This window comes from Lethenteron reissneri, chromosome 12 (genome assembly GCF_015708825.2).
Source record: "Lethenteron reissneri isolate LAM-NWPU_2019-01 chromosome 12, ASM1570882v1, whole genome shotgun sequence".
NCBI classification, from domain to species: Eukaryota; Metazoa; Chordata; class Hyperoartia; order Petromyzontiformes; family Petromyzontidae; genus Lethenteron; species Lethenteron reissneri.
In genome coordinates this window covers 1,405,304-1,540,767 of record NC_083790.1, presented here as the reverse complement: position 1 = coordinate 1,540,767, position 135,464 = coordinate 1,405,304, and the positions used below count along the sequence as shown (strand labels likewise).

The window sequence follows — 135,464 nt, the reverse complement described above, 5'->3', positions numbered from 1 at the left end:
ACGTCCGTCCGTAACAACACCGCGGGTCTGGCCCTCCAACACACACATATATATAACATGCGACGTTTCGGGCAATCGCCCTTCGTGGCACGTACAGAAAAATCAAGCACCGTATTGATCACGCGTCCACATGTACCGGCCGTTCGTCACTCCACTGCTGGATGAGGTGGAGGAGGGAGGGAGAGATCCGTGGTGCTGTTGTTGTCTCGAGACGGCGTTGCTGGGCAAATACATCGCCTCCAACTAAACACAACCCACGGCCAGCGCCTTACATTTTAAGTAGAAAAAAAAACATTCCTGCGGCGATAATTTGCTAATGCGTTTTGAATTAATACGGAGATATTAGCGTGACCTTTACAACGAGTGTTTTATAATATGTGTACTTAGCCGTAATATAGTGACGTGTGTGTGTGTATATATATACACCGGCGCTACCGGCATGCTGTCCATGTCGTGGTGACGTGCTGGACTGCACTTGTCAGCGAGCTCCTATTTAGGCGAGAAGGCGGTGTGGGCCAGGAGCCCACGCCTGGCCGCCTTAGTATCCTCAGTGCTGACATCAAGTACATGCACATTCGTCACACTGATCTGCGTTAAACGCTGTATAAGTATACGGATGTATTTGTGCACACTCAAACTCCCCCTCCTCTGCGTGAATAACGTTCGTAAACGTTGTACGTGCATTGAGAGTCGCGCTCAAGACATCTGTAATTAGAAAATGCGCACGTGTGTACACGCACGCGCGTATTTGTCTGATAGGGCGAGACGGGGGGGGGGGGGTACCCGAGTTCGATTCCCGCTCGCGGCCAACACCGGTGACAATTATCCCAACCGGTCCTGGGCCTCCCCGAGGTCGACTCAGCCTCAATATAATACCCGGTGCGGTGTGTAAGCATCGCCGCAGGGGAGACAAAGGCGGTTCGGCGTGGTGTTGGCCACTCACCCATTCGTGCTCATCTTAAATAGGTGCTCGCTAATTGCACTTGCCCCAACAGCCTGTTAGAGGCTATACAGGGCATCTTTATCTCTGTGTCGATAACGTTAACGTGGATACTGGCATATTGAAACTTAGCGTGTAACTATCACTGATTAAATCTATGTTGTTATTTTAATTAAACTTCACATGAATGTAAAATACATAATAATAAGGCTCGCAACCCGAAACGTTAGCAGTGTAAAGTCGCCGCCACACCAACAATTCACAATGCAGTGCCATGCTCAATCCACTGCTGGTTATAGAATGGTGGGCATCGCAATGGTTTGACCATACTTCACCACGTCGCAAGCGTCAAACGCACGGGTTCGTCGGCGCAGTGCGCTAACCACTGCGCCACCGCTCCACCGCGAACCCAACTAAATCACAGCTACGCGCCGTGGCAGTCGTGCTGACCTACACGACCTGCAAATTTGTTTTCAGCGAGCACCTATTGAGGAGGTGGTGCGGACAGCAACCTCAACGCCCGACCGCTTTTGTATCCCCAGTGCTGACACATACATGCAAAGACAAAGATCCCCCGAATAGCCTGTAAGAAACTGTTGTGGCAAGTGCTGTTAGCCGGGAACAGTACCTATGAAGGCCGACACGGCACACGAGGGGGTGGGTGGCCAGCACCACGCTCGGCCGCCTTTGTCTTCCCAGTGGGGATGTTTACAAACCGCACCAGGTACTCATTTGAGGCTGAGTCGATCTAGAGGAAGCCCAGGACCGGTTCAGATAATCGTCACCGGTGTTGGCCGTGAGCGGGAATGGAACCCAAGTCGCAAGGTTCATAGCGCAGCGTAGCGCTAACCGCTACACTACCGTTCCCCGACACGTACATACACACACATATACAGACAAACATACACACACACACATACACACACACAGACAAACATACAAAGACAAATATCCCCCATATAGCCTTAACATACTGTAGGGGCAAGTGCTGTTAGCGAGTACCTATGAAGGCCGGAACGGTACACGAGGGGGTGGGTGGCCAGCACCACGCCCGACCGCCTTTGTCTCCCTAGTGGCAATGTTTACACACCGCATCAGGTACTCATTTGAGGCTGAGTCGACCTAGGGGAGGCCCGGGACCGGTTCAGATAATCGTCACTGGTGTTGGCCGTGAGCGGGAATCGAACTCGTGTCGCCGGTTTCATAGCGCAGCGTAGCGCTAGCCGCTACACCACCGCTCCCCGACACGTACATACACACACGCACACAGACAAACATACATACACACATACACACACATACACACACATACACACACACATACACACACATACACACATACACACACACATACGCACACACCGTACACATACACACATACACACACACATACACACACACTGTACACATACACACACATACACACATACACACACACACATACACACACATACACACACACACATACACACACACCGAACACACACACATACACACACACCGTACACATACACACATACATACACACATACATACACACACATAAACACACATACACACACACATATACACACATACACACATACACACACACACATAGACACACATACACACACATACACACACACCGTACACATACACACACTCCCACACACTCGCACACACCTGCTTAGGAACAGGATACCGCCAATACATAATTTAGGTCTTGCGTGTAGTACAATAGGACACACAGGTGTATATATATATTTATAAAACTGTATTCACTACACACACACTGTAAACACGTAAACATTGCACAAAAGTCAAACTATCAACTTAAATCAATCGGCCATGATCAATCCACTGCTGTGAAAGGCTATTCGGGGCACCTTTGTCAGCCTGTGTATATTACACAATCGATCTCGAAGCGTGCAGTGCATACCGAGATGACATAACCACCGTGCCAACGCAATCACGTGGTGCGACGATGTCCACCCATTGTGTACACATTCACAGCATACACAACATACACACAAACTCACGAACGTATATAGACAATAGCTAAAGGTGCGCATCTATATTATTTTGCTGAATATAAATCTCGTCGTTATTTTCGTTGCTTGTATAGTTCACTGTGGTGCATTGTCTAGAAATATAATGCACACATCCCATACAGAAGCCTCGTCCCATACAGAACCCCCGTCTCATCCCATACAGAACCCCCGTCTCATCCCATACAGAACCCTCTTATCATCCCATATAGAACCCTCGTCTAATCCCATACAGAAGCCTCGTGTCATCCCATACAGAACCCTCATCCCATACAGAACCCTCATCCCATACAGAACCCCCGTCTCATCCCATACAGAACCCTCGTCTCATCTCATACAGAACCCTCATCCCATACAGAACCCTCATCCCATACAGAAACCTCCTCTCATGCCATACAGAACCCTCCTCTCATCCCATACAGAGCCCTCCTCTGATCCCATACAAAACCCTCATCCCATACAGGACCTCCTCTCATGCCATACAGAGCCCTCGTCTCATCCCATACAGAACCCTCATCCCATACAGAACCCTCGTCTCATCCCATACAGAACCCTCATCCCATACAGAACCCTCATCCCATACAGAACCCTCATCCCATACAGAACCCTCGTCTCATCCCATACAGAACCCTCTCATCATCCCATACAGAACCCTCCACCCACTAGAATACTTGAGTTGGATTCAATGGGTAACAGCCAATTAGATGTAACACCCACAATAATCTATAATTACGTAATTATACTGCACAAACATTCCCAGAAGCGTGCCATCGCACTACACCCAGACGCACAGATCTCCTGTTTTATACAAAGACATCGAGTCCGGAGGCCGGAGTTACATTCCCGCTCACGGCCAACATCAGTGGCGAATATCTGAACCGGCCCTAGGCCAGGGCCCTACCTTCCTGGTGCGTGTTGTAAACATCGCCACTGGGGAGACAAAAGCGGTCGTGGGTCGTGTTGGCCTTCATAGGTGCCCGCTGACACCACTTGCCCCAGCAGCCCCCAACGTGGAAACCAACAAGGCAAAGAGTCCCCGTGTAGCCTACAGAGACTGATGAGGCAAGTGCTGTTGGCGAGCACCTATGAAATACGGTAGGTACACAGATCATAGATATATAAATAAAGATACCTCTTCAGACTCTAGAGACAAGACGCTGTCATCTATGAAAGCTGATACGTATTTACACACGCAAAGACAAAGGCCCCCCTAATAGCCTCAACATGTTTTTGGGGCAAGTGCTGTTCGCGAGCACCTATGAATGCCGGCACGGTACACGAGGAGGTGCGTGACCAGCAACACGCTCGACCGCCTTTGTCTCCCAAGTGGCGATGTTTACACAACTGCACCAGGTACTCATTTGAGGCTGAGTCGACCTAGGGGAGGCCCTCCCCAATGTTAACTGTGAGCGGGAATCGAACTTGGATCGCCGGTTTTGTAGAGTAGCGCGCTCACCACGACGCTACCACCCTCCTTATACACACAAAGATAAAGATATCCCCTGTAGCCTTAACAGACTCATGGGGCAAGTGCTCTGAGCGAGCACCTTTGAAAGCCTGCCCGGCGCACGTGGGGTGTGTAGGCAGAACCACGCCCGGACTTAAAGACAAAGATCCCCCGTGTAGCCTTTAACAGACTGTCGGGGCAAGTGCTGTTAGCGAGCACCTCCGAAGGCCGTCACGGCACACGAGGGGGTGGGTGGCCAGCACCACGCGCTACCGCATTTGTCTCCCCAGTGGCGATGTTTACACACGGGCACCAGGTACTCGTTTAAGGCTGAGTCGACCTAGGGGAGGCCCAGGACCGGTGCATCCAGCTACGACAAAACGTTGCGTAGAACAAAAGGTGGTGCTGTCGATCACGAATCGCGGGTGCCGATTCCTCGATTCGCTGTGCACCTGCGTCCCACGCCGTGTGTGTGGTCATGAGGCTGGCGAATGCCTCCCACCAATAATCATGAATTCCTACGGTCTTATGAGCTTGCCTTCGGGGCCGAAGCCAGCGGTAATTGAGTTCGTTTTGGGGTGCAGGTGAATGCTGAGAAGAAGCGGGGGGAAAGGGGGGAAAAAAACACGCGCCGACTCTCAAAGAGGTTCACATATCCACCCGAGCCTTATCCAGCCTTTCAGCAAATAAAGCCACAAATATGTGGCTACAGGGTTCTACTTTTTTATGTTTCCGATTGAATTGTCCACGTCGCTCACAATCGGCGAGGTTGCGAGTTCCAATGCCAGTTAGGCTGGGGGCAGGGGGGGGGTGACTCAGCACCATCATCCTTCCTTGGGTCGGTAAATAGACTACTAATTTGTCGGGAAAGCAGTGCTTGTCCTTTGAGCGAGACTCGCGGCGGTTGCTTGACCATACTTCACCACGCCGGTCAGTCGACGGTCGGTAATGGGGTCAGCTGTGGCAGAGGATCCTACTTGGGCACGCTTCGGTTCGCCGGGGTTTATAGGGCAATGCGCTTCCCAGTTGTACACACGCACACGGTACACACACACACACGGTACACACACACGGTACACACACACACACATGGTACACACACACGGTACACACACACACGGTACACACACACGGTACACACACACGGTACACACACACACACAGTACACACACACATGGTACACATACACACACACGATACACACACACACACGGTACACACACACACACGGTACACACACACGGTACACACACACAAGGTACACACACACACGGTACACACACACGGTACACACACACGGTACACACACACAGGTACACACACACGATACACACACACGGTACACACACACACAGTACACACACACGGTTCACACACACACACGATACACACACACATGGTACACATACACACACACGATACACACACACACACGGTACACACACACACACGGTACACACACACACGGTACACACACACGATACACACACACGGCACACACGGTCACACACACACAGATGCGTCGTGTAATGTTTCGCACTGCGTCGAGTGTGGATACTCCGGCCTCTGCCCAGACGCCTGGCCCATCATGGAAGGGCAGTCCAAGAACCTTGGAGATTGGGGTCGGGGGGGTGGTCGTGCTGAGCTCCCTCGAGTGGAGGAGGACCCGTCCGCCAGCAGTGGCGTGCGCGAGCGGCATTGTGACACGGAGGCGATGAGATGTTGACTCCCTCGCCTGGTGTACAGGAAGTCCTCGGTTCGATCCCGACCCTGACGCCTTGTGTATTAGGAGTTTGCATCAGTTTAACGCGTAGGCTTTCGCGACCAATATTATTCATAAGAAAGGCTTTTGTGTTAGATCGCGTAAGTATAAATGTTTCGTAACCTTACACCACCCGACACAGCCAATTATTAAGGGGTTTGTCGCGTAAACAAAACGCCAATTAGTGACTACTTCAGCCCACCGGTGTGTTGGAGAGTAAATCCACGACATTCACAATTTGAGTAGTACGACGTTTCGCTGTAATTACATCCAGCATCATCGGGCGATTTGCCAGAATAGTGAAGCCGTCCTCCTGCTTCGGGTCTTAAACATTGCATGTTCTCCCCGTGGTCGCGTCGATTTATCGGATTTTCCCTCCACATTTAGAATCAACATCACGCGCGTTTACGGAGTATTTGGCTGCTAGAAATTTCCACGCGATAAGCCACTTCATTGAGCTATACATTTTGAAAGCCGGGTCGGTTCTGAAAAAATATCTGTATAGTTCAGTGGGCCTTGCCTCGTAAAATAAAATAGCTAAAATTTCAGGGTAGTGCCGCTGGTCAAAAAATATTACAACGCGGGAGATGATGGTGGCTTGGATGAGGCTTTATCCAGCAGTGTATTGATTGTGGCGAATGATGATGATGATGAGAAAGTCAATATTTAAATATAAACTTTTCGGACTCGCCTCCTTATTGAGGCTCATCAGTACGGCGTAGCCTTGAGATATTCGGACAAAATCATGGTCACGTAGAAGGGAAATTTTCTTGCTGTGGATTTCATACCTGATGATGATTGCTTGTGTTGCAGTCGAAACGTCGTGAGAATTGTATTGTTTGATATTTTTTTTATTTTATTATTTCCCTTCTACGTGACTTTACCGAAATAACCAAGAATATGAATCCCTGCTGTCACGAAAGCTTCAAATAATTTTTTTTAAATCATGGTCGTCAATCCGACATCGGCTCGTTGTGCCGCTGCCAGTGATGATCACCACGAAGCGCGAAACCACCCCGTAAAGGGTTGTGATTATATCCCTTAGCTGTGTCTGTTTGACGTGGTTGTTCTGTCTCTGACGGCCAGTCAAGGAAATCAACTCAAGAGACTGGATTCGCGTGTTGTTATTGAACGTTCCTTTTCGACTGATTTTTGGTGAAAACTCGCCAATGATTTCCATCATCATCACCACCACTAAAGACAAAGATCCCCAGCAGAGTCTTAACAGACTGTTGTGGCAAGTGCTGTCAGCGAGCACCTATGAAGGCCGCCACGGTACACACCACGACTACCTCCAAAGGCAATGGTGCGAATCGTCAAGGCGATGTGGTTTGGCCGTTTCGTAAATATTTGTGAATTTAGTTCAAGAGGGATCAACAATGTGGAACTGTACTTGTTAAATACATACGGTCAACTTATAATTATATAACCACATCATCATCAGCCATGGCCAATCCACTGCTGGATGAAGGCTTCCCTAAGTCACCACCACCACCTCTCACGATCCTGCAATGTAAATCATTTAACCTGCGCCTTCAGATGAACTGATGTAAATCTATCAATCTCTGTCAATCAATTAATTAATATTAATCGTAACCATCGTCATATCAAGTATCATCAGAGTTTTCATCAACTCTAAATCATCATCATAGGCTGTTAATGAAGTCACCACCACTCTGCAGGCACTAAAACGTTATTACCCAATAACAATTAAGTGCCTTTATCATCATCATCACAAATATAATGACATAATCAACTAAATCAATATCATCAGCATCATCATCATCACGTTAATCGTCATGGTCAGCAAATTAAATGCATCGTCATGATCGCGATCACAATCACCATCATCATCTATATGAATGTCATCATCATCAATATCTAGTCAATTAACGTTAAGATCATCATCTTCATCTGGGAGTAATCTGCTGTGCTTGCTTAGATGCCTGGCAAATACTTCATAGAAGACGCAGGATGAAAGTTACGTTTCGGGGTGAGTGTGCATGTATTAATTTGCGCGTGTGCGTACGTGTGTGCGTGTGTGCGTGTGTGCGTGAGTGTGTGCGTGTGTGTGCGTGTGTGTGCGTGTGTGCGTGTGTACGTGTGTGTGCGTGTGTGTGCGTGTGTGCGCGCGTGTGTGTGTTGATATTTTACTGTACACGTCACAACAGTCTGCTCGCATAAGTAACGTGACGTCATCCGCGTTCATTCATCGACGCGGGAACGAATTGGATCTCGCACCGTGCATACTCAGTAAGCCACGTCGCTGTCCATCCACCAATCCTTGCACAACTCGTTTGCTTTATTAAACACAACAGCGGCGATTCGCAATGTTCCGATGGGGAGGAAGGGGGATGGGGGGAGGGGGAAAGGGGATGGGGAGGGAGGAAAGGGGATGGGGGTGGAACGCCACGTGTTGTAACAAACTGAATCCTGAATATGTATACTTTCCACTCCACACATTGACATCGCGCACACTGCCACACGCACACTGCCACACGCACACCGCCACACGCACACCAACCACACGCACACTGCCACACGCACACCGCCACACGCAAACCAACCACACGCGTACCGTACTGTTTGGCAGTGTCCGTCGTACTTACCAGAAACAGGAGGTGGATTGCTCCACAACTCTGGCTGTCAGTTTAAGGCGTGGGAAGCTTTCGCGACCAATATCATCCATAATACAGCGGGGGGGGGGGGGGGGGGTTGGGTTACATCGCTGTAATGTATAAATGTTATGTCGGTAACGAATCGGCACGTTCTGTTGACGTGCCAAACCCTCACTAATTGGCTGTGTCGGGTGGTGGCGGGTTTAACGACACATTTATATATTCACGCGATCTAACCCCCAACAAACTCTCTATAATGGACAGTATTGGTCGTGAGAGCCTGCTACTACACGTTAAACCGTGCTTACCAGCTCTGCTGTGACACGGCGTTCAGAGACAATACGGAAGGGAATCTAAAAAGTGCGCAAAGAAGCGTGGGGAGACAGAGAGAGACAGAGAGACAGGGACAGGGAGACTTTTGACTTTTAAACAACTTTTATTGCCGCCAGCAGCAACAGCACTGGAGGCGATTTCAATATGAAATACACAAAGTCACCAGCAAACAAATGAGAATTAACGCTACAAATCCACGCGCTGTGGCGCTACAAGCACCGCGCACACCACGAAAGGAAAGTCACGTGGTGGTGGTGGTCATCGCGCACGCCACGGTGACGAGCGAGCGCTTCAGAAGGTGACCATGGGAGAAGGACACATGCTTAGTAGGAGCACACCAAGAGACATGAAGAGGAGCACGTGGATTAGAGGACACGCGCGGGTTAATGACATCAGCCTCAGCTGCTGGGACGAGTGAGCGATGGGGGGAGGAGGTGGGTGGGGGGGCCTTAGGCACGATGCGTCACGGCCTGAGAAGGCCGGCGACGAGTGGCCTCGACAGTGGAGAACAACACCGCGGAGTCGCGAGCAGCCACGGAGTCGCGACGCGCATGGGAGAGACGCGCCTGGGAGAGACGCACGCCGAGAGAGGAGATGGAGCCATGGAGCGAGCGAGGGCCGTGAGCGGAGGTGGCAGCGGGCGGATTGGAGGCGCCTTCATCCAGCAGTGGATAAATGTGACCATGGCTGGCTGGTGATCACGATGGTGATGATTTTATTCCTAATAAATCTGCTATATCAAGAAGGACCATTGCCTGAAACGTCGCCTATCGCAGTATATATATATTCCTGTTAAGGCCACACACAGACAATGCGTTGAGGTTGTATTACAAAAGAGCCGTTTGCAAGGTATACTAAACAAAAGACAAAGATCCCCCGTATAGCCTTAACATACTGTTGGGGCAAGTGCTGCTAGCGAGCACCTATAAAGGCTGGTACGGCACACGAGGGGGTGGGTGGCCAACACCACGCCCGACCGACTTTGTCTCCCCAGTGGCGATGTTTTTTACACACCACACCAGGTACTCATTTCAGGCTGAGTTAACCTAGGGGAGGCCCAGGACCGGTTCAGATAATCGTTACTGGTGTTGGCCGTGAGCGGGAATCGAACCCGGGTCGCCAGGTTCGTAGCGCAGCGCGCTAACCGCTACACTACCGCTCACACACACACACAAACACGCACACTGACACACACACACAAACACACACACATACACTCACACACACAAACACACACTGACACACACTGACACACACAAACACACAGACTCACACACCTACATATGCCGACAGGTACCACGAAAGCGGAGACGGAGCGATGACGAAACCGTCTGTTGCGTGCGCGCGCGCGTGATTGGCATGCGGATTAGCATCGGCCAGTGGGCTGCGGGAAACTGTGTTCAGCGAGCAGTGGAGAGAGAATGCTTGGGCAGGGTGGATTCTGTAAGAATACGAATCGGGGTGGCGTGGTGTGTGTGTGTGACACAGGGGAGCGGGAGGGTAGTGGTTAGTGCGCTGCGCTACGAACCCGGCGACCCGAGTTCGATTCCTGCTTACAGCCACCAACAAAGATGACGATTATCTGAACCGGTCCTGGGCCTCTCCCTACGTCGACTCAGCCTCAAATGAGTACCTGGTACGGTATTTGAACATCGCCACTGGGGATACAAAGGCGGCCGGGCGTGGTGCTGGCCACCTACCGCTCGTGTGCCAGTTGTAGACCTTGCCCCAAAAAGATGCCAAGGCTACCTGAGAGCGACCTTTTGTCTCGTGTGCGCACTGGAACAACGCGTCCGTCACGAACGCATTCGAGCTGCGATTGTCCACCGCACAGGGCTTTGATGTCGCGACACGAACGCATCAAACGTCGCGCCACGTGAACGCGAAACATCGTCGCGTCGCATGCCGCGTTTGTGTATTTGCGCTTGTTTCCTGGATGGATTAAAAACAAACAAACAAACAACAACGACGACGACACATTCTTCTATCGCGTACTCGTGTGTGCGTCCAGTCGCGTCGCGAACAGATGTCGCGAAACCTCGCGGCGGCGCGCGAGAGGAGTCGCGTACGTGGTACAGTAACATGCCAGTGCACGCGCGCGTGTGTGTCTGTGTGTGTCCGTGTGTGTGCAAGTGGGGAGCGGTGGTATACCGGTTAGCGCCACGTCGCTACGACCCCGGCGAGCCGAGTTCGATTTACGCTCACGGTGAACACCGGGGTCGATTATCTGAACCGGTCCTGGGTATCCCTTAGGTCGACTCAGCCTCAAATGAGTACCTGGTGCGATATGAAAACATCGCCACTGGGGAGACAAATGAGATCGGGCGTGGTGCTGGCCATCTACCCCCGCGGGTGCCGTGCCGGCCTTCATAGGTAGCTGCTCGCTCGCAGACAGCACTTGCCCCAAAGGTACGTTAAGGCCATACGGGGGAGCTTTGTGTTTGTCTTGTGTGAGGTATAGAATATCCGTGCGTGGGCGAGTGTGTTGTGTTCAGTGTCTGCGTGTCTGTGCGTCTGTCTACGTGAATGTGTGCGCGGTACAAGTGGGTAGCGGTGGCGCGGTCCCGGGGAGACAAAGGCGGCCGGGCATTGTTGTTTGCACCCACCAACCCTCTTGCGCAAGGTGCCGGCCTTCATAGGCGTCACTCGATAACCTCACTTGGCCCAACAGTCTGCTGAGGCTATACGGGGGATCTTTATCTTTGGTACACGATAGCTAGGTGTGTGTGTGTCTTTGTGTGTGCGTGTTTGGATATGTCTGTGCGTTCTACGTACTGCACCACGGATCTCAGCGTGGGCGCGTGTGTGCTCAGCGGTTAGGGCGCTGCGCTACGAACCCGGCGACCCGAGTTCGATTCCCGCTCACGGTTCCACGGGCACCTCAAATGGGCACCTGCTTCGGCGTTCAAACGTCGCACACTGGCGAGACAAAGGCGGCCGGGCGACTTTGCCCGCTCCACCACCTGCTCACGTACCACGCAGGCCGTGATAGGTGCTCGCTGACACACCTGCAAAGAGGTCTCGCTCCAACAAAGACGCACATGGTGTGAGCGCGTGGGCGGCCTCGCCGGGAACTCCGCGCGGCGACACCCACACAGCGATGCGTCACTCACCGCGCAAGGCTCGGATTTGCCCTCCCAATGATCTCCGTCAAGGTGTACCCTTAAGTGGTGGAGGTAGAAGGTGTCGGATTCCTGGCCACGGCTGACATCAGTGGCGAGGAATATCGGAACCGGTCGGTCACAAAGAATCTTAAACCCCCCCGCCCCCACCTATTCCCCCCGCTCCCCCCTTACCCCGCCCCCTCAGGGCGCTGACCCTGGTGCTGAAGTTGGGTCGAACGACCTTACCGCGTGGGGAGGCCTTCATCCAGCAGTGGATCTACAAAGCGCTGCAAATTACTATTATTTTTAAACAAATATTACTATCAGTTGTGACGTATCATCGTTAGCCATGATCCATACGCTGCTGGATGAAGGCCTCCCCCAAGCCGTGGCCGCCACCTCTTACGACCCTGTTATGGAATACACTCAACAACAATAATAATATTATTAATCCTCGTAGCGCATTGCACGTGAACTGATTTTCATCGCTCCATCTCCGCTGTCTGCGTTACCCTCGAAGGCGTTCCAATCCTCGACTTTATTAGTCTCATTATAATCACTGAAAGCAGCTCTCGACCAGAAATCCTATAGCCCCGGAAACGCAATATGGTTAAACAAATGGACAATTATCTGATGGGCTGGGAATTGCCCGATGCATTTATTGTTTCCTATTCCTGAGCATGCCCCTCCCCCCCGCCCCCGCCTCCACCTCCTCCCGTCCCAGGTTTTTACCGATAGCACTTTACCGGACTCGCAGAGTCACTGACCAATCATCAATTGCTCTGCACTTCGTGAAATAAACAAACAATTGCCTTATTTCCCCCGAGACGTCGTTATAGAGTGCCACCCTCCCCCTCCCCAGCCCGGTTAAACTTACAGAAGCCCTACAAACAAAGACAAAGATCCCCCGTATAGCCTCAACAGGCTGTTGGGGCACGTGCTGTTAGCGAGCACCCATGAAGGCCGGGACGCCCTTGTATCCCGAGTGGCGACGTTTACACATCGCACGAGGCCGATATTTTGAGGCTGAGTGCACCCAGATGAGGCCCAGGACCGTTTCAGGTAATCGTCACCGGTGTTGCCCGTGATCGAGGAATCGAACTCGTGTCGCCGGGTTCGTAGAACAGCGCGCTAACCGCGACACTACCGCTCCCTCCCCACACACACGCACACACACAGACATCGTCTGCCCATAGCATCAGTACGGTATATCAGCAGCACGTATGAACACGATCTCCCGCCGTAGGAACGTGGAGTATCCACCAATGGCTCCTGCCCAGCACCGCCAATGGAATTGATCGCCGCTCCCATTAATTAATTAAGGAAGAATGTTCGACGTCGTTTGACTTCTCACTAAAGAGGCCACGTCTTGCTGATGCCACTCAATAAAGGCAAAACCCTTGGTGGGAGAGCGCGTGTTAACGGATTGCTTTGTGGGACATTGATCTCCGCAGCCGATATATCGAGTCCCTCTGTGTGTTTGTGTTATTAAGCACACTATGCGTAGCTACTCGTTCGACTTTCTTCTTTTTTTATGGAGGAGATAACTCGGTTGACGGCTTTATTTAGAATAAGTATCTTAATGTCTGATCCATACATACACAGTATGCTCCTACAAATGTTTGACAGGTGGTATGTAATGATGCTAACGCGTCTTGCGTTATAACTGCTCGCTATTGCCAGATTTGCGTCTTACACGGTCTCATCGAAGGCGGTGTCTGTGCGTTTGCGCTACGAATCCGACCACCAGAGTTCGATTCCCGCTCACGACCAATAACAGTGGCGATGATCTGAACCGGTCCTGGGCCACACCTATGCACCTGTTGTGGTGTGCAAACATCTGGGGAGACAAAGGCGGTCGGGCGTGGATTCTGGCGACACCACCGTCTCGTGTGCTTTTGCCGGGCATTTCATAGATAGCAGCACTTCTCCCCATAGTCAGTAAAGGCTGTACGGGGGATCTTTGTATGTTTGTGTGTCAACGTGTGTATGATGCAAGCGATGTCTGAACCTGTGTGCGAGCCTCCCCTAGGTCGACTCAGCCTCAAGTGGCCATCCGCTGCGGTGCGTAAAGCGTCAAGCGCTGGGGAAACGTCGCCCCTACAAAGTGGTCGCGTCGTTTGTTTTGCGACGATTTTCCATTCGCTTCGCTTTCATCGTTTGTCGTGACCCCCCCCCCCCCCCCTCCAGGTCGCTCTTGCAAACGTGGCTCATCACCATCGATTTGAAATCACAGTAACACGCACTAAGGCCGCTCGGGCAAACTTGTGTTGTTTATTCCACTTGTGTAAGTGTTTGCAATATCGAAGACATTTTGCCGGACCAACCAACACACACAGGCGGACGGTGCTGTTTGTCTAGGCATCAAATCGAGCGCGACGGTAAAACAATAGACTCAGTGCGATTCGGATGCGCGCTTCGGCGTCGTTGAAAGATTGCATTCCCACGCTGAAGGTAAACACGGAGTAAGCGTCTCCCACGCGCTCGGAGCCGGTTAACTAAAGACCAATGCCCTGTCGCCTGCGGTGGGAGCACGTGATGCATCTGAAAAGGCGCTCGCGCGCGGATAAATCCATCAATCGCCTATCAATGAAACCGTCCGTCAATCAGCGAGCGAATGAGTTGATCGATTCATCCCCATCACGCGCGCTCTCCTAACTAAATACTTCGTCTGAACTTCAAGTGCTGATCCCCCCCCCCCCCCCCACAATCCCATACTTCCTCTTCCCTCTGTCATTCCTCCCTGACCCCCCCTCACCCTCCTCTCCAAACCCCCCTACCCCCTATCCTCACCCTCCTCTCCGAAACCCCCCTACCCCCTACCCCATACCTTCACCCTCCTCTCCAAACCCCCCTACCCCCTACCCTCACCCTCCTCTCCAACCCCCCCTACCCCCTACCCTCACACTCCTCTCCAAACCCCCCTACCCCCTACCCTCACCCTCCTCTCCAAACCCCCCTACCCCCTACCCTCACCCTCCTCTCCAAACCCCCCTACCCCCTACCCTCACACTCCTCTCAAAACCCCCCTACCCCCTACCCTCACACTCCTCTCCAAACCCCCCTACCCCCTACCCTCACCCTCCTCTCCAAACCCCCCTACCCCCTACCCTCACACTCCTCTCCAAACCCCCCTACCCCCTACCCTCACACTCCTCTCCAAACCCCCCTACCCCCTACCCTCACACTCCTCTCCGAAACTCCCCTACCCCCTACCCTCACACTCCTCCTCCTCTGCGTGTCCCCTGCTCCCTCTCCCGAACCCACATCGTCTCTACAAAGTATACCCCCTCCCCTCCACACCTCTCCTCCTACCGCCGCGTCTTCAGCACTAAACGCTATCGACTCTAAACGCTCTCGGTTGGAGGGAGGGAGAGAGGGGAGGGAGGGGTGAGGCGGGGGGAGGGGAGGTGGAGGGAACAGAGGCTTCACAGTAAGCGGCGTCTGGGGAAATTATGTCGAGTGCAGTGGCCGCATTAGCATGCTGATACATTTAAAATCAATGCCTCGTTTGGAGCCTCTTTTCCGGCACATTTTGGTGAAAGGTGTGCCATGCCTCACCATCATCTCGGTGGCGCGGAGCCTTAATATGAAATCCATATCGGAGAGGACGGAGGAGGAGGGGTGAGTGTGGGGGTGGGAGGGAGGGAGGGTGGGTGGCGGTGGAGGAAGACACGGGGAGGTAGGAATGAGATGGAGTGTTTTTGGTTGCCCCTCACCACCTGGACTCCTTATACAAAGACAAAGATCCCCCGTATAGCCTGAACAGACTGTAGGGGCAAGTGCTCCTTATACACACACACATACATACACACACACATATATCGAGATATCACAACCTTCACACCCCACCCACCCCACACACACACACAGCCAATCAACACCCCCCCCCCTCCCCACTTGTTGTATTCAAGGCAAACAAAGACAAAGCTCTCCCGTCTAGCCTTCAACAGACTGTTGGGACAAGTGCTGTTAGCGAGCACCTATTAAGGTCGGAAGAACGGTCGCACGAGCGGGTGGTGCGGCCTAAAGAAAGCACGCCCCGGCGACCTGCCGTGTTTGTCTCCCCACTGCCGAGCGGTTCACCGCATCGAGGCCGGGTGCTCATTTAAGGCCGAGTTGACCTAGTGGGGGAGACCCGGTTCCCGTTGTAGGATAGTGCACGTGTCTCACCACTCGCCACCGATATCAACCGTGGCCGTGGATCGAAGTCAAGAGATCGAGGTGGGGGGGGGGGGGGGTTGTAGCCGCGCATCGGGAAGCGGCAACGCCTCCAGTAATTCAACACACAGCCCCCCCACCTCCCCACCCACCTAGCCCCCCCCCCCTACCCACCGAGAGCCCACCCCCACCCACCTAGAGCCCCCCCAGCCTCCCCACCACTCCACACAGCCACTACCAACCACCTAAGCCTGATGGCAGATGAATTGATATGAGAAGAAACGTGGGTTTGAAAAAAAAAGTTCAAGCTACTTATCTCGGAGGCTGTAAGCCGATTGTGCAGACACCGGCTTTTATGAGCGGACTCTCCCTCCCTCTCTCTCTCTCCTGCAAAGACTCTTTGTTCAACGGGATTTGTGCAACTATTGTTCTATTTTTGGCACTTTGCAATGCTGCCACTGTCCACGATAGAGACACACAGAGAGGCAGAAACTGAGAGACAGAGAGGGGAGACTGAGAGACGGAGAGACTTTGACTTTCAAACAACTTTTATTGCCGCCAGCAGCAACAGCACTGGAGGCGATTCCGATATGAAATACAGTCACCAGCAAAACAAATACACACTATACATTATATATATATAGATAGAGATGATAGAGAGACGATAGATGATAGAGAGACGATAGAGAGAGAGGGAGACTGAGAGACAGAGACAGAAAGAGAGAGAGACTGAGAGACACACACAGCGAGATGGAAACTGAGAGAGACACAGAGAGAGATGGAGACTGGAGAAGACTCCCCGTTTCGCTCCACATTCCCCGCTCGGATCGGGATTGCTGAATGGACGCAACGTTGAACTTCTTCGGCACCTTACATCGACAGCTGATCGGAGGTGCACGATGCTGCCCTGGTCGGTAAAGGTTTAGCCGACGCTAGATTTGCTTTGCAATCCATTTGCTCGCCTTTTCGATTTCCCGGCGCGGCAAGCTGAAACTTAAGGCAATTTTCTTAAATGCTCCCCCACCCTGACCCAGCACTGTGTGCGAATTCATATTCTGTAGTGAGTCAATCGGACAGGTCGCGCGTGATGATTGCGGTAAATTGTGGGCACTCCCACCTCTTCCTACATGTCTGGCCGGCGTGGAGTAGTAGGCCAAGCGACCCTCTAGAGGGGCTTCTTTGAAGCACGCTCAGTTAGCGGAGGCCCCTTCCGCCAGCAGCTGAATGAGCGAGAAATTTCAGGGGCTGCGCCTTCACCTTCATTCTCGTCGACGCTCACGCCGGAGTAGCCTCTGCCCCTCCTCCGTCCGCCACCCACGCGTCCCACCCATCACCACCTCCTCCTCCTGCTCAGTGAATCGACGCTTTTTCTATCTCACATTCTACTCCGAACGTCCAAGTTGCTCAACCCTATCTCCCTCCACGCTGCACGCACGTGTCCTGCTGATTCGCAACCTCCCCAGCGAGGAGAGAGGAGGGGGTGGGGGGTGTTCTAAATCCTCCCAAAGACAAAGATCCCCCGTATAGCCTTAACAGACTGTAGTAGCAACCAGTCATCTCGGTCATCTCGGTCAGTCGGCCCGTGGCACCTGCTGGGTCTGCCCCGTGACCTCCTGCCAGCGGGCGTTCGACACTTCACATGGCCTCAAGGTGCACATGGCCTAGCACAAGCGTCGTGGTGACTCAGGAATCAATCATCATCATCGTGGGCTCTTCACTGAGCTGTTCATTTAATTATCAACCTCACCACCACCACCACCATCATCATCATAGCTCTCCTAAAATCGGTCACGCTATTTATTTATACCACGACTCTCTAAGCCTTGAAGGGACCAAAAAATGACCCACAATCTCCCACGTACACTCAAGCACCGGCTGGCTTTCAAACCAACGGAGCAATGATATTAATTCAAATCATCGTCAACATCATCATCCTCATCGTCGTCATAATCATGGGAAATCATCGCCGACAGGGCCCACGGAAACGGGAGGCACCGCTGCGAGTCGGCGCTGCTCTCTGCTTCCACGCGCGGCGAGGCCACGGGGCTTGGGTGACTTTCTAAGAGCTGGCCACGCAGATCCACCACAAACCCCCCCCCCCGTGACATTTGGGAGTCACCCCCACCCACCCTCCCCCCACGTGCTCCATCGCCCACTCTGCTGCTGCGTCTATCGGCTTTGCGAGAGGTCCCCTTCATCGTAATCGCCGTCATCTCTTTACGAGTAAAATTTTGTCGAAAGCTTCTTTTCGCACAGAGCCTCCAAGCTCATCACAAACTTATAGCGGCGCGGCCAGCACGCGAAAATCCACCATCCAATTGGACCCCGCGATGACGCCTCCTGCTCCTGCCTGGAGAGTGCAACGTCGGTTGAGCGATGGGTGGCGCAGTGGTTGGGCGCTCGCAGGCATACAGCGAGAGGAGCTCTCTGCCAAGGATCTCTGTGGAGAGGAACTCTCTGGCGATAATCTCTCTAGACCTCCTTCAAGTGGAGAATCCCCTCTTTCCAGCAGCAGCAGCAGCTTTACAAGCAAGATATTGCAGGGCCGCACCTTTACCTTTGTCTTAACTCATCGATACACTGAACGCGGCTTGGCAAATCAGCTCTACTCACGCACTCATTCGCCCTCTCTCTGTCACTGTCCCCTCTCCCGTCCCTAAGACACACCGGGCGCACGCCGCGCTCGCTCCAGAATTCCATTGTGGGGACTTCGACAAAGCCACCACGCCACACATCTGCTGCTGACGAGTGCCGCCCGATACAATGGCGAGGCCAGTAATAATAATATATTCATGAGCTCCCCACAGCAAAACATCGCAGCAGCAGCAGCATCCCCTCCGCCCACCACACTCAGTCCCCATGACTCCCCCTGTGGCTCCCCCCCCCAAGCCTCCCCTCCCGCCCCCAACAACCGGTGGCTTCCACCAACCTGAGCCAGCCAGCTTACAACCTCCACCCCCCCAATGACAAAGATACCCCGCGTAGCCTGTAACAGGCTGCTGGGGCAAGTGCCGTTAGCGAGGACCTATGAAAGCTGGCACGGCACACGAGGGGGGGGGGGGGTGGTCAGCACCGCGCACGGCCGCCTTTGTCTCCCCAGTGGCGACGTTTACGCACCGGCACCAGGTACTCATTTGAGGCTGAGTCGACCTAGGGGAGGCCCAGGACCGGTTCAGATAATCGATCACTGGTGTTGGCCGTGAGCGGGAATCGAACTTGAGTGGCCCGGTTCGTAGCGCACCACCACTACACTACCGCTCCCCACCAAGACAAACCACGTGGGACCCGGTGAACACTACCGCTTTGGCAACAGCCTACAACAACAACAATAACAACAACAATAACAACAACAACAACAAACAACATTGATCCGTCGAGTTTGTCCGACGCGTGCGGCGTCATGTCCGTCCGATGTTTCGCTCCACGTGCCGGTGTGAGCTAATTCAGGAACTGGAGCTGAAGAAGGTCCCACCCGGCACGTGGAGCGAAACGTCGGGCAACTGTGCCGAATGACCCCAACGACACGCCGGCGAGTTGGACGTCGTCACCATCAGCAGTAGCAGCATTTAGCAATATCATCATCACCACCATCATCATCATCGTCGTCAATACAACAGTCGTGAACTCCGCGATTCGAATTGTCATCGTCGTCATCATTACATCATTAAAATAATCATCAGCACCACAAGATCATCACCACCATCATTGGCATCATCATCATGCCACAGCACAGCCAGAGGTTATCATCATCATCATCACTATCGGTACAATTCCCCATACCTCGAACCCTTTCGCACCTCCAATTAGCGCGGTTGGCTACGTACGGTGCGAAAAAAGTCCAGCATACACGCGGCAATCATGAGCAGCAGCGTGAGCAACTTCATTACCAGCAGCAGCATCAGCGATATTTATCATCAGTGAAAGCATGAACTTCATCATCATCAGCAGCAGCAACAACAACATCATCATCATCAGCAGCAGCAGCATGGCGAGCGGGCAGCTGTAAGCGCCGCGCGGCCGTGACACCCAACCCCGTGACCTGCGCAGGGCCGCGTCCCCTAGGAGACGGAGCGCGGGAGAGGTAATCCCCCCCCACGCGGATTCTTGTATCCGACTCGAGTTACCGCGACGCGGACATCGATAAATGTTAGCTCGGATGACACGTGTGCGTGCGTGTCTGCCTGCGTGTGTGTGTGTGTGTCATAGGTGCTCGCTAACAGCACTTACCCCAACAGTCTGTTGAGGCTATACGGGGGATATTTGTCTCGTGTGTCTGCCTGTGCGTGTGCGGGGAGCGGTGGCGTAGTGGTTAGCGCTGCGCTGCACTACGAACCTTACGCCGCGAGTTCGATTCCCGTTCACGGCCACCAAAACCGGTGAAGATTATCTGAACCGGTTCTGGGCCTCCCTTAGGTTGACTCAGCCTAAAATGAGTACCTGGTGCGGTGTGTAAACATCGACACTGGGGAGACAAAGGCGGCCGGGCGTGGTGTTGGTCACCCACTCCTTCGTGTGCCGTGCCGGCCTTCATAGGTGCCCGCTGACAGCGCTATACGGGGAATCTTTGTCTTTGTGTGTGCGTGTCTGCCTGTGTGTGTTCCTGTCTGCCTGTGTGTGTCCCTGTCTCTCTGTGTGTGTTCCTGTCTGTCTGTGTGTGTTCCTGTCTGTCTGTGTGTGTTCCTGTCTGTGTGTGTGTTCCTGTCTGTGTATATGTGTCCCTGTCTGCCTGTGTGTGTTCCTGTCTGCCTGTGTGTTCCTGTCTGCCTGTGTGTGTTTCTGTCTGTCTGTGTGTCCCTGTCTGCCTGTGTGGGTTCCTGTCTGTGTGTGTGTTCCTGTCTGCCTGTGTGTGTCCCTGTCTGTGTGTGTTCCTGTCTGTCTGTGTGTGTTCCTGCCTGTCTGTGTGTGTGTTCCTGTCTGTCTGTGTGTGTGTCCTTGTCTGTGTGTGTGTGTCTCTGTCTGCCTGTGTGTGTTCCTGTCTGCCTGTGTGTGTTCCTGTCTGCCTGTGTGTGTCCCTGTCTGCCTGTGTGTGTTCCTGTCTGCCTGTGTGTGTCCCTGTCTGCCTGTGTGTGTCCCTGTCTGCCTGTGTGTTCCTGTCTGCCTGTGTGTGTTCCTGCCTTGCCGATGACCGGTACCAGGGGTGTCAAGATCGGCCTCTGTGGAGGAGGAGGCTCGTGACGGGCGCTGCTGCTGCTGGGCAGTTGGAGGCAGTCGCCCTCCAACAACAGCGGCGGGCAGAGGAACGACGCTCACAGCAACGAGCGGAGCGACTATCACTTCACAACCCTCGTTTGTATTTATCTATACACTCAACCCCATTCGTAAATTACAATGTGTAGTCTTAAAATAAAAATCTATCATAGGTGAATTATCGAGCAATGACGCTGGCTCTGTAGTTGTAGCTGCTGCTGTAGGTGTAGGAGCTGCTGCTGTAGTTGCAGTTGTAGCGGCTGCTGTAGGTGTAGTAGCTGTAGTAGCTGCTGCTGTAGGAGATGTAGCTGTAGGAGCTGCTGTAGTTGCTGCTGCAGCTGTAGGAGCTGCTGTAGCAGCTGTAGGAGCTGCTGCTGTAGCTGCTGCTGCAGATGCAGGTGCTGCTGCTGTAGCTGCTGCTCCTGCAGCTGTAGGAGCTGCTGTAGCAGCTGTAGGAGCTGCTGCTGCAGCTGTAGGAGCTGCTGCTGCAGCTGCAGGTGCTGCTGCTGTAGCTGCTGCTGCAGCTGTAGGAGCTGCTGTAGTAGCTGCAGTAGCTGCTGCTACTACAGATGTTGTAGTTATTTCTGCTGCAGCTGTAGCGGGGAGGATCCTGCACGCTGATTAATCAGCCTCTTCGTGGGGGGCAGCTGCGAGGCACGCGCCATCCATATGCAAATTTAATTAATTCCTCTCCCAGAATTCCTCTTTATTGGCTTGGCGAGAGCGCGCGGCGCGGTGCTAAACCACGTGCCCCCACCCCCATCCTCTTCACCCCCCCCACGATTCACCCCCACCCTGCCCCCCACCCTGCCCCCCACCATGCCCCCCACCACTCACGAGCGAGGAATCCCACACTGACACCTCTGATGCAGCGTCTACGGTCACCCACGTGCGATCGCTGCTGAGAAACCTCGACACACACCTCCACCCACACCTCCACCCACACCCCTACCCACACCCCCACCCACCCCCCATGCAGACCCACACCCCCACCCACACCTGCACCCACACCCCCACCCACACCCCCACCCACACCCCTACCTACCCCCCTACCCACACCCCTACCCACACCCCCACCCACCCCCCATGCACACCCACACCCACACCCCTACCCACACCTCCACCTCCACCCACACCTCCACCCACCCCCCTACCTACACCTCTACCCCCACCCACACCCCCACCCACACCTTCACCCCCACCCCTACCCACCCCTCTACTCACACCCCCACCCACGCCCTACCCACCCCACCCATACCCCCACCCACACCCCCACCCACACCCCTACCCACACCCCCACCCATACCCCCACCCATACCCCCACCCACACCCCCACCCACACCCCTACCCACACATCCACCCACACATCCACCCACACCTCCACCCACACCCCCACCCCCACCCATACCCCCACCCACCCCCCACCCACACCCCTACCTACCCCCCTACCCACACCCCCACCCACACCCCCACCCACACCCCACCCACACCCACACCCCTACCCACACCCCCACCCACACCCCCACCCACACCCCCACCCACACCTCCACCCAAACCTATATCCACACCCCTACCCACACCTCCACCCACACCCACACCCCCACCCACACCTCTACCCACACCTCGACCCACACCTCGACCCATACCAAGGTAGCAGCAGCTGGCTGAAGAGGTTCACGGTTCGAATCGGGCTATTGCCCTGGTTAATGCCGGCGCGTGTCAAGGCCGCACTCCCGCAACGCGCCGTCTGCGCTCACTCGCAGTGGACGCGACAGGTCCCGTGAGGTCGTCGGCGAGACGACTACACTCAGTTGGGACCTCAAAGATAAGGCAAAGATCCCCCGTATAGCCTTAACGGACTGTTGGGGCAAGTGCTGTTAGCGAGCAACCTATGAAGGCCGGCACGGCACACGAGGGGGTGGGTGGCCAGCACCACGCCCGGCCGCCTTTGTCTCCTTGAGTGGCGATGTTTACTACACACCGCACCAGGTACTCATTTGAGACTGAGTCCACCTAGGGGAGGCACAGGAGCGGTTCGAATAATCGTCACCGGTGTTGGCCGTGAGCGGGAATCGAACTCGGGTAGCAGGGTTCAAAGCGCAGCGTAGCGCTAACCGCTGCGCCACCGCTCCCATCACTCACACACACTCACCAGACACACACACACACACCGCTCCCATTACTCACACACACACCGCTCCCATCACTCACACACACACACACACCGCTCCCATCACTCACACACACTCACCAGACACACACGCACACCGCTCCCATCACTCACACACACTCACCAGACATACACACACACCGCTCCCATCACTCACACACTCTCACCACACACACACACGGTACACACACACACACACAGTAAACACACACACACAGTCAACACACACACATAGTCAACACACAGTCAACACACTCACAGTCAACACACACACAGTCAACACACACAGTCAACACACACACAGTCAACACACACACAGTCAACACACACACAGTCAACACACACGCACACAACCAACCACCACACACAACCAACCGCACACAAATCAATCCACACACCTCCATGCACGCACAATCAGCCACACAATCACACCTCCTCCCCGCCCCCCAACAAACACTCGACCACACCCCCACCCAACCACTCAACTCCCCCACCCCCCACGATCCGCCCCCCCCCCCAGCCTGACCCCGCTTGCACCGCAACAAATGCAGGGGTCTCTTGGGGGCGGTTAAGCGAGCAGAGAATCATTGCGGCAAAACAAAACATGCTCATGGATTACGGTCCGTCACGTTGTGGGGAGCGGTGGCGCAGCGGTTAGCGCGCTGCGCTACGAACCCGGCGGGCCAGAGTTCGATTCCCCGCTCACGGCCAAACGCCGGTGGCGAATATCTGAACCGGTCCTGGGCCTCCCCTAGGTCGACTCAGCCTCAAATGTGTAACTGGTGCGGTGCGTGGCAAACATCGCCGATGGGGAGATGAAGGCGGCCGGGCGTGGTGCTGGCCACCCACCCCCTTGTGTGACCGTATCAGCCGGTCACAGACTAGAGCCGGTCATAGACTAGAGCCGGTCACAGACTAGAGCCGGTCACAGACTAGAGCCGGTCACAGACGACACTGGGGGGAGACCTTTCTTGGGTTTTTTTGTCGTGCGTAGAGTGGAGGATGTGTTGTGCCAACCATCGCCACCATCCGTATCCATGATCTACCCACCGCTGGATGAATGCTTCACCATCCCTCGTCGGCGAGTGATTGGTTCCACCGCTTCCGTCTCCGCGGGGGGATGGCCCCCCCCCGCCACTGCAGTCTCCCCGTCCGGAGTGACCTGACTGGGAGATGCAACTCCGATGTCGCACGGGGGATTGCGCCGTCGTGCAGGGCGCGATCTGATTACGGTTCAATACAAAGGAGGGAGACGATGCAACGGACAAACAACAAAAAAAACGAGACACTGAAATGAATATTCGAAGTCATAATTGAATCGCGATAAGTAATGGAATTGTCGGCCGGGGAGGGGGGGGTTGCGGGGGGGGGGTAAGAGGAAAAGGTGGGGGGGGGGGGGGGTCTCGCGCTCGCGGGGTGGGGGTGAGAGGGGAGGGGCTGAGGGGGATGAATTGTCCCACGTGTTCCACTCAATCCCGACCCGGGCCCGAGACGCGGTCCCATAAACACCGCGTGATTTATGGGACCGCGCGCCTCACGCGAGGAACTCTCATTTGTGGTGGGCGGGCAGAAGAGGCCAGGGGCAGGTAGCGAGGAGACGGGGAGAGGGTGGAGGGGAGGGGGGAGAGGGAGGGGAGATGGTGGAGGGGAGAGAGGAGACGGGGGGGAGAGCGTAGAGGAGAGGGGGGAGAGCGCGTGAGTGAGCAGAGGGGATGAGAGCGTGGATGAGTGAGAAGAGGGGAGAGTGAATGAGGAGAGGGAAGAGTGAGTGAGTAAGTGAGGGTAGAGTGGGGAGGTAAAATGAAGAGGGAGGAGGTAGAGGAGGGTAAAGAGGGGAGAATGAGCAAGTGGAGAGCGGGGAGGGATAGGAAGGAGGGAGGGAGAGAGAGAGATGAGTGAGAGAGGAGAGGGCGGAGGCGAGAAGAGTGATCGGGGGATGGAGAGAGAGAGAGAAGACGCAGACATGACAGAGAGGAGAGCGATGGGGGAAGAGGGAAGAGCGAGGGAGAGGGGGAGAGGCAGGAGGAGAGGGAGGAGGAGAGACCGCGAGATTCATCATCGTGGCGCGGCTGGGCCCGCATTGGTAATGAATTCACGAGAGCGCTCAAGCGGCTGGGACTCGGGTCCCAGCCCGCCCCCCCCTCACCCAAACAAATAATGAAGCAGTGGAGGATCCTGACATCAGGATTTGGGGGCGGCTTGCGGAGGCCGTCAGGGTGACAGGGGCGGTGCGTAATTCCAGCCGGTGCGGTGCGGGGCGCTGCTCCGGGCACGGTTTTGGGCACGTCGCATCCATCTCGCCTCCACGTGTCCCTCCTCCACCGCTGTCATGTACGGGGCTATTGGGGCCCCACGGTGGCTAGGAGATGTCAACTACCTCGCCTGGTGTACAGGAGGTCGTGGGTTCGATCCCGACCCTGACGCCTGCTGCTGTGTATTTGGAGTTTGCGTGTCTCTCTCCCCGTGGTAGCGTGACATTTTTCTCGGGGTTTTTGCCTCCACTTTTAGAAACGCGCGTCCCGAGTATTAGATTGCTGTAAATGTTCCACGTGACTAAGCCACTTGGTTGAGCAATCATTTATGGCCAGTAGCTTCCGATAAGAAGCTACATAGCTCAGTGAGCCCTACGTAAAGAAGTCCAACATACAGTGAAGATAGCTTAGTTTAGCAAAACACCAACAACAATACGTTTGACTGGCTGGGACGGAAAGGTCGGTCACGCCCAATAATCTGTATGTATGTCTGTATGTATGTCTATATGTATGTATGTCTATATGTCTGTATGTATGTATATATGTCTGTATGTCTGTATGTACAGTGAGGGAAAAAAGTATTTGATCCCCTGCTGATATTGTACGTTTGCCCACTGACAAAGAAATTACCAGTCTATAATTTTAATGGTAGGTTTATTTGAACAGTGAGAGACAGAATAACAACAACAAAATCCAGAAAAACGCATGTCAAAAATGTTATAAATAGATTTGCATTTCAATGAGGGAAATACGTATTTGACCCCCTCTCAATCAGAAAGATTTCTGGCTCTCAGCTGTCTTTTATAGAGGTAACGAGCAGAGATTAGAAGCACACTCTTAAAGGGAGTGCTCCTAATCTCAGCTCGTTACCTGTATAAAAGACACCTGTTCACAGAAGCAATCAATCAATCAGATTCCAAACTCTCCACCATGGCCAAGACCAAAGAGCTCTCCAAGGATGTCAGGGACAAGATTGTAGACCTACACAAGGCTGGAATGGGCTTAGGACGCTGTCTTTCCGACAGCTCTGTTCTTCACCTGAGGACGGCTGCTTGTGTTGTAGCCGAAACGTCGTGAGAATTGTATTATGTTTTATTATTATTATTATTTTATTATTTCCCTTCTACGTGACTTTACCGAAAGATTCAAGAATATCTCGGGCAAATGTTGAAGCACAGATGGCGTCATGGATGGATGCACAGACAGGTATAGATAGACGCACAGAGACATAGATTAACAGAGAGATAGATCATTGGTGGTGTATTGATGTAGAGATTGACGTTTCGGGCAATGTCCCTTCAGTGTACAGAGAGAGGGGAAACGAGACTGATTGAGTGCCTGGTAGTTTTAGAGACGCTGACTTCGCAATGCGGTGCCCAAGGAAACTGGTTTAGAAAAGAAAGCTTTGCAAATTAACTGTTTGAATGAAGTAACACAGGAGTAGTTGTCTATTAGTAGAGACATTGACAAACAATCCCTTCACGGTGAAATATCCCAGCTTAATAGACTCGCTCGTATTCAGAGGAGCATCGTCACGTGTTATTGCACGGCTGCGTAATGGACTAATTCCACAGCTGATGCAAAGCGGATTCGTATAGCCGGTCCTGTGCCTCACCTAGGTCGACTCAGCCTTAAACGAGTAACCCGTGCATTGTGTAAACAATGGTAAAACGATGAGCACGAGGGAGACAAGGGGGGTCGGGCGTGGTGCTGGCCAAAACCCACTCCTTGGTGTGTCGGTGTCGACTTCATAAAAAATCGCTCGCTAACGGAACTTGTTCAAGCAGTCCATATAGGCTATTAAGGGGATCTTTGTTTTTTTTATATATATATGAGTGTATGTATATGTATGTGTGTGTGTAAACTGGGGATACAAAGGCGGTCGGGCGTGGTGTTGGCCGCACCACCCCCGTGTGTGCTTGCTAGAGGCACTTGCCCCAATGGCCCATTAAGGCTATGCGGGGGATCTTTGTCTTTGTGTATGAACAACTACCATTCAATTCCGCTTCCAGTACACGCGCTCCCAGCGAACACGGCGCCGTCACGAACACACAGACGACAATCACACAACACACACACAGGCGACAATAACACAACACACACACAGACGACAATCACACAACACACACACAGACGACAATACAACACACACACAGGCGACAATCACACAACACACACACAGGCGACAATCACACAACACACACAGACAAAAATACAACACACACAGACAACAATTACACAATACACACATATACAGGCGACAATCACACATCACACAAACACAGACAACAATCACACAACACACACATAGGTAACAATGACACATTCACATCTCACAACATCTCGTGTCATCTTAACAACCCATCATGAACAGATCATCTCACGTAAATTAAAATTGTAAAAAAAAACACCTACGCACAACGACACTTTCATCCGCTCAGCTGTAACATTATTATTTTTATGATTCCCGACTCCATTAACACAGCTCTGAAGAGCAGCCCTGAGCCAGTGGTGGAGATTCCACATTCCTATGACCGGTCTATGCGTAGAAAAAAACACCGTTGACTTCCTTATAGAATTTTACTTATTTTCTCGTCCGCCGGTGAATGGGCTGATGGGTTGAGTCAAACCCATCCATACAGGATTTGAACTCAAGGAATTCTGGCTGCGAGTCGCGTGGCCACGCAGACGCATCAGACTCAAGGAAAGAAGAATACGTGGACTAGAGAACAACACGGAGCGGGTTCAAGGGAAGAGGAACACGTGGACTAGAGAACAACACGGAGCGGGTTCAAGGGAAGAGGAACACGTGGACTAGAGAACAACACGGAGCGGGTTCAAGGGAAGAGGAACACGTGGACTAGAGAACAACACGGAGCGGGTTCAAGGGAAGAGGAACACGTGGACTAGAGAACAACACGGAGCGGACTCAAGGATTGCAGTCGTGGTGTCAGGGGCAGTGAGCGAGCGTGGTTTGGGCAGGACACGACACGGCCAGAAGGAATGGACGATGCCCCCCCCACGCGTGGTCAAGGCTGGTGACGGAGTGGCAGCCAAGGAATGGAACGCGTTCCGAGAGGACGTCCACCGGGGAGATGGAGCCATGAAATCACCTCCTCGCACGCGGGTGCCAGGTGGAGTATTACATCGTAGGACCGTGATAAGATGGCGACGGCTTGGACAGAGGTTCGTCCAGCAGTGGAGTGATCATGGCTGATGATGATGATGATGTCGGGTTAAAGACCTGCTAAGGTCTGTCAAGGGTCCATTGGGGACCTTCAGAAATGATCATCATCACCACCAGCGAGGTCACGAACATATCCACATTGATGATCTTCAACAGAGTCCACGAGTCTCACCCCCCACATCGGATCTCTTCCCACCGTCACTGCCGCCACCTCTGAGTTTGCAATACTTGAATGACGCACACGTGGTGCGCTGGGGGGGTACGCACAGCCATAGTGCGACGTATACTGGATGTAGTGCGCCGGGACAAATCCCCTGCTGAAATCAAGCCTGATTGTACGAGCATAGCGTAATCTCCAAAGAGAAATCAGCCAATGACCACTCTGCCATTGCTCTGCATATGGCCCATTGCCCGAAACGTTGAAAGGTAGCAGGTGAAAGGCGCAGCCCTGAAACTGCTCGCTCACGCTACTGCCTGGGGAAGGGGCCTCTACTGGAGGCGAACTTCTCGAGAACTCCTCTGGAGCCAATGTGGCCTCCTCTACTACGACGCTGGCCAGACATGCTGGAAGAGGTGGGGACACCGGGACGTCGGCTCGCTAACCGCGTCTCTCCCTGCTCGGAGGCGGAGTTGACTGACGGATTGATCGCGCGCGGTGAGAAAACTTGAAAGTGCAAACAATAAAATTTATGAATAAAAATATAAACAATAAAGGCCTCTTAGGGCGATTAATCACGGACGGTTTGCGCGGGAGATGAAATGCGGCGTCGCTTCCGTCTCGCGCTCTCGCCTCCACTCGAAGATAACTCACAGGGAGAGAGAGGAGGGAGGGTGGAGAGAGATGGAGGGAGGGAGGGAGGGGAGGGAGGGGAGGGGAGGGAGGGGAGGGGAGATGCCAAGGAGAGAGAGGGGGAGAGTGGAGCAGAGGGGGGAGGAGAACGAGGAGAGGGGGGAGAGGGGGGATGAGACGAGAGAGTGGAGGAGTGAGAGAGCGAAGTCGACAGGAGCGGATGCTGAGAGACGAGAGGATGGGAGGAAGAGATGAGAGGACGAGAACAGAGGGGAGAGAGTAGACGAAAGGAGGACAGAGGGGGGAGTGGGAGGGGGTGGGGGAGTGTGGTGAGACGAGGAGAGAAAGTCGAAGAGAAGAGAGGAGTGTGGAGGGGAGAACAGAGGAGGTGGATGAAGAGCGAGAGAGGGGGGGGAAGAGATGGGAGGTGTAGCAGAGGCGGGGAAAGACAAGAGAGACGATGGGACAAGAAAACATCGAGGAAGAGAGATGATGATGATGTGAGAGGTAAGAGAGACGGAGAAGAGAGAGAGGGGGGGGGACAAATGTAAGACCCTGGTGGCTGGTGGGAGATTGGAGTAATCCGGCACCAGCCGCCACGAAGCATCCATCACTCGCCAGGGTCGGGTGCCCGGAGGGTAAATGCGAGGGCTTCGCCACGCGATCTTGATCGTCACGTCAGAGGAGGGGGGGAAGGGATGTGTACAGATCGCCGCTGCTCAATCCACTGCTGGATGGCGGTGGCTATGTCACGTGGGCGGCCGTAATCCGGTGCTGCGTGGAGGCAGCAGCAAGGGTCGGTGGATCGTCGCACAGATGGGGGCCGCAACTCCCATCCCGTGGGCGTGGAGGAGGTGCCGTAGCCCCCTGGCTCGCCAGGTAGAGGGCGGTACGGAGAGTGCGGGCTGATCGCCATCTGTTTGTTCCATCGGCACGAGGATAGAGTGTTTCCCCCTCGCGGAAGCCGTGGGGTTTAATCCGGGTGCTTCGGTTCTCTCCTACCACGTTAAAAATAAACGCGACTAAATCATGAATTGGCTGAAGTCATCTTACAAATAAAAACCCAACGTAGCAGCAGCAGCAGCAGGAGCCTCCTGGAAAGTCCTACAACTCAGAAGCGTGGCTCTCCTGGATAAATGAAAACAATTATTGCCAAATAATTAATTATTGTTGATAGCCTCCCCCCCCACTATCACGCCGTTCGGATCGTGTGTGTGTTGGTGTGTGTGTTAGTGTGTGTTGGTGTGGGTTGGTGTGTGTTGGTGTGTGTTTGGGTGTGTTGGTGTGTGATGGTGTGTGTGTGCTGGTGTGTGTTGGTGTGTGTGTGCTGGTGTGTGTTGGTGTGTGTGTGTGTGTTGGTGTGTGTGTGTTGGTGTGTGTGTGCTGGTGTTTGTGTGTTGGTGTGTGTGTGCTGGTGTGTGTGTGTTGGTGTGTGTTGGTGTGTGTTTGTGTGTTGGTATGTGTTGGTGTGTGTTGGTGTGTGTTGGTGTGTGTGCTGGTGTGTGTGTGATTGTGTGTGTTTGTGTGTGTGCTGGTGTCTGTGTGTTTGTGTGTGTGTTTGTGTGTGTGTTGGTGTGTGTTGGTGTGTGCTGGTGTGTGTGTGTTTGTGTGTGTTTGTGTGTGTGTGTGCTGGTGTCTGCGTGTTTGTGTGTGTTTGTGTGTGTGTTGGTGTGTGCTGGTGTGTGTGTGTGTTTGTGTGTGTGTTGGTGTGTGTTGGTGCGTGTTGGTGTGTGTGTGTGTGTTTGTGTGTGTTTGTGTGTCTGTGTGTGTGCTGGTGTGGGGAGCTGTAGTGTAGCAGTTAGCGCTGCACTATGAACCTGGCGACCCGGGTTCGATTCCCGCTCACGGCCAACAACTGTGACGATTATCTGAACCAGTCTTGGGCGTCCCCTAGGTCGACTCAGCCTGAAATGAATACCTGGTGCAGTGCGTAAACATCGCCACTGGGGAGACAAAGGCGGTCGGGCGTGGTGCTACCCACCCACCCCCTCGTGTACCGTTCTGGCCTTCATAGGTGCTCGCTAACAGCACTTGCCCCAACAGTCCGTTAAGGCTATACGGGGGATCTGTGTGTGCTGGTGTGTGTTGGTGCGAGGGGGTAATGTGACACTGCCGTCAGTACTTCACCGCGGGTTGGTGAAGGCGCGGGCCGGAGCAGTCACCCAGACAGACTTCGCTTCCTCACGCCCCCCTCTGCCGTCACCAGCTGTGTGCTGTGCAGCCTGCGCCAGGCTCAGACCTGCTTAGCCTCATCTCATGCTCAGCACATAACTCACCGCTGCCCAACAGGGACGGTCGCTGTCCATCAGGCAAGCCCCGATGCCACCGCATTGGATGATTAGGCTTACGCAGTGAAAATATTGTTGGCCAAATAACAAAACTCCTTTGCATATCAGCTTCTCCATATGAACAGAGTGGCGTGTGTGCGTGTGTGCGTGTGTGTCTGTTTTGCTTTTCTGCACGACCCATCAGGCACGCGGCATCTTATCAGCAGCCTTGATTCAGTTAGAAGCAAAAACTCGGGACCGGTTTCGACATTCGGTGGCTCATCAGGGTCCTGTCAACGAGACGCGGGTCCCAGTTGGACGCCAACTGCATTGAGTAATACACAACGCGCGGTAATCATTTCACGTTTTGCCCGTTGCTCTTCAAATGGCAGACGAGAGAGGTAGTGGTCGGATCTTGATGGATAACGCCACCCGGATTGACCCCAGATTGTAAGCCGTCTCTCCCCCGTCTCTCCCCCGTCTCTCTCCCTGCACTCACTCCTCTGCGAATTGAAAACAAATGTTGTGCGTAATGCTGCTGCCGCTGCTACGTGAGCAGTGGTGCACAACCAACAACAACGACAACAACAACAACCACAACAAAAACATCCACTCGGCAAATTCGTCAATAACACCGTGGCCTAACAGGAAAACAATATACATATTCAAGACGACGTTTCGGGCAATGGCGCTTCCTCAACACACGCGCTACGTGGTAAGGTCCATTGCATGTAACGTCGATTATTGCACGGTTCCCTTGGCAGGCAGGCAGCGTTACTGGCGACAGCGGAGTCTGCGTTGTCTGTGCTCGTAAGGGATGAGGCTGCGAGGCGCACAGAGTGAGATCATCATGAGTGCCCGTGTGATGAGGTGAGTCATCACAGTGATGATGATGATGATGAGTGGAGGAGGTGACGTCTGTTATGACGTTGGGGAGGGGAGCGAGCGGTGGCGCAGCGGTTAGCGCACTGTGCTGCGAACAGAACCACCCGCGTTCGATTCCCGCCCACGACCAATATCAGTGGCGAATAGCTCGAATGTGCCATGAAAGGGTCATTGCCCGAAACGTTGTGTACTGCATACGTACTCTTTGTAAGGCCACACAATGTTATTGGCAAAGGTACAATATAATCGATTTGCGACTGGCAAAAAGGGTCCCGTAGATATCAAAACGAATTGCGTGACATGGAGTGGGGTGACGAAATCGTTCCCTCTCATTGAGCCGCACAGAGACCACTCGGGAACGAGGATGGCTCCGCTGCTAGCCGAGGTGGCGACTCGTCCAAGATGTCCTGGCCCATGGACTCGACTCCACACGTGGGGCCCTCTCATCTCCCCCCGCCCACCCCTCTCACCTCTCTCCCCCCCGCCCACCCCTCTCCCCTCTCCCCTCTCTCTCTAGAGAGAACCACGTGGTCATGTGCAAGGCAATTTCGTACGGGGCCCTAAATCCCAAGCTTCGGAACCAGATACTCGACCCTCCACACACGGCCTCGCCTCGGGGGGGCAGGGGGAGGGGGGCTCAGGCGGCGTGTTGAGACACCACCCACCGGGGTAGGCGCCACTTCGAGTCACCGCCTGACGGGGCTGACGCAACCGCTCCCTTTGCGCGGCTTCAGCCGGCGTCGATTCTCTTGTTGTGGAGTTCACGAGTCCGTGTGGACGCGGGGGAGCGGTCGTGGAGCGCAGCGGTCCCCAACCTTGTTGGCACCAGGGACCGGTTTCCGTGGAAGACAATTTTTTAACGGACCGGAGGCGGGGGGGTCATCATTGGGTCTTCCCCCCTTTTCAAAGCAGCTCTCCAGCGACGTTTGTCTTTTACTCATTGTGGCTACTTGGGGTTAGAGCAGCTTGTGGGCTTACCAACACTGTGACTGATGAGACAAGTGCGCAGTGCGGGAAGAGGCGCGGATGGAAGTGGTGAATAATAAAACTATGGGGGCGGGCAACACGCGCGGACCCACCGCTCTCACCTCCTGCTGCTGCTGTGGCCCGGTCCCTAACTGGCCACGGACCGGCAGCGGCCCGCGGCCCGGGGGTTGGGGACCCCCCCTGGTGAAGCGGATTAGCGCGCTGCGCTACAAACCCGGCCAACACCAGTGACGAAAATATGAACTCGTCCTGGGCCTCCCCTAGGTCGACTCGGCCTCAAATGAGTACCTGGTGCGATCGTGTAAACATCGCCACTGGGGAGACAAAGGCGGCCGGGCGTGGTGCTTGCCACACCCGATCCCGAGTGTGCCGTGATAAGCCCGTTCATAGGTGGACGCTAACAGCAAACTCCCCCCAGAGTCTGCTGTGCCGAGTGTTTGTGTGTGTGCAGTGTGTGGATATGTCCTGTGTGTGTGTGGGTGTTGTCGGCGTATGGGTTGCATCTACAATTACACATGGGTGTGGCCAAATTACAACCGGCCGCCTTTGTCTCCCCACAATGCGCACAGAGACACATACTTTGTCCTGTACAACGCATGACAAAGAGACAAAGATTCCTCCGCGTAGCCTTTAATGGACTAAAATAGATAACGACGTTTCGGGCGCAACCCAAGCGTCCATCAAAAAGTTTTCCCACCTGATGACGGACGTTTGTGTTGCGCCCAAAACGTCGTCAATTATTTTATTTTCTACCTACGTGACTTTACCGAAAGAACCAAAGAGTTTGGGTTTCTGCAGTCACGAAAGCTTCAAATCAAGATTTAATGGACTGTTGGGACAAGCGCGGTGAGTGGCCAGCACCACGCCCGGCCGCCTTTGTCTCTCCAAGTCACAACAACACACACACACGCACACACCAGAACACGCACGTCCCACCACCGCGCGATAACATTTCACATTTTTGTAATTCAACTCGTTGCTGTTTAATAGCAATCAATGAATTAGCGACAAACGTCCAATGCACAGCATCAACAGTGATAATGTCTGCACGTGGATTGAGGAGGTGGGGTGGGGGGGGTAAATACTAAAACCACTTTACACTGAGCCGAGGACTATGGCCGCATAGGTTCACCTCGTCTCCAGGTGCAGGCGTTACCTTGAGCACGACTTCCTGGAAAAACCGGTTTTGCTCGGTCACGTCTCGGGATTAACCGGTTCATTATTTATTTAGGCCCTAAACCACGTGGCCAGAAGCGAGCATCCTAGTTTTGACCCAGCGTGATGAAGTATGACCCAGCGTGATGAAGTATGGTCAATTACACCCCCCCCCCCCCACCAACGTGGGCGAGACTTGCAGAGGGAGCGGTGAGGCCATCCAGCCGTGGATAGACCAAGGCTCACGATGGTGATGGCGCTCAAGGGCAGTAGCTTCAGTGTCGATCTCTAAGTACCCGTGGCCCGAACCCTACATTTAGTAAACAATAAAAACTGCCTGCAGTTCCATTGTCAAACCTGCACAGCGTTTAATTCTCTTACTTGAAGCCAGATTAACGGATCTCAATGGGCACTCGGTTGATTTAAGTAAAGGAAGTCAACTAACCAGTGAACACCAGTTGTGGGTGTAACGTCTACGGAGTCTACAGCTGGAGGCTGACCGAGATGACTGGAAGATGCACCCCACGTGCTTCTCGCTGTGCCAACTTGATGCATTTTAGGCGCTCCGCCCGTTGTTGTGAGCGTCGCTCCTCTGCCCTCCGCTGTTGCTGGAGGGCGACTGCCTACAACTATGTAGTAGCAGCGTCCATCACGAGCCTCCTCCACAGAGGTGGCACGCGGGCTACGTGACCCAGGCAACGCAGCCTTCTCGCCTGCCGGAGGAGCTCGCCGATGATGGGGACTGCGTCGATATTTTTCAAGGCTCTGCAAGGTCCCTCACACTGTGACCCAGCCGGGCTAAACCCCAAGCAGTAGATCGGCCTGAACGATTCAAACACACACGCACACACGCATACACACACACACCTGCACACACACACGCGGACTCGCGCCACGCACCCCCCCCCCGCCCCCCACTTGCGGCGTCAGTGACCCAAGGCCCCGCCAGCCGCCGTCCTCCTGCCCCTGGCGCCCTCCGTGCCCCTGACCCTGCGTCGCAGGCACGAGTAGACGGCGAGCAGGCAGAGCGAGGAGCAGGCGTAGAGCAGCGCGCACAGCCCCGCGTCCACCGCCGAGAAGTCGCCGGCTCGCACGGCGGGGCGACTCCCGCCCACGCGTCGCCACCGCTCCGCCTCCTCCACCACCGCCGCCGCCGTCGTCGCGGTCGGCATCGTCCGGGCCGCCCGCCGTCCCGCGTCGCCCTCCACCGCCGCCGCCGCCGCCCCTTGCGTCCTCCACCGCTGCAGCTGCAGCTCTTCGAAGGCGTCCAGGTCGACAATGGGGTCTTCCCGACGCGCCGGAGGAGGCGCCGCGACGTCCCCGGCGGCGTCGTCGTCGACGGCCCCGCGGCCGCGGTGGCCCAGCGGCGCCGGGGGCCGCTCCGTGTCGCCGGCGAACTCGGAGGCGCACGGCGGGGAGAGGAAGTCGAGGGCGACGTTGTCGGCCGAGAAGTGGCGCTTGAGGAAGCGCAGCACGGACGCCTCGTCCCAGGCCCAGCGCGCGCCCAGCGACACGCGGCACTCGGGGCAGAGGGCCGCCGGGGGCCACGGGGCCTTGGGGAAGGCCGGGTCGTCCGCGCGCGAGCCTGCGGCGGGAGCGGCGCGCAACGGGCGCGTCGTCAAGCCCCTCCGCCACCCGACGCGGCCAATGAACGAAATCGTCGCGTGACGAACGAACGCCGGTTTGTGCGGGGGAGCGGTGGGTGCGGCGGTTAGCGGCTACGCTGCGCCATCGAATCCAGCCGCCCGAGTTCGAATCACGCTCACGGCCAACACCGGTGATGATTCTCTGAACCGGTCCTGGGCCTCCCCTAGGTCGACTCAGCCTCAAAACGAGTACCTGGCGCGGTGCGTAAACATCCCCCACTGAGGACAAATGCGGTCGGGCGCGGTGCCCCCTCGTGTGCCGCAGGTGCCCCTCGCTAACGGCACTTGTCCCAACACTCTGTTGATGTTACACGGGGGATCTTTGTCTTTGGGGAGATGAATAACGACATGGCGGGCTTCACAGGAGGCGAACGGAGCCTCGGGTGACAGCGCCGGTCAATCCGTGGGGTGACTGCGCCCGGCCTCCACTTAGCGGAGCCACCGCTGCCCAAGCAGCCCGAGCTCGATTCCTGCGTTGACGTTCACTCTTTTGCTTGGTTGGTGGCCGGGTGGTGGTGGTGGTGTTGGTGGTGGTGGTAGTGGTGTTGGTGGTGGTGTTGGTGGTGGTGGTGTTGGTGGTGGTGTTGGTGGTGGTGTTGGTGGTGGTGTTGGTGGTGGTGGTGTTGGTGGTGGTGTTGGTGGTGGTGGTAGTGGTGTTGGTGGTGGTGTTGTGGGTGATGTTGGTGGTGGTGGTGCTGGTGATGTCGGTGGTGGTGGTGTTGTGGTTGATGGTGGTGTTTGTGTTGGTGGTGGTGTTGGTGGTGGTGGTGTTAGTGGTGGTGGTGTTGGTGGTGGTGATAGTAGTGTTGTTGTTGGTGGTGTTGATGGTGGTGTTTGTGTTGGTGGTGGTGGTGTTAGTGGTGGTGGTGTTGGTGGTGGTGATAGTAGTGTTGTTGTTGGTGGTGTTGATGGTGGTGGTGTTGGTGGTGGTGTTGGTGGTGTTGGTGGTGGTGATGTTGGTGGTGTTGGTGTTGATGGTAGTGGTGTTGGTGGTGGTGTTGGTGGTGTTGGTGGTGTTGGTGGTGGTGTTGGTGGTGGTGTTGGTGGTGTTGGTGTTGATGGTGGTGGTGTTGGTGTTGAAGGTGGTGGTGTTGGTGGTGTTGGTGGTGGTGTTGGGGGTGGTGGTGTTGGTGGTGATGTTGGTGGTGGTGGTGATATCGGTGGTTTGATTAATGGGATAGCGAGGGCCCATGATGCTGGCGGTGATGCTCGATGATTATGATGATAAATTAACGAGCAGAGAAGTGAGAGGCAATTAAGAAATGATGAGTATGATGGTGATAATGATTACCTGATTAATAGTGCAAGGATGGTGATGATAAATTAGCAGTCAAGTGAGAGTCATGATGAATTATAATAATAATTGATGAACTCATGATTACGGTGAACTGATTAACAAGTTCTGGTGATGATGACTCCCGCAGTCTGGCTCCCCATCACCACCCCCACAGCCCTTTCCTCTCATGCCAGCCCCCTCCTCCCTCGCTCTCCCCACCCCTTCCTCACCCCCCAATCTCTCTCTCTCCATCCTCACCATCTCCCAAAAACCGCCCGACCAACCGCTCACCAACTCCCCCCTCCTTCCCCTCGTTAGTCGCTGCCGCGAGCGATAACTCATCGCGGCGATCCTAACGGCGCAAATTAATTGCCTATAAAATTCCACTTATGAGGAGGACCCCGCGTCCTAACGCACGGCTCCACGAGGCGGCCGTGTTCAAATGCGCGAAGGCGCGGCTCGAACCTCCGGCAATCCGCGGATTGCCCGCCCGATCTCGGCGCAGTAAAATTGGCGCTTAATTTGATTCGAATTTAGATTTAGACCTGCGGCGGCAGGCAGAGCCACGTGGCCGCCGTTTAATTGATGGGCGGTGGACGAGAGTGGGCACGCGCGTGCGTGCGGAGAGTGTGAGAGAGTGTGAGAGAGTGTGAGAGTGTGTGAGAGTGTGAGAGTGAGAGAGTGTGAGAGTGTGTGAGAGTGTGAGAGTGAGAGAGTGTGAGAGTGTGTGAGTGTGTGAGAGTGTGAGAGTGTGAGAGTGTGAGAGTGTGAGAGTGAGAGAGTGTGAGAGTGTGTGAGAGTGTGAGAGTGTGAGAGTGTGAGAGTGTGAGAGTGAGAGAGTGTGTGAGTGTGTGAGAGTGTGAGAGTGTGAGAGAGTATGAGAGAGTGTGAGAGTGTGAGAGTGAGAGAGTCTGTGGAGAGTGTGAGAGTGTGTGGAGAGTGTGTGGAGAGTGTGTGAGAGTGTGAGAGTGAGAGAGTGTGTAAGTGGGTGGAGAGTGTGAGAGTGTGAGAGTGTGAAAGTCTGTGGAGAGTGTGTGAGAGTGTGAGAGTGTGAGAGTGAGAGAGTGTGTGAGTGTGTGAGAGTGTGAGAGAGTGTGAGAGTTTGTGCCGGTGGCGAGTGTGGTTGTACCAGTGAGTGTGGTGGGTGTGGTGAGTGTGGTGGGTGTGGTGAGTGCGGCGAGTGTGGTTGTACTGTTGAGTGCAGTGCGTGCAGTGAGCGTGGTGAGTGTGGTGGTTGTGGTGAGTGTGGTGGTACCGGTGAGTGTGGCGAGTGTGGTGAGTGTAGAGAGTGTGGCGAGTGTGGCGAGTGTGGTGAGTGTGGTGAGTGTGGTGGGTGTGGTGAGTGTAGAGAGTGTGGCGAGTGCAGTTGTATCGGCGAGTGCGGCGAGTGTGGCGAGTGCGGTTGTACCGGCGAGGCGCGCATTGACGTGGTTGTGCTGCCGCCACAGCCACAGCGCGGCGGCGTCGGCGTCGCGCACCGCCGCTGCGCCCTGGCGCACCGCGGCGTCGAAGTGGAGGGCGCACGTCCGGCACGAGAAGAAGTGCGCCACGTAGCCCCGCACGGCGCGCAGCACCTCCAACGGGTCCCACGCAGGGGCTGCACGCCGGGGCGCCGGGGAGGGGGTCATGCAGGAGGTCACGGGTGAGGGGGGGCATCGCGTAGAGGCAACAAGGACACATTGGGAGACGCGCACGGATGTGGTGGTGGTGGTGGCGGCGACGGTAGTGGTATTGGTGGTGGTGGTATTGGTGGTGGTGATGGCAGAGATGGTGGCGATGGTATTTGTGGTGGTGGTGATGGCAGAGGTGGTGGTGGTGGTGGTGGCGGTGACAGTGGTGGTATTGGTGGTGGTGATGGCAGATGTGGTGGCGATGGTATTTGTGGTGGTGGTGATGGCAGAGGTGGTGGTGGTTGTGGCGGTGACAGTGGTGGTATTGGTGGTGGTGATGGCAGATGTGGTGGCGGTGATGGTGGTGGTATTGGTGTTGGTGATGGCAGAGGTGGTGGCGGTGGTATTTGTGGTGGTGGTGATGGCAGAGGTGGTGGTGGCGGTAGTGGTATTGGTTGTGGTGGTATTGGTGGTGGTGACAGTTGTGGTATTGGTGGTGGTGGTGGTGACAGTGGTGGTATTGGTGGTGGTGATGGCAGATGTGGTGGCGGTGACGGTGGTGGTATTGGTGGTGGTGGTGGTGATGTCGTCTTGGCAAGGGATTATGGGAGAGTCGGGTTTTCCGATTGTCATGAAATCTCGCGGAGATAAGCAATGCACTTTGCTGCTCACGTCCTTAATGTGATCTCACATTAACCTATTTCTGCAGACAAGGGCCTCGGAAAGACTGCACGCACACACGCACATGAACGCACGCACACACACGCACACGAACACACGCACACACACAGACACACAACACAGAAGAGTATGCCATGAGCCCAGAAGAGTCTCTGACCGTCGACTAATTTCATTTGAGAAGTGACAACGAACCACGAAATGGGTGAGATCGTCGTGCAGGTGCAATGTCGATATTGAGCAATGGCCCTCCACCACCCAGCGGACAGCGACAATCGAATGAAGTGGACACGTGGGCAGAAAAAAGCGCCGAGTGAAAAAAAATGTTGAAAAAATTAATAGAAAAAAAATGTCGAAAAAAATTGTCCATTTTTTTTTTATGTTGAACAAAATTGTTGGAAAAAAATTGTCCAAAATTCTGCTTGCTATTTTTAACATCCATCCATCACTCCGGTTTTGCCGATGCACCAAATGAATTGGGGGCACACATGCTGATGGTGACAATGCTGGTGATCGCAGATGATGATGATTATGATCATCATGATTATGATCATCGTGATGATTCGAATCTTGGTTATAACGATGATGTAAACGACGAACCGAACTGCTGACGATACTGACATCGCGACGAAGACGACGACGATGATGATGTCAGTGACTATGACGACAGCGATGACGATGAACACAACCTAAATTCTCGGCAAGAGATTCGGAATCAGAATGTTTACACACACACACATATATATACTGGAGGAATCCGATGAGCAATAAAGCTCTTTTTCATAGATGTCCAGTAGGATTATGGGAGGGTCGGGTTTTCCGATTGTCATGAAATATTGCTGCCCGACGGCGATGATGATACGATCATAACAATGATGATGATGACGACGACGACGATGACATCATGATGATGATGATGACGATATGATCATTAAGATGATAATATGACTTAACGCTTTCATGACTGCCAGGATTATTTGGGTCTTTCGGTAAAGGCACGTACATAGGTTCAAAGAAAACAACAACATTTGCTTTGATCGTATCATCGTTGTCATCATCTTTATGATCATATCATCATCGTCGTCGTCTTTGAACCTATCTACGTGACTTTACCGAAAGACCCAAAGAAGATGATGATATGAGCATTACGATTATATGATCATAACGACGACGCCGACGATATCATGATCATAACGACGACGCCGACGATGATATCATGATCATAACGACGATCATATCATAACGACGATGCCGATGATGTCATGATCATAACGAAGACGCCGATGATGTCATGATCATAACGACTATGATATCATAACGACGATGCCGATGATGTCATGATCATAACGACGATGATATCATGATCATAACGACGACGAGGACGACGTCGGCGGTGACGCCGCGGCCTGCCGCTCACCGTCCCCCGTGGCGACGAGGGAGTCGTTGGCGATGGCTGCGGAGGCGGCGAGCACGTGGAAGAGGCCCCAGAGCGCGCACGGGAGCCCTCCGTGCCGCGGGCCCGAGCCCTGGCACCCCACCCACGTGGCCACGTCCGGCAGGAGGTCGCCGCCTTCCTGCTGCCCACGACCAAACGGCGACGCGTCTAGCCCGGCGTGCATTTGTCTGGCGTGCGCGTGTCTGCAGCTGTGTGGCCACGTGATGGTCCCTCTTTCCGAGTCTCTCTGCCCGTGGCTCTCTCCCCGTGGCTCTTCCCGTATCTCTCCTGGTATCTCTCCCCGTGTCTCCCGGTGTCTTCCCGTGTCTCCGCCCGTGTCTCTTCCCGTATCTCTCCCCGTGTCTATCCTGGTATCTCTGTCCGTGTCTATGCCCAGTGGTCTCTCCCCGTGTCTCCCTGTATCCCCCCGTGTATCCCTATGTCTCTGCGTGTCTCTTTTTATTGGTGTCTCCTCGTGTCTCCCTGCATCCCATATTGTCTCCCCGTGTCTCTGCCTGTCTGCCCCCCCCCGTGTCTGCCCCCCCCCCGTGTCTGTGCGTGTGCTCACGGCGTGGCTGCCGTCGAGGAGTCGCTCGAGTTCGAGCGCGGTGACGCGACGCCGCGGGGGCAGCGCCTCGAGCCAGCGGAGCACCGACTCGAGCAGGCGCAGCACGCACACGCGCCCCGGGAAGAACTGGCACGCGCCGGGGGGGAGGGGGGGCCGGGGGAGACAAAGGTGGCCGGGGACGGAGGAAGCAATTGGGGTGGGGGGGAACGCACGGCGAACGAAAACTTCCCGTCTGCCCATCGTTGCATCTTTCCATCCGCTCGCCTCTGTCCGTCTGAACACATCCATCCGTCTGTCCGTTCACGAGTGTGTTCGTATGTCCGACCGTCCATCGATGCGTCCGTTTATCCGTATGTCCGTACGTTCATCCGTCCACCCGTACGTCTGTCCGTCTGTTCGTGTCAGCGACTTCTACGTCCATCCATCCGTGCATTGTGGAACAGACAACAACGACAACAACAAGAACCAAAACATTCAAAACAAATATCTCCGATGTTGCGATAGTTTTGGAGAAAAAAAAACGACCTAAATCAAGATGTGTTTAATGTGCAGGCTTTCGCGACCAAATATTATTTATCCATAATACAAGTTTTTTGGGGGGGGTTAGATCGCGTAAATAAAAATGTGCCGTTAAGCCCGCCACCACCCGACACAGCCAATTGGCACGTTCTGTTTACGTGACAATCCTTACTCTTTGGCAGTGTCGCGTGGTGGCGGGTTTACTGACACATTTATCTTCACGCGATCTAACCCCCCAAAAGAAACCTGTATTGTGGAGAAGATCTGCGTTCGGGAGAGAGAGCGGGGCATTCAGCCACAGGTGTGAGAGACGAGTCCAAGACACCTGGATACCTACGGGCAGGGGGATTGATGGACAAACAGATGGACACTGGATGGATGGACGGGCAGACAGGCAGACAGGCGAACGAATAATCAGACTCACTGACTAATGGACGGACAGATAGAGTGGAAGCACACGTGACTTGACAAATTGATGAATGGACAGGCGGACGGAGAATATGGATGGACCGGATGGATGGAGGGAACGGCCATGATCAATTCACTGCTGGATGGAAACCTATCCCGCCCCCCCACCCCCCAAGCTGTCACCAAATCCTCACGATCTCGCGACGACGCCGCAACGAATCCTCATCGCTCCGAGCCGTTTAAACACGAAGCGTGAATTCGCATGATAATGTAATCATAATAATAAAAAAGACACCACGCAGACTCTTTCACCGTGCCCCTGACCGCGAAAAGACTACAACCTTTGAAACGACGACTCTAAGAATCATATTATCAACAATCGTGGCGGTTTGTGTTTTGTATTACTAATTCACAAACTCAGTATGGAGAGAGAGGGGGGGGGCAGGGTGGGGAGACGTGGAAATGGCTAAGCTCTGCAGTGCTCCGGCTAATGCCAGTCCCGGGCCCTCTCGCGATATTAATTCCGAATTAGTGTTTTGAGCGCCGCGCAGAATTCCATTTGCCCGCAGCGTCGCATAAATCCGTCGGAGCAAAAAAAAAATTCCCTTTTTTTATACAGCAAAGAAAACAGCTTTGGCTTATTAGAATGCATCTCTCCTCGGCCTACTGGGGCTTGTGATAACTCTCTTTCACCTCGCTACACCGAAACCCTCTCTCTGATTAAATTAAGGGACATTAAAAGCCTAATGGAAGCAGGAGGGGAAGGAGGGGATGGTGGCGGCGGCGGCGGCGGCGGCGGCGGCGGTGGAGAGGCGACTCGCAGTGAGCCAGCGAGAGTGCGAGCGAGCTTTTCTGCATCTCCCATGTGACGCTTCCTAAAAGCCATCACTAAACCTTGTCATCTTAGGCCTTGGTTAATGCACCTCCCTCCCTCTCTCTCTCCCCCTCTCTCTCTCCCTGCCGTTTCGCGTCTGCTGCCACTCTGCCCACTCCCAACAGCCAGATTCCTCCTCTCCGTTGTACGCTATCTCTCGCTCTCTCTCTCTCATTCCCTCTCTCTCATTCTTTCACTCGCTCTCCCGTCTCTCCTTTTTTTTACGATCAGTGGAAACAAGAAGATGCTCGGTGTAGTCGGCACTTTGCTTCGTTCATCATTTCGTATTTTTTTTAAAATAACTTTGCTTTATGTAAACCCCCACCTCTCGCTCACTCTCTCGGTCACTCTCTCGCTCACCCTCTCACTCTCTCTCGTTCTGCACGCAGCCCTTCTCGCAGTCCAACGGCCTCCGACGGGTAGCTCATATCTGCATGCAGAGCTCCCCGTCATCTGCCACCGAGCACACGGCCTCCTCCATCGCCCACTGCTCCTTGAAGGCCGGCACGGCGTGGGTCAGCTGCGCATGGCGGAACTCCAGCCACACCCGTCTCTCCTCTCTCTGCTGCTTCTGTGTGATTCTCTCTCTCACGTGATCAGTCTACATGTCGCTATCGCACCTCTCTCTCTCTCCGCATCTCTCTCTCTTACCCGCTTACCTCTCTAGAGTTCTGTTCTGTTGTTGTTGTGTTGCTCTCACTCAGTCACTCGCTCCCTTTCTCTCTGCTGCTTCTCCCCAGCCCTCTGTGCTTCTCCCCCCCCCCCCTTCTCTCTCTCTCTCTTCCACTCTCGCCGCTCCCCACTGGCCAAGGCTCTAATCGAGTCGCTGTCCAGCCCCTCAGGGGGATGGGGGGGGGCCTTACCCCCCCCCCCACCCACCAGAGACGCTCACATTGTGACCCCGGGGGCTCGGGCCGAGTGCATGGAGTGCCAAACTAAATGGAACAACAACAACAACCACACCAACAACAACAACCACGCCAACAACAACCACACCAACAACAACCACACCAACAACAACAGCCACACCAACAACAACCACGCCAACCATAACTATAACATCAGCAATAACAACAACAACAATCACACCAACAACAACAACCACACCAACAACAAGAACAGCAAAACAAGGCAGCCACCGCCACGTGCTGGGAGTGAAGTGAACGGGACACGTGGGAGGGTGTGGGGGTATCACCAATGCTTGGGAGGGCGGTGGCATGGGGGGGGGGGTGGTGGGGGGCATGGGGGGACATTGGGGGGTGGGGGCATGGGGGGGCATTGGGGGATCGGGGGGCATGAGGGTGGGGGCGAGGGGGTATGGTGGGGGGTGTGTGGCATGGCGAGGGCATGGGGGGTGGAAGTGAGGGGCATGGTTGGGGGAGGGGGGGTAGTGGGGGGCAAGGGGGGATGGCGTGGGGGGGGGTCACCTTCACGAGGACCCGAACGAAGTTCTTGAGTGCGGCGAGCGAGGCCCCGGAGAGCGTGGGCCGCGTGCCCACCTCGACGCGCAGCGCGAAGTGCAGGCCTCCCTCCAGGTCGGCCATGTACACCCTGGACCTGCTCGCCCACGACAAGGCGCTCAAAGCGGACCGCGGGTGGCACGGCCCTTCAGCCCCCGCTGCTGTTGCCGCGCGGGGAACTTCTTTCGCGCCGTACGTAGCCGACCGTGCTAACCGGAGGTGGTGCCGCCGCTGGTGGGGTGGTGCGCGGTGCCACGTCAAATGGGCGACGCAGAGGAGCGAGGCGGCAAAACTAAAAACCACATTCGAGACGACGCCAGCGTGGCAGACGGTGCACGCCGGGCCTGAAGAGCGAGCGATGATTCTCGTCTCAAAGTCGGGCGGTGGGTGGGGGGCGATGGATTGAATCGGCGAATCGTGACACTGCCACTTTACACATCGAAGAGGGGGGAGAGGGGGGGGAGAGGGGGGGGGAGAGGGGGGGGGGTGCGTGGGAAGCCTCGACACACGAGGAGGCCGATGGAGCTGTGCGCGCGTTTAAATCATCTCGATTGAAAACTAACTTCTTGGGAACTGCTTCTTGCTGTTGTTGTGTTTAGTGTCGTTGTCCTTCCCCCGCACCTCCGATTTGCACGGTTGGCTACGTACGGTGCGAAAAAAGTTCAACACATACACAAACAACATACATACACATATAACACGCATACACATACAACATACGTACAGAGACAAAGATAGCTGACAAAGTCATACATACACATCCAACATACATATAACATACATGCAACACACATCATACATACATACATACACATGCAACATACAGCTTTGGGCACCCCCCCCCCTCCATTGGGCAAACACTCTTTGGAGGTGGTGGGTGGTGGTGGGGGGTGGGTGGGAGTTGGTAGTTCTGGGGGAGTGTGTTGGGGTGGTGGTGGGTGGTGGTGGTAGAGGGGGGGGAGTGGTGGTGAGGGTAGTGGTGGGTGGTGGTGGTGGGATGGGGTGGTGGGGGGTGGTGGGGGTGGTGGTGTGGTAAGTGGTGGTGGTGGGGGTGTGGTTGGGGGTGGTGGTGAGGGTGGTGGTGGTGGGGTGGTGGTGGGTGGTGGTGGGTGGTGGTAAGGGTGGTGGGTGGTAGTGGTGGTAGTGATGGGGTGAGGTGGTGGTGGGTGGTGGTGGGGGGGTGGTGAGGGTGGTGGGTGGTGTGGGTGGGTGGCTCGGCTCCATGTGTGGGGGGGGGGGCACCCGTCGAACTCCCTCCAGGGCGCCCGCGTCTCGGCAGCGTCGCCCGGCGCGTGGGCGACTGTGGACGACTCTCCACGCGTCACCCCCGGCAGGCGCCGCAGTTCGTAGGCGAAGAACGATCGCACCGCCATGCGCCTGCGACCAGCGGCGGAGTGCACAACGGGAGAAAGGGGGGGGGAGGTTTAGTGTTGAGATGTTAACTACCTCGCCTGGTGTGCAGGAGGTCGTGGGCTGTATATTTGGAGTCAGCGGTGTCTCTCTCTCCCCGTGGTCGCGTGGAGTTTTCTACCCGGCCCTCCGGAGTTTTCCCTCTGCATTTAGAATCGACAAGACGCGTTGAGAGTAGTTGGCTGCTGCTATCAGTTCCAAAGGTGATGATGATGATGAGCCACTTCGTTGAGCTGTCATTTGTGATATCCAGGCCGCTTCTGATAAAAAGCTACGTAGCAGCTCCAGTGGACCTCATCCGGTCAAGTAAAGATCCATCATGTTCATTGGTTTTTACCCTTTTATCTGGCAACAAAACTGACACCTTTTTTACAAGGAGTCATGTTTGTATAGACCACAATACCTGCGGTCCGAATGCAAACAAAAACTACAACTCTGGCAATGTATGCACTGTCCTTGAAGTTGATTGGTCCACACCCGAGACAGCTTTTCTTAGAGCTTCGTCTCACATGGTATTGGACCCAGATGACGCCAAAAGGCGCACCTGGTGTAAATACATCATGTTGTTACAGTTTCCGTGTTCTTAGCCTCACGCTCTCCGGTTGAGGTCTGCGTGTGCCGATGGTCTCTGTCCGATTGTCGCTCGCCACCGATGGTAGCCCTGGTGGGGAATCGAACTCCGGTCTGCGGCTGCGTCCGTCGGTCGCGGCGCAGGAGGAGGCACCGAGAACTCCACGCCAGGGCCACGGCGACGTGGGATGCACTTTTGTTGCGAGGTCGCGGTGTTTGTATTCTATTTAGCTTTGTTATTGATAAATCTATATATACACTATATATATACACTATATTACACTGGCAGTACACTCACCCAGCTTAATGACCATTGCTACAGTCTACATTATAGACTACCAGTACACTCAATGAGTTTTTTTATTTTCTATTTTATACATTTTATTTGTTTTCACTTTTTTATTATTATTTTTCTATCTACGTGACTTTACCGAAAGAACCAAAGAATATATATACTATATATACACTCTATAAGTACACTATATTTACACTCTATATATATATACACACTTTATATATACACACTTTACACACACTCTATATATACACTCTATATATATATACACACACTATATACACACACACTATATACACATTTTATATACACACACACTATATATACACACACTCTATATATAAACTCTAAGCGTGACAAAACAACCCAGGTAAGCCGTATCGCCCGGGGCTATGAGGTCACGTCCAGGTCGAGCGACCAAGTAGGTGGGGGGTGTGGGTTGTGTGTGGGGGTGTAGGGGTGGGGGTGTCGGGGTGGGGGTGTAGGGGTGGGGGTGTAGGGGTGGGGGTGTCGGGGTGGGGGTGTAGGGGTGGGGGTGTAGGGGTGGGGGTGTAGGGGTGGGGGTGTAGGGGGTGGGGGTGTCGGGGTGGGGGTGTAGGGGTGGGGGTGTAGGGGTGGGGGTGTAGGGGTGGGGATGTCGGGGTGGGGGTGTAGGGGTGGGGGTGTAGGGGTGGGGGTGTAGGTGTGGGGGTGTAGGGGTGGGGGTGTAGGGGTGGGGGTGTAGGGGTGGGGGGTGTAGGTGTGGGGGGTGTAGGGGTAGGGGGGTGACGTACACGTGCACACGCGCGCGCGTGCCGTTGGGGTGGAGGAGGAGGCACGTGGGGAAGGAATCGACGGCGAACGCGCTCACGAGGGACGACTCGGAGCTCAGCACTCGGCGCACGGACAGTCGCTCGTACGCCAGCAGATCCAGAATCACCTGGAGGGGGGCACGGGGGGGTGGGGCCGTGGTGGCGTGCGGGGGGGGGGGTCAGAGGTGACGTCACACTCACGTCCCGGTAGCAACTATCGCTTCGAACAAATATATAAAAAATAAAAATAAACTATTTTTTTCTTACCAGCTAAATCTCACTGAGCTATTAGCTTCTTTGGTTCTCCACAAATCATAGCCCAAACAAAGTGCGGCTCATCATCAACCGCGTGGAAATGTCGAGCAGTAAAATGATGTCCATCATCAAGCGCGCAGCGCAAAAGTCGACGGGCGGGGGGAACCGGTTGCCTGGCGGCGTCTCTGCAGCAGCGACTGGGAGGTCAAGTGGGACTGGAGGACGGGGGGGGGGCACGGGGGGGGTACGTGGGGGCACGGGGTGGGGGGCACGGGGGAGGCACGGCGGGGGGGGCACGTGGGGGCACGGCGGGGGGGGGGCACGGGCAGCTGGATCAATCCAAGTGACAGATTCGCTCATCTGCACGCGTTCACGTCGACGCAACGATTCTCTCAATTCAAATCGATAATTTCGCTTCATCACCTCCTCTCCCACCTCCTCCTCATCCTGAGTTTGATTCCCGGCCACGGCTTAGATCGTTGGTGATATCTGAGCTGGTCCAGGGCGCCCCCTTTCCCCCCAACACCTCCCACCCCCCCAAACCACAATGACCAGCGTGGTGAAGTATGGTCAAACAACAGAGCATGAATGACAGCGCACGAAGATAATTCCATCCAGGAGTGGATCGAGAAAGGACTGTCTGTTTGTAAATCCTCAACCAACACCCCCTGACCATCCTCCACCTCCTCACTCACCTCACGACCCACGAAAGATTCCTCCTCCTCGAAGATGAGGGCCAGGGTGTCTCCCTGCTCCTCCTCACGGGGGAATGACATCACCTCCTGCGGACTGCGGGGTGGGGAAGGTGCACGAACATCAGAGCAACGATCTATCCACTGCTCAATGAAGGCCGTCTCCACCCCTGGCACCCCCTGCACACGAGCGGGTGAGTTGGCTCCGTGTCCGTGGTGGTTCATCCTCTTGGGCGCGTTCCCTCCGTTAGCCGCAGCTCCGGCGTGAGTCTCGGCCGCCGGCCATCGCCCTCCCTTCTGTAGCGGCGCGCCCTGCCCAAGCCCCCTGCTCACTGTTCTCGACAATGCGACGACGGCGACGATGACGGTGACGACGATGATGATGACGACGACGACGATGACGACGATAATGATGACGACGATGACGACGACGATTATGATGACGACGATGACGGTAATGATGACGACGATGACGCCTCTAAGGGGCGCGCGTTCCCCAATCCCCGCGTTCCTCCTCCCGTCTCTCGGTGTCACCCCGAGGGTGCCGGTCCATCCACCCCTCTCCGTTCCAGAATCTTGTATTTATCCCGGAGACATGACGCACGCGTCCAGCGGAGGCGATGCTCGCCGGTGCCGTTGCCGGCAACGCGCGGCTCTGGGCAGCGGCACGCGCGCCGCTCGCCGCCACGCGAGGTCGCGCGCAACGCGTTCCCTGGCGCGGCCGAGTTCGGCCTGTGGGGGGGACACGGCTGGAGAACACGCAGGAGAGAACGCGTGCGCGTGTGTGTCTGTGTGTTTGTGTGTGTCTGTGTGTGTGTGTCTGTGTGTGTGTGTCTGTGTGTTTGTGTGTGTGTCTGTGAGTGTGTCTGTGAGTGTGTCTGTCTGTCTGTGTGTGTCTGTGTGTGTATCTGTCTGTGTCTGTCTGTGTGTATGTCTGTGTGTGTCTGTGTGTGTGTCTGTCTGTGTGTGTCTGTGTGTGTCTGTGTGTGTGTGGGGAGCGGTAGTGTCGCAGTTAGCGCTACGCTGCACTATGAACCTGGCGACCCGGGTTCGATTTCCACTCACGCCCAACACCAGTGACGATTATCTGAACTGGTCCCGAGCCTCCCCTAGGTCGACTCAGCCTCAAATGAGTACCTGGTGCGGTGTGTAAACATCGCCACTGGGGAGACAAAGGCGACCGGGCGTGGTCTGGCCAATCATCCCCTCGTGTGCCGTGCTGGCCTTAATAGGTGCTCGCTAACAGCACTTGGCCCAACTGTCTGTTCAGGCTATACGGGGGATCTTTGTCAAGGGTGTTATAGTTTACCCATGGTGTTAACCTGGTGACGCTCCTGTTACTGCGTTGGCGCGTGAATATTTTTAAGGATGACCAAAACTAGTTCTACTACTACTGTGGACTACTGAGGACTTCATAGTAAACCCATATAAACACGTAGCTACACACACTCACAGAGATGCATAGAGACACACAGATATATATATACCCACAGAGACTCGTAGAGATACATAGAGACACATAGAGATATATAAAAAACAATTCACAGTTGTGCGAATAATGGCCATGCAATACAAACTATGGACTACGTTGTAAACCCATAGACACAGATCTATATATAGAGAGAATATTAGAGATGCATAGAGACCCACGGCAGTGTGATTGTGGCCATGCAATTCAAACCATGCCCCATGGATAGAAATCCCATTGTGGTGGTCTGCACTCATTCAACGGGGGAGAAGGGACAGCGACACGACACGAACTCTCTCCCTGGCGATGCCCTCTCGTCCTGGCCATCGGCACCAGCAGAGCCTCGACAACGGCATCGACCTCCCGAACCACATCCCGCTGCTATGCGATGCACTTTTAAATCTAGATAGCAAACTCACTTCTTTAAAGACTGATTTTGGTGCTTTGGTTGGTGTCCTTCCGATCGGCACGGCGCGAAACAAGTTCAGCAACACGCCTGCTGCTGCTGCTGCTGCTGCCACCATGCGCAAGACCAGACCGCGACGTCGCTGCGTCTCGTCTTAGATGCCCCAGACGTCTTACGCCGCCACTCAGCAATCTCACCCCAGACCTCGGCAGCTCCGTCTCTCTCTCTGTCTCTGTGTCTCTGTGTGTGTGTCTCTCTGTGTCTCCCGTAGCCAAACGCTGCGGTGACCTCCAGTGGAGGTTGGCACACTACACGTTGCCATCGGCCTTGTGGCTCAGCCGAATCTCGCCGGGGGTAACAGGCTTGTGCATTTCCTGCGGTGCCAGGGAGGATCTGCTACACCAGTACTTACGCTGCCAGCGGCTCAAACCAATGTTCCGCCTTTTGGGGCACATCTTCAGGAAACTGGGGGTACCCTTCTACAACAGCAGCTTCGTATATGGGGTTGCCTTACCTGGCTAACAAGCGCCATGACTTCGCCAAATTTGCCTGTGCTCAGGCGAAGATGGCGGTGTACAGAACGAGGAAGAAGATGCTGCAAGGTGACACTGACGGCTGCTCTGTGGAGCTTCCAGGGTTCAGGGGCCTGCTCAAGGCGCGGCTCCGGCTGGAGCACGCATACCACACACATGTCGGTGATGTGCACGTCTTCCTCGAACGCTGGACAAGCCCTTCTCTGTACCAGTGTGGACGGCACCCTCGTGGTGTTCACCTTCTGAAGCGCTCGCTCGTCACCGTGGCGGGCGCGATGACCACCACCACGTGACTTTTCTTTGTGTTGTGTGCGGTGCATTTAGCGCCACAGCGCGTGGGTTTATAGCGTTTGTTTATTTATGTTGCTGGTGACGTTGTGTATTTCGTATCCGAATCGCCTCCAGTGCTGTTACTGCTGGCGGCAATAAAAGTTGTTTAAAAGTCAAAAGTCTCTGTGTATGTCTCTCTGTGTGTGTCTCTCTCTCTGTGTCGCTTTCTCTGTGTCTCGCTCTCGAGGGGTGCGCGTGCGCGCGCGAGTGAACAATGCGCCCGGCGAGACGAGAACGCTGCGGGGGCCGTGTCACGAGCCGCGTGCGACTCAGTGGGGCTCTTGGGACCGATGGTGTCAGACACAAGCACACACACAAACACACACACGCACACACACAAACACACACACGCACACACACAAACACGCACACACGCACGCACACACACACACGCGCACACGCACACACACGCAAACACATACACGCGCACACGCAAACACACACGCAAACACATCCACGCACACACACGCACAAATACACGCACACACGCACACGCGCACACGCACACACACAAGCACACACGCGCACACACACGCACACACACGCGCACACACACGCACACACGCGCACACACACGCACACGCGCACACACACGCACGCCCACCACCACCAGGCCCTCGCACCATCATAGCCAAACCTCCCCGCCGACTGCCATCCCCCTCGGGGGGCTTTGGGAGGTTGAGGGGTGGGGGGGTAAAAGCCTCAGGGACCCCCCGCTACACCCCCCCCCCCCTTCGCGATGCTCCCTCCGGACCCCCCACCCCCTCCTGTCTACTCAACCTCTTACCCCCCCCCCACGCACACACACGTGCCTCCCTCACCCACCCACCTCACCCACCACCACCACCCCACCCACGCTTGTGACAGATGCGATGTGGGGTTAACCCTCCCACTAACGCACAGCCAGACCTTACGCATACACACACACATACGTGTGTGTGTGTGGGGAGCGGTGGTGTAGCGGTTAGCGCGCTACACGACGAACCTGGCGACACGAGTTCGATTCCCGCTCACGGCCACCAACACCAGTGACAATTATCTGAGCCGGTCCTGGGCCTCGCCTAGGTCGACTCAGCCTCAAAATTAGTACCTGGTGCGATTTGTAAACATTGCCACTAGGAAGACAAAGGCGGCCGGGCGTGGTGTTGGCCACCCACCCCCTCGTGCGCCGTGCCGGCCTTCATAGGTACTCGCTAAAAGCACTTGCCCCAACAGTCTGTTAAGGCTATACGGGGGGTCTTTGTTTTGTATATATAATTGACACACACACACTCACCATCACTCACTCACCATCACACACTCACCAATCACACACTCACCATCACTCACTCACCATCACTCACTCACCATCACACACTCACCATCACTCACCATCACACACTCACCATCACACACTCACCTACCCTCACCCACCCACACTGACCTTGGAGAGGAGGTCCTGGACTGGTTCCGATACAGTTCACGACACTGAGTAGCGAATTGGTCGTGAGCGGGAATCGAACTCGGTTCGTCGAGCAGTGCGCGAACCACTACGCTACCGCTCCCTGTGAGTCGATACAAATACAAAGATCCCCCGTGTAGCCTTAACGGACTGCTGGGCAAGTGCTGTTAGCGAGCAGCACCTATGAAGGCCGGCACGGCACACGAGGAGGTGGGTAGCAAGCACCGCGCCCGGCCGCCTTTGTCTCTCTTAGTGGCGATGTTTACGTACCTTGCACCAGGTACTCATGCAAGGCTGATACACACACAGACACATACACAGACACACACACAGACACATACACACACACCCCCCTCCTCCTCCCCCACGGCCCCCCCTCCTCCTTCTGACCTCATCATTAATTCCGCCCACGAGACGCTTAATCAGGGAGGGACAGACGGCGCAGTGACGCTAAGCCGTGGTGGTGGGGGGGGGCCGTGGTGGGGGGGGCGTGGGGGCCGTGGTGGGGGGGGCGTGGGGGCCGTGGTGGGAGGGGGGGCCGTGGTGGGGGGGGTCGTGGTGGGGGGGGGGGCCGTGGGGGCCGTGGTGGGAGGGGGTCGTAATTGGGGGGAAGGGAAGGTGGGGGGCAGTGGAGACTTGGTAGCGATGGGCAAAGTGGAGGCTGGTGGTGGTGGTGGGGGGGGGGCGAGAGAGTGGGGGTGTTGGTGGGGGAGGTAACGACTTCGTGGGGGCTGCTGGGGCTGGGGTGTCCGGCGAGGGTTGAGGGGTCACGGGGGGTCACTGGGCATTCGTCATTAAGTGCCACGCGGCTTACCACCCCCTGCCCCCCCCCTCCTCTTACTTCCCTTCTCCCCACCCAATTGCTCCCGTGGGGGGGCTGAGGGAGACGGAGGGAGGGGGGGCTATTATGGTATCTGCATGAGTTAGGGTGGATCAGGTCCGTCAGGAGTCATTCCAGCAACAACAGCAAAAGCAGCAGCAGTAGTCAGTGCACATTCGATTAGAACGGTTGGCTACGTACGGTGCGAAAGAAGTTCAACATGCATACTGAAGTCGTAGCAATAACAACAGCAGTAGTAGCAGCAGCCACAGCAGCAGGAGCATCAATAGCAACAGTAGCAGCAACAGCTGCAGCAACAACAGCAACAGTAGTAGCAGCAGTAGCAGCAGCATCAACAGCAGCAGTAGTATCAGTAACAGCAGCAAGAGTAGTAGCAGCAGTATCAGCAGCATCAACAGCAGCAATAGCAGCAGTAACAGCAGCAGTACCAGCAGTAGTAGCAACAGTAGCAGCAACAGTAACAACAGCTGCAGCAGCAGTAGCAACAGCAGCAGTAGCAGCAGCAGCAACAGCAGCAACAGGCGCAGTTTAAATTGGCGGTGACATTCACGCTCGTGGTGAAGTCAGATTTGGGTCAAACGGCGAAGCTGCCACAACCCATTCTCTAAGGGTGACCCCACGCCTGACACTGCTGATGAGGCACTGCGTGCTGAAACCGGCTCAGAGCTCGTTTTTGTTCGTATGAAACCAATACTGATGAAGTTGTTCACTCACACAAAGTTGTTCACACACAGTGAGTTTCTATCTGGCAACAAAACTGACACCTTTTTACAAGGAGTCATGTTTGCATAGACCGCAATACCTGCAGTCATAAATAAAAACAAAAGACAAAACTCTGATAATGTGCACTGTCCTTGAAGTTGATTGGTCCACACCCGAGACAGCTTTCCTTAGAGCCTAGTCTCACATGGGTTGGACCAGAAGACGCCAAAAGGCGCAGAGTTATGTCTTTTGTTTGTATTTATGACTGCAGGTATTGCGGTCTATGCAAATATGACTCCTTGTAAAAAGGTGTCAGTTTTGTTGCCAGATAGAAGGGTAAAGAACCAATTATCATATTTTTACTGGCAAATGAGGTCCCCATAGTGTACACAGTGAGTTGTTCACACACAGTGGGCGAGTATGTGTGAGTGTGGGTGAGTGAGGGTGAGTGTGGGTGAGTGAGGGTGAGTGTGTGTGAGTGTGAGTGAGTGTGTGTGAGTGTGGGTGAGTGAGTGTGGGTGAGTGTATGTGAGTGAGTGTGAGTGTGTGTGGGTGGGTGGGTGTGGGTGAGGGTGAGTGAGGGTGAGTGAGTGTGGGTGGGTGAGTGTGTGTGAGTGAGTGTGAGTGTGTGTGAGTGTGGGTGAGTGTGTGTGAGTGTGTGTGAGTGAGTGTGTGTGTGTGAGTGTGTGTGAGTGTGTGTGAGTGAGTGTGGGTGAGTGTGGGTGAGTGAGGGTGTGTGTGAGTGTGGGTGAGTGTGTGTGAGTGTGTGTGAGTGAGTGTGTGTGTGTGAGTGTGGGTGGGTGTGGGTGAGTGTGTGTGAGTGAGTGTGTGTGAGTGAGTGTGGGTGAGTGTGTGTGAGTGTGAGTGAGTGTGTGTGAGTGTGGGTGAGTGTGGGTGAGTGAGTGAGTGTGTGAGTGTGTGTGTGAGTGTGGGTGAGTGAGGGTGAGTGAGTTTCTGTGAGTGTGAGTGAGTGAGGGTGAGTGTGTGTGTGTGTGAGTGTGAGTGAGTGTGTGTATGTGAGGGTGAGTGTGGGTGAGTGAGGGTGAGTGTGTGTGAGTGTGGGTGTGTGAGTGTGTGTGAGTGTGGGTGAGTGTGTGTGAGTGTGTGTGAGTGTGAGTGAGTGTGTGTGTGCGAGTGTGTGTGAGTGAGTGTGAGTGAGTGAGTGTGAGTGGGTGTGAGTGAGTGAGTGTGGGTGAGTGTGTGTTAGTGTGTGTGAGTGAGTGTGTGTGAGTGTGTGTGAGTGAGTGTGTGTGAGTGTGGGTGAGTGTGGGTGAGTGTGTGTGTGAGTGTGGGTGAGTGAGGGTGTGTGTGAGTGTGGGTGAGTGTGGGTGAGTGTGTGTGAGTGTGTGTGAGTGAGTGTGTGTGTGTGAGTGTGTGTGAGTGTGTGTGAGTGAGTGAGGATGAGTGAGGGTGAGGTTGTTACCTGGCTGGCTCGAGGGGAGGGCAGGCAGGAGGCCATTCTTCGGCCGCGTGGCTCAGCAGGCGAGAGATGACCCAGCGCCTCAGGGCCTGCATCGTGCCCTCCAACTCTACTCAAGCAGCAGCACCAGCACCAGCAGCAGCAGCATCAGTACCATCAGCATCAGTATCATCAACAGCAGCTGCAGCAGTAACGCGAGCATCGTCATTTCCATCATCGTCACGAGAATTGTCATCATCGTCATCATTATTGTCATCATCATCATTATTGTCATCATCATCATTATTGTCATCGTCACACGTTATCATAACTGTCATCAGTGTTATTATCGTCGTCGCAAACATCGTCGTCATCATCATCAAAACCATCATCATCATCATTACCATCATCATCACATGCAACATTATGATTGTGGATGGGTGAGTGGTGGGGGTCAGGTGAGCGGTGTTCACGTGAATGCGGTGGTGCTGGTGTGTGGTGAGCGGTGTTCGCTCACCAGGGTAGGAGTCCCCGTGCAGCGATGAGTTGCTGAACGCTTTGTAGAACTGTGAGCGAGAGACGCGGGGGGGGGGGGGGGGCAGGTTTCAATTTCATTGTTTAGGTACTAAGCTTTAACTACCCGGCTTCGTCCGGGACTTGGATGCACCACGCCCGGCCGCATTAGTCTCCCCAGTGGCGATGTTGACACCACACCACTTACTCGTTTGAGGCTGAGTCGACCTAGGAGAGGCCCAGGACCGGTTCAAATAATCGTCACCGGTTGTGGCCATGAGCGGGAATCGAACTCGGGTCGCCGGGTTCGTAGCGCAGCGTAGCGCTAATCACTACACTACAATGCGTTACGCTTCCACATGCGCGGGTCACATGACAGATGTGACGTCACAGCTCACTTGCCGTGCAAAAATATACGCATTATTGAGCTCCAAAAAAAAACCTAAGTGTATTTTTATAATTGTTGCATGGTGTACAGTCTGGAAAGTACCCACATGGCAAATTTTCAGTTTGTTGCATGTCGGGAAGTACGCTAAACATTTTGAACAGACACACATATTCACAACTTTGGCTGTTATATATTTAGTATGTATAACCCTGTGAGCCATGCGGCTCTTGACTCGGGGGCAACCGCAACAAACAAAAACATGAACAAGGTGACTCGGTGGAGGCTGAACCAAGTCAACCCCAGCCTCTTGTATCGTTTCAAGTTGATTTCGATGAACCAGGTGAGACCTCAAGAGGTGAGGATTAGAGTCTTCGTGAATGAGTGAGTGAATGAGTGAATGGATGAATGAGTAAATTAATAAGGGGTTAAATGAGCGAGTGGTTGAATGGCTGTACGGATGATTAACTGACCGAGTGAGCTCGAGTTTGAAGTTTAATTTGTTTAACCAGGTGAGACCTCGGGATTCGAGGATAGAGTCTCATTTGCCGGAGTGAGTGATTGCGTCAGGGAGAGGTTCCGCGAGTGGTTGGATGGATTTGGTGATGGAGTGAGCTCTCGTCTCAGGCACAGTTTAAGGAGTCGAATGAGAACTCAAGAGACCAGGAGAGAGGGGCTTTTTGCAAGAGTGACCTCGGTCACCATTGTGACAGCGATGTGGCGAATAGACTTCTGAGTGGTGAGGGTCAGGTACGCTGACGACTGGTGAGGCTTTCATAACAAAATATACAGAAACTAGGTGGCCTGTGGTCGCATCTACGGTATGAAACTGTTTCTGCCTGGTGCACTTATATCAATTATTGAACCCACCGCAGGAAAGTTCACAGTTGAACCCCTCTCTGTGAAGAATTGGATTTTGTAAAAATGCCTCTCATTGAGCTTCATCCACTCTCATTTATTTGTGGTTTCCTCTTTAGGCCCCACTCCTTCCTGTTTAGGCCCCACTCCTTCCTGTTTAGGCCACACCCCTTCTCGGTGTAAGCCCCGCCCCTTCCTGCTTAGGCCCCGCCCATGTCTGTTTCGGTCCCACCCCCTCTCTATTGAGGAACCGCACAATTTCTGTGAAGGGACACACAATAGTTGGGTTTGTGTGGGACGTGATGGGTGTTGTGGAAGGGGAGGGGGGTTTCGTCAGTAGGGGTAGGGGTGGGCGGAGGACGCGTCACCCACCACGTGTCTCAGGACGCGTCACCACGTGTCCCAGGACGTGTCACCACGTGTCTCTGGACATGTCCCCACATGACCCCTTACCGTGTACTGTGGCCATGACCTGACCCCGAGGTCACGACACGTTCTGTAGGCGCGACCTCGGGTCCCTGCGCAGTTGAAAGCGGCGATCCGCACAGCGGCCCCCCAATCTGCGAGGTGTAAGATGGGACATGGTGGGGGGGGGGAGCGTGGTGGGGAGGGGGGTTAATTAATGAAAACCTTCTCACCCTCCTTTCCTCCTTACCTCCCTCATCCCTCCCTCCTTACATCATTCCCTCCCTTCCTCCATCCCTCCCCTGTCAACCGCCTACTCCATAACTCCCTTGAGTCCAGTCACACATCCATCACTCACTCCCTGCCTCCCTCCCTCCCTCCTCGCTTATTTCCAACACTGCCTCCGTCCCGTGAGGCCGTTCATTCATTTCCTTTTCCCTCCCTCTCTCTCACTCCCCCACCCCCATCCTTACATCCATCACTCCCTCTCGTCCTTAATTCAATCCCGAGTCAATTCAGTCAATCGTTCAACTCTCTCTCTCTCTCTTACTCCCTGTCTCCCTCCTTATCTACAATCGCGCCATCCTTACACACATCACTCCCTCCATGCCTCCCTCCCTCCCTCGCATCCTCGTCTCCCTTCCTCCATCCTGCTCGCATCTCCATTCATCCCAGGATTCAATTGATTCATCCCTCACACCCCTCTACCCCCTCCCTCCACTGCTCTTTCCCCCCCTCGTCTGTATCCACAGCTGCCAAAACAACTGCAGTCGCGACTCCTGCAGGAATGCGTGCACGCGCTTGAGATTCCCAACTCCATGGAGCCACCAGAGAGACAGAGAGACAGCGAGCGAGCGAGGCAGTCTACAGCAGCAGCATGCTCTACCCACTGCTGGATGAAGGCCCTTGCCCACGCCGCCTCTGTCCCACAACGTTCCCTGCGACGAGACCGCAGTGCACCAGCCGCTCACATCTCACACATCCTGGATCATCAGCAGCAGCATCAGACTAACGAAACTAAATTGTTGTTTTATTTTACCAAGGTAAGGCCCAACTGAGCTACATAGATCTTTGCCACAAGCGATCTGGCCACGTGTGATAGCTCAAGCAAGTGGCTTATCACGTGGCAATGTATAGCAGCCAAATACTCTAAACGCGTGACGTTGATTCTAAATGTGGAGGGGTTAAAAAACCGGAGGACCCCGAGAAAAATCCACGCGACCACGAGGAGAGAGAGAGAGACGCAAACTCCAAATACACAGCAGCAGCAGGCGTCAGGCTCGGGATCGGGATCGAACCCACGGCCTCCTGCACACCAGGCGAGGGAGTTAACATCGCCACCGCGCCCACCGTCATCGCGAGGCCTGCTCTATCCGCTGCTGGGTGAAGGTCCTTCCCCACGCTCACCACGCGAGTTGCCCGCGACTCCCGCAACTCGCACTTGAACTCATTTCGTCGCTCCGTTACTCGGTGGAGCTCAGAGTCACTGGGGGATCGCATGCGGAGGAGATACAGAGACGCGCCTGTGTGCGCCTGTGTGCGCCTTTGAGTTCAATGAATCTCATTGGGCTCTCAGCCAGTGAAATAAACAGAGACGACGTAGCGAAGTCGGCGAGCCAGTGGTCAAATCGGGCGTCGGTGCGGCTCTCCCGTTGCCGGCCCTGAGCCAATCGTTTGGCATTCCACATTCCCATGGGCGGGACCAGTCCATCCAGAGGACGAGCACTACCGGTGACAGACTGACAGTGAAAGAAGGGCTTCCCATGTCGTCGCCATAATGGGTGGTGGGGGGGGGGGTGACGATACTTCACCACGTGGACTGCAGGGCAGCACCAGTCACGTGATGTGACGTCACTCCCCATCACAGCGGTGTGCTGCTCCAGTCACGTGATGCGACGTCACTCCCCATCACAGCGGTGTGCTGCACCAGTCACGTGATGTGACGTCACTCTCCATCACAGCGGTGTGCTGCTCCAGTCACGTGATGCGACGTCACTCCCCATCACAGCGGTGTGCTGCACCAGTCACGTGATGTGACGTCACTCTCCATCACAGCGGTGTGCTGCTCCAGTCACGTGATGTGACGTCACTCTCCATCACAGCGGTGTGCTGCTCCAGTCACGTGTTGTGACGTCACTCTCCATCACAGCGGTGTGCTGCTCCAGTCACGTGCTGTGACGTCACTCTCCATCACAGCGGTGTGCTGCACCAGTCACGTGCTGTGACGTCACTCTCCATCACAGCGGTGTGCTGCTCCAGTCACGTGATGTGACGTCACTCTCCATCACAGCGGTGTGCTGCTCCAGTAGAGAATTGGCGCGTTCTGTCCACGTGACAACCCTCTGCCAATGGGATGTGTCGCGTGGTGGCGGCTTTGTTGTGATGATGCGGGCTTGTCGAACTCGTGAATTTGAAACAATAAACATTTCCAAATCAATTGACGACGTCTAAATCAGATGATGGATTGGAGTGGGGGCGGGGGAGGTGGAGCGGTGGCGCAGCGGTTAGCGCATTCCTGCCGCCCCATGAACCCTTTCACGACCCGTGCTCGATATCCCGGGCACGGCTAACATCAGTGGCGCGAGCAATATCCCGCGCCGAGCAGCGTGGAGAAGTCTCATCAAGTGGCCGTGACGACGGCGCGCTCAACCTCATCAACACTCGCCGAACGTAACCCGAACCGTTACCCGTTTCCGGTAACCGGTTGCCAAGTTCCCGTTGGTTGCAGTAATCCGTGACTCGACTCCCTCTGATCTCGAATCCGACGCGTGGCGACATCCATCGCGTGGGTTAAAGAGACTCAGAATATGCAACTCGTTTTTCATTCATTCATAAAGACTCTTCCCTCCCCCTCCCTCCATCCCTCCCTCCCCTCCCTCCCCATCCCTCCCCCATCCCTCCCCCTCCCTCCCCCTCCCTCCCCCCTCCCTCCCCCCTCCATCTCTTCCTGGCCCACTGACCCCGAGCCCACAATCCTCACCACCACCCGCGCCGCGACTGCGGAGGTGGTTCAGTAGCGATGCGGCGTTCTTGTGTGCCGATATGTGTGTGTGTATGTATGTGTGTGCTTGTGTGTGTATGTGTGTGTGTATGTGTGTGTGTATGTGTGTATGTGTGTGTGTGCGTGTGTGTGTATGTGTGTGTGTATGTGTGTGTACGTGTGTGTGTGTACGTGTGTGTGTGTATGTAGGGAGCGGTGGCGCAGTGGTTACCGCACTGCGCTACGAACGTTTTGCTGGCCACGTATTCACATATACACAAAGGCAAAGGTCCCCCGTTTAGCCTTAACAGACTGTTGGGGCAAGTGCTGTTAGCGAGCACCTATGAAGGCCGGAACGGCACACGAGGGGGTGGGTAGGCAGCACCACGCCCGGCCGCCTTTGTCTCCCCAGTGGCGATGTTTACACACCGCACCAGGTACTCATTTGAGGCTGACTCGACCTAGGGGAGGCCCAGGAGCAAATCAGATAATCGTCACCGGTGTTGGCCGTGAGCGGGAATCAAACTCGGGTCGCCGAGTTCGTAGTGCAGCGCGCTAACCGCTATACCACCGCTCGCCACACAGATAGATGGATAGATATCCCATTCCGCCAGCAGTCGCGTTGGCAAGCAATTACAGGGCTGCGCCTTTACCTCGTACGGTTTCCGCATCGCGCACTTTCAGATGCGTCTCTGCGGCCGTCTGGAATGCTCTTCCGTCCGATATTAGGAAGCCACTTGGAGCTGTGCACTTTTAAATCATCATCATCGAGATGGACAAACACGTTTCTTTATAACTGCTTCTTAGTGTTGAGTTTGTTCTCATTCCCTCGCACCTCTGATCAGCACGGTTGGCTACGTACGGGGCGAAAGAAGTTCAACATAGAGACGCGCGCCATCGATCCCGTGCCGCCCGCCTGCCTGGGGGTGTGAGTGTGGAATGTGGCGCTTGGCACCAGTGACGGCTCGCAATGAGCGACTCAAGCGCGCGTCTGTCCGAGCCTGCGACTGCAGCCTGGATCACTCATCTCCACTACTCACCTCCATCACTCACCACGCTCGCTCACCACCTTACTCACCATCTCAATCACCACGTCACTCAGACTCCGGTACAGCCGATAGAGGGAGATTATTTCGCTCACCAACCACTCACCACTCACCAACCACTCACCAACCACTCACCCACCACTCACCCACCACTCACCCACCACTCACCCACCACTCACCAACCACTCACCCACCACTCACCAACCACTCACCCACCACTCACCAACCACTCACCCACCACTCACCAACCACTCACCCACCACTCACCCACCACTCACCCACCACTTACCACCACTCACCCAATACTCACCAATCACTCACCCACCACTCACCAACCACTCACCCACGACTCACTCACCACTCACCAACCACTCACCCACCACTCACCAACCACTCACCAACCACTCACCCACCACTCACCAACCACTCACCCACCACTCACCCACCACTCACCCACCACTCACCCAACACCACTGATGGTGAGATGTATAATTAAGCTGTACGCCTTTTGGCGTCCTGTGGTCGAACACCGTTTGAGACGAGGCTCAAAAGAAAGCTGTCTCTGGTGTAGACCAATCAGTTTTAAGGACAATGCATATATTATCGGTGTGTTTTTTGTTTGCATTCTGACCACAAGTATTGTGGTTAATGCGGACATGATTTCTTGTAATAAGGTTTCAGTTTTGTTGTTGCCAGAAAAAAGGGGAAACCCCTATTCGTATGTATAATATAAGTTCATTATTGACCCAGGGAAGCCACTCTGATACGAAGCTTTGTTCATGGAGGTTCCCGCTGGGGTTGTTTTGGGAGTGGGATTCCCGAGAACCCGGAGGGACCCCCACGCAGAACCGAGGGAGAGTTGACAGGCGGCACACGGAGAGGCTCCCGACTCGGGATTGGAACGTCGGCCCTTTGTGCTGTCAGGCACGAGCGTAGCTCCGACTGATAGATGCTGCTGCTGCTGATGATGATATTTCCGATGATGATAATGACGATCTATGATGATGATTGATGGTGCTTTGGCTGCTGCTGCTGACGATGATGCTACTGATGATGATGATGACAACGACTGTTGATGATGATCGTGATGATTATGATCATGATGACGACAAATCGCATCCTCCCCCTGACCAGGCACCCCAGCACTCGACCACTTGTGAACCCTTTCACGCCCTCGTGATATTGACACGGGCTATTATTGACACGCACACATATAGACAAAGATCCCCCGTGTAGCCTTCATAGGCTGTTCGCGCAAGTGCCGTTAGCGAGCACCTACGAAGGCCGGCACGGCACACGAGTGGGTGGTCAGCACCACGTCCGACCGCCTTTGTCTCCCCAGTGGCGATGTTTTTACACACCGCACCGGGTACTCATTTGAGGCTGAGTCGATCTAGGGGAGGCCCATGACCGGTTCAGATATTCTTCGCTGGTGTTGCCCGTGAGCAGTAATCGAACTCAGGTCACCGGGTTCGTAGCGCAGTGCGCTAACCGCTACACTACCGCTCCACAGGCACACACACACGCACACAGTGACACATACACACACAGACACACACACACAGTGACACATACACACAGACACACACACGCACACAGTGACACATACACACAGACACACACGCATCTTGACACACATGGTGGTGGTTAAGGACAAAGGAAATACTCAGGACCTTGAAACACACACACAGATATCGACACACGCAGACATCGACACACACACATTGACATACACACACACACATACCTGACACACGCACGCACATTCCTTGACACACACGAAATACAAAGATGCCCCCCGTATAGGCTGAACAGACTGTTGGGGCAAGTGCTGTTAGCGAGCACCTTACTGACAAACACTGCGACTGACACACACCCACAATCCGACTGACACACATACTCCGACTGACACACACACACCCCGACTGACACACACACACCGACTGACACACACACACAACGACTGACACACACACACTCCGACTGACACACACACCCCGACTGACACACATACTCCGACTGACACACACACACCCCGACTGACACACACACACACACCGACTGACACACACACACAACGACTGACACACACACACCGATTGACACACACACACTCCGACTGACACACACACCCCGACTGACACACACACTCCGACTGACACACACACACCCCGACTGACACACAGACACACACTCCGACTGACACACACACACAACGACTGACACACACACCCCGACTGACACACACACACACCGACTGACACACACACACAACGACTGACACACACACCCCGACTGACACACACACACAACGACTGACACACACACCCCGACTGACACACACACACACACCGACTGACACACACCACACAACGACTGACCACACACAACCACCCCGACTGACACACACCACACCGACTGACACACACACCCCGACGACACACACACACCCCGACTGCACACACACACACCGACTGACACACACACCGACTGACACACACCACACCGACTGACACACCCACACCGACTGACACACACACACAACGACTGACACCACACAACCCCGACTGCCACACACACCCGACTGACACACACACACCCCGACTGACACACACACACCGACTGACACACACACACACACGACTGACACACACACCCGACTGACACACACACCGACTGACACACACACACACCGACTGACACACACACACCGACTGACACACACACACAACGACTGACACACAACACCCGACGACACCACACACCGACTGACCACACACACACGACTGACACACAACCCCCGGACTGACACACACACACAACGACTGACACACACACCCCGACTGACACACACACACACACCGACTGACACACACACACACAACGACTGACACACACACACCCCGACTGACACACACACACACCGACTGACACACACACCGACTGACACACACACACACCGACTGACACACACACACCGACTGACACACACACACAACGACTGACACACACACCCCGACTGACACACACACCGACTGACACACACACACACCGACTGACACACACACACCGACTGACACACACACACAACGACTGACACACACACCCCGACTGACACACACACCGACTGACACACACACACACCGACTGACACACACACCCCGACTGACACACAGACACACACTCCGACTGACACACACACACACAACGACTGACACACACACAGACTGACACACACACACACCGACTGACACACACACCGACTGACACACACACACACCGACTGACACACACACTCCGACTGACACACACACACAACGACTGACACACACACTCCGATTGACACACACACAACGACTGACACACACACTCCGACTTACACACACACACACCGACTGACACACAGACACACGCACCCCCATGCGCGCACACCAGGGCTCCACGTCGGAGGCCTTCACCCTCGGGCGGGGGGGGGGGGTTGGGGGGGGGGGCGACGTGGTGGTCGCGGCTCCCCCAGTGGCGGAAGGCGGCGCGGGGGAGGCGGTGGGGGGGGGCCGGAGCCCGCGGCGCGGGGAAACTCAAAACGAGACGCGGGAGGGGAGCGGCCGAGCCCCTGAGATGTCCTCCCCCCTCCCTCCCCTCCTTCCTCCATCCCCTCCCTCCTCTTCCTCCTCTCCCCCTCCTCCCCCTCCTCCCCGGGACGACCAAACACCGACGACCCCACGGCGTCTCAGCCTCTCCGCTCTCTCCTCCAGCTGCGTGCCCCCCCCCCCCCACAGAGATCGCGTGCATTGTGAACGTGTCGTTCGGCCCGCCACCACCCGACATAGTCCAGCCGAGGGTTTGTCACGGAAAGAAAAGGTGACATACTCTTTGGTTCTTTCGGTAAAGACACGTAGGTAGAAAATTTAAATAAATCACGACGTTTCGGGCGCAACACAAGCGTCCGTCATCAGGTGAAGCGTCGTGATTTATTGATACAGTATTTTATTTTTATACCTACGTGACATTACCGAAAGAACCAAAGAGTATGGATTCCTGCAGTCACGAAAGCTTAAAATCAAAAGGTGGCAATTAGTTGTGTGCTGAAGTAGCAGCTAATTTGGCAAGTTTGTTGACGGAACTTCGCGGTTGGTTACGTACGGTGCGAAAGAAGTTCAACATAGTACATACACAATACATACAATAGACACCATATATACAACATACGTACCCAGTACATACGACATGCATACATTATACATACAGCATACATACAAACAACATACATAAAAAATCCAAACATTCATACAAACAACATACAAACATACAAACAACATACATACGTCGTTGCCCCCAAAACTGCGGCCCACGTCCTCTCAGTTTTCCCCTCCTTATGCTGCCACTCCGTGGCTACTCTCGACCACAAACTATCATCGTCGTCGTCATCATCATCATCATCACCGTCGTCATCGTCATCGTGGTCATCATCATCATCATCACCCTGGTCATCATCGTCGTCACCGTCGTCATCATCATCATCACCATGGTCATCATCGTCGTCACCGTCGCCCCTTCTCGCCGTGTGCTGCCCGGCCCCACTAGTCTCGTCTTCCCACTTCACCACGAGACGCGCTTTGGCGTCCACTCCCGCGCCTGTGGCTTGACAGGGGAGCACCAACTCGCTCCGTTCTTGGAAAGTGGCCGTCAACTCGCTCGGGCACAAGGCTCCTCTGTCGAGGCGGTTCTTGGCCGAGTTCCAATCCCCCCCCCAGAATAAAGAATTCCATCCTTGGGTGAAACTTAAAACGGCGGCATCTGCTGAGTTCGCTTTTTGAAAAGTCGAGGAATGATTTTAATTACAACAGAGCCATAACACAGAGCCACACGCAGAGCCACAACACAGAGAGCCACAACACAGAGCCACACACAGAGAGCCACAACACAGAGCCACACACAGAGCCACACACAGAGCCACCCACAGAGCCACACACAGAGCCACACGCAGAGACACCCATACAGAGCCACACGCAGCGAGCCACAATACAGAGCTACACGTGCGTTATTGTGACCCCCCCCATGCCCCCCCCCTCGTCAGCCTCATCACGTGGATCGATCTCGATCGACCGAGCGTGGGAGGCTGAAGCGCAGTCACACACGAGGAAACACAGCAGCCATAGTCATCGCCCGGGATTGAACCCACGCCCTCCTGAGTGCAGGGCGAGGGAGATAACATCGTCCTTGCCATCCACGGCGCCACTATCTACCGTGACCCGCACGTTACACACACACGCAGACAGACAGAGAGACAGACGGACAGACAGCCAGACAGACAGCCAGACAGACAGCCAGACGGACAGCCAGACAAACAGACGGACAGACGGACCTGTGATGTCTTTGGCCAGCGCCGTCCAAACGGGAGCGAAGTCCGCGCAGTGGCCGCACCACTCCGTGTAGAAGTGGACCGCCCAGGCGCTCGTGGAGTTGACGATGGCGAGACGAATCCCCTCGGCGCCGAGTTCCACCACGGGCCCCCCAGTCTCGTACAGCCCGGCTCGGGAGCCCCCCAGAACAAGTGCAAACAGCAGCAGCAACAGCGGCGGCAGTAACGGCAGAGAGGGGAGCGGTAGCGACAAAGGAGGAGGAGGAGGAGGCGGCGGCATGGGGAGAGAGGCGCGGAGCGATCGATGAGTGCCAGAACTCTTCCGAGTGTTTTACACGGACAGAGGAGAGAGGGGAAGAAGAGAGAGAGCGAGAGAGAGAGGGGGGCTGAGCGAGAGGAGAGTGGGGAGAGAGTAGAGGAGAGAGGACGGTGGGGGGGAGTGGAGAGAGAGGAGAGTGGGGAGAGAGTAGAGGAGAGAGGAAGAGGACGGTGGGGGGGGGGGGCTGATAGAGAGGAGAGTGGGGAGAGAGTAGAGGAGAGAGGACGGTGGGGGGTGGGGGGCTGGAGAGTGAGTGGAGAGAAGAGAAAGGTAGAGGGATGAGGGGAGTTTGGAGGGTGCAGGAGAGGCGAGGCTGCAGGAGGGAGATCCAGGGGTGGGGGAGAGAGTAAAGTGCAGAAGCGAGAGAGTGCAGGAGGAGAGTGAAATTCCGAGAGGTGAGGGTGAGGAAGTGAGGGAGGATATTGTGGGAGGGAAAATGAATGAGAAACTGGAGGGGAGTGAGGGCGAGGGAGAGTGGAGAGATGTTTGGAGGGAAGGGAGCGTGAAAGATCAGAAGGGGGTCGTGAATGAATGATGGGAGAAGATAATGAAGGAATGAGATGGGGAGGAAAGTGAAGGAATGAGATGAAGGAGGATAAAATAATTAGATGGCAGAGTGAAGGAGAGGGAGGGTATAGACGGATGAAGGAGACACACAGAAAGACACACATACAGACACACAGACACGCAGAGAGATATCGCAACGGTAGAGAGACACGGAGACAAACAGAAAGACACTGAGACACAGATAAAAACACAGACACAGAAACTAAGATAAAGATACCGAGGCAGTGATATGCACACAGATAGACACACAGAGACGGACAGACACAGACACGTAGACAGACACAGACAGCGAGATACACAAAGACAGGCAGAGATACAGACAGGAACAGAGAGAACCACACAGAGACAGACACAGACATACAGAGAACCACAGAGAGAGACACAGAACCACACAGAGACAGACACAGACAGACAGAGAACCACACAGAGACAGACACAGAGACAGAGAACCGCACAGAGACAGACAGAGAACCACACAGAGAGGCACAGAACCACACAGCCGTGGACGCAGGCACAGAGAGAGAGAGAGAGGGCACTTGAGTTGAACCGATCTCAGATCGAGTGCCGTGAAATTGCGTTCCTTCGTCACCCAACACGCAACCACGGCAGCCAGGGGCGGCGATGGTGCCCGGGGAGGCAGGGAGGGGGTCGTGGCGGTGATCGTGGGACGGGTGGAGGAGGGGGGAGGAGTAGATGGGGGAGGGAAGGAGGGAGGGGGTGGACGGTTCGAGGGTGTGAGTCAATGGGCGCTTCTTTACCGAGTCTATCACCAAACCGTCCTCAAGTAAATCTGATCTCGTGTGACCATACTTCACCACGCCGGTGAGCGTGGGTTGTTGGTAGCAGCGGGTTGGTGGCAGTCGACCGAGGAGGAGGAGGCCCAAGACCGGTCCAGATATCCCAGGCGACTGCACTGAGGACTCACGGCGCAGTCGGCGTGCTAAGCACTGCGCCACCGCTCCCCCGCCCACGTGGAGTTTGTTGAACCGTGATTGCAACAAAAATCCATCGGCGTGTCTAGAACATTACCCTGGAATCGTGGAAACTCCTCCAGCAAAGTTGCTGTGCACGCGTGCGTGAGAGAGATGCACATCTCGCGCGACCGAAGGTGGTGAGCCGCCGTGCGACGATCGCCTGGGATCTGGAAATCTAAAACGCCGCGCTCGATCCTGCACGACGGCGTGGCGGCCCAAGGAGAGAGAACTGCACCTGAGGTGCCTTCTAGCCCCTGGATGGATCATTGCAACGCACGGCGGCTTGGCAGCGGGGGGAGGGGATCCTTCATCCTAGAAGAGTTTGTTTTTATTTGACCGGGTGAGGCCAAGCGAGCGATGCAGTCAGGTCATTTTCAGGAGCGGCCTGGACATCACAAATGCGAGCCCATCACGTGGGAATTGATGGCAGCAGCCACATACTCTTAAACGCACGGCTCATCCAGCGGTGGAGTGATCATGACCCACGAGGAGACACGCAGTAGTAGCGCGAACAACGTGAAGTTTTATTCGCACCGCTGCTGTTTATTTTCACGAGACCACAAGTGTTGCAATGGACACACGTCACACGCACCCCCCCCCTTTCACCCCACGTTGTACACACGGCTACACACACTCTTTGTACGCGACATCAACATCACAATCATCATTACATTTGAACGTTGGTTTTGTGTTGTCGTCTTTTGTCATTTCATTGTTTCGCGTACGATCGCCCCGCCTCTCGTAACAGCGGCGCCTTGCGATTTGGACACGCGTGGGGTGTTCCCTGTGTGCATGTTTGCACGTATGACGTACAGAATATGTTTGTGGTGGTCACACGCAACAAAATCAACAACACACAACAACGTAAGTGGTGGGGGAGGAAGCTACGACGCTCACAACAACGAGCAAAAGAGCGTGGGGCGGATAAAGCACGGCGAGTCGAGACGGCGACCGCCCCATCACTCCCGGGCATCCCGCTGCCAGGGCGAGCACGTCGACGCTTCAGCTTGGCCTCGAAGTGCACCCAGCCTGGCACGAGCGCCGCTAGAGAACCGGTCCGCTCGTTGTGTCCCGAGGTTGCTGCTGAGCAGTCAAAAAAACGCGTTCACTATTTTTTTCAACATTTTTAATTATGAACGCGTGACGTCACGTCTATTTAAATTTAGCCAAACAAAAATAAACGCGGATTAGACGATCGCGTGGGACTGGCAGCAGACACGGACCCCCCCACCCCCCACCCCCAAGTCCCACTGTGCAGTCACAGACACACACAGTCATTAAACGCCCCGTGTTAAATTCATTCAAATCCTTCTCGCAAGAACAATGAGGTGGACCAAAGTCGATTGGCCACTTTGCCGTGTCAAGTCAACACGGAGACACCGCGTGTGTGCGTGCGGGCACGCTCCGCGCCAGCCACACCACCCCCCCTCGTGTGCCGTGTCGGCCTTAATAGGCGCTCGCGAACAGCACTTGCCCCAACAGTCCGTGAAGGCTATACGGGGGTCTTTGCACTACCCACGTGACACAGGGCGCTCCGAATCATATTCAGACGGAGCTCACGTGGTACGTGTGCCACGTTGGACGTGTTCACCAATCATCAGGTGCGTGCAGCGTGCACGGGTATTAATCTGCACGCGAACAGAGAGGATCGGTGACTGTGCAAGGAGAGACTTTAGGGGGAGGGGGGCCGCTCGGATTTCAGTTTTCAAGAAAGTCCTCTTAGACGACTTCCCCAACCTAGCACAGCAAAGCGTGCAGACGTCGCGACCACCCTGGCGCTCGTGCCGTGGGCAGCGCAGCGAGAACGCGTTGTGCCCAACTTCCATTCTCCGTGCCGCTCACCGTGAATGGACTCATGCAGCCAGCTATGGCTGCAGAGTTTGGTAGTACATGTTGTTTACGTCGTTTATTGTGAAAATTCGGTCACAGTTCCGATGATCACTGTTTCATTGCTTTTATGGCTTTATTTTGGTGATTTGCGAAAAGTTTTTCGGTTTGGCCACGTTTGTTTGTTGTAGTACAGAGTTAGACTGATGGCATTAATCTAAGTTGTCTTGTGGTTGTTGTTGTTTGACTTGCATCCCACTGGGATATTTGCACAGGGTTGGTGTACGGTGCTTTTTTCTGCAATATTTTGCTGTCTTTTCTTGGATTTTCTGTTTGCACATAGTCACTTTAAGATGTTTTCTTGTTCATGTTTTTGTTTTCTGTTTGTTGCGGTTGCACCCGATTCAAGAGCCGAATGGCTCACAGGGCTATACCAAATAAATGAACTTGAACTTGAACCGGGCCTTCAATGCCCCCCCCCCACTCACCAGCACGGTGCAGGGCGATTCGAGCACGGTCAGATAACAGCCCACGAGCTCCCAACGGCGTTGGGACAAGCAGGGCGTTCCTCTCATCCCGCGGTGGGGTTTGATTCTTACGAAAAACAAATAAAGTGGCGTGTGGTGTGCCACGAGACGTCGCACAATGAACTTCGGAGCAGCAACGACGCCGCCGCTGATCAATCCACGGTGGGCTGGGAGGGAAGATTGCCATTGACGAGCAACTCCAGACAGCGGCGATGACGCGCACCGCAAGCAGTAGTTCGATGACAGCGTGCGCATTGCACGTGTTCACAGGGTGCACGTCCACACTCTTCACACCGCGGGGGATAAGGCAGAATACCCCATTAATCGGCATTGTGCAAGAAGTTAAATGACTGCCGTTAGTGGAATTGGCTACCACCCCCAAGCACCGCACACGAACCCCACACGAACCCCCCAAACACCGCACACGAACCCCACACGAATCAGCGCTTTCTCTTCGACATCGGGCCCGCGTGTTGCAGACAATCTGACACGAGTTCATGACAACCGATAAAAAAAACATTTGAAGTTTCAGGTGACTTTACAAGCTGGCTCGGATTAATGCCACCGCAAGCTGATTGCCAATGCTGGTGACCGGTGAAGATTGAACGTTGGACAAACGTTGGTCCAACCACACTCCAACTGCGGATATGTTTACTGGGTAGCGTGCTCTTGAAAGTCAATTGATGAAAGTGCGGAGTCAACGGTGCGCGCACACAAGACAAAGCTCCCCCGCATAGCCTGGAGCAGAGTGTCGGGGCAAGTGCTGTTAGTGAGTAGCACCTATGAAGGCCGGCACGGCACACGAGGGGTGGGTGGCCAAAACCACGCTGGGTCGCCTTTGTCTCCCCAGTGGCGATGTTTACTACACACCGAACCGGGTACGCATTTGAGGCCGAGTCGACCTAGGGGAGGCCCAGGACCGGTTCAGATAATCGTCACCGGTGTTTACGCGAGCGGTAACCGAACCCGGTTCGCCGGATTCGTAGCGCGGCGCACAAACCGCTACACCACCGCTCCCCACACGTACACACACACGTACACACACGTACACACACACGGTCTCTATGTTAATTTGTATCAGCTGCGCTTTAATACAGGTGACAAGGCGGTGACGTCACAGGAGCGCAAAGAAAGCCCCCCGTGAAAGTCGGTCGCGTCAATAACGGAGCTTCAAAACTCGCTGCGTGGCGACACAAACAAAACAGCCGTTTATTTTTTTTTGCATTGCATCCTCCTTCAGTTAAAGTTAATTACTAATAATTAAGATCGGCAATAACTTACGTAGTTATACATATTTTATAGTTAGGATAAGGCTTAAATGACACACACGATTAAACGGGCTCAGCGTAATTATGTCCAATGATTACATTATTAATAATAACAGTTATAATTGTGCTTATTATCCCTTGATAAAATACACTATGTACAACAATTGACGAGATTACAACTCACGGATATATACATACACACACACCGAGCTGGCCTCAATACAAAGCGGAATCCAGGCCTTGCGGCCCACCACTCAGCCCCCCCCCCTTCCCTGCTCACCAATCACAGGCGCGTGAATCACGTCGTGGACACACCGCACGCGCCGGATGCTGCTGAAACACCCCCCCGCCTCCCACACGTGATGCACAGCGCTCCGATTCCAACTCTCAAAGAACCCTCGCAACATCGCGGGGAGGCACGCGCATCACGCAGCGTCACGTGGGGAGGCGTTTAGCAAACATCAGGCGCGTGCGGTGCGTCACGACAAATCGTGCGATTGCAACTGGGAAGAGGGGTAAACGCGGGAAGCAGACGCGACCGCAGCGAACGAGTAAAATAACTGCAGTCCGAAGCCCAGCTGTAGTGAATCTCGTACACACGCGCGTGCACACGCACGCGTACACACACACACGTGTACACACACACACGTACACACACACGTGTGTACTGGGGGGGGTGTATTATTGCAACGCGAGAGGGGAAGCGGTCAGGAAGGGAACACCACGGGGACTCGGCTCGAGCACAGGGGACGCGTGGACGCGAGTCGAACTCTGCACAACACTTCGTGTTTGGACGGGAGCTGAACGAGATTCAACCAGAACCGGACAAGGGCGGCACTGATGGTCCTAAGCTTGACATTTATACTGCGGCTAATTCCAATACCGACCATGACACCGGCTACATTCTGGTGCGAGATCCTAACCCCGACTCCGCATTCAACACAAACCCTATTCATGTGTCTAACCCAAAGAGCCCACCACCTAAACCAAACCCCACAAACACACAAATATTGAGCCCGAACCATATTTATGTCCCTAACGCTCGCAGCATCGCAGGCAGCAAGGTTCACAGTGAGGAGGTGTCTGTAATTCAAGAGAGGTCTACCCTACGTGGTCAAGTGAGGGTGTGTGTATCAGAAGAGACTGCTTAATAATCTGACGGGGAAAAAAACATGGATTTCAATGAGTTAGGGCTTGCGTTAGGGTCAACAGTTACGACTGGAATTAAGAGTTGGGTTTAAATGACATTTCAAACCTGCTCGTTTTTGTGCGTAGGTTTCCTCCGGTATGCTCCCCGCTTGTACAACATATTATAAACGCCATCGACCACCCGAAGCAATGCGGCCAAAATCAATGACGCAGGACCCTCCTGTTAGAGTCCCGAGACGGTGCAGCTCTCCTGAATACAAACAAAGCCTCAAGTTGAATCGTTCAAGATTACCCTTTAACTTCAACCCTACCACAAACACCATCCCCCCCCCCCCCCCCCGCCTTACACAAAAGTCATAATTTCACACTAGTCCTGAATAAATAAAATAGAACCCAACATACTTCCCAAAACAAGACTCTCATACCGAGCGCGGCTGTGATATCTGCGCTAACGCGTGTCCGACAACGCAGTCCCCCAGGGTCGATCATTTTAGTCGTACAGAGTTCGAATGGTTGGCGCGTCCTCTTCAGTTCCCGGGCGGCGAGAGGGAATCTCGCCGACGTTCATCGCGCACTGGAATAGGAGGAGGTCGCGGCGAGAGGGAGGGGGGGCAACCGAAGTCAGCCAAGCGGTCGTGAGAAAAACTCTCATGATAATTATTCAAACTTCGCACACCGACGGCGACGTTTGCTCTGCGTGCGTCATTAAGGCAGGTAAATATATAAAATCGGGAACTCGTTTCATGAGCGCGCTCCCTTTGACGGAATGCGCACGGAGCACATTAGGTACGCGGCATAACAAAAGTAAAAATAATCGTGAATCGCACGCGCTCAGCCGCGCGCAGGCGGTGCAAAACAACGGCACGGCAATAATAAAAATTCCACGCTGGGTGTTTAAGGTTAGGAGTAGGGCTATACACAGGATCGCGATTCCATTGGCCGACAACGGAGGCCGCCCCCCCGCCCCGGCACTCGCGACAGACCACAGCCTGCGGCGACGGGCCGAGCGGTCGGCGCGCCGTGCCAGAATTTATGACGCGCCGCGAATTCTATCACAGAGCCGCTGAAAGCAATCGCTCAGCATTTACTCGGCGATATCGCTGTAGCGAATGGGAGATTCTCACACACACGGCCACCCCCCCCCCCCGCCTCTCATCCCCTCCCCAACTCTCTTTAAGCCCACTTGGCCTATAGAGGAAAGTGCCGTTAGCGAGCACCTATTAAGGCCGGCACGGCACGCGGGTAAAAGGTAGAGGAGTGGCCCACAGCACAAGGCCCATCATCGTCTCCCCAGACCTCACAGTCGCCTCCACGATTTCTGGCTGAGTAAACCTACGAGGAGGCTCGGGCGAGGTGCAGGTCACAACCCATGGCGTCGACGGGGTCGCACCACTGCCGCGCAGCCCAATTCCCACTCACCCACCCACCCACGCACGAGAGGTAAAGTGTTCGGGTAAATTCTAGCAGCAGAACTTAATTAAGGCATAATCTCCTTACTCACCCACGACAAATCAACCACCTCGAAAGTGCAACATCAATTCATTACCAGACGAGCAATGTTCGTTCAATTCTGTTGTTGTTGTAGTAGTTGTTGTTGTTCTTGTTTGTTAACAGCATCTGCCCGCAACACACGTTGCTTCCGCGTCCGACGGAGCGGCGCGTCTCGGTGCTGCGATGTGCTTTCGTCCAAGCGCGGCGGTGCCGTCTGGACATCGCTCCAAAGCGTCGTGAGGGCTTAGCTTTTACCCGGGTCTGTTACACCACATCCTGTAGACATCCTCTCGCTCCGGCTGTGCTGGCTACGGGTCACGTGCCACCTCCTCCAGTCTATGACCAACGAGCCGGGAACATGATTCAAGCGAGAAATGAAGCCCAGCACGTCATCGCGAGTCGAACTCTATTGCACAGTCCACCCCTTTAACAAACACACGCACGGACACGGCCTCCTGCAGTACTATGTACAGGCAGTCCAAACTAACTTAAGTCCGATTTTGCATTACGCTTTAGTGGTTGTGGTTTTATCCCTTTCCGTGTGTCCACGTACAGCAAGGGCATGGGCAAGGAAGACGGGGACATTGGGAAGAACGAAAGGACCAGTCTGAAGAGGGTAAGAACAGTGGGGACGTCAGGGAATTGAGAGCGGAAGCTTTGGGGGGGGGGGGGGGGGGACAGAGAGAGAGTCGATGAGAATTACGACCTCCGAGCACTGGGCCACAAACGAGTCCGGAAGTGCGTTTCCCTGTCACGCAGCAGCGGAGCAAAGAATGAGATGCAAATGAGCGCTCGCAGGAGACCGGATAATCCGCGGCAAGCTCAGCAAGCGGCAGCAGCAGCAGCGGCAGTCATCAGGGAAAGGACTTAATGCAAACTCAATCAGTAAATGTGTCCTGTTGGGGAATATACGCGAAATCCAATTGTGAATGTGAATGTCAAGATGCCGAGCGAGTGCAGCGGCGGCGGCACTGCGCGGGTTAGCGGAACGAGCTGTGAAGTCGGCGAGTCCCGAGTTCGATTCCCGGTCACGGCCAACATCAGCGCTCGGAAATATCTGAATCTGAACCGGTCCTGGGTCAGTCTACCTCCGTTCAGCAGCCCGCACCAACCAGCGTGAAGTACGGTCGAACAACCCCCATGATCAGTACAACGTCGTGAGTCCTTCATATAGCAGTGGATTGGCCAAGCGGCAGTACATTATTGCGTATTATTATTATGTAATGATGCATAGGGCCTAACCTCACGATACAAATATTACATCACAATCCAGGACCTTCAATTACTTTAGATTCGCACAATTTGTTCGCGTAGACTCTGCAGCCACGAGGGGCGCTGCTTCACCACAAAGGTAAACAGAAGACAGTAACTTCAACTGCCGAATCGTGACGAACGCAGCCCAACTTAAAGAAGGAGACGATCGCAAACCGCTGGATGGGAAAAAAAATAATTCGAACGTAATCGGCACCATGCAGCAGCGGTGGGAAACACATTTCCGGAAGAAAACGCAGCCCGGCGCCCCCTCCCGAACCCCAGTGTTCCAACGCTGGTCTCTCAAGACTCAACAAGTTCAACCCGCGGACAGGGTACGACGGATGAGTGGGTGTCACGAGGTCGTGGTGGCGGCGGCGGCCCGTGGAAACACATTTCCGGATGCAAACGCAGCTCAGTGTTCCAGCTCTGGTCCTTCGGGACGACAAGTTCGACCGACCCCATGACAGGGTCCAACAAACGAGCGGGGTGTCACCGGGCGGCGGTGTTGGAAGTGGCGGCGCGGAAGGCGCGGTTGTCGTAGATCTGTGAGAGTGTGTGTGCCGTGTCGGCGAGCAGCGCCTCGAAGATGGAGTCCACGGCCTGCATCTTCACCTCCAGCTCGTCGTCCTCGTAGCTCACCCACTGCGGCTCCTCCTCGTGCAGGTCTCGCGCCTGCGGGGGAGGGTGGACGCGACATCAATGAGGGTGGACACGATGAAAGGGTGGACACGATGGAAGGGAGGGTGGACACGATGGAAGGGAGGGTGGACCGAACAGGAGGCGGGGGTTCAATGGGAGAGTGTGGACGTGAGAGGGGGACGGTGAAGAGGCGAGAGGGTGGACATGACAGGGGCGAGGGTGGATATGAGAACGGGAGAGGGTGAACCGCGTCAGAAGAGAGAATGAGAAGGTCGCGGTAGGGGAGGGGGGCCCTGCCTGGCATCAGCCCTTCCCACACAAACCACGTGGATGTGAGCACCAGCCCTGACCCAATTGCACTTGGCCAGCCAAACACCAGCACTACCTCTAACCCTGAACACCACACTAGCCAGTTAGATGCAAGCTCTAACCCACGAACCAAGTAAAGACCAGTTCTAACCCCTAACCCCACGAGGCAACTAAACACCAGTTCAACATTTTAATCAAACAACTCCATTGTCACAAATTGTCACCGTGAGAGTCCAATTTAAATCGACGGAGCCGAGCATCAATCTGGTGCCTGACGGCAGCGCAGCACCAAGAACGCGAGCCTCCCGGCTAAGGACAGTACGAGTTAACTGCCCGAACCCGTCACGTCTGCTGCGACGGCGCGTCTCACCAGGATGATATCGACACGGTCGCGCGATTTCTTTCCCCACTTGACGGCGCGTGGGAGGTCGGGCTTGCGCCCTCCGATTCCCGGCCCGGCGGTGGCGACGTTGGTGGCGTTGGAGTCTCCAGCCGCGCTGCCCTCAAACAGCCCTAGCGAGCGCAGCACCTCCGTCTGGATCAACGCCTGGGATGGGTGGGAGGGAGCGAGCGGCAAAAGACAGACAGGATTAACGTGATGGCAGACAAACGTTAACGATCATCGTCATCGGCCCCGATCCATCCGCTCCACCACTGGACGAGTGCCAGACACGCGACGGAACAATTCACGAAGCTCGTGCACCATGAGTCCATCTCGTCGGCTCCATCTCCGTGACAAGACGTTCTTCCGCGGAGCGCGTTCCCCCTCCCCCACCTCCACCCCGTTTGGCCGTCGCTCCGTCGTTAGTTCCGACCGCCCGCCACTGTAGCGGGGAGCTAGAGTTACGTCCTCCGCGGAGACGGAGCAAGGATCCGGGCTGCGTAGATCGTAGGGCTTCTCACCGCGATCTCGTTGTCGCTGTGCACGCCCCCGATGCGCCAGAGGTAGAGCGAGGATCCGCGGCGAGGTTTCATCCAGGGCGGGCGGTCGGTGTTGGGGTCGTCGGCGTGCAGTTCCATGAACACCTCCTTGGTCAGGTCGAATACGGACTGTGGCAGAAATGATACAATTGTACCGTAAGATGACAGTGGTTGGAATAAAGAGTGGGGTTGTCATTATTACAAGTGGCGGTGTAGTTATGGGGACAGCAGAACAGGAGTTGGGGTAGTGATAGGTCGGCCTGGTCTTAGCTGGGCTGCAAGGGCAACCCTCGCTGCCCCAACACAGTGCTGGACCGCATGCCACGTGCGATGCACCCATCGCACCCCGGGCACCCCCCCCCCGCCCACGCACCTGCTTGTAGACACGGCGGCTCACACTCTCGATGTCCTGGCCCCGGCAGTCGGCGCCCAGGTAGGAGCGCGGCGCCGTGACGTGGCGCGCGTTCTCTCCCAGCTCCGTCAGCTTGTCCAGCTCGGAGAGGGCGGCGCCCACCAGCGCCGCCACCTCGGCGTGCGAGTGCGGCACGGCGAACAGCGCCTCCTCCTCCTCTTCCTCCTGCGCCCTCTCTTCCTCCTCCTCCTCCTTGGCCTTCACGTCGACGATGCGCCCGGCCGTGGCGCCGACCAATTCCGGAGAACCCGGGCGACCCCCTTCGCCGAACCGCACGCCCCGAAGGCTCTGCGAGGGGGAGCGAATCGCACGTCCGGATGTTGAGATTAAAAATCATGATCACGATCGTTCTGAGAATCCCGACTGCAATGATGCCGGTGCAATGGTGAGCATGCCGGATTGGAAATCCGGAGGTTGCAGGTTCGATTCCATTTCCCGGCGCGGCAGTTGGAAAGTTTATTAAATAACCCTCCCCTCCACCGCCTCCGCCTCCCCAGCAGTATTAAATGGGTACACCGCAGTCAGATGATATTTACATCACTTGGCGGGGTAAAGTGTGGGTACTCCCACCTATTACACGATGTCTGAGCGGGGCGAAAATGAAGGCCAGAATACCCACACGAGGGGCTCTCTACGAAGCACATCGTGGCGGCAGCGCTAACGCAGTAACACCCATGTTCTCTACTACGCTCAGCACCTGGACGAGGGCCACGTCACATGGCCCGGACCGTGGTCAGCGCGGCCGGTTGGAGAAGGCAGGTTAGCACCGACGTGGAAGCGCCGAAATTACAGAACAACAATGGATTGTGCTCCACCGCCCACCGCTGCCCACCACAGAGGCCCACAGCTGCCTCTGACCACCTGCTTGTGTACAGTAGGCGCCCATTCAAGCACCATGCAGGCTCGACCCGGCTTAGCTTGTGGGGTCTGGCAACGTCGGGCCCGTTTCGGGCGATTTTGTTCACCGGAGACACATTCACAGCGGGCGCTTATTGATCGGACGCTCATTTCCGCCAAGTTATACGAATCTCTTTTGTTTTATTGTGCCGCGTTTTTTGTCTTCACAGGAAGAAGCCATTACTGGAGCCAAGAGGAATCGATCGGGAACTTGGCGTTCATTTTGCAGAGATATGGCTGCTGCCTACTCACGGCCACTTACATCCAAGATCTGCGTCTCACTTGCCAATACCAAAATATAAAAAGGCCAAAAGAAGAACACACGGCACACAAACGGACTTGAGTCTGAGCAAAAAAACCACGGGCGTGGCGGCCGCCAGCGATTAATCCGGAATCTCAAACGTATCGAGTCGACACATTACGGTCACAACGCTCGATAAAACAAAACACGGACAGTACGAAACATTTTATCATCATCGTCATCATCAGCCATTATCAATCCACTGCTGGCAGAAGGCCTTCCCCCAAGTCGGTTTGCACATTCCCTCCACCCTGCCATGTCCTGTAACTGATGCCACTGCCGACAGCCTTGGGCTGTGGCTGTCCTTCTATAGCAGAGCTGCTTAGCTCAATGGGGCCTGCAGTAAATGGGTACCAAGACACAAGTGAAGTGCAGATAATGATGTCAAAACATTTAATTTAATGTATTTTTTGTGGGCACGGTTTACCCAAAAAACCCGAACAACCTGCTCACAGATAATCGCGAGTAACTGCCACTACAAGTTTGCTTTGACATGACGCTCTCAATGTAATGTGTCAACGAGTCCTTTGTCAACAACACTCTGAGCTAAAACACTCGAACAGCACTGGTGCAACAAGACGACTTCATTGCCTCCCACCTGCTGCTGCTGTTGCTGCTGCCGCAAGGCTCGGCGATTGCTGCTCAAGCCAAAGTCCTCGTCGAACCAGTCCTGGTCGTCCTGCAGAAGGCCGGCCTCCAGCAGCGCGCTGCTCAGCCGCATCTGGGCCAGCGGCGTGCTGAGGTCTTCGCTCGAGTCCAGGTCGCACTCGGGGCTCACCTGGGCACAGGAAGGTTAGCCGAGTAAGAGCTGTTAGGAGCCGCGATGGCGAGATGGTAACTCCCTCGCCTGGCATGCAGAAGGTCGTGGATTGGATCCCGACTCTGACGCCTGTAAATTTGGAGTTTGCATGTCTCTCTCCCCGTCATCACGTGGATTTTTCTCGTGGCCCTCCGATTTTTCTCTCCACATTTAGAAACATGCGTTTGGGAGCATTTGGCCGCTATAAATTCCCACGTGATAAGCCACTTTGTTGCGCTACCATTTGTGGCCAGGTCGCTTGTGAAAAAGAGCTGTATATCTCAGGGGGGCTTACCTGGTAAAATAAAAAAACAAAGATGTTCATTTAACCTCTCAATTAGGTCAGGGTGGGGAAAGCTTTAACTTTCTGAAGGCCGAATAAGATTTAAATGCAAAAGGCCCTTTGACAGAAGTGACTGAGGAGGCAAATATGAAACACACAGGGTTGGGAAGATGGACACTATTGCCCTCGAGTACTCGATTAGTGCAGCTCAGTTTCTTGCAATGATGAACGTATGTATGTATGCATGCATGTAGAACTTCTTTCGCACCGTACGTAGCCAACCATGCCAATCAGAGGTACGGACTACTATCACTTGCAGGCCATTTCGAAGTGGTAAGCCTCACACACCCGTGGACAACAGCTAATGAGGTTGCAGGCCATATCTGCCCCCCATGGGCACGAGTTTCTCCACCTCTGACCAAAGGTAAAAAAAAAACTCATTGTAAAATTTCTCCGTGCAAAATCGAAATAAGAGTTAGCGCTACCTGGTGGGGAAAATGCGGCATCACGCCCAATGCGGAGAGTGACCGGGGCAGCGGAGGATTACACGTCACTCGCGTGCTCTGCTGTTTAATTGACAAGTGTCATGAATTTTTAGAAATCATGAAATTTCACCAGCGTGAGATGTAAAAGCAAACAACAAGAGCTCTTATTTTGTAGATGCCCACCCTGGACAGCATCTTCTGAGCTGTCCCACATAAAAAAAGGTGTCAGTTTTGTTGCCAGATAAAAGGGTAAGAAACCAATTATCATATTTTGCTACTGGCAAAGGAGGTTCTCCAATGGTGTCCCACACTAGTTTAAAGGCTTGTTATTGAGGAACTAACAATACATATCGACATTCTGGCGTCGCTGCTGTGGTGTGACGTGCTTCAGAAGATGATGTCACTCCATCAAAAGTCTATTTATGACCCCCATAGTCTTTAACTTCCCTCTCCCACGTCGCTCTTAAAGCTGCCCACTCATCATTGTGCAAGCTCGCTGGCCCGCTGACGCAAAGCGTCACGACAAATGCAGAGGCACTTCTTCATCCGTCCTGTGTGTGAACGCCCCCGCTGCCTGTTTTTAGAATACGGGTGGACATGAAGAGTGGCCGGAGCGCAAGAGGTAATATTTTTAATGGATTAGGGCTATAAAGTACATTTTTATAAATCGTAAGCGACTCGAGATGAACTTCCCAGAAGAAAGCCTCGGATGAAGTATTTAATTTGTTAACAATGAAATAAAATAAATCATCTGGCGTCCTTCAGGGGTGGAAGGAATGAATCACCCACCGCCACCGGCGAATTTAATTGCCGCGATTCAAGTTCACCATTCAATCCAAGGATCGATTCATTTGTTTACCACCGCGATGGGTGGCAGCACCTCCAGTGGCTGCGAGAGTGACAATAACCCATTGCTATACAGCTCACGCAATATCGAAACACCTCCGATTCTTCTCATACGTGCAATTCGACGCCTAATAAGCTTACGAATTGATATTAATGAGACCCCGTTTAATCATCGGTGGCCGAAGCCGGAGAATCGAATCCCAGGGTCTCAACGGTGCTCGGAATCTCGAGCCAAGGGGCCACACAATGCGACACATTTATTCAAAGAGCGTCGCTCAGATCTGGATTCCTTCGAATCGAAACTACGTATGGAATTTGCATTTAAACGTTAACTGGGCTTAGTGTCTCGCGGCACCGGCAGCGCGTCGCTGCTGTCCCCAGCGTCGCTTACCGGCCTCGCGGTCGGCTCCGGCGGGAAGGCCCTCTCAGTCTCGAAGTCGATCCCCCCCTGCGTTCCTGGCCCGCTGCTCTGCGCCCTTGAGTCGTCGTGTCCGGCGAAACCGTTGTCGAGCCGTGGCGGCTGAGACGACTGCGGTGGCGTCGCCGGCTCCAAGAGCGTGTTTGCCCGGGCGATCTTATCATTCCGCGCCTGCCGCAGCTGCAGGTACTGGTCGAAGACTTCCGACACAAACTTGCCGACGAGTCCGTTGGCGACTGTGTCCGCGTTGTTTGTTTTGCGTTCGTTTTCCGGCTGTTGCTGCTGCTCTTCCTGCTGCAGTTCCTGTTGCTTCTGCTTCTCTTTCTCCTCCTGCTGCCGTTTCTGCTTCAGCAGCTCCTGTTGCTTCTGCTGCTCCTCCTGCTTCTGCTGCTGCTCTTGCTCCTCCCGCTTCTGCAGCTCCTCCTGCTGCCGCAGCTCCTCTCGTTGCTTCTCCAGCTCCGGGTGTTGCCGCCGCAGCTGCTCGCAAGTCCCCTCTCTCAAGGGCATGGCGTCGGCCCTCTGTGCCTGCAGGCGGCCCTTCTCCCTCGCGAGCATGTCCAGCAGGGGCGTGTAGAGGGACTGATCGTCGGGCGCGTACGGCGCCAGCCAGGACGGCTGAGCATTTTCGTCGGCGTCCGAAACCGAGACGACGCTTCCGACGCTTGAGCGGCGACTGACGCTTCCCGACGGGGTTCCTTTCGAATCCTCACCGTCGGGGGCGGATACGCGGCTGTACATCGATCTGTCGTCATCGTCGTCTTCGTCATCGTCGTTGTCGGGGTGGTCGTCTCCGGCAGGCTTCGCAGCTACAGACAGGTCCACGGGAACGCCGACCGTTCCTGCGTGTTGCGGCGCCGCGGCCTCCGTTCTTGTAGACTCGTCGACTTTTTGACGATCAACGACCGCTCCTGAAATCTTGGTGACCTCCTCGTCACCATCGCTGCTGACAATAGCTGTGCCCGCACGACTGTCCGCGACAACAGACGCCGCTGCCACTGCTGCTGCCGCTGCTGTCGCTACATCTGCGACGGCTGCTTCAGACACCTGCTTGAGCGCTTCGGCAATCACGCCATCGACAAATTTAGCGACCTCAGCGAACAGCTGCTCGCCGAGCTGGATGCCAGCCAATGGGTCGTCCTGATCGCTGCTCGTGGGGCCCGTGAGCTCGGACCGAGCGGGCGATGGCAGTGGCGATAACGGCACCGGCTCGGAGTCTCGTTGCTCGTTCTCATCCTTACCGGGCTCCTGGCTCGGCGACCTTGGGCTGAGGAATCGCCACGTCTCCGCGTCATTGTCGCCCTCCCGGCTGGCGGTCTCAGCCTCGTCCCGTGCCGTCTGTCCGGTCTCGACACTTTCCGCTTCGTCGAAGGGCAGGTTCATGTCGTGGCTCTTGGGAGAAGAGACGCTCTCAAACGTGGAAGTGGACTTCATGAGCAAGCTGCTGATGTCCGAGGCGTCGGCGGAGGAAAAATTGGAGGAGAATTCAAACTCCTCCGAGTCGGAGAGATCCCCGTCCAACAATGACTTCGGGATCATCTTTGCATCGTTGGTAACGCTCGGCAGAGCAGAGTCTGGTGTCGTTCCGGCATCGGGTAAAATGTTACGAATCACGGTCCCGCGAGGCTCTTGCCAAAGATCCGCCGACCACGATTGGAGAACGACGTGTGGACCATTAGGCACCTGCGCCTCGTCGCCGCTCTCGCACGTCTGCGATGCCGTCGTGTCGACGACCATCGTGGGCAGCTCGTCTGCGACGAGACCCGACGACTGTGCAGGCAGCTCCACGGCGACGCCACCAAAACCACCGACTCCCGATGCAGGCACCGCCGAATTGCCGCCGCGGGAATCGCTCGCCGAAGTCGCATCGTCTCTGTGCGTTTCCACGGCGCCACCAGAGCCGATCGGTACGAGATCGTGCACTTCCCAGCAGGGTGGAGCGTCCACTGCCTTCTTCACCGCCGTTTTCACATCACCGTCATCTCGACGTTCGGTCGGCCGGCTCACGTGTTCGCTCTCACCGAAGCAGTCTGGAGTTTGCAACGAGAGGCCAACGTCGCCGCCAACGGCTTCTGGCGCGATCGACTCGTCCGCAGACGACGCCACCTCCGATCCCTGACCCAAGCCCTCCGAGTTTCCGGCCACGTGTCCTGAAGGAGGCTCGTCGTGCAAGTCCTTCGCCGTCGGCACGGCGCGAGCATCGGGAGGGCCTACGATGTCGTCGTCGTCCGGCAGCGAAGAGGTGGAAGACGTTTCCGCTGCCGGATCGGCGACTCGACCGCCGGACGAGTTCGTGAGGCTTGGCTCGGCAGGTTCGAAAGTCGAGTTGTCGTGGACGGAGACGCTGAGAGGCGGGGTCGGCGAGCCGGCGTCAGGCGAGGGGACGTCATCGTGCCGAGCAGCGGCGCTCGGCACGGGAAGCGAGCCGGACATCTCCTCTCGAAGGCTCGGCCGTTCCGAGAGGTCATCGCTCGGCACGGAGCTGTCTTTGGATGCTGATATCGCCAGGGAAGAGAAGGACCCTGAATCATAAGAGTGCAGCGATCAGGGTACACATCGATGGGCACACATCAGGGAAACAAACAAAAAAAATGTATTACATTTTTAAAATCATAATTCTGCATTATCATGTGTACGTTAAAACCTTTGCTAACTGGCCCCCATTCCAAGAGGCTTAATAATAATCGTAACATTTTCGGTAACAAAAAACATCAGTCAGAAATGCAGGTGTGTGCGTGGGGGAGCATCGGTGACCTCACCTTGCTCAAACGAGGCGGTCTGCGTTGCCGTAGTCTCCGCTTGAGCAGAGCTCCCATTCGCTGGCTTCGTGTCCAGGCTGCATGGAGTCGAAAAAAGAATCGGTGATATATTACATCATCATGACCATCATCAGCCAAGATCAACCCACGAGCAGTCGCCACCTCTCCCATGGTCTCGCGACGTAACGATGGCCCTAACAGCTGCACGTGAGCTCACCTCGTCGTCCCACCTGCGTGGTGGATGCACCGTTGGGCTAAGGGTTATCTTTATCTCTCACCCCGTCACTGTTGCTGACCACAGGGCCATCGTCGCTTCCAGCGACACGCTGTGCCCAAGCCAACTAACTCTTTGTCACCCGTTATATGTTGCACATGGCATAATAATACAACACAATGCCATTTCAATGTTCTGGAATATACGATATTTTTACACATTTACAATATTTGTCAAAATGTATGTCAATGGTCTATTGCAGGTCTGGGATGTTTGCCTCAATAATTTTTTTATAAAGAGTGACTGCCTTTCTTCCACAAACGAGTTCACAAACACACAGTGCGCTAACCACTGCCCCACCGCTCCTGCTCTCAGTGTCAAAATTGGAGGGTAAATTACTAAAATCTTACCTGGAGTGCTTGCTGCACCATCGCTCTTTTGAAAGGGAAGACAGATTCATATTTGTTGTGGTTGTGTGTGCGAGTGTTACAATTCCTCGATGCTTTCAGGGTTTACGTAGTCCATGGGTCAGAACAGAAACTGGTACCGTCTAAGGTAGCAATTGTTTAGTCGTACCATTTGAGTTGTGCAGCCAGTACGAGTGAATTACTTGATAACCCCTTTCATTTCAAGTGGTTGCCACATTATTCACCGTCATTGGCGATAGAACGAACTTGCAACTGCTGAAGTTGTGCCACCGCAGATGGTACCGACAAAAGTGACATATCTCTGGCGTGGGCTCATGAATGAAAAGGAATGGGACAGCGTGTGTGGCCGGTGTCGGGAGAGAGCGGGGCCCTACTCGAGCGAGCTGTGGGTCCTGCCGTGTGGCCGCACGGATGGGTGAGGTTCCTTGCTGTTCTCGAGCTCGCCCTGTGCCTTGCAGATAAAGGTGTCGTAGGCCTGGGGGGGGGAGAACGCAGACAGGACGCAGACACGCGGACGCACAAGAACGTTCACGCAGGCACACACGTAGGGGGATAGCGACGCATGCATCCGGCACACACGTAGGGATAGCACACACACACAGAAAACACGCGGACAGATACACACATGCAAAAGTACGCGCACGAAGGTAAGGACGTGCACACATAAGAGACACATAATTAGTCGCATGCAAATGCGACGACACACATACGTACGTCAATACAGATACAAAGACAAATAACCCCCGTGTATCACGACTGTACTGTTATAGCATATGTACCGTCGCGGGAAGCCCATTGAATATGGAGCTGAACAGTTCTTGGAGCCCTTACTGCTGCGATAAATTAAACCTATATCCATCCAATCTGTCGAAGTTGCATGCAATGTTTCTTCGCGCACGATCGCGGGGGGCCCGCCGTTTTGCCTTTGGGCGAGCCGCGCGCGAAAGTTGCTGCTGCGGAGCAAACGTCACACGGCGACAATGAAGGTCGGTGGCAGGCGTCCGATCTCATACATTCTATTTACTCCCGCGTCGGATGAATGGCAGTGCATTTCATTAATTCACGAAATCACCTTAAATCCTGGCATCTAGGACACTTTTCACGTGAAAAGGATGAAAAAAGGAGACGCGTCTACAAAACGTGTTATGCCCGAGCTGAACAACAAAGCACTTGGAAGGGGCCCCGCAGGTTTTGTTATTTTTATGCTAAGCGCGATTGCATTGTGCTCTTATTTATTTTGTCAAACGGTTCAAGTTGAGGAATGCCACGTATCTCACATCCAACGTCCCTTTCGTTTAGTCACAGAGCTGCACAAGGAGCTGTGAAAGCGCATTAAAGCAATTACAGCTATGCTAAAAATACTAAATGAAGTTCCAATTTTAGTATACGTTTATCTCTTTCCCCAATGTTATACCGATTGTGCCATCGGCGTTTGGTCGTGAAAATACGCAGTGTATCACCCTGTGTTAGAGAACGTAGGGGGGGGCAGCAGTAACGTTTGTCACGTGATGATCAAATCGATATTTTCAGAGCTGGAATCTAACTAAAATTAAGTCACAAACAAATTTTAATATGATGGAGTTTTTTTGTACAATCATTGGTGGCTGGGCAGAGCCCCTCAACTTGCTACACTTTGAGAATGCGGATTAACCACAGGCGGCTCGCCTCGATTCCAACACGGCCTTTCAATGGTGCCAGCTCCGTGCTATAACCTTTTCTTTCAATTCCAATTGCGTTATTGTAACGATGCATGAACAACGTATAACTCACAAGCGTTGGGCCACCCGCCAGACCAGTTCTCCTCGCTTCAACGTGCCAAAAAAAAAAACCCGGGGCGGACTTTACAGACAATGTCGGAGACCGGGCTCCTTCTAATGATTGAGCCGCCCCCGGTGCCGGCAAGGTATCGACGGCTCCTGGTCTGACCTGCAGCTGGAGGCGCAGGCTCGACTCGTGGGCTCTGAGCCGCTCCCTGGCGCGGCGACGCTGCTCCTTCTGCAGCCGCTCCACCATCATCTTGCGGCGAGCCAGCTCGTCGCGCAACGCCACGATGCGCCCCTCCACCTCGCTGGAGCACTCCGACTCTGCGGACGAAGCCAACGGGGGGAGAGAGCGAGCAGAGGTTTGGGTTGAGGGCGACAGTCGGAGAGGAACGTTGAGAGCGATGATACACCGCTGCGGGGGGATTTGTAAGACTAGTACCACTTTGCTGGGGAAGTCAACAGCAGTTGTGGAGATTTGTGCCCCCCGCCATACAAATGTGGAATTCCCACCGCAGGTTCAGGGCTGTAAAGAGGATCTGAGCAAGACAGGCGATGACCAATAGAAACACCGGGATGGAGACAAAGAGGCAGGCCGAGCAAAAGCGTTTGTTCAAAGCGGCAAACGAGGAAGTGAACGACTGCGGGTAGCGGACGCGGAGGTGATGGCCTGGGACAGAGACGAGTGAGGAAAGAGGAGCAGGAAGACAGACGACTGGGGTGGTGGGGGGTGGAGGGAAGCCGGTGGGAAGAAGAGGAAGAAGTAGAGCGGCGCTCACCGGACGCAGTCCTGATGGACAGAGACCATTCGGAGAGGTTGTCGGTCGCTCGCCACGACTTGTCTCGGAGGTTGTCTCTCTCGGTGTCTGCGTTGGACACGGAGCGCACGGAGCTGTCCCTGGGCGTCAGCGTGGGGCTGCTGGAGACGGCAAGCAGGACTGCGCACGCACAGAACGGACCAACACCGTTTCAATAACATTGGACAACTAAAGCCGGGCTTGAAAAGCACCACCACTGGGCTCATCTATTTGATCACATCCCTGAGCCGAGAGTGGATCGTCCACATTGCTCAGGCGGGGGAGAGTTTATTCCACCCTTGACTTCCCCACAAGGCGAACGTCTCATCTACGCTGTTCAACCACCACGGTTAACAAAGTCCACTAACTAATTCCACTCGACAAATGGCGACGATGGGGCACGCACGTGTAGGGGGTTAAGAGCCCACCACAGCACCGCTAGCAGGAAGCTATGCTATGAAAACTAAACTACGTTTTATTCTACCAGGTAAGGCCCACAAAGCAAAATAGCTCTTTTTTACAAGCGACCTGGCTACAAATGATCGTGTAACAAAGTGGCTTATCGTCCGAAAATTTACATCGGCCAAATACTCTAAACACATGTTTCTAAATGTGGAGGGAATATCGGTGGGTCCCAGAGAAAAATCCACACGACCACGGGGAAAGAAACATCCAAACTCCAAATATACAGCCGTCAGGGTCGGGATCGAACCCACGATCTCCTGCATACCAGGCGAGGTCTCTAACACCATGGCGCCGAAGCTGGTGCCTGCGCCGGACGTAACCCCCGGTGGCTGCCCGCCGCCACTCACCTTCGCGCTGCGAACTCGGCGGCGTGGCGCCCAGCGGCGCCCTCAGCCGCCCGTTCTGGCGCCCGCGGTCTTCGTGCCGCGAGCGCACCGCCAGCCGCTCGATGTTGCGCACCTCCTCCTCCTCCGTGTCCAGCCGCTGCTTCCACAGCAGCAGCTCCTTGGCACGGCGCCGGCGCTCACGCAGACGTTGCTCCCGCTTTGTCAGGTACCTGGGGTGGCAGCGACAGCGGATCGAGGATGGTACACCTACTTGCTCAAAATGATATACGTTACAAAAACAATTGGAAATGTTGATTGTTTCACGTTCCCTTCATCTCAGTAATCGACATCAACAACCAGGTTCTAGTGATCATCTTGATCACTAGACACACAGATTTCACACAGCCTGCACAGTTCTGTCCAATGGCAATCAAACCAAAGTGTTTAATTCTCAAATATGGAAGAAAAAAAACGAAGTGAAAAATTAAATTGAATATTTTTTGTGTGCACCATCGTTGGTGAATGTGCTTATACCCAGATTCATCACCACTGGCTGAATTCTGGCTTCGAACCCATGATCTCAGCCATTCTTGCTCACTGTCTGTGAACTCTCTCAGCCACCCAGGCCACCTCGATTTTGATGATATTTTATAAACATTTATATGAGCATTAGCCGTGCCGCACGATAACTCACGGCTGGTAACAAATCCCGCATTAAATCACACGCTGCGTTAGTGGCAACGCGTTCCTTTGAGGGGTTAATCGCGAATGTTAAAGAGTGACCCCCGCGGCAAAAAAGCAATGCCGTTAAGGGGGCCGCCCGTTAAACAATGACGCGATCAATCGGGTTAATAACTGCGGAGCGGCGTGAGCGATCCACCGCTGACCACGTGAAAAAAATATATAACATCCGGTGTTGAAGTATCAGGCAGCCAAGAGTGGTAATTCATTCACAAATTGTAAAAAAAAAAAAACTCATAGTCAGTGCAATTCAATTTAGTGAGCGACGGCGCTTTATACAATAAGATCATGTATGCACGCGCCAGCAGCCCGGCGAGCGCCGTTCGCTACTCTCACAGAGGCGGGGCCCGCTAAAAGATTTGATTTTAATGCCAGGGGGTATTGAAATGCGTCACGCGGTGATATCTTTCCTGACGTTTCAGCGGAGATGTTCTAATAAAAAGTGAAATATCAGCACAAACGACCTCGGCGTGGCAGTAAGTACGTGCGTGCGTGCGTACAAAAAATATATTAATAACGGTCATTGGACCTTCGTCCGCCACTACGCGCGTCTTCCAAAAATACGCACGCAGCTGGCTTAAGAGTAAAAAAACAATCGAACGCTGGCAAACTCCGTCACACCGTGCGGCAACGCAGAGGGTAAAAGTGGAATTTAAGACACATCGCAAATGTGTGCGCAGGTTTTAACTCGGAAACAAAACTCGCTCCAGTCGAGTAAAGTCGTACCACAATCGGGCTGGATCCAAACACCGCGTTGGTACGCACGCAGGCAGGCAGGCAGACAAAGAATGCTCACGCCCCAGCGTGCCCCGCGTGTCGTTACAAGTTGCCGGGTGATTTCAGAATAAAAAGAAAATGCAGAAGCAGCAACACCAAACAATGACCGCAGATCTATTGATCGACGACCAACTCTCGCATCGCTCCTAATGGACCTCGAGCCTCTGAAACCATCTGTCATCCCAAAGCAAAGCTGCGGTGTGCACAGTAACGTTACCTTCATCTTTTCACAGATGCTCTTCCGATCATAAAAAAATAAAATCATGGCAAACCTTCAAAGTGGCAAATTACTCTGGCAGAAGCCTAACAGCGATGATGATGATGATGCCATTAAAAATACGCAACTTGGCTTTCAGGCTACCGATGGTCACATTACAGGCCAAGGCTGACCAGCTGATCGGATAACGCAACTGCCAGCCCACTTGCGCCACTCAGCCGCCACGATGTGGGCTGACGCTAACCCACCTGCCAAAAGAACTGACGGTAAGCGCACCTTAAGACAGACAATTCTTCTTGTAAAAATAAGAACGTTTCCACGAACGGGTTCGCTAGTGGCCAATACTCCTCCTCTATACGTCCGGCTTCCCCAACGGTCAGGGAAAGCTGTGAACTGCTGCTGTTGGCGTCTAAAATACCCCACTTATAAATAGTTGCAGAGAAGGGTAATACTCGGTGTCCACTTCCTTATGGAAGCGGTACTGTACATGGCCACGTATATGCATAAAAATCATCGGAGGCCGGGTGGCTCAGAGAGGTCAGAGGGGACTGAGCCGGCACTACTGAGATCATGAGCTTGAATCTGGGTTTGAACCTCCTGTGATTAAGTGTGCTCGGAAGGGTAGTAGGGTTCAAATTTATTTTGTTGAAACCGGGTGAGGATCGTGAAGATTTTAAAATTTTAAGTCTCAGCCCGGTCACCGATGACTGCACACAAAAAAACATCGTTTCATAATAGTGTGGTTTTTCACTTAATATGCATGCCAACGCGAAAAAAAAACTCATCACTTCGTCATTATCAACGTCCATCAACACGTAGATGTGCGACTGGCTGACATTTCTAGAAATGGCCCTTTGTCAGAGCGTAAAAGGAGAAGGTTGCAGAGAGAGAAAGCGTTACATCCGCGTGTGGCGAGACATTCGGTAGGGCTCGCGGTTGGTGATGGGGGAGTTGCTGGCGCTGTACCTTTGCAGCTGCATGTGGATGTACTGCCCCAGTTTGGGCTGTAGTTTAGGGAAACAGAGCGCAAGGGCTGCCCAGTGGTAAGCGGTGAAGACGGAAAAGAAACAGTGCACAGGCGAGCAGAGGCTACGGAAGAGGACGGGAAGGAGGAGGGAGAAGGAGGAAGAGGAGGAAAAAGAAGAGAAGGATCAGGAACACAAGGACACAAACGCAAGAGGGGGAAAACAACAAATACGGGGAAAAACTTAGCTTACTGCGCAAAGCGACTCGAAAAACGGAATACAGCAAAAACAATTCATGTTTTGCGAGTATTCTAGAGAGAAACGCCGGCCTAAGATAACGCACAAAGGGATTGTGTAGGATACTGGTGAAAATAACGAAGATCAGAGTGACGGTGATAAAAATTACGATGGTGAAAATGATGAGGATAATGATAGTGATGTGAGAATTCTGAAGATAATAATTACAATGACCGTGACGATGAGAGTGACAATGATGATGATGACGATGGTGACAGTGATGACGATGATGCTGACAATCGCAACAACGAAAACAGCGATAACACGACCGACAATTCAGCACCAGCGTCAACACCGCCGCTCCCACAGTCCAACAAGACGACCGTCCCACCAATGGCCACGGGCCTCACCTCTCGTCGAGTCGGCCCTGGAACTTTTTCAGCTTGTCCAGGATGCTGCTGCTGCTACAGCGGCTGCTGCTGTCACTGTCGCTGCCCGGTGTCCGCGCCCTCTGCTCCGAACCCTTTTTGCCAGGAGCCCTTCCCACCGGCGGACGGGCTTGCTGGCGCAGCGGCGGCAGCCTCTGGCGCCGGGACATCAGCGAGCCTCGCGGCCCCTGTGCCTCTGTGGGCTGCGGAACTCCTCCAGTGTCATGGGCACGGAAGGCGTCGGGCTGCGAGGGGCAGCGGCATACGTGGTGGTGGTGGTGGCGGCGACACCTGGCGCGGCATCACGGGGTGGAGTGCCAGGCGGCGGTGCTGCAGGGCTGCTGCTGGCGCCCACGTCCACGCTGAAGCGCAGACGCCAACAAGAGAGCCGAGTTAAACGTACGACTCGACAAATGCAAACACGCTTGTGGTGCTGTCGCGGTGTCAATTTAAACAAAAATGGTTTTTCGTTCAGAGCCGTCATCCACTCACCCGCTGGGCCGCTCCTCTGCGCGCAGCCTCCGCAGGAACTCGGAGTCCCGGTGCCGGCGCTCGTCCAACAGATCCGTGACGGCTGCCCCAGGCTCGTGGGGGTCTGCCGCGCCGGTGGGGGTCTCATGCGACCCGGCGGATTCGGTGAGAACCGTGGTGTAGGTGATGCCGTCTGCCCAGAAGAACAGCCCCACGGTTTCAACAACAACACGTTTCAGTTCGTGAGCAATATCCGGACAAACCACACGAGTGAAAAAAAAACTACGGGCACGAACATCAAACCGTGCAACACAGAGGACATCGTACTGCCCCCAAAAAGAAATTTGAAAGCAGTGGGGGAGGTGAGTGAGTGGGTGATGAGTGTATCTGCAATTCACCAACTGTCAGCAACAAAGCAATTGAATGGCTAAATCATACAGAACAATATCTGAGATTGCTCTTCACTGACCGTACGAAATCATCACGAACAATCGTCTAAGCCCATGACCTAATCACCCAGAATTCTCCGACGGTTGTCAGACCTCGGATGGGTGACCACTGTGAATAAAACAAAGTGTTGTTGTAGTGGCTATGTTGTGAGCGGAGGGGGTATTTAATCAAAATCCGTTGTTCTACTCTACTAGGTTCCAACATTTTCGCTGCCCGTCTTCATCAACTGGCACTGACCAGTGTCAAAGGAGCAGCATGACCCGCACTCCGTCCATGTGAGGGTGCGAGGGTGAGAGGCCGTGTGTGAGTGTCAGCTAACGTGCTTGCAGGGCGAATACGTTTCATTCCGGCACTTCCACATTTATATTTTGACTGCTGGTCATAGGCAAAAAAAGGACAAAAATCCCCCATATAACCTGTAACAGACTTCTTGGTTCTTTCGGTAAAGTCACGTAGAAGGGAAGTAATAAAATAATAAAAATAAAACATAATTGTTTTATTATGTTTTATTTTTATTATTTTATTACTTCCCTTCTACGTGACTTTACCGAAAGAACCAAGAAGATGAATCCCTGCAGTCACGAAAGCTTTAAATCGAAATCTGTAACAGACTGTTGGGGCAAGTGCTGTTAGCGAGCACCTATGAAGGTCAGAACGGCACACGAGGGGGTGGGTGGCCAACACCACGCCCAGCCGCCTTTGTCATCCTAGTGGCGATGTTTACACACCACACCAGATACTCATTTGAGGGCGAGTCGACCTAGGGGAGGCCTAGGACCAATTCAGATAATCGTCACCGATGTTGGCCGGGCCGGGAATCAAACTCAGGTTCACCGGGTTCGTAGCGCAGCCCGCTAACTGCTACACTAACGCTCCCCACCGCGCGCACACACACACAACAACAAATGTACCTCAATCACACGCCTAAAATATTTGTGCATTAAACGCATATTTAGCAACGCAAATTTGTTTCAAGCGCTCGCCCAGAGATAAAAACTGATTACATTACGCGGGTCGTTTGCCAAGTAATTTATTCCCTAACGAGCTGGTGGCATCAGCTCCCTAGCTATGTAAATTTTACTTTAATTATGTTGTTCTTCCGAGCCTTACACAATAAAAAGAACCCATACTTCATGAATTCCACATGTAATTACCGCCGGCCAACTAAAAAAAAACTTGAGAAAGCATTTGCGACGAGTGCGAATGGCCATAAATCTGGCGGTGGCTATTTAAAAGTAGGCGCGAAACTATAAATTTCGCTAGAGGGAGACGCACTGTATGTGCAGGACTCGCCATGTGCTGTATTTTGCACGAAAAAAACACGTCCCAATCATCACCATTACACAAATCATCAATGGGCGGTGGAGTGCGCGCGCTCGTTTTAGCGGTCGATTATTCGTACGCGCATTGCGCTACGAACCCGCCGACCTCAGTTGGATTATCGCTAATGGCCAGTGACGAATTATCTGAACCTGTTCTGTGCCTCCACGAGGTCCACTCAGCCTTAAATGCAAAGCTGGTGCGGTGTGTAAACATTCGCACGAGAGACAAAGGCAGCTTGACAAGGTGTTGGCCACGATTGTGTGCTGTGCCGGCCTTCACAGGTGTTCGCTAGCACACACTTGCCCCAACTCTCTGTTAAAGGCTATATGAGGGAATATTTGGCTTTTGTTTGAATTAGTGGTGGATCGCTGCACCGTTTCGTCGATTAAAATAGATTTTGAGCAAGCAAAAACATGCATCGAATTCCATAGCTTAGAATCAATGTTTGTTTGTTGTTTTTAGAATCGGTGTACGTTGTATGCAATGGGTTCACTTCACCGGGAAATCCACTCGAAGCGCTACCATCAACTGCAATGTAAAAAAAAAGATTCAGGAGATGGCGACCGTGAATCCTGACAAATCGTGGTATCGCCGGACCACTTCATACGTTTTGAAACTCCAATAGAGAAAGCAGCACCACATCACGTCATATCACGCGAGTGCTGAAGGGTCTTCGCCCTACTTGGACATCAGGCAGAGTTGTCAGAAGCAGCTCTGCGATATCCTTGTGCGTGGGGGCCGAGTGACGTTAATCGCATCGCAATGTGGACTTCTCCCTTTCTCTTCGACAGGCACGATTGGCGAAGTGTGGCGTGAACGGGGAGACTAATTCGGTGCGTCGTGTATGCAATTATATGACGGGAAGAAATTAAATGTAATCGAGCGTACGCGCGTGCACACTCACCGTCGGCACCCTCCCTCGATCCGTTCGACAGGGACTTGTGTGACGACGACGAGGCTGGGGACAGCGACGAGAGCGACGTCGTCGTCGCGCAAGGCGACCGCCGCCCGGACGTCGGAGATGCCAGACTCACGCCGGCCTCAATATCGCGCGACCTCCGCTCGCCGGGGGTCGCGAGGTCGGTGGGTCGTAGCCGGTGCTCTTTCCTGCGTGGAAAATTAGGGGATTAGGAGGTAGTGGGGGATGAGAAAGCGTCTCATCGCTGGTTGTTGGTCGTCGTCATTAAAAACGCCGTCGCGACACGGTGAGCGAGATCCTGACATGCGACCTCTGCCCCACGCCGGTCACAAGGTTGTGAAAAAGTTAACGTGATGGGGACACATAGCTACGTTGAATAGCGAGATTCTGGAGATGGTAACTCACTGATAGAAAATATATATAAAAACACGGTGGATTTTATTCAGAGCGAATAATTTCACATCACGCAGGAAGTCAGACCGTCTCTCAGATGAAGAGGAAGTTCAAGACGTCACACACTGGAAGAAGTCAACTCTGCCCTTTACAAACGACGATGTGGGAGGTGGGGGGGTGGGTAGGGGGATGAGAAAGCTTCGGCAATCACCGTCCATAAAAGGCGGCCCCTGATTTTGCGCGCAAAAAGGGAACGCGCACGCACGCCCTTTGAACCATGAACATTGCAATTTTTTTTTTAAGTTTAAGTTAAAGCGGGAGGGGGGTGGGGGGGGTTGCGCAGTGGCGTTGTCGCCGTTGCGAGACATGATTTAATAGTGAGGCTAAATCAGACGCAGCCACAAAGGACAGGGGCTTTTAAACACCAGGAGGCACTGTACACCCAGTGACGGATCCATTACTGGGTTGGGGAAGGAAAAAAACGGGAGCTAAAAGCCGGCGCGCTGCTCGAAAGAGCTACAGTTTTCATTGACGGGGACGATGACCCATCTATTTTTTCTGCTCTGCCCCTTTTGAAACGTCTCGGTGGCACTCACGAAGATGGACCTGCTCAGTTCGTTTTGAAAAATAGCGAGGCCGACCGACGCTACACCAACCACCTCCCTTTGCCGGCGGGTGGCGGGGGGGTGGGGGGTTGATGGGGGGGGGGGTCGGGGGACGACAATAAAACGGACCCAACAACACGAGGAATTTTCGCCGGCGTATGATTTTCGGAGAAGAATCTCGGCGGCACGACGACGTGTTTGCCGGTACAAATAAGAAGAAATTAGCTCTCCGCTCTGAAAATCTCTGCCCATTCCACACGACAACAAAACAAAAAGGCAAAGATTTTTTTCACACGCATTCCATCTAAGGTTGAAAGCTTGAATGCACTAAGCTCCATTAGCGCGTCTGTCTGTGACGTGGCGTCACGATAACTCTCGTAAAGGTGATCCAATGTAAACACTCGATGGTAAAACCTAGGACTAAAAGCAATAGCCTTGGCGGCCAAGGCGATGAAGTCATTATGCGCAACGTCATCTCGCAACAGTGCCCATCGCACGCCGCGTGACAATCATCGTACGTTGCGAAAGAGGTTCAACAGGCATACATCTCGTTGCACAGCTTGAAAGTATCGCTATCATGAATTAAATACCTCCGCACGCTGCGCAGCGTTCGAGAATGCATGCAATCGCACGATTTCTCTTCCTTGTTTGCTACGTCCATGCCTCCAGAAACCACTTAAAACTGGCCGAGCAATTCTAAAAAGAGCCATCGCCAGATTGTAAACACTAACGGGGGGAGGTGGGGGGGTGTGGAGAGGGCACGGCGATCGCTTCAACTTCCTTTTCAAGCTGTCGTGCCTTAGTTTCTGATTAAATGCAGTCGTTTATTCGCAGAGGGCCACCATTTGTTGCTATTATTTATTGTCCCGGCACTTCGCATCAAATCAGAGGCCCCCCTTTTAAACGTCTCTCTATCCGCCATCACCCCTCGCAGTGTTCTGCTCTCAGCCTAACCCTGCGACCAATCCGACCGTTTAGCGGCAGAAAAAAAACACGCCGTCAAGATCGCCGCGTGCCGGAAGGCCAATGAAATCGGCATCAAACACAAAGAGTCAAAAGTGATTTCCTGCTCAAGTGAGTGTTGAGCCATCTTCCATTTACAGCCCTAAGCCAGTGGTATAAATTATGCATTCTGATGGCAGAGGTGAGTCTTTCCACAGGGCAACCACAGTTGACTTCCAACCACAAAGAGGTACTTGTTTTATGAACCCTGGAGGAATGATGGGCTGTGTCAACTCCCAACCAAGATACGATTGCAAGCCGCTGAGCCACCTGGAGAAATCTAGATAAACTGTTGTGATTGTGGTCTTGGGTATGGAGACCGAACTGATTTTTTAATTTTAATTTATTTTCTCTGCGATTATTTCTTTCTGGTTATGTTATATTTTTGCTCGTTATTTACATATTCATTTTTTTATTTGCTAAGTAATTGGGTTATGTTTCATCTAAGTATGGAAATGGATAATTGATATGCAATTGCATAAATGACTTCATATAAAATGAAATTATAAGAATTAATATTAAGTGCCTGTCATTTCCCTTGCCTTATGGAAAAACAATGGCATTTATGCAGGAAAGCGTCACCGAACCTCAAGACTGCTTCTCAGGAAGCTCCTGCTACATTTGGATGTTTGCGCAATATCATTCGTGGGAATGTGGCTTCCCGTTGTGGGAGGAAACCGGATCCCCTAGAACACGCACCAGGCACACATACGAGGCGGTGACACTCAGAAAGCTCCTCACAGATGGATTCAAGAACCCACTTTGCAGTCTCGCATCTAAGTATGGACTTGTCTCCATCCTGCTTAGTTTACAATGACATCGGGGCATGCAGTCAGGGTGATTTGGTCAGAGGCAATTATAGATTATTATAAGAATATAAAACGCTGACATTCCATCAACAGCCATTGCCCAGCTGTAAACAGCATCCATACTTCTCATTCAGCACTTGCAGAGGACAAACGCACGCTGGAAAGCGTCACAATGCATGACAACGCAGCATGATCTTTCCCCGACTTGTTATTTTCATTCAAGGGCTATTACACTGACATCTACGGTAGCGTAATGGGCAAAGCTGTGTCAATAGAAAATATGAGAAACAATATGAGACTGTGAAAACGGGCCACAACACAACGTCCTCTGTTTGTTTTCCTCTCCCTGTGACTGGCCGCATCATTCTCCTTCTGAAATAAATATGGCCACTGCGAGATGAAGTTCAATTGAAATGCCATTATAAAACTCCCCTTTCTTTGCAAGGCCTCTCACAGAGATCCAGAAATTTACAGGTTCCCATTGAGAGACCCACAGACTCGCATATGGATCTATGGCTGACCGCTTCTCTCCATAAAATAAATTGACCCACTGTTTTTGTACCGTGTCTTGAGACACGGTCACATTTAGATGCCGCCATGTAAAATCCACATTGGAATGTAATGTCGCGCGACTCAGAAGCGTGACAATTCAAGCGAATTTCTGCGTAGAGGGCGAACAGTTTCGCGTCTGGCTTCAACTCTGCTGAGCGTCGCATTATTCTGCCTTGCGAGGGGCAGGAAGCGCGGAGGTCATATCTGGCCGAAGCGGTGCAGGAAATGGATTATTGTGAGCTGGGTGTTGCCTTCCTGCAAGCTAACCGTGCCCTCTAGTGGCCTCCCAAACGACGGCACACACGAGCGATCGAGCGAGTGAGCAATCGGGCAGCGAGGTCAAATGCCGTGTTAAAATAAATGACGACTAAATCACCCTTAATGCGCCTGCCCCCCCCCCCCCATCTCGGCGGATGTCAGAAGCTAAGTGGGGTTTAGCCAGGTTAGTGCTTGGATGGGTGACCCTACACCAGGGCTTGACACACGTTGCAAGCTTCAGTGCTGCAGGGAGTTGAGTGTCGCCCCACCGGGTCGGCGTGATGGCTTTTCTCCGGTTTCCTCCCATGTGAAAAAAAAATGAAATCCAGCCAAACATCCAAATGTATTCTTGAGACTCGATGAGACTTTTCTGGGTGATAAATATAAATGCAAGAAATAGGCAGTAAACGATTCCCCATCCCACCAAAGTAAATTAAATGTGATAGGATCAGGATGATTTGATAAAAAAATCAATTATTTTTTCTGTCTCGAGTGTACTCTCCATCTCGTACGTTTTGTCCTTTTTCGACATTCTCATTGGTACTGTCTGTCTATGTTCCGCCTCCTCTGTACCGTCCAGCTATGTTCCGTCCTATTTATTTGGATGCATGGAACACGAGCAGACGATCCGATCGCAATCAACAAATCAAACAACCGCCGCAGCCGCCCCCAAAGCGGCCCTCACGACAGACTCGCGAGCCAACGCGTAAAACAAAACGGACGGCAAAGGGAAGGGTGCTCTCCCTCCGACACAAACCGTCGGAAAGGGTCCGCGGCTCAACGTACGCACGGCGCACTAAAAGGAAGCCACTCACTTGGGAGCTCCGCCTTCTGCGCTGTGCATCTGGCCCACGAGCCGGTCCGTTTTTTTCGGCGCTGGCGTCGCGTGTCGGGCCGCTGCCACCGCCGCCTCCTCGTCCCGCCGCATCGCGCCAGCGGAGGACGACTGCGCCGATGCCGCCGGCCGGCGGCTCCTCTGCGGGCGCCGGCGATGTCGACTCGCTCGGCGAAAACTTGTGCGGTGAGAGACTTTGCGGCGAGAGCTTCCGCTTCTGCGACCGCAGCTTCTCGACGGACCTGCCGACGGCGTCGAGGGCATGCAGGTACGAGTCTTCCCGCGGGGAACGCTCGGCGGCGTCCGCCTCGTTCCTTCCCGAGCCCCGCGGCGGCGCCGGCGACACCCGCTCCTCCCACGCCGATTTCCGCGAGCCCGAACCTTTGCCGAGGATCCTCTCCAGCTTCCGCATCAACTCGTTTTCTCCCTGCGAGGTCTCGTACTCGGGCCCGGGATCGTAGTTCGTTCTGGGGTCGTAATTCTTCGGCGGGCGGTAGGAGTGCCCGTCGCGCCGACCGGCGCCGTGGCAAAACTCGTCGGGTGCCTCGGCGTCGCCACGCCGGTGGCTGCCGCCGCCGCTCTCGCCGCTCCTGCCTCCGCCACCGCCGGCCACCACGGTCCGTGCCAGCGTCTGGGCCTCCTCCTCGAGCCGGCTCGCCAGTCGGGCCGCCGTCACCTTGAGCGCTTCGATGCGATCCACCTTCCTCCTCCTTCGAGCGGCGTCGTCGTCGTCGTGCGCGACGGGGTGGCGTGCCGTCGAGTCGAATGCGCGCCGTCCGCGGGACGGAAGGCCCAGGAAGAAATCCGAGTCGGGGCTCGACGCCCCCACGAGGCTGGGCGGGGACGGGTTGTCCAGTCTCGATCCGCAGCTGCAGGAAGGATGCTCCGCCGGATCGGATGGCCTCCAGCCGTACGGCTGAGGGGGGAGTTCCTGGTCGCGGTAGTCCGGCGACGAGGCGAGGGCGCTCGTGGTGGTGATACCCATTACCTGGCCATTGTTCAGGAAGTTGACAGCATTCGCTGAGCCGGGGAAGCGGAATCCCCAGTTCTCCTTGTTAGACTCACCAGGCGGTTGAGCCAACTTGCGGTACTGGGTCTAGGGTAGAAGACAAACGGACAAAACGTGAGGGTTAGGAGGTGGCCAAGCCAATTGTGCACAGAGAACATACGTAACCAAGAGGGACAATGTTGAAAAGTGGGACAGGGCAGAAGAAGGGATGATGGCTGCCAATGGAGACTAACGAAGGAGTGGCAGCCAAGAGTTCGTCCAAGAGGACATTCGCCATACTAAAGGGCTGCTGATGATCATCATGATACTGCTGATGATGCTCTTGCTTCCGCTGCTGCCAATGCTACCACAACGGCCATTCCGACAAGGCCAAATAAGTCACCTGCGTGACCCCTGTCCGTCCCAGCATCTCGAGGCGGTGACGATCCTCGTCCCAGAAACCGCCACCGCCGCCACCACCGTCCACCCCCCACTGCTGCCCCGAGGAGGCGTGGTGGTGGTGCGGCGCGTGCAGATGTGCCGGCTCCCCTCGCTGTTCCGGCGCCCGCCGCAACACACGCCTCTCCTCCGCGCGCCGCTTATGCCGGTCCGGCAGCTGCCGACCGTCGGCACTCCGTGGCACCGTGGCATCGGTGTAACCGGCAGTAGGGGTCCACCCGGCGTCGCGAGCCTCCTGTGCGCCGTCCTGATCGAGCCGTCTCGACGGCGTGCCCTTGGTTGTCCGCTGTAATAAGCCACATCAGCGCTCAGATCAGTGCCGGTCAAATGACCCTGGAAATATTTCTGTATTAATACTGGTAGGAACCTCCTGGTTACACCAGCCCACAGGGGATTATTGTGTCCGTCTGTCCTGCATCCAAAAATGGGAGGGGTGGGGCTGGGTGGAGAGGGGCTGGGTGGGGCTGGGTGGGGCTGGGTGGGGGGCGGGAGGCGTGGGGCTGGGTGGGGAGGGGCTGGTCACCCCGTGGTGCCCTTATAAAACTCAACGTTTAACCTACTCACGCCGGCTTGTGCCCGCCCTCACAGATCGGGCAAATTTGCGGAATACACCACTGCCGCCGTTGACCCTGGCCATTGACCGAGCAACCCAACGTTCCTACCAGCTCTCTCCGCAGGAATGTGTTATATTTTGTGTTTGCCTAATTGAATGGATGCTTGTTTTTTGTAATTGACAACAGGAGGGGAAACAATCAACTTGCTAAACTTGAGAAACCAGTTTAATCACCGGTGGATGAAACGAGAATTCAAACCCAGAATCTTAAGGAGGCGTAGGCTAAATGCTCTCACTTCTCCTGAGACATCCGGCCACCTCTTTTCTGTACAATATATAATATCAACACAATAGTAATTCACACGTCTTTTGGTAATCCAATCCACTGCTGGATTAAGGCCCCCCAACACCAATATCAGTCATGGGTGTTGTATGGATGTATGTTGATTTTCTTTCACACCGTACATAGCCAACCGTGCTTATCGGAGGTTATAACGGTTGGACACGCTGGCCAGCATGGTTCGGTGAAGGAAATAAAGTAATCGCACCGGGACCGCATCAGATATCACTCATCACTGATGTTAGCCTTGGCAGTGATTCAAACTCAAGTCACAACGGGTTCATGGCAGTGTGGCTCAGCACAGCCCCTTTGACCCCGCAGTAATTACAGCGAAGAGGAAAAACAACGATTATATTCCAAACTTAACGGAGAACATGCAGTCATCATGACGCACGTGACAACACGCGCGGAAAAACACCCCTTGTGATCTCTCGCAGCGGTTTTCGGGAAGAGAGGAACGTTTTGAATTTTATATTGTTTTGCACACAAAAAATCCTCATCGCGATTAACGCGGTTGTACGACCCCCGTGAAAAAAGCACGCCGCTCAATCTCGTGATAATGCCCAGGCTCTTGGCACCGAGCCCCACAGTTCTCTCCGAATGTTCTTTCAATTTGCATGAAGAACTCAATGTAATGTGATACAACAGGCATGTACACACACACACCGGTGTAAGCATGCACTACACAGGCACACGGACATGCTTGGACGCACACGGATGTCCTCGTACACAGACAAATCCACACTTATAAACATAGACAAAGACAAATATCCCCCGTATAGCCGCAAGTGTTGTTAACAAGCACTCACACACACACACACACGCTGATATTATCTTCTGTTCTACAACATCAAGTGTGACCAAACTACTCAATGATGGCATGCTGCTCAGCATGCCGTGTCAGTCATGGGGCTTGTTTGATCAGAGTTCACCACACGGCGCAGTGCGAGCTGGCGAATGGGGTGGAAGGCCAGGACCGGTGCTGATACCAACTCGCCACCAATGTCATCCGTGGCTGTAAATCAAACACTGGGTCACCAAATTTACAGTACAGTGTGCCAACCACTATGGCCACCCCCAACCCTGCTCAGGAGTGGTAACACAAAAAAAATAGAGCAACCAACAACGAACCTCTTACCACCCACTCATGTACTCACCATCTCTCCACTCTTACCTTACGTTTACAGACGACACAATGTGTTTGAATGTATATTGTTATATTTGTTTGCATCTTTCTCCGACTGTGCCCTTGGAGCGTGCCGTGCATTCTAACGTTGAACAAAATATTGCTTTGGAAAAAATTAAACAACTGAGCGGCAGTTACCATCCGCCTGGTGGTGGGGGCTGTGGCGGGGATGGCAGCGACAGGATGCTTTTCGAATGCCCCGATGCAAGCGTCCAGCTGCAGATCGTCGAGGATGCCCTGCACCTCCTCCGAGAGGAGCTGCACACTCAGCTCCGCAGCCCTGATGGGGTCACCGGCGTCGGCGGGGTGGCCGACCCCGCCGACCTCGCGTGTACGGTCGGTCGCTGCCCACGCCGGACGGGGTCCTGGTCCGAGTCAGGAACGTCGGGTGCGGGAGAGAGCGGGTCACACAAGCAGAGAAATGTGGAGCACGGCACTTCGTCGAGGATTGTGTCACTGTGTGAAACTCGGGCATAAGTCGATCACCTTGCCCGACTCCCCTTCTTATATCTATTGCATTACTTTCTTGACATGATCTAAATGTGGCCATCCCATTTTTGTAAATGGTTATTCTAATTATCATTTTCTAAAAACAGAAAGCATCCTGACAGCTTGAATGATTGAAAACATTTCCACATTGACTCATATGTTTTAATCGAAACGTTGGAAGGCAGAACACCCGAGTAATATCTCGTCGTAGTATTTTTAACGCACTGGGCCAAGGGGCCTAATTTCAGCTGGGTCTGTACGAGGTCAGGGATATGGAAAATGTATCCGCAACGGGAACACCACATCCAGTATAGCTCTCGCAATGCCTGTGGCTACACCTCATGTGCCACCTCCGATCTACCAGCTACACGATATTCAGTGAGAAATTAAGCCAGTGGTCAGATCATTCTTTATCACTCCTACCAAGGCTACTGTTTCCAATGAATTTAATTAATTGATTCCGCCACCTGTGTTGAGGACTAGGGTCTACCAGACTGACCGTTTAGTCTCATCCACACGGTGTTCGACCACAACAACACAAGCCACAACAACACACACTCACCCCAATCGCTCACTCAACCACTCAACCACCACACTGCAGGTCACAACACTTCTCTTTCTGCTTGTTTCTTCGTGCTGCTCAACTTTGGAATTACCTCGCCATCGTCTCTATTTACAAGCTCTTATAACACAGCTCAATTCAAGAAACCCAAATAAAACTACTACAACTTTAACAGTGCTGTTTTTATATCCAGGATTGGGACATTGTGGGCCACTGGGCCTGTGCTCAGCAACTGTTTGGGAGGGGAAAAAAAATTCCTTGAACTGGAAGAGCCACTCAAAAATCCCTGCACCTGTGCGGTTGACTCAAAACTTCCGTTGTGACGCTAAAACATTAAGCCGGCAACGGCCCGCGTCTCGATCCACGTCCGCTGGGCGCGATTTACCAACTACGAAAATACCAAAACTCTCAGCCACAGGAAACCCAGGGCAGGGGGAGGGAGGGTGTTGGGGGGGGGAGTGCAACGCAGTCGGCCGTCATTCACACAGGAGCCCCCGGGATAATAGAAGTGCACAGCTGCGACAGGTGCTGCGCGCACGGAGAGTTGGCGCCCCGGGAGCGACGTCACAGGCGCAAGAGCGCGCGGTATCATTGTCGCTGCCATCGCCGCCGCCGCCGCCGCCGTCGCATTAACGCAGCCAGATGATGGAAAACATTTAAATTGAGTTGCCGTAAAGTGAAACGGTAACGAAAGCGTTGCCAAAACACAAAACCAGTTCTTAAAAAAGCGTACGCAAGAATGCTGTTTTTTAATTTATACCTTCTGCAAGGGCATTACTCGAACAGTATTTCCTGCAGATGATAATTGGGGAGGCCTCCATCCATCCAGCAGTGGATTGACCACGGCTGGTAATGATGTTGATGATAATGAATATATAATGAATATATGCACAGCAGTAAGCATCAAGGTACTTTTAATGTCAAGATGACAGCACTATAATTCGTTCATACATTATGCACATAGCCTTAAATAGGCGTCAGCTGAAAGTGTGAACAACATCAACCAGGCAATTTTCCTTGTACTTAGAACTCATCAGCTATCACACTCATGTGCATGATATAGGTAGGAACGGTACTGTCATCTTGACATGCAAAGTATGCTGAGACTTACTCATACCTGTCCACCCATACGGGTTACCCGTATTCTTGTACAAAATAAATTGAGTTAAAAAAAATTGGCGTTTCTCGCTTGTGATGGGACTTTGTAGGATGAACTTTGAGATTTTTAAGGGCACGGGGTGAAAAATAACGTCTGAATTGGTCTGTAATAAGGTAAGCACTCATAAGGGGTTCACATGTATGCTTACGATTGTGCTCATGCTGTAGGACTTCCTTGCTGTGGGTTTTTTATGTCGATAAACCACCTTTTGCATACAAGCAAATTGCATGTTTTTCTGGCTGAAGGCCAGAAAAACATGCAAATTTATGAAGGCCAGAAAGATGTGAGCATCAATGTCTGTGTGGAGAGAAAATGGGGAAATAAATTGTTCTAAAAAGGTGGCGTCCTGATCAAAGGAACACAAAGGAATTCCCCTCTCGTTTCGCTCACGCACCGGTGGTGGAAATTCCACATTCTGATGGAACGGTTGAGCTATTCCACAATACATATACCCGCACAGATAACAATCAATTTTCATCAACAAAAATATGCATCGAATCGCTGCCCTTTAAAGAATATTGTGAAAAAGCATTATATAATAGTTAAAAGGGGGGGGGGGGTTGTGGAATTCATAGTTTTATGCGTAACGTGCCTACAGATATCCAAAGCGTAACATGACCACACATTTGTCAAAAGCAGGGAGCGAACACGCATTCAAGAGGGCCAATATCCATCGCCGGGATAGCAGCAATAAGATCACTTCCTGTGCAGGAGCGAAATGGTCGGTGGCAGCGGTGGACTGTGAGGGGTGGCGACGGCGTGGAGGTCTCATCAAGCGGTGGATGGACCATGACTGATAACGACGATGATGACGATCACTTGGGACTGGCGAGAAAGGTTGCTGGCGCCAGGCGCCGGAGTGCAGGCACAGCGCCGCAAAAAACTACGATGCCGGTGCCCAAGCGCACCACAGTTACGGTGGAAGGGAAACTGTGATAGGAGCGATTGGAGTGGAGGGGGGTGCTGAGGAGCCCAGCTGCCTGTGCACTGCAGAGCCATTTGCTATTTATAGCTGGGGCTGTAGATACCGCGCTTGGCGCGACTCCAAAAGGACACTTTTTTTGCAAACAATTCGTCCGGCGAAGGTCGCCGCCGAGTCTGAGCGGTTAATGAAGATTAACGAAACGATGCGAGTCCGTCTGCGTCCGTGCGTGAGCGTTCTATGTTTATGTTGTGTTTATTTCGTGGTGCAAGCGCTCACGTTCACAACCTCTTGTTGCTAATGCTGGGGTGGGTAGTTGACGTAAATCCGCCGGGGGGGTATCATTTTTTTGCAAGTCAGTTGCTGAGCACAGGACCAAAATGTCAAGCATCCAGCAACAAACAGCACTCGCAATAAATAAGCGTTAATGCGTTTCTTGATTTGAGCACGGATGTTAAAAGGGCTTAGGAAAATAAACAATGGGATTGCAAAGTGCCGCAGTGTGGCGAGTGCATGGGTGAGTGTGGTGAATGAATGTGAGTGAGTGTTGGTGAATGAGTGGGTGAGTGCCTGAATGAGTGTGTGTTGTTGTGACCTCCAGTGTGGTGGATGAGACAAAACATTCGGTCTGGTAGACTGAGTCCTCGACCAGGATTGGAGATCAAGGAGTGAAGCTACATGTAGGCCACTCACTCTGAATTAACGATTCAGACCAACACACGCCTCCAATCTACGTGAACACACAACCGCCTCTTACTTGCAACTGTTTCGCCAAAATATTTCACAGATACTTGACCGATTACAATGCACTGTCAACGACCACGGGCTGTTCGGAGAATTAAAAGGCTTCCAGCGTACAAACTGCCTTAACGTCTGACCACAAGGCAGTCGTACGGCCAACAAAGCACACAATAGAGTACAATCGGGATGAACAGGAGATGTGCGCGTACCTTGGGTGCCCTGTATGAGGCTAAGATCTCGCGTTGGTACAGGGCCTCTGGTGGACACTTGACCCACGTTCCCCCTGGCTGGCTGGCCCATGCCTGTGGTGAGATTGAAAAAAATTAGAATTGTGTACATTTGGCATTCGTGCCATTTTCATAGTGCAAGGGCATCAGGAAGGGAGGCACTGTCTTTCACAGACGTAGTCTGCAAGCAGTTTCACAGGTCACGAGACTATGTTGTTGCTGTTTGTGTGTAATCCCAACGAAGTGATTTAACAAATTTGGAAAATTTGGACGTCAGGATATGAACATTATGGCGGGAGCCCGGGGTCCCATAAGCCCCCGGCTCTCACATAAACTGCGTTGCGACGTCATTTTATGTCTGTTGAAGGCAAACGATACGGTAATCTATTCCTCTCGACGAGCTCTACACGATGCGCAAATCAAAGTTTAAAAGTTTTGTTTCTTCTGCGCATTTGTCCTCGCTGCGCTTGGATGACATGACAACAGAATGATCCGCGCCAGGTGGGTCGCAGCGTTTATGTGCGTGGTGGGACGGAGTCGCCAAAAAGAAATACATTTATTACGATTTTGACTTCCATTTATTCAGGACCCCGGGGATCCACCATAAGGTTCATATCTCCAAAATCCACTGTGAAGCAGACGACGGGTACAATTTTACGATTAATCCACCTGCAGTATTAACCAGGGTGGCCTGCCATATTCAAACCACGAACTTCTGCTACCGCTGGGCAATCCTAGAGCCCGAAATTTTATTCACGGAGCACAAGTAACAATGATAATAACAGAACGATCAGTTCCAATACAATCTAATCAGACCTGTGCCCTATTCTCCACGACACGCACGGCGCGGACAAACCCTCATCCGACAGTGCATGAACAAGGGGGCTTGTGTACAAGAACACATGCATTTCGATTATTACCTCTGTAACGATACCCCGATACCTGTTACTCAGATGATTTGTGCTTAACTAATTTGTGGAATGGCTGAAAATAAATTTCGAGCCTTTAAAAGCGCAGCAGCGGCGGTGGCAGCGGACGTACCTGTTGCGCTCCTGCCGTGATTTTCTTTGACCGCCAAGAACTGATTTTTCCCGTGCTTCCCGGTCGCCCCCGTCGTCGCTCGCGATGACTCGAGCGCCTGGGTTAACCCTGCGAGCAGCGGGACAATGGAGACAGAGTGAGGCGGTCAGGCGGCCCTTGATTTTACGCGGGTGAGGCCGTGTTGAGATTTTATGCCGTGTGGGTCGCTTCTGCTGTGGGGAGGACCCCGCGTCGACGTAGGCCTGCTTGGTCAATCGTTAATGTGTGTGTCATTAGTGACAGGTATTTGTGCCTTGCACTATCCAGGCTGAAGCCCGCTTAGGCTTCTAAGATCAGGCAAATTGTCGGTAATTTGGACATAGGAATAGCAGGTGCTGTAGGCTGCTGCTTGCTGCCAGGATATGTTGTCAGCAGCAGAGGCCAGTGCAGCAAATAATTTTCGTGTACTGTACTATGCTCCCCACCTATGGTCAAATTGACCCGCATGACCCGCAGTGTGATTAGGCCCTCATCCAGCAGTGGATTGACAAAAGGGCTGTCACGTAATCTTTGGGGCCAGTGAGTTCGGTAATGTGCACCCCGCTGAATTACAGTGCGTAGCTTTTGTTTCTTTTGGAATAAGAGAGTTTTGAAAGATTCTCAATGGGAATCTTTTTTTTTGCTTGCATCCTTTCAGCTGGTGTCTGGTTTTACTGTGAGACTATGTCTGTGTACAGCAGTTCAAAGAAAAAATCGTGGTGAAAATCCCCCAGTTCACGCAGGCTTGGCGTCAAAGATTGACGTTCAAGAAAATTACTCGCGACTTCAAGGTAATTTACCACCCGAAAAATAATATATTACTCAGTGTCGAAAATAACCATAACTCTAACCCGAATCTTATCTCAAATGCAGCAGGCAAACTAGAGCATTTAGCCTAATGTATTGATATTGTTCTAGGCGGTCTCGAACAGTGGTGTAGTGGTAAGCGCACAAAGCTACAAATCCGCCAATCTGCGTTCAATTCCTGAGAGTGTGTTTAAAGGATTGTTATGAATGCGTTAGGTTCACGGTGTAAGTGAAGCTCCAGTGATATCAGAGTTGTGATTTCCTGACTTTTTTAAGTGATATCACTAAAGCATTCTCCTTGAAGTCAACTTAAAGTCTCTCCCCCTCTCCTGGGAGGGTGGCTCAGAATTCAGAGCTCTGAGCTGGCACAGCTGAGAATCACGAAATCCTAAAACTCGGATTCTTACCCAGAATCTCAGCAGCACTGGCTCAGGTTGTCTAACCTCAAGTCCACTTGGTCACCATACAATAACTCATCTTTCTATCGTCTAAGAGAAAATACATTGAACTTTGAGTAACGCTCCGAGGGCAGCGACCAAGCACACTCACCATTGTTGAGGACGCACGACCGGCCAGCCTGGTTTCGACTTTTCATCGTGTCGCCGTGGACATGATGACCGACAGCTGCCAAGAAGTCCTCATCAACCCTCGGCCCCTCCCCATTTGGGCGTCTCCCACGCTCCGGATGCGCCTGTCTGCCCAAACGCTCCTTCAACCTCAGCAGCTTGTCGCCGGGCTTCGGCGAAGTGCAGCCGGAGAGCCCGTCGCCATCTCGGCCGGTCGGCACAACCGTTTGATTCCTCGCATGGAAATCTTCCGCTGCCGCCGACGGCCGGTGCTGAGAATAACCGTTGCACTCCATCCAGGTCGGCTCTTTCTGCGGAAAAGCTGCGAGTGTCGAGTTCCGAGCGAGTCGCTGCGGAGGGCTGCGCTCGGAGTCGTGCGGCGCATGCGCCAGCGCAATCGCCTCCTCTTTGTTTTTAGTCGACGGCTTTCTCCGGTCGGTCACCGCCACTGTATTCCTGCGATCGGCAACCTCTCGCTCCCCCTCCTCCTCCTCCCCGTGGTGGTGGCGAGCAAATCCGTTGAGCATCAGTGCCCGTCCCGCGCGCCGCTGCCCCTCCAGCAAATCGAGAGCAACGGCGTCATTCAAGATTCGCACGTCCGTCCCGTCGACCACCGACGAGCTCACGCTCGCAAAATCGGTCGAAAGGACATCGCGCCGGTCACCAGAGTAAATCTCGCGGCTCCGTGGGCTCGCCACCTCCGTTTCGGCACGCGTCTGCTCGGAGAGGAGCCAGCGAGCCTCCAGCTGGCTTCGAGTCAAGCCCGGTTGCCTGTGCCGCTCCCGAGGCCTTCAGGGGTACAACGGGAGAAAGTTAAAAGCAGAAGTTGCCGACGTGTTAAAGCATAGATGAACTTCACGATAAAACTCCTGGGACACGTCGTCGGTGATTAAAGAGTCGGCAACGTTTTCGTTAGGTCAGACAGACGTTATCATTCTCAAACGACGCGGAAATCGGAATGTTGTAGAATCTGTAAAGCGCTATTGCTCATTCAACCACCGAGTGGCTAAATGGAATTGCAAGTATCCTCCCTTCCTCGCCATCGAGCTAACGAGGAAAGCTGTCAATCTCACCTCGCAGAAAAACGAAATTCTTACAGCGTCCGTCACGAAGCGGCGGAAAAAACAACAATCCACGTTCGTCTGCTGCCGGTCGAAGCGGAAATTTCTTTCGAACAGCGTCGGTAGCAGCGAAAAACACAAGCGCAGCAACAGAAGCGCTCGCGCCAAGACCCTCACGGTGGTGGCAATGGGGTAACCGAAGAGAATGTAGTTCGGTGGAAATGGAGCCACACCCTCAACCCCGCGATCTCCGACTCGCCCGGGTCTCACGTCACCGTCGCAAGTGGCCCCGGGGGCGGAGGGGGGGTAATTAACGACGCAAGCCACATTTTACTACTCTGCTCACAACTACTACCCAGCAGCAGCGCTCAGCGGTGCCATACCACAGGCGATTAACGCCAGTGCGGTTCGCTGCTTGGTTATGGTTTTACAAATGCAAGGTTATAATAGGTTTATGTAGTTGTAATAATAACGGAAGAATCTGTTTTACGGATAAAATATTGGACAGGGAACAATTTAACTGCTCCACGCTCCTCGAAAATCAATTGTCATGATTCAGAATGGCAATTCAACCCGAGTGTCAATTCTTTAACGTCTCATTTTTGCCGTCTCGTTTGTAAAGTTACACTAGCTTCCTTATGCTAATATCGGCGCATCGCTTGAATAGAATTTGTTAAAATCGTGAATAATTGTCCTCAGGCACACACTTTGATACATGTGCCGCAAGTGTAAGAATCCATTTTTTTTTATTCTATAACATACAATGACATATCGGTACATCGGTCAGTAGACCCTCTGAATATCTTATACACTCTCCACCAGAATCTTTTCAAGCTGAGACAAATCCTTAACAGGCTTCGACTTCTCCAACTCATCAGCATTATGCGGTCCGTCAAACCAAAAAACAAGGCGCAATGAATTGTATTCAGAAAAAAATCTGCAACACGCAGAAGTTACCTTGGAAACTGTGATGTCCTAACTAAATCCACGCTGGCAGGAGAGGCCCCATTTTCCAGAGGAGGCCCTCGCAAGCGCAGGTCTGGCACGGCCCGCGCCTCCTTCACACTCCCTGGCGACGCTTGCGAAGTACGGGCCGGCACGTCGACGGTGTAGCCCTCGGTAATCTTCCGCTCGGCCCCCGCTGCGTTGTTTCGGGACGAAGAGACGGCAAGTTCGGCAAGCGGCAGCGAGGAGTCCGTGTGCCTCTGGGTTAAACCCGACAGGCGACTCGCTAGCGGCAGCAGCGCCGCGTTACACCGGGCAGGTAAAGCTCGCAAACATTCCACAAATTGCGCAAGTTCAACTCCTCCCCAATTAATGTTTAATCTCTCGAGCAAACGCGGAGCACAGTGCGATTTCAAACGCCTAGGAGGGAGAAAAACAGGTGACTCATCAACGCAGCTATTGTATCTACATTCGATTGCCACGTTTCAAACCCACGACGCACAGGTAGAAGGGCGGGAGGAACATGTCCAATCCGGTTTGGTCACTCTTTTTGCATTCCTTTCTTATGACTCCATGACATTTATCTCACGCCACTACCACAATTCTGGAAGAGTGAGTTTTTGTTCAGTTTACATATCAGTCTCATTCTCATACCTCGATGAAATAAGGAAAGGGGGGGGGTTGAACTTAGCGCCGCCTATTCTTAGTCAACAGCATTCTAGCACGTAATCACCGATGGTGCAGGCTGACGAGCGAGCCGGCCAGTCAACTTGCCGCGCCCTCCATTAATACCACCGCACGGTGAGCACGGCGGCGGTGGCACAGTGCTTTCTCTTATTACGATAATGGACGCGAAAAACGCCGCGGCAATTACTACAAACAGACGGCCGTAAATGCGCATTGTGCGCGCAGAGTATTGTGACAACTTCTCTTTAAATATTTACGGCGTGGGATTTCGCGGGGCGGGGGCGGGTATGGAATTAATTACACGCGGCGGGGGCAGCAGGCATGAACACGCGCACGCAGAGGAGTGGGGGCATGTAGGCAGGAGCGAGTTATTACGTGTAGCTTTGACGAGGCAACTCTCCACGAGCTGATCAGCATTAGCCCCCTGTTGCGCTACCAACAGCCTTATTTGATTACTGCCGGCAGAAGTATGCGAGTTACGACACCGCCGCCGTTGCTTAAATCACGCAAGTTCACACCGCCCCCCCACCACTGCCTCCCATGAAAAATCCCGGCAGCGACAGAGCCATCGTTTGGTTTTTGTTTAACTTTCCCATCGTCCGCCAAAACGTTTCTCCTCGGTGAATGAAACCGGCAGACACCGCAAACCAGACGCAGGCGGAGTTCGCTCGTCCCGCTCGCAACAAACCTCCGACTTAATTGCCCGCCACAACGCGCTGCGCATTCCGCAAATTCATGACGCAAATCCTCTTTCGCTATCTCGCACGTCAGCACGGCGGCTAAGCTACGGGTCGTAGGGGAGTGGGCGGGGAGTGGGCGGGGACGGGGGGCCGGGTGGGGGGGCAACGCCAATTACCGCCGCGAGGGATTTTCCTGCTTTGCCTCGCCGGTGGCTTCTGGTGGACAGGCAGATCCAGGAGGGTGGTGCTCGCGTTCACCGCCTCCAGACGATTCTCGATGTGACGAAGCTGCCGGGGGGGGGAAGAGAAACACAACGACGCGCAACCTCTTCGTCCCCCTCCCCCTTCGCCGCGGCATCGACGTCACGAAGAGACGATACCGACGCCGTAAAAGCAGGGGGTTTTCCGCAGCTGGCGGGCCCACGCTGTTGCAAGGCTACTTGCAGCGTTCGGCCAAGAGATACGACTCGGCATTAAAACACGGAGAGAGGTGCAGCCCGGGAGGGTGAAGCTGCCGAGATAGATGGCAGAGGGAAACGCGAGAGCTGAGTCGTAGATTAGCGACATGAGAGCAAGATAAACGAGGCACGGATAGGAGAACTCAAGTTGTACGGATTAATAGTCGCATATACAAACCATCATGAAGTCACGACAACATCTTACGTCAGACATATACCCTCGACATATGATGTCACGTTGCCCGCCGCCAGCGCACATGCCAATTTACGTGCGCCGCCAGAAATTATAGTTAAAGAACCCTGTATTAAAAGGACAAGCAATCTAAAACAATATTGTATTATGACTCATAATCCTCCACTTGCACCACTGTGGAGGATTATTGCAGCACAATGAAAAAGAGGCAAAATATTTTATCAGTTTATTGGTCTATGGGTCTCTTGGACCAATGCTGAACAGAAGCATTTATTTGTGTAAGTAGCCAATGTCTGGCCAGCCTCAACGCGAAAACCAGCCTCAACGTGGACCCAGTCTCATCTTGGACCCACATCCTCAACGTGAACCCAGAGCCTCAACGTGATTCCAAAGCGTAAACGCAAACCCAGAGCATGAACGTGATTCGACTGCTTCAACAGACTCAGAGCCTCAACACGGACCCACATCCTCAACGTGAACCCAGAGCCTCAACAAGAACTATTTCATTTTATAATGAAATAAAATTGGGGGAGATCGTGGATCACGGTGTCAATCGGTAACTTCACTTACGGCACTCTTTGCTTTGTGGATGTTCTCCCATGCCTTGGACAGATCTGCCGAAGAGTTCCACGTAGAGAATATTAAGAAACATCATACAAACAACACGTGCTTCCATATTTACATTCTCATTTTCTCCAATCTGCACCAACCAGTGTTGTGAAGTGTGGTCAAACAAACCCCCTACAAAATACAATAATTTGGGCAAGCCCTCATAATTATTGAAACACACATCACCATTGAAAAGCACACACTCACAGTTTCAGTGGGTTTTTTACCTGCTCGTGGACAAAGGTCAGCGACTACCACTAGTCAACACAAGCAGCAGTACACAGACAAGGGCTCATCACGCAAACCGACACAAAGATACCTCTGCCAACATCGCCAACCCACGAATACGTGGCACGAAGATAACAATTTATACCAAACAGAGATCTCCTCAAACAAGATCGTACCGGTTTAAAAACAACAAAAGCACAGGAGAACAATTAAACCAACGGCCACAAATATCTGGATACGAGCTATAATCCTACCGCTTTGGACACCGACAAAGAGAACCAAAATCTGAACAGGGAGTAGGCGAGTGCCATTGTTAGAGAAATGTCAGCTGAAGAGACTAATACTGGGTTCCCACAGCCACCTAAATCCGGGCCGGGCAGATTTGTGAAATCGGGCAAGTGGGTTCGACCCGGACAACAACAGCGGCCGGACCCATACTTAGCCGAGCGCGTTGCAACCGGGCCGTGTCGGCCCGCGTGGTTTGCTTTGACAAGGGGGTCACGGCCCCAATTTCACCGGGGCCCGTCCTCAGACACGGCAGTTACATCACGGGCTCCACGCGGGAGAGACGAACACCGTCAAATTGCGTCGCTCACTAGGTCGCCATGGCGGCGAGATGTTAACTATTTCGCCTGGTATGCAGGAGGCCGTGGGTTCTATCCTGACCCTGATGCCTGTATAATTGGAGTTTGCGTATCTCTCTCCGTGTGGTCGCATGGATTATTCTCCAGCTCCTCTGTTTTTTTCCCTCCACATTTAGAATCAATATGCGTGTAGAGCATTTGGAATACGATAAATTATACACGTGACAAGCCACTTCGTTGAGATATGATTTGTGGCCAAGTCGCTTCTGAAATCTCCATATACAGTATATAAAAGGCAAAGTTGTGAGTATGTGTGTCTGTTCAAAATGTTTAGCGTACTTCCCGACATGCAACAAACTGGAAATTTGCCATGTGGGTACTTTCCAGACTGTACACCATGCAACAATTATAAAATTACACTTGTGTTTTTTTGGGGGGGGAGGGAGCTCAATAATGCATTTATTTTTTGCACGGCAAGTGAGCTGTGACGTCAAATCTGTCACGTGACCCACGCATGTGGTAGCGTAACGCATTGTTGTGTAGTGGTTAGCGCGCCGTGCTACGAACCCGGCAACCCGAGTTCGATTCACGCTCATGGCCACCAACCGGGGACGATTATATTGAACCGGTCCTGGGCCTCCCCTAGGTCGACTCAGCCTCAAACGAGTAACTGGTGTGTGGTGTGTGAACATCGCCACTGGGGAGACAAAGGCGGCTGGGCGTGGTAAATCCAAGTCCCGGGCGAAGCCAGGTAGTACAGCTAGTCTATATATATAAAAGGGAAATTCCCGACATGCAACAAACGTGAAATTTGGCATGTGGGTACTTTCCAGACTGTACACCATGCACAAATTATAAAAATAGACTTTTGTATATTTTTGGGGCAATTGAGCTGTAACGTCATCTCTGTCATGTCACCCGCATGCGGCAGCGTCACGCAGTGTGCCTGCCGACGTCACCCCCCCAAACCCTCCGTGTAGGCCCTGTATCCTGCACAAATGCGCGGCCGGGGGGGGGGGGAAATAATGGGTATAATATACTAGGCTACAAACTTTACATTTGCCATGTGGCTAGCTCCCATACTGTACAGAATGTAAAACGTTTAAAAATAGACTTTATATTTTGGGGGGGGGAATCACCATGAATTGTGTGGCGTCAACCCGCATACAGGAATGGCGAGAATCGATATCTGGTGAGCGTTTGTGGTATCGATTAAACGGGAATAGGCCGATTCTAAAGAAATCTACAACCTTCGATTCCGTTGCTCGATTTAAAGAATCGAATCTTGGCGCGCGAGCGCAAGTTTTTATTTCCACCGCGCGTTGGGTTTTATTTTCATTTTAATTAATGAGGTAATGATCAAAGTTTTATTTTCATTTGTATATGTTATGTTCTTAAGTTTTGAGAAGTTTTTAAATATATTTTTCCCCCGGGAAACGCCGGATACTTCCCACGAATTGAGCTAATTAGCTCAGTGGACCTTCCCAGCTAAAATAAGAAAAATAGTTTAGTTTAGGTAAATTGTCTGGAGATGTTTTTATCTTTTTTTTAACAAAAAATTACGATACGAAAAATAACACTCTAGTTTTGGATTGAGTAAGCTAACCAAAGCATGTGTTCACATTTGTTTACATACGATTGTGTATCTCTGATAAAGGCTATGGAACTGATGTGTAGCGGCAAGATTTTGTAATCGGGCCCCATGCCATGCTCGTACCAAAAACGGCTCGGCACGCCTCGGATTTAGTTTCTTATGACCGTGAAAACGCGGCATAAAGAGGCTTTATCCAATGCTCGCCAGTTAGCCTCGTAAAGGCATCATTTAGATGGATGGATTTTATTTATTCTAGCAACAAGAGTCTAACGAGCTGCCGGGTTTTATTTCATGGGCATCCTGCAAAAGTACTCATGTTGTACAGTACAGATCATAGCTACACAAGCATGGTTACAATAGGTCGCGTACCAAAACAGCGATTATCGGTTCATTTAATTGACAGTTGACTGAAGTGCTCATGCCGGGTAACTATTTAATTTTGAAATAAATGCAGAGCATTTCTCATCACCATGTTCACCAGAAGGCGACAGTAAAAAAAAGAGGGGACGATTCACCTGTGACAGACATGGGGCAGCCTTCTCCACCACCACCGCCTCCTGCCGGCTCGCCGAACCACTCCGCTTCCCTCTTCAGCATCGCTAACCGCGACCACCATCAACACCAGCACCTGCAACGCCGCGAGAGGGGTTGGGGGTGGGGGGGGGAAAAAATCATCGGTGCGCTCAGGACATTTCGCGCGTGCCGACGGTCCGACTCTAAGCAGCATAAACCACCAATAATAACTGGAACGTGCGGCGCACACTCGGACACGTAAATCGCGTTCCAGCAGCTTCACATTGTGCTGCAGAAGCGGTGTGGGGTGTGGTGGGGGTTGGGGGTGTTTCAGCAAAAAGATAAATTTAGAAGCGCCCCCCACAGCTGCTGCGTCCATGTGATACAGAACGCGGGCACGACATTTTAGACTCTCCCTTAGTGGGTCACATTTCACGCCTCGCACCCCCCCCCATCCCACTCCACCCTCGGCTAAACTCTCCAAGTGCATGAAAACATTCCCCGATCGGCACTGCTGCTCATGGCGAGTTGAGCCGATGAGGAATGTGTTTTTTTTTTAAACCACCAAAACAGTTACTTCATTTTTAAAAGGCTGTACTCCTCTGTGCTTGACACGCCTCCCACCCTGCCCACCCGTGCAAGACTCCCAAATCAACAAAAGCAGCTAAAACGAACTCGCTTTCATCCGCGCTCACACTCCCAAACGCACATTGTGTCAAAGGAATCTCACCTTTCACTTACAGAGTAAGAATTTGTTTTGGTTTAGCAGTCTTTATTGAAAGTCGAGGTTTCCGTGATGGTGTAATGTTTAACACACTCCGATCACAATATGGTGGTAGCCAGTTCTATTCAATCTCTCACCACAGCAGGTGAAACAATGGGAATGTTTCTTAAATCTGCCACGCCTGCGTCCACCTACAAATAGAAGCGGGTTGACCACAGTCAGTTGATCGGCAGGTCTCGTGTGGCTGGTTAAAGTGTGAGACGTCTGGCCAGCGTGGAAGAGGAGGCCAAAACAAAAAGTTCGGGATCTCTCGATCTCCATCTCGTGGAGGCCCTTCCTGCCATCAGCGAACTTAGTAAGCGTTTCCAGGGCTGCACCTTTGCCTTTTTTATAGTTGAAAGGCTGATGAGAAACCACTTTTGCATGAGAGATAATGGGAACACTTCAAAAGCAATTATAATTAACGCTTTCAGGACATTAATGACAGTAAATTTTCAGCTCTCTACATAAGGGAATCTCCCACTCCATGCCGCAATGGCTTGCATTGTGAGGGCGTGATAGTAATTATTATTATATGAACCTTATGGCGGTACCCATGGGTACCACAGTACCCCAGCTTTTGCATAATGTCCGTGATGCAGTCGTTTTTAGTCTGTTGATGGTCGGCGATGCGGCAATCGACTCATCTCGACGAGCTGTACACGATGCACCACTATGGTGCGTACAAGCGTTCAGGGTTTCAGCGCAATCGTCCTCGCGGCGTTTCGACATCGCGGAGTGGCACTGATTTGGAATTGATTGGTACCCCAGTCGGAGTGAAGTACATCCCTGGAAAAAACAGTGTCCCAGAAATAAAATATTTAATTGCCTCGGCCATTTTGTATTATTTGGTACCCCGGGGTACCACCACAAGGATCATATGGCCTGTTTGACCATTCATTGTTAGTGCTGGTTGGTGAAGAGAGGGAGAGAGTAAGTTTATAACAGAGTGTATCCGCCACCTCTCCCCCACCTCCTGCCCATCCCCACTGCCTGATCATTCATTTGTGGTAAATGATTTTGCCATTATGGATCTGGCCACTGACCAATGTGCTTACTGTGCTGTGCCTTTACAATGGCTTTAAAACACTGTGGTGACAAAGTTGCTCACTAAGCACGGAGCAACTCTGTTGATTGCAGCTTTTATAAGTAGAGGAATTACAGAACTTCCTGATTTTCTGCTCCTCCCACTGGCATTTAAAGTGAAGTGATAAACTTTCCTAGGCAGGCAAAACACAGAGTGCACGCACTCTCCTCCATCATTGCACCAAAGCAAGTGACCTCTACACAATCCGGAAGTTACAACAATGCTCATAACGCTAACACACACCCCCAAACACCCCCCCACACACACAAAAAATACCTCTATAGCCGTACAGACTGTGGGGGGAAGTACTATTAGCGAGCACCTATGAATGTCAGCACAGCATATACGAGGGGGTGGTGTGGCCAGCACCCTGCCCATCAACCTTTGTTCTCCAGTGCCAATGTTTACACACTGCACCAATTAGTCAATCAAGGCTGAGGAGACGTAGGTGAGGCACAAGACCGGCTGTGATAATCGCCGCTGATGTTAATTGTGGCTGGAAATCAAACACCGGCTGCTGGGCTCGTCGCACTGCTCTCTAACCACTATGCCACCACTGCACAGAATACGTCACCCCAAAGACAAAGACACACACGCACGGGGCACCAGGAAGATGGATGGGAATGAGTGTGGCGGCAGCGTTTCCTCGAGACCAGAGCTGGGCGGTCCGTGTCCCGTAGAGGACTGTGTCCTGTCCCTATGACCAGCTGCCGAGTCAGCACAAGCTCCGCTGCCTTTCCCCCGCCTCGCAAAAAGATCGCAGTTGCGACAGGAGGGAGGACGAAACTGCCTTCCTGTAGGAGCACCGAGGTTGCTTCCTCAACCAAGACATAGCCTGAGCTGACTTACGGTGCACGCAAACAAGGATGACGTCGTGGTTGTAGTGGTTAGCACAATGGACTTCCAATCCACGTCGCCAGTTTGATTCGATTTCCGGGGCAGCACTTAAAACAATAGCGCAAGTTTGCTAAATCCTGCCAGCCTGTCCACCTAGCATTATAAAAATTGGTACACCAGGATGTATGTATATATGTATGTTGAACTTCTTTTGCACTCTACGTAGCCAACCTTGCTACCCTTCCATGCTGGCAAGGATGACTTGTCGGCATGGAAGTGGGGGACACAAAATACTGCCTGGAAGGGGCTTTTGGGAGCTCCCTCTAGCAGACGCCCTTCCGCCAGGAGCGGTGTGAGCGAGATATTGCAGGGCTGCACCCGTACCTGGAACTTCCATGCAAATCGGAGCGTCAAAGGAGGCAAGGGTGAAGGTATGACGAAGGCAGCGAACACACCGAGTCTAACCCCCTCAAGCCTCTCATTTGACGAAAAGAGGAAAAAAAACAAGAACAGGAAACCAACTGCTCGACACGGGCCCCGGTCAGGCAGCAGCAGCGATGATGATGGTTCCACGGCCTACGCACCGACACCATCCATGTACAGTAGCAATAAGCAATTTCATTTGCGCCTCTCTGAGTCAGTGCATTAGTCACACAGCACTCGCTCGTGTAATGTTGTAGTCGTACCGAGCCAAACCATGACTCTTCCTGACCAGGAGGAAACCATCGAACTAACGGTGTATGGCATACGACCCTTCGACCTAGGTCAAGAAAGTTGCAACGCACAGCAAATTGTATGTCCTGTCCTTCTCTGCATGTGTTGTTGTTGTTGTTGCACAACTCTCCTGCAGAATTGAGTTACACACACTGTGCGTACCATTACAAGATGCCCCTAATTTACCCAGAAAAGCATCACCGAGTTCAGGAGGGTCCAGCTAGATTGAGTTCTAGTCCATAGTAGTTTCACAGTGGGCGGCATTGGTTGTTGTGTTCACCAACGGAGATATTGCCAACCTGTACTACAGCGCCGGTTTTTCGCAATCGCAATGAAAATATCCAAGTGACGAACCTTTTCCATGCAATTGATTTCCTCCCAGACGAATCCAATAAACCAACGCTGACGGACATTCACCAGACACGCGCAACAGACGGCAACGCGGTACAACCGAGGAAGAACGCGAGCCGCTCAACACAGCTCACGGTCTCAGCACGTGGAGCGAAACGTCAGACATCGTGCCCAAACAACAGACCCAAAAAAACCTCATCGGCGATTTTTGTTTTGTTTATACGTACGAAAGTGTAACGCAGTTTCATTAAAGGTTGTAGTTTGGAACAAGGTGCGTACGTGCCGCACGGATCGTGGGATGTTTGAGCGGCCGTAACCATAACAAGCTTCGCCCGTGCCATAAACATAACTCGCAAACAAGCCCTAACCTCACCGATACAAACATTGGCCTTATACCCTTCCTGACAAGCCCGAGATATGGACTTAACATAGCCCACACTTTGATTTCAACACTGATACTCATACTTCCTTACAGCCCTTTTGACAATCCAATTCGGAAGGCTTCCCCTGCGAAGTGTTGGTTATCGGGATTGTTTAACCAAACGTTACCATGCTGGTTTAGTGCAGTTTGGTAAAAGGAACGGGGTCACCCAGGACCAGTTTAGATATCACTCGCTACTGATGTTATAGCCATGGCCAGTGCGCTAAACACAGCACCACCACTCCACCCAATACGCCCCTCCTAATTCTTAAACGCAAACACATTTGCTATTTACCCGTTAGCCTCAAAGCCAAGCTGTAACCTTAACAACGGAAACGCGGAATGTTTCTGGTAGGAATCGGGGTGAGAGCGGAGCTTGTTACTGTCAAACGCGACGCCACGCAGTTCAGTGTAGACGTGAGAGAAGCGATTCTAGGTCAGGGCTCGCAGCACAGAGACCAGAGAAGAAGCATCGATGTTTTATTATTAAGGCAGTGTCATTGACCAACGTGTCGAGTCGTTTTGTTAATTGCGTATCACTGCCAACGCAGAATCGCCAAATCACGTGTTTTCCTCTGGACACAAGGTACAGCTGTGTTTATAACCAGCTTCTGCCGTGTAACAAACAACACTTTAAATGCGTTCGTGTGGTTAACTTAACGTGAAAATCACAAGAGCATATCTGATAAGCTCACGTTGAATGGTGGTGCGGTGGTTGTCGCTGTGAACGACAGTGCCAAGTGGTGGTATCCCTCCCCTGTCCTTGAAGTTTCCCTTCAGTCGGCTCGGCATGAACAGAGTAACTGTGCTTGGTGTGATGTGTAAACATTATCGTCTCGTGTTCACCAACAAGCATTTGCGGCACATGAAAAATGTTGAGGGGCTTTTTGGTTTTGTACCGATTTCGAAATTAGTTTTACTTCTTGCTATTTTCATTGCCCACCCATGATCATGGTGCTATCTGCCGCGAGGGCTTTAAATGTTCTCGCAAACAGCACTTTGCCTCAAGTCCAACAGTCCGTGTGGCTGAACGGGAGATCTTTGAGCTTTGTGTAGAAATGCGGGGAGCGGTGGCGCAATGCTTAGCGCACTGCGCTCCGAACCCGGACCACCCGAGTTCGATTCCCGATCACGGGCAACATCAAAGGCGAGTGATACGTGTACCAGTTCTGGACTTTCACCAAGTTGGCTCGATCTTAAAGTTGCACCGGTACCAGGCGCGGTACGTTAACCTCAGCGATGGGGATACAAAGACGGCCGGTCGTGGTTCCAGCCACACTACCCCCCCCCCCGAAGCGCTGTGTTGGTATTACTAGGTGATCGCTAACCGCACTTGCCCCAACAATCTATGTAGGCGACACGGGGAACGCGTTATCTTGTTTGTGTGCTACATGAACGTGTCTGTGTCTATGTGTGCGTTCGATGTGCGTTTGCGTATACTGTACGTAACGTGTGGACGTGTATGCGTATCACGCCGAAGTGTTAGTGAACGGAGTGTTTAGACATTTGACTCCACGAACAACTGGTTAACTGATAACGCCACAACTTATAAACCAAAACTAGCGGAGTAATGCTGCGAGCGACAGACTTCGATGACGTGCCTCGGTTTATCCTAGTTCCGCTGCGGGAAACGAGCGCGACGAGCGGGCGGGGGAGGTAGGCCGCGGGGGTGGTCCGTACGAAGGTCGAAAAGGTGGTCGTTTTCGACCGCGACTTCGCGTACAAATTAAACCTTACGTAGCGGACCGCGGAAATAATACACATTATACAAAATTTAAACAGAAGTGTGAAATCAAACGTAAACCTTACTTGTGAGGAGACGGGACGAAGTCTTTGGCGGCAGAGAAGGCGCCGCTCATTCCGGGCCGCTCCCAACGGGGCCAGCGAACCGATTCCTTTGTATCGATCCAAACGCTCACGATTCGAAACCCTTTCTCAACGTTATATTTATTATCTTTTATATTGTTGATGACATCTCCGTTCGTTGCGCTCTGGTTAATACAACCGTTTTAACCCTATTTTATCGTGTAATTTTCGTGAGTCGAAAAACGATCGATTGCTTAGGTACTTACTTTTATGTAGAAAATCGAGAGAGTGGGATTCGATTTGTATTACGATTCGACGAATCGCTTTATGGCCTGGGGTTGTACCTCTCGTTGTGCGTTGTCAGCTTGGAGGGTTTACCTCCAACAATGTAAAATGTTGCAGATGATGGCCTAGAATGGATGACCTAATTGTCGTCAGTTATATAATGTAATATACATATACGTTTCTTTTAAAAGGTAGCGTTGTTGATGAGTATGTTGAGGTTTAAGGCTTGAGGGTTTTACTTCCAGATGTTATATGCCAGGTTGTATGATGTTTCTCCGGGCATGTGATGTCAGGATGGAGGGTTTATCTCTCTTGTGTGATGCCAGGATGGAGGGTTTATCTCTCTTGGTGTGATGCCAGGATGGAGGGTTTATCTCTCTTGGTGTGATGCCAGGATGGAGGGTTTATCTCTCTCGGTGTGATGCCAGGATGGAGGGTTTATCTCTCTTGGTGTGATGCCAGGATGGAGGGTTTATCTCTATTGATGTGATGTCAGGATGGAGGGTTTATCTCTCTCGGTGTGATGCCAGGATGGAGGGTTTATCTCTGTCAGTGTGATGCCAGGATGGAGGGTGTATCTCTATTGGTGTGATGCCAGGATGGAGGGTTTATCTCTCTTGGTGTGATGTCAGGATGGAGGGTTTATCTCTCTTGGTGTGATGCCAGGATGGAGGGTTTATCTCTCTTGGTGTGATGTCAGGATGGAGGGTTTATCTCTCTTGGTGTGATGCCAGGATGGAGGGTTTCTCTCTCTTGTGTGATGCCAGGATGGAGGGTTTATCTCTCTTGGTGTGATGTCAGGATGGAGGGTTTATCTCTATTGGTGTGATGTCAGGATGGAGGGTTTATCTCTCTAAGTGTGATGTCAGGATGGAGGGTTTATCTCTCTTGGTGTGGTGCCAGGATGGAGGGTTTATCTCTCTTGGTGTGATGTCAGGATGGAGGGTTTATCTATCTTGGTGTGATGCCAGGATGGAGGGTTTATCTCTCTTGGTGTGATGCCAGGATGGAGGGTTTATCTCTCTTGGTGTGATGCCAGGATGGAGGGTTTATCTCTCTTGGTGTGATGCCAGGATAGAGGGTTTATCTCTCTTGGTGTGATGCCAGGATGGAGGGTTTATCTCTCTTGGTGTGATGCCAGGATGGAGGGTTTATCTCTCTTGGTGTGATGCCAGGATGGAGGGTTTATCTCTCTTGGTGTGATGCCAGGGTGGAGGGTTTATCTCTCTTGGTGTGATGCCAGGGTGGAGGGTTTATCTCTCTTGGTGTGATGCCAGGATGGAGGGTTTATCCCTCTTGGTGTGATGCCAGGATGGAGGGTTTATCTCTGTAAGTGTGATGCCAGGATGGAGGGTTTATCTCTCTTAGTGTGATGCCAGGATGGAGGGTTTATCTCTCTTGGTGTGATGCCAGGATGGAGGGTTTATCTCTCTTGTGTGATGCCAGGATGGAGGGTTTATCTCTCTTAGTGATGCCAGGATGGAGGGTTTATCTCTCTTGTGTGATGCCAGGATGGAGGGTTTATCTCTCTTGGTGTGATGTCAGGATGGAGGGTTTATCTCTATTGGTGTGATGTCAGGATGGAGGGTTTATCTCTATTGGTGTGATGTCAGGATGGAGGGTTTATCTCTCTTAGTGTGATGTCAGGATGGAGGGTTTATCTCTCTTGGTGTGGTGCCAGGATGGAGGGTTTATCTCTCTTGGTGTGATGTCAGGATGGAGGGTTTATCTCTCTTGGTGTGATGCCAGGATGGAGGGTTTATCTCTCTTGGTGTGATGCCAGGATGGAGGGTTTATCTCTCTTGGTGTGATGCCAGGATGGAGGGTTTATCTCTCTTGGTGTGATGCCAGAATGGAGGGTTTATCTCTCTTGGTGTGATGCCAGGATGGAGGGTTTATCTCTCTTGGTGTGATGCCAGGATGGAGGGTTTATCTCTCTTGGTGTGATGCCAGGGTGGAGGGTTTATCTCTCTTGGTGTGATGCCAGAATGGAGGGTTTATCTCTCTTGGTGTGATGCCAGGATGGAGGGTTTATCCCTCTTGGTGTGATGCCAGGATGGAGGGTTTATCTCTGTAAGTGTGATGCCAGGATGGAGGGTTTATCTCTCTTGGTGTGATGCCAGGATGGAGGGTTTTTCTCTCTTGTGTGATGCCAGGATGGAGGGTTTATCTCTCTTAGTGATGCCAGGATGGAGGGTTTATCTCTCTTAGTGTGATGCCCGGATGGTGGGTTTTTCTCTCTTGGTGTGATGTCAGGATGAAGGGTTTATCTCTCTTAGAGGGTCCCCCCCCCCCCCCAAAAAAAAATGAAAATTCAGACAATCCCGAAATTGGCATGTGTCCGGGGTTAAACTCGGAAAGGTGGCAATCCCAGAAACATCCAAATGTAGCGGGACACTGCGGATTAAAAAAGAGATTTCTTGTAATTCTAAAGAGGGCAGACACAATAGAACACAATGTGCTTGCAGAGCGAGAGATAGAGAGCATTAGCTGTTCTTTATATTTCGAGGAGGAGCAGCAGCAGAGCACAAAGCCACATCGCGAGATAGAGGTGGTCGGTGCACGTGAGGCCCTAGACAGAAGTGACCTCAGGGCGAGCGTGTGGATCTCTGCCTTTGTCTCGTCTCGTTCCGCTGCCACTGAAGCTGCACTCTGTGCCCAGGGCTTGTTTCCACTGAATAACGGCTCGTGTCACCAGCGATCATCATCATCGTCGTCGTCGGCGGCAGCAGCAGAAGCAACCATAGCCATGGTCAAAACCCACTGATACCGCCACTTACCACGATGCCGCCATACACTTTCTGTTTTCTCTGCCATACACATTCTGTATTCTCTGTGTGTTAATGCGCATTCTGGCAGCAGCAATTATGGTCGAGGGCTGAATGCCAATGTCGAGGCCTGTTGGCCACGACGAGAGGGCTTCAGTTAGCTCGCGTTTGTACCGTTTTTCAATTCCTGATCCTCTGAAGCAGCGCAGACTAGAGTGGTTTTAAAGGTGGCATGTAGTTTGGGTTGCATGTCCACAGGCACATGGCCGTGGCTTGTCATTGATGTCTCTAAATAGGTGTCTATGACCCGCCCAAAAAAACCCTGTATTATGGAGGTCTCTATGGGTTTAATATATGGTCCATGGTTTGGGGTGCGTGGCCACAATGACACCACTATCTTTGTAAGTTGACCTTTCGCACGGTACGTAGCCAACCGTGCTAATGTTGCTCGTGGCTTGAATTGTCATTCGTGCAGGAGATGTTGTGCATCAGCCTGTCGATGTTCTGATGCGGCTGATGGTTACACCATCAGTGTGCGAGGAATGTCAAAGCCAGGAGGAGGTGCGACGGTGTTTGGGTCTCGAAAGAGGAGGTGCTTATTCTGGACGTCCGCGTTTAAAATGCCATTGAATGAAATAATCCATCTATAGCAGCACTCGGGATGATTCCATCGCTCCGTCTCCCCAGTCGATCTCCTCTCTGGTTCATTCCCTTCCTGACGAACCCGGACAAATCCTAACAACGCCTAACGTCCGTGTCGAGTTGTAATCTGCACCCCCACTCACAACCCCCACCCCACACGGCATACTTCACCACACTGGCCATCGTGGTGAAGTATGGTCAAACAACCCTCCCACGACCCGCACAGGCGTAGGGAGGCTCTCGTCCAACAGCGGACTGACACAATGACCTACATGATGCTGATTATACTGAAAGTGCTGATGCTGTTGATGCTGATGATGATGACTGTTGCTTAATACATAACAGCATTATGTAAAACGGCGTGCACATGTACGGAATCAAAGCATACGCGTTGGAAATCGCTAAGCTCGGGGGATGTATGTGTGAGTGTATTTATATACGAACGTTGGCGTCTCTGTTGCCATGGAGACCCCACGTTGTGGAAACCAGAGGCAGTTGTGGAGTCCATAAATAAATAAATCGCCTCCATCCCTTGTCACCACGAGTATATCTTTTTTAAACACCTGTGTTTTTTTTTACTCTTACCCAAATATCGGCTTCCCAGACCAATATTGTGTACACACGCGTAAGAAATCATCTTTGCCGTCAATGTATTAGTGGATTAGGGCTCTTCACCATATTTCACCAAGCCGGTCATTGCGGGGGGCTTCGTGACGGCAGAGAGCATAGACGCGGCAGCATAGGAGTATGGTACAACAATTGTTGCGCTGCCCTCAGATAAATAAATAAAAACACAATGCTGTTATCTCTCCAAACAAAAAGTGTAATGTCTTAGTCCATCAGATTATCGACATTCCAGACCAACATATTATATCCATACTCTTTGGATTTTTCGGTAAAGTCACGTAGGTAAAACAATCAATAAAATAAAATAAATGAAAACAACTAAATTAAATCACGACGTTTTGGAGGCAACACAAGCTTCCTTCATTTAATTTAGTTGATTTAATTTATTTCATTTTATTGATTGTTGTACCTACGTGACTTTACCGAAAAAAACAAAGAGTATGAATTCTTGCAGTCACGAAAGCTTCAAATCTAGAATAATATATCCAATAATGATATTATTATCCACGACCAGTGAGCAGGTTAGTGACATGGTCTCTGTCGACTTGGGCAGTACGTCTCGCGAGGAGGAATCATCGTCGTTATTACTACTTAATTCTACGCTTGTGTTATCAAGGAGAGCCTCACTGAGTCTCAAGGCTTGTTTTCAGGAGGGTCTTTCCGGGTTTTCGCAGTAGGGAAGTGTTTGTACTGCTGCTGCTGTTGTATGTAATCACAATTGAGTACTGTTCTGTAATCTGCAGTGCACTTATTCTGCAGTGGGATGTTGTGATGACGGAGGGCGGTCGAGACTGATCACAAAGATGCAGTCTCAAGGAAGAAACACAAAGATCCCCCGTATAGCCCTGACAGACTGTCGGCACACTAGGAGGTGGGTGGCCAACACCATGCCCCGCCGCCTTTGTCTCCCCAGTGGCGGTGTTTACGCACCGCACCGGCTACTCATTTGAGGCTGAGTCGACCTATAGGAGGCCCAGGACCGGTTCAGATAATCGTCACCGGTGGTGAGCCGTGAGCAGGAGTCGAACTCGGGTCGCCAGGAGGAGCGAGCGGGCCCTAGAGGACGACAATTCTTGCCTGGTCTCACCGTCTCAAAGCTGCGCGGGGTGCTCCCGATGTGGGCATGGCGAATGGGTCACCACCGTTTAGCTCCAAATCATCAGCTGTGTCATCGCTCCATCCCTCCGAGCCATCTGCTTCTCTTCCCGCCTCTCAGCGTAATTCCCAGCCTGGGTATTTCCATCTTCGGTTCCATTTTCTTTCGCAATGATCACGCGTCCGATCCGCATGTCACAGCAGCCATAGGAATGTGGAATTTCCAGCACGAATCGACAGGGCCGCCGATGTAAACGGGCCACCCAGTGCGCATTTGTTTTGGACAGACCCTGAGAAATGACAATTATTTTAACGCCGCGTCAGTCATTGCGAAGGTTGAAGTGAATTTTAAGAATGTAAGCTATTCAAATGGAGTGGTAAAAACTGTTGCGCACCACTGCACAGTGGACCCAGGCAAAACACGAGTTTTATTCCCAGCCTCAGCGATCACCCGAACCAGTCCTGGCACCCATCCACCAACTTCACCAGCGTGGTGAAGTATGGTCAAGCAATTCCAAAAGCCAACACGGCATGGGCAGTCCTCCAGGCCACGACGAGAGAGGTGGTCCACATTCACACTACTGTGGTTTGTCGTTAATGTATCTCACTGAGTCTCCATCTCTTTGCATCTCTATGGGTCTCTAAATATATCTGCGTGTCTCGGTGGGTTTAATGTGGTCCATAGTTTGGGTTGCATGGCTGCGAAGCACGCTGTCGTTTGTATCTTTAATGCGTCTCAACGAGTCTCTACGTATCTCTGGTCTAGCTCTGTGGGTCTCTCTGCATCTGTGTGTATCTCCATGGGTTTTACTGTGCGGGCCATAGTTTGGGTTGTATGGCCACAATCACACTGCTAATGTGGCTTGTGGTCTCGAATGTTCCATTTCGGAAGAAGATGTGCACACCGGCCTCGTGACGTCATTATTATTAATAACAATTCTCGGTGCTGACACCGGACACGTCATCCGAATAAAAAAAAACTGGGTTCCTCATTTTCTCGCCCAGGACACTGGCAGGCAAGAGAAGAGATTTCTCGGTTGTATGCTGTGCATGACATCACCTTCCTGATTATTGCAGGCGAGAAAGGCAACAATACCTGTCAGGCCGGTACTCAACTGCTTCGCGCTAGGAGGGTGCAGGAATGCGAACTATTCCAATTGCAGCCGTAAACTCGGACCCACCTGGCAGAGTGGCGTTTCCTCTCACCACCTCCACCTCCTCCATCACCTCCTCCTCCTCCTCATCATCATCTCCTGGATGTGCAGAATGACCTCCAGCATGACCCTATGCCTGCCCTCTCAAAGCCATTCCATGGCTCACCCCATCGCTCCACTGAAGTCTATCGTCCTCGTGAAATAGTCAACTATTTATCTCAAGTTCAACATCGGCAAAGTCAACCATGGCTCGTTCTCAAGTAGGGTTGCTTCTTAGAAACAACATTTGCATTTACGGTAAATGCGTGAAAACGGCAAAAACGGTGACCGGTTTAAACCAGTAACCTGATTTTTTAAAAAAACGGTAACCGGTTTACCGCGCGTACCGATAGATTTAGCGACAAACATAACACGTCTACCCGGTCAAATCTGAGAGCCGAAGGCAGCTTGCCACAGTGCTCAGCGTTGCGCAATGCTACAATCCAAACAAAGATCCCCCGTATAGTCTCCGCCAGACTGCCGGGGCAAGTGCTGTTGGCGAACATCTTCGCGGCAATGGTGAGCGCGCTCATGGGCGTGCAACCCGGAGGTCGACGGTTCCGTTCCATCTCTAGGCGCGGCAGCTGAAAGCAATGTGGCTGAGTTTATTTTTTAATCCCTTCACGCCGCTGGTTCTAAGACTGTGGTCACTCACACCTCCTCCGAGACGTCTGGCCAGCGTGGAGGAGTAGGCCAAATACCACCTGAAGTTTGCTCTCCAGAGCTCCCCCGAGTGGACGCCCTTCTGCCAGCAGGGGCGTGAGCGATCGATTGCGGGACTGCGCTTTAAAAAATTAACCATAAACACGGCGTACATATGTGACGTCCATCACCGGCCTATCAGCATTCCGGACCAATGTGTTCCAGCAGCGTTTGCTTAATCCGGGAAACTGTGAACCGATCTCACCTTACCTGAGACGTATCAGCCGAGTCGGGGGACACTTGTTGACACAGAGACGATCGATGCCGGGATTAAAACGAACACAACGCGCATTTGTGTTCATAAGTGCATTGGACGTAGTTTACGAAACCGCAGTGTAGGCACTGCAGTCTAAAGTACATTCAAAACTAAGACCCCCCCCCCCCCCACCCCCGTACACAGCCTTTACCAGACTGTTGGGGCAAAGTGCTGTTCGCGAGCACTTATGAAGGGCGGGCACGGCACACGAGGGAGGTGGGTGGTGGTAGCCAACGCCACGCCCGGCCGCCTTTGTCTCCTCCATGTCGGGAAGGAAACAATGAAGCCAACTGTGCCGAGCGAGTGTTGTGGCTTTCACAAGCTTTCAAAACCTACGGCTGGCCGAAGGAAAATGTGGATGTGATGGATTTTCACAATTTGGCGTGAAAGCTCCCAGGTGCATGAGGCTGAAACTTCTGATTCCAACTTGAGGTATTTTTATTCGTCGTTATTATTCATAATCAAGTTTGTTTCTTTCCCCGTTTTTTGGGTCCAAACGTGCTTCTGGCACCATGTCGCGAGATGCAGAATTAATTTGGAACTTTATCGAAGCAATGCATCTCTGCCACGTGTTAGAAGAGAACCACCCACGGAAGCAGACATCACAGAACTGCTTATGAGATCGCCCTACTTTTATCCACAAACTGGTTTCAAAGTTCATACCTTGCTACCGAGAGAGACACGTTGTCACATTGAGCGACGCATACAATGTTGCCACATTAAGCGACAAACCAAAGCGAATGCTGTACTTTTTTCTTAACCGGACATTTAGCAACCGGGCTGAGCTCATGAATTTGCTACACTTGATAACCTTAAATAGACTGTAGATGTGAGTCTCTCGGTTTCGATGTGAGTCTATGAGTCTCGATGTGAGTTATTGGTCAGCAGGCTTGCGATCATGAACTCGCTACACTAGAGACCTCGATGTAATCAGAATCACAATGTGTATTTATCCTCGAAGAATCCGATGAGGTTTGAAGCTTTTTTCATAAATGTCCAGTAGGAGCGGGTCAGCGATTTGCATCAACGTTCAATACAAAAACGATAGGAGTGCAAACTCGAGAAAAGTCACGAAGTATAAATCTAGCATACAAGTACAAGCTGCACGAGCACAACAATTCCGTAAGATTCGTCAACACCAAATGCAAACTTGGGCAAGGCAGCAAAACAACAACAGTCCGAGACCACACCAAGACAATAACACACAGTAGTCCTCCAATTAAATCGCAACATGATAAATGAACGGTCGATGCACGGGTTAGGTTCAAAGTAACAAATCACATTTTGCAAATGTGGCTCTCTGTCACAAGTCTTCTGCGGCTGGGGCTAAAACGCGGACGGGAACTCCGACTGGAACTTGGATTGGGACCCGGACTAAAAACCCGGACTGGGACATGGACTAAAACCCGGACTGGGACACGGACTAAAACCCGGACTGAGACACGGACTAAAACCCGGACTGGGACACGGACTAAAACCCGGACAGGGACACGGACTAAAACCCGGACTGGGACACGGACTAAAACCCGGACAGGGACACGGACTAAAACCCGGACTGGGACACGGACTAAAACCCGGACTGGGACACGGACTAAAACCCGGACTGGGACACGGACTAAAACCCGGACAGGGACACGGACTAAACCCCGGACTGGGACACGGACTAAAACCCGGACTGAACTCTGATTGGAACTCGGCCTGGAGCTCGGACTGAACCTTGACTGGGACCCGGACTGGAATTCGGACTGAACCCGGACTTGAACCCAGGCGCTCAGCCATGCCGGCTCCGTGCTCCGACCCCTGAGTCACGGGCCATCACCTCGCACAACTTCAGCTCTTAAACGACAGCGTTGCGCCAAAGTACAATAAATGACCCCGGTTATGACTTCCTCGTTAAAATAGAAATTGTAAAAGAAAGAGCACCCACTCACGCACGCCCACCCCCTCTTCATTGCCCGCGCGTGCGTCAACGTAAGGTTACCTTCATACATCTTACAAACACAGCACTGCATTGCAATTTGTTACCTAAATGACCAATAACGCTGTAGGACGGTAGCCACGTTGTTCACAACGTCACGTTTAATACTTCCAGCCTCGCGGTGTTTGTTGTTGATGAATCCATTGGGAGTTGTTGTTGTTGTGTGCTTGTGCACCACCACCGCCTGCAATGTTTGTTGGTTTGTTTAACACGAAGTAGGCTTTCGCGACCAATATCATCCATTAGAGGGTGTTTTTTGGGTTAGATCGCGTGAAAAATATAAATGTGTCGTTAAACCCGCCACCACCCGACACAGCCAATTAGTAAGGCGTTGTCACGTAAACAGAACGTGGCCAATTCGTCACGAGCACAGCACTAACAGGTGTGTTGTACTAGTTACGTGATCTAACCCAAAAAACCAACACTCTGATGTTTGTTGGTAAAAGATCTATGAATTGTTTTTATTTTATTTGTCCAGGTAAG

At 53.1% G+C, this 135,464-nt stretch overlaps 3 protein-coding genes across 4 annotated transcripts; all 3 read right to left on the bottom strand.

The window, feature by feature from the left end:
• Window positions 1–35,132: 35,132 nt before the first annotated feature.
• LOC133341639 (sulfhydryl oxidase 1-like) lies at window positions 35,133–68,856 on the bottom strand. Its single transcript, XM_061550235.1, has 12 exons — window positions 68,436–68,856; window positions 59,093–59,199; window positions 57,401–57,449; window positions 56,908–57,013; window positions 49,767–49,860; window positions 48,799–48,944; window positions 46,993–47,127; window positions 45,718–45,847; window positions 42,490–42,615; window positions 41,904–42,063; window positions 39,607–39,795; window positions 35,133–36,861 (listed from the first exon to the last, which is right to left on the bottom strand). Exons 1-12 carry the CDS (start codon window positions 68,710–68,712, stop codon window positions 36,203–36,205), a joined length of 2,178 nt encoding a protein of 725 aa, XP_061406219.1. The 5' UTR covers window positions 68,713–68,856; the 3' UTR covers window positions 35,133–36,202.
• A 4,857-nt stretch (window positions 68,857–73,713) lies between these two features.
• LOC133341728 (centrosome-associated protein 350-like) lies at window positions 73,714–94,562 on the bottom strand. Of its 2 annotated transcripts, XM_061550383.1 has the most exons (13): window positions 94,212–94,562; window positions 93,566–93,688; window positions 90,886–91,094; window positions 90,056–90,214; window positions 89,443–89,600; window positions 87,891–87,991; window positions 86,875–86,951; window positions 84,092–86,637; window positions 81,886–82,065; window positions 80,051–80,377; window positions 79,660–79,806; window positions 79,127–79,303; window positions 73,714–78,480 (listed from the first exon to the last, which is right to left on the bottom strand). In XM_061550383.1, exons 1-13 carry the CDS (start codon window positions 94,397–94,399, stop codon window positions 78,298–78,300), a joined length of 4,575 nt encoding a protein of 1,524 aa, XP_061406367.1. In that variant the 5' UTR covers window positions 94,400–94,562; the 3' UTR covers window positions 73,714–78,297. The 2 variants fall into 2 exon arrangements, with proteins under 2 accessions (XP_061406367.1, XP_061406368.1); XM_061550384.1 differs by lacking the exon at window positions 93,566–93,688.
• A 168-nt stretch (window positions 94,563–94,730) lies between these two features.
• On the bottom strand, window positions 94,731–125,563 carry LOC133341729 (uncharacterized). Its single transcript, XM_061550385.1, has 13 exons — window positions 125,439–125,563; window positions 119,459–119,571; window positions 116,499–116,542; window positions 115,454–115,565; window positions 113,923–114,106; window positions 111,888–112,693; window positions 110,514–110,621; window positions 109,455–109,547; window positions 105,511–105,737; window positions 103,238–103,579; window positions 101,827–102,942; window positions 97,378–97,580; window positions 94,731–94,893 (listed from the first exon to the last, which is right to left on the bottom strand). The coding sequence occupies exons 2-12, from the start codon at window positions 119,538–119,540 to the stop codon at window positions 97,515–97,517; spliced, it is 3,180 nt and encodes a 1,059-aa protein (XP_061406369.1). The 5' UTR covers window positions 119,541–119,571; window positions 125,439–125,563; the 3' UTR covers window positions 94,731–94,893; window positions 97,378–97,514.
• Window positions 125,564–135,464: the final 9,901 nt, after the last annotated feature.

Excerpts from the sequence above, each read along its gene's own strand:
- LOC133341639 (XM_061550235.1), bottom strand. The coding sequence starts at position 68,712 with ATGCCGCCGCCTCCTCCTCCTCCTCCTTTGTCGCTACCGCTCCCCTCT. Across the intron at positions 59,200-68,435 it reads GCTGGCCAAAGACATCACAG|ATTGGGGGGCCGCTGTGCGG; the intron begins GTCCGTCTGTCC and ends TACACCTCGCAG. Across the intron at positions 47,128-48,798 it reads ACGCGCGCGCGTGTGCACGT|GCGCATGGCGGTGCGATCGT; the intron begins GTACGTCACCCC and ends CGCTGGTCGCAG.
- LOC133341728 (XM_061550383.1), bottom strand. The coding sequence starts at position 94,399 with ATGTCCCGGCGCCAGAGGCTGCCGCCGCTGCGCCAGCAAGCCCGTCCG. Across the intron at positions 89,601-90,055 it reads GTCCATCAGGACTGCGTCCG|AGTCGGAGTGCTCCAGCGAG; the intron begins GTGAGCGCCGCT and ends CTTCGTCCGCAG. Across the intron at positions 82,066-84,091 it reads CGGAGCCGACCGCGAGGCCG|GTGAGCCCCGAGTGCGACCT; the intron begins GTAAGCGACGCT and ends TCCTGTGCCCAG.
- LOC133341729 (XM_061550385.1), bottom strand. The coding sequence starts at position 119,540 with ATGCTGAAGAGGGAAGCGGAGTGGTTCGGCGAGCCGGCAGGAGGCGGT. Across the intron at positions 110,622-111,887 it reads GTCGTGCGTCCTCAACAATG|GGTTAACCCAGGCGCTCGAG; the intron begins GTGAGTGTGCTT and ends CGCTGCTCGCAG. Across the intron at positions 109,548-110,513 it reads TCACGGCAGGAGCGCAACAG|GCATGGGCCAGCCAGCCAGG; the intron begins GTACGTCCGCTG and ends ATCTCACCACAG.